Here is a 142610-nt window from a genome sequence, read left to right as displayed (position 1 = left end):
TTCATAATCTGAAAAACTCATCTAAAGAGGAAGAAGTTCATAGTCTGAAGAACTTATTCAACCTTTTGCTTGACTTTATCGCAGAAGGAGATAAAACAACATCAACATTTCCAGACTGGAGTTCATAATCTGAAGAACTCATCTGAAGAGGAAGAAGAAGTTCATAATCTGAAGAACTTGTTCAACCTTAGCTCGACTCATCATAGAGGGAAATAGATCAACATCAACATTGTTCAACCTTTTTTCAAATCCATCACATAAGGAGATAGATCATCATTCATAGTGGAAAAATTCATAATAAGAAGAACCCATCCGAAGTGAGCAAAAAATTCATAATGAGAAGAACTTATGTCTTAGAAGTTTGAACAATTCAAGCTAAAAATGGTGCTTTATGTCTTTGCTCCATTCCTATTCCACAGTAACAAGCAAAGAGAGGCAGCTGTAATTACCATTTTTACCTTGACAGTAGCCCCTTCCACGTTTCAGATTCAGCCGACGATTCCAGCAACTTCCAGAAGAACACCAACTATCCCTCCACGTCGACAGCCATCCAACAGCTTCCCAGAACAGCTGTCCCGCCACCTCCCCGTTCCAGTGGCTTCCCTCACCGAACTTGGCTAGTGACTCGCCAGGTTACCCTCTTTTAACCTGTCCAAAGGGTTTACGAAAGAGCCTATAAAAAGGCCATTAAACCAACAAGAACAAATGGACAACAACAAAAAAATAGAGTGAAGATACCGAGAAGCATACCCTCGCCGGAGCATCTAAACTACCGCGAACACTAAAAAATCGAAGGTAAAAACTTAGATCTACGAAGTTTGAGAGATTTTTAGAAAAAGGGGAGGCCGGAATCGGCTTTAGGATCTAAAGAGGATTTTTCGGGTGTATTTTTGTATATTCCGGCCACCGTGCGGCGACGATCGGCACCGGAACACGGCAATCGACGGTGGCCAGACTTTCGTCGTTGAAAGAAACTTAGAGAGAAGGGAGAGAGTTCTCTCCTTAGAAAGAGAACTCAAAAGAGAGAAATGAGAAAAAATGGACTTAGGACCGATTTAAAGGGTATTTATACCCTCACCAAAATGACGTCGTTTTAATGGGGGATGTCTGTGTAATTTCCCTCAAGGGAAAACCATGTCCTCAGTCCATTGAAGTTTGTAAACTTCCATTTTGGTCATTGAAAGCAATTTCTTATCCTTTTAATTCGGTCTTTTAAATTTTGTTTTATTTATAATTTAGTCACTGTATATATATGTTTATATATTTAGGGTAAACACCATATTTAGTCCCTTATAATTTTAATTAATTTTATTTTAATCCCGTATTAATATTTATGGCTAAATTACACTGTTAATACTTATATTTTTATAATGATTCGAATTATGTCCATTAATTTAGATATTTTACATTTTAATCATGTTGTTTTAATTTTATTTATTTTAGTCATTGTTTAGTTGCATTCTAATATAATTTTTATTATTATCCTTTAAATTTAAATTATTATTTTATTATTATTTTATTTTAGTAATATCAATATATATTATTCGATTTATTTTATAAATTAATATTATTTATTTATTTTTAAATATTAAGAAAGGGCGGCCTTAAAATAACTAGATGTCCTATTATGATATTTTAAATAAATAAATATTTTGATTATAAAAATTATATATATTTAATTTAGTTTTATTTAAATTATTTTTTAGGAAAAATTATCTTATTTTTAATATTTATTTATTTTTTAATATTAAGAAATGGGTTGTCTTAAAGCAACTAGATGCACTTTTCTCATATTTTTAAATAAATAAATACTTTATTTATAATTTATAAAAATCATTTTATATAAGTTTTTCTTTAAAATTATTCGATTTAATCTGAAATAAGAGGATCATAAATTAATTTATATTTGAATTCTTAAATTCTATTATCATAGACAATTTATAATTAATGGGTATCAATTTTGGGCGTTGTAGGGTGTTAATCCTTCCCCAAACGTAACCGACCACAAATCCCTTTTTATTACTAAAAAAAATGAATTTTTGGTTATACGCAGACCAACTTATCTTTTAAATAGTTTTTCTTAAAAACTCTTTTAAAATATGATTTTTAAGTATTCGACCTACCTATCAAAAAAAAGTCGATGGCGACTCCAAAACATTTCATTAAAAAATCATTTATTTATTCACAATATTTTTTTCGTCAAGGAAAATTCGTACCCGTGCGAAAACCGTTCAGGAGAATAACAATGTGAAAGATCAATTCGAAAGTTCCACATCCATGAAACTTGGTGATCGTCATGAATTTATACACCAACCCAGTGAGGATGAAGTTTTTGCCACACGATTTTAGCAAAGTTTCCGAGACATTATTTTGTTGGGATGTGACTGGCATTTTGAGTTTCTTTATGCATAAATAAGTCGGTTAATCTACTCATCAATCTATTATTTTAATCAAACATATTTATTTTTATTTAATATTAAATAAATTACTATAATAATTCCATTATATAATATCAAATATAATTAATTTGTTTTTATTAAATGTAATGAATATTACATTTAAATACAAATCATCAATAATATTATATATTGAATTTAATTTTAAATTTTTAAAAATATACGAATCAATTTAAGTTTAAATATAATTTTAAAAATTAAACCGAATAAAAAGATAAAAAAAAATAATACATATCATTTTCTCTTCTCATCAAAACCAGATGTAGATCAAAGTGTCACATGTCACATTTATATTCACAACCGATTTTTATAAATAAAATTAACAAATTTAGAATAATTCGGAAATGGAATTAAACGTTAAGGCCAAATATTTAAAAAAATTGAGAATAATTCGATAGTATATATAATACAAGGTTCAAGTAGTCCTTTAAGCTAGGGGGAAAAATCATCACTGATATATATATATATATATATCAGATTTCAAGATGAACATGCACCCAACTTAAACAAGCATTGGATCCACCACTGATATACAACATGCATATGATCATGGATGTAAAGAAAATTTTGGCACACACAGTTACCTACCTAAATTGTAGTGGTAGTCTTTGTTTGCATGGGGGGTTCAGTCCGTGGCTCAATGGCCTGCAGGACCGGTGCTCTATGTATTGAAAATTGGTTTGACCTGCTTTTTTGGGTAAGCATGATATTGCTTCAAATTCTACACAATCACAGTAGTTGCATGCATATCCACAGACCCTTCATTCCAAATCTTAGTGATGTATTCATCAAGATTGTGGATCTGAGAATATGAGATTAGGATTTAGAAGAGATTCTGACTTGGAGACAGACAGCAAATAAAAATGAAAATTCCAGATGTTGCAGTAAACGGGGGGAAATTTAGCTTAGATTTTCACGACTATTTCAAAGAAGTCATTAGATTCCTATTTTTTGTTTTTGGTATTTAATGATATGATAGTTTGGTCAGACATGGATCCTCTCAAATCTACAGTCTCCCATCCCGTCGTTCCTTAAAAAAGGCTAAAATTAAGCCTCGTGCTCCTTCAGTTTTTCAGGTTAAAGCATTTTCTACCATTGATGGGGGCCAACCACTAGATGAAGAGATAGAAATATAGAGAAACATCGTGTTAGCTTCTAAAGGTCTAATCTAATCATGCTAGATTCTCTCTCTCTCTCTCAATGTGATGGCGTTGACAATATGATAATGAACAGTTCCTAGACAGGCAGTTTAACTCTAAATTATATTCCATTCTATGATATCTTTAAAGTTCCAAAAAGTATGAATAAATAAAGCAAGGGATGAGCAAATTTAATTCATTAATAAATTAAAATTCATTTTGAGTACAGTTGTATGCAATGCATTGCCTTCCTATTTAAGCATGAGCTTTCTCATGACTGATGAGATACATACAATACATACTTGCATTCCGGCATTTTCTTCTTTTACCTGTCTATTCTTCCCACGTTCTTTTCTCATTTCTGCTCATTTCAACCTTTTTCTTGATAAAAAAAAAACAGTACCTGCATTTTATAACCTTCTTTCCTCGATCAATCCAGTGTGAGCTTGGGGTTTCTATATTTCCTTGAGTGAGAGATGTTGCTATTGACTTGCATTGGATCTTTGTTAATCATATGCATAACAAATTGGGTTAACAAATGGAGAAATCCTAAATGTAATGGTAAACTTCCACCAGGTTCAATGGGGTTCCCACTTGTTGGACAGACTCTTCAGTTCTTCAGCCCTAACGCTACTTTCGATATTCCTCCCTTTGTCAAAGACAGGATGAACAGGTGAAAAGATATGCATCAATCTCCTTCACTGATGATAGTCTTCTTTTTGTACATCTCCTTCCATTCTTAGCATGTTGATTGTTGTTATTACTTGCAGGTATGGGCCGATATTCAAAACCAGCTTAGTGGGGCGACCGGTGATTGTGTCGACTGATCCAGATCTCAATCATTTTGTCTTCCAGCAAGAGGGACAACTGTTTCAGAGTTGGTATCCTGATACATTCACAGAGATATTTGGACGTCAGAATGTGGGTTCCTTGCATGGTTTCATGTATAAGTACCTGAAAAATATGGTGCTTAATCTCTTTGGTCCTGAAAGCCTCAAAAAGATGTTACCTGAAATTGAGAACACAGCTTGCACAAGGTTACAACGCTGGTCAAGCCAAGAAACAGTTGAATTAAAAGAAGCAACTGCTAGTGTAATTTAACATTTATATAACTCATTCATGATTCATCATCCGCCCAAGTTTCTAGTCAAGTTTACATCAATAACTTGGTCCTTTTTTCTTGCAGATGATATTTGATCTGACAGCCAAAAAGCTGATAAGTTATGACCAAGACAGTTCCTCGGAGAATCTGAGGGGGAATTTTGTTGCATTCATACAGGGATTAATCTCATTTCCGCTTGATATTCCTGGAACAGCTTATCACAAATGTTTACAGGTAAAATAATGATTTCTATTTACCAAATTTCAAGGTAAAAATCAATTTCTGTAACTTTTAAGAATCTCAATAACACATGTTAGCATGGAAATTCTTGTATTCATGCAGCAAATCAGGCTCCCCTGAGTTGGAATTTAGAAATATATGCCTACATGAGCCCATCTTTTTCTGTGTTGACTGACTCTTGACGGTTTCTCAATACAGGGAAGGAAAAATGCAATGAAAATGCTGAAGGACTTACTAAATGACAGGCGGTCTAGGCCCAGGAAGCAGCAAAGTGACTTTTTTGATTTCGTCCTTGAAGAACTTCAGAAAGAGGGAACAATACTCACAGAGACAATTGCTCTGGATTTGATGTTCGTGCTACTATTTGCCAGCTTTGAAACAACATCCCTAGCTCTAACTTTAGCTGTTAAATTCCTTTCTGAAAATCCTACAGTGCTTAAAAAATTAACAGTATGTGAAATTATTTCAGCTAAAATCCTTTATCTGAGAAATTCTCTTCCCATCAAACAGACATTTAGTATTTCCACCTTACAGGATGAGCACGAGGCAATTCTACGAAACCGGAAAAATACCGACTCTGGACTTACATGGAAAGAATACAGGTCGATGACATATACCTTCCAGGTGAGACAGTTGCACTTTAAACTTCTAATAAGATTTATCATCTGCTTCAGGCTGTTTTATTTCCATACTGACAAGTGCAACTTGCATACAGTTCATCAATGAAACAGTTAGACTGGCAAATATAGTTCCAGGAATCTTCAGAAAAACACTAAGGGAAATCCAGTTCAAAGGTATGCATTAAAAATAAGTCACTCTCCAAGTGTTATAAACAAGTTTAAGCCACAAAATTAATATGAAAACTAACACATAAAATTCGATAATAATGCAGGATATACTATTCCAGAAGGTTGGGCGGTAATGGTCTGTCCCCCAGCTGTGCACCTCAATCCAGCAAATTACAAAGATCCCCTCGTCTTCAATCCATCAAGATGGGAGGTGGGTGAATACTGTAAATTGAGTCCTCATAACCTGCAAGATTGATCCATCAAAATTACATTGGAGCTCAATAGACTGTAACATGTAACTGCAGGGAACAGAAATAAATGGTGCCTCAAGGAATTTCATGGCATTTGGTGGTGGCATGAGATTTTGTGTCGGAACATACTTCACTAAAGTACAGATGGTCGTCTTTCTCCATTGCATGGTTACAAAATACAGGTAATAGCATGCTGCTACAAACTACAATAAGTTCTGTACTCGCTCAGTGCACTGATCAGTAGATAGAAACTCATCGAGATTCTGAACCTTTCAGGTGGGAAGCAATCAAAGGAGGAAATATACTCAGAACCCCAGGTTTACAATTTCCAGATGGATTTCAAATTCAACTCATGGAGAAAACTATAATGGAGTAACTTTACCAGAGAAAACAGTGTTAAGCAAAGTAAGGATATCTGCCGAAGAAGCAAAACAACAAAAAGATTCCAGCTTAGCATCTTACTAGTCACTGTTGTTTTAATCTATTTTTTCTTGGACTGAAGAAGAGGATAACAATCATCAGTACATCTTCATATTGGAGAAAATAGAGAATCCATTATAACTGTAATTTCTCCAACCAAGACTAAATCATAGTTTTACCAATCCCTTGCATACATATTTTGCAATCCCATCACACACTTGAAAAAAAAAGAGAGGGAAAATGAAAACAAGAATATGGCATAACGAATCTAACATTCTAACTTGCAATATTGTAAACGTTTAAAGCTTTGTCCGACCTTTTTTTTCTTAGAACTCTACTGAAGGAATCTTGAGGAGGTTCCCAATTTCCTCTAACAAAAGAGGGGGAAAAAAGGCTAATTTTCAGCCATGCAACTTCAACCAGGAGTTACCTAACTACCCAAATCTGAACCAAAACTTCTACATATCCACTATCTCATCTCAATTACCATTTTGTGCTTTTGTTTCCCAACATCATCTTTCCTCGTGTTGAAATGAACTTGTTGTATGATGCTAGAACTTTTGACATGTCTATGTTTGTGCTTGCCCTTGTCCTTGTCCTTGTTAATAATATGCTTGGTAATAATCAGTGTCCCTTGCCGAATGATTGGGCTTGTGCTCATGGTGAATGCCATCCCGTTTATGTCAACAATCATGCTTCTGGTGCTTGGCTTTAATATGTTTTTTGGCATGAACGTGCTATTAGTCAATTCCAATACCTGTGCCTGTTTATATATCTGTGATTCTCTGATCACCAAACCCAAAATGATCTTCCCACCAGTTGTAAAGGAGATAAAAAAATCCCTGTTAATGCAAAAGCCATAAATGAAGTTCTTACCTGTTGGAAATAAAACCAAAAGTAGACCAAACACTACAACCAACTCATATAGATCTACTGTCTATGACAGCTGAAGTACCCCCCAAAAAACAGAGCATTTCCTTCTGAAAGACAATAGAAAACAAATACATCATGAAACAATGGCTCCTCAAGTAAATAAAATTTAAAGTGAGAAAAATATAAGAAACGGAACATTTGTGCCATAAACTTTCCCACAAGATTTTTTAGAGACTTAAAAAAACCATTTGTGCCGGTCTTTGGTGGTTGAAAAGGAGAATTCTAAATGAATTCAAAGTTCACAAGATTACTGACCATATAAATCGAGCAACAAGTGACATTTTGTCCTCGTACTTTTGAAGCTAGTGTAATACAATTCCATCTGCCACAGAAGTAGTTAGCACACTCATAGATGGTTGACACATATGCCTAGTGTAATGACGTTCAATATATATTGTAAAATGAAGTATGCAATTATCAGTTGTTTATAACTTTATATTCATTTTGCTTCGATACTTAAAGTAAGAAAATGTCTAAAGAAGATGAAACGGTTATTCTTAGAGCTGCGGCACTCTAAATTGTCCCTGATAATGCTTTAACATATTCCATTATTCTAAAATCTGAAGTTTTTTTTTTTCATTATTCAAATCAATAGTTTAAAGAGAAGAAATGCACATATACCGCAGCAATGTAGGAAACTCAGACTGCATTTATAACACATTTTTTTGGCATATATATCTGAAGGCGGTGACCACATGTACACAAATTATAAATTAAAACTAATATTATACATGTGATCCATTGTCAAAAACAATAGCTTTAGTACCTGGCACTCTGCTCTGTCAACTTCGTTAAATTTGGAGTCTTTCAATATAGCTGTGCATTCAAAATATCAAGCAAAAGCATGTTCAGTGATATAAATCTCAGTGGTCTTTTAATTTGGGAATATTAAAGGATGAAAGATGTTAAAAGCTTCCTGATTGTCATTTACCGGAACAAACGTATTTTGCTGCCCGATCAGTTGTTGGATAGAGTTTAAAAGATCGAGATGATATTTCATTTGGCTCCATAATGAAGAATGGAACTGCAACAATCTCAATGTTGATGAAATTGTTTTTCATGAATCATGAATGAAAATAACATACACATCATAAGCAAAACTAGACAGAAAATACCTCCATGAGGGTTACACCCTTTGTGCAGACAACGAAAAAGTTCATCATAGCTGAAATTAGATCAACTTGTTCCAACAAAAGTTCATAGAAAACAGAAACAACTTTAACATGTTTGTTTTATTGAGCTTTTAACGTAGTTTTCCATATATCAAAAAACATGAAAAGGCTAGCCCAACATTTTACATTATGCAGTGAAGACAATTCCAACCCAAAATAATCTACATATATTCAAGATTACAATTGTTAATGCGCAAAAGATGGAAAGCAAGCAATCTCTTATTTAATTAAGATTTGCCACATTATAGCAAAGAGAGTACATCCAATAACATCATTAATCGTGGACTTAATCACCCTTGTTCTTTCCAAGCCAAATAGAAGCCCCTTTGGCCCTTTCAATTGTCTTTCTTTAGTTTCTGTTTAGCAGGAACTTATTTGTGGAACTTACAGAAGGAAATCGTGGAAGAAACAAACGAAGTTTGAAATCAATTGAACATTTTCAAACATTAATCTACAAAAAAAGAAAAAGGAAAAGCAGTACATAAAACGATTTAAACAAAAAACGAGATGAAATGTGTCCATTGTATAATAGAAAGGAGTACAAAGATCTTCTAAACATTTGGAGTTGACGTTGTCCAGAAAGATAATAACAACAAAAAAACAGGAGATATAATTTAAAAAGGGATACGAGGTAAGAGAGAGGCTATACCAATCACCCGGAAATCTGAGACAGCGCATTGGCTTTCCTTTCAACAATTTGTCAACTGTTCAAATGCAAACATAAAGGAGACAATAAGATTCAACAAACCCCAACATCCAAAGAAAATTTTAGCATTGCAGAGAAAAATACAGAACACTTACAGATATTTCCACAAGATGAAGGTACCCCTCTTCGGAACCACAAAGCAAAAGTTTGAACTATATTTCAAGAAATATAAGACAAAATTTATGAACATCCATCTATAATCACCGTGGAAAAAAAAGTAACTATCAAGGCAATTTGTGATTACAACATGAATAACTTGGCAACAGTTATGTTCAGATAACAAGAAATTCTACCAAGATAAAAAAAATGATATCAAGTTGAAAATGCAACCCGAGTACGCTCAATGATGTGACCTTCCTCATCATGCAACCTACAAAGTGCTTCTGATACAACTCCCATGAGTTTCTCATGACCATCTTCTGGAACAGCATCTTGCAAAACTTTCATAACTGTTTCTCCTTGATTAACAGCAGCCAATACCTGAATGTATATACTAAGATTATTTAACATACCTAAATTTTATGTCCGAAATCCTTATTTCACATGCCTAAAGTTCACATCTCCAACTTCAAGTCATGCCAGATTAAAAATGATACTTAGATAACCAAGCATGCCACACCAGAAAAATAATAAAAAAATCGGAAATAACATCATAGAATCTGAATTTTCCGTAATATACTTCTAAAAGGAAAAGAAATGTAGATACCAACAAACCAAGAGGAAAACCATAAACCGATTAAAGAAAGTCAGACAAATACAAAAGGACCCCTAAACATTTAAATTACTCATTCATGAAATATTTATATATCACAAAACATGTACAGTTTACATATTTCCTTCACAAAACATACATGCAGAAGCAGTCCATTAACATTAGCTTATCATTTTGATTGTATTAACATTTTTTGTAAACCCAGAACGATAATACATGTAAGATAAACGATGAAACTTTTAAGTTTACAAGCCCTACCTTCTGCTTCTGTGCTTCATTCAAAGTTCCGGGTATAGTTACATCAAGCATATTCATAACTACTAGTGCAGTTTGTAAAACTTGCCCTGTTTCGCTGTCTTCAAGCAAAGCTTCCTCTTTGACCAACTCTCCTTCAAGACGTTTGGTCTGTGCCGACACATCTTCGAGTGAACCTTATCCAGACTGTAGGTGGATGATAACAGTTGTAGGTTGTATCACCATCTTCTAACATGTCTCTTGTAGTTTAACCATTTATTTATTATGTTCATATAGATTAAGAAAGATCTTAACATCACTCAAAATATGAAAAAGAGTAACTTGCATCTATCATATCTTGACAACATCAGCACCAGCCTCTGGCTGGAATTTGCAGGTCTTAGCAAAGAACTCTTTAGGTTTAAAAGAAACATCCTGAAAGTATAAATTGTTGAATAAAAAATAATTTTGGAAGAGAGAGAGATTCTTCTCCGTACGATCATCCCCGCTTTCTTTTCTTTCGATTCCCCTCGAAACTTCAATAATTAAAAGGTACAAATTGTTTAAATTTTCCTCATATTAAGGAACATAGTCGAATATTATTTAATATATAGACAGCGTAGGCAGCGGACTTTTTGTCGTTAACACCAGGGGAATCTGCATCTTCTTCGTTTGATTCTCCTCTGCCTCAACTATTTCCGCCACGATCGATGCCTCACCGCCACTCTAAAAAGAACTAAAAACAACAGACTGAGAAGAAAAATAAACTAAAAACAACAGACTGAGAAGAAAAATAAACTAGTAAAAAAATCATCATAAGAAGGAAATATACTCACTGAACCGCCGCGAACGGCCATGTTGATGACAATCTTGGTGGTGCAGTTCAGTCCGTCGTTGGAGTCCGTACTCTACTCGAGTTTAGATTTCGAGAGGATCTGGATTGAAACGACGCCGCATTGAAGAAAAATGCCACGATCTTTGCATTCTCATTGATTCTTATTTCGTTGGCGGTTGGAGATTGGGGAATATTACCGTTATGAAGGGAGTTGGTGTTTTAAACCGCCATTAACCCGCTTATCACTAAAAACGTCGTTTATGGTTGGAAATTTATATTGCAATGTAAATATGTAATTACATCTATGAACAAAAATATTTATAATAACCTCTAAACAATCTGAACTTAAAAAGTTACAAGAAAAAGCCAAAAAAAAATTGAACTCACAAAAATCTGGAACTCAAAAAATTTAATTCCGAACAAACAAGATTGTTCGTTTAGGACTTTAGGCCTATTCATCACTTTCCTATTTTATTTTATGTTAAGATGCAAATATTTACATTATTTGCACGAACCAATCGACGTCGGTGGTAAAAGAATTGTTGTTATTCCTTGAAGTTATTGAGTTCGAGCATCAGAAACGCGAACGTTCAATTTCAAATGGTTAAGAATTATCTTTGAATAGATACTACATTCTGCTTACCTAAGATTAATAAAAAATAAATAAATAAATTTTAAATTTTAAACTAAAATAAATTATTTAATTCATAATAAAGTAAATTCAAAAATCAAATCTAAAACTTCAAAATTTTAAAAGATATAATCCGAAAAAAGCTTAGATTCAAACTTAAAGTATATCTAAGCTAAACTAAGGAAAATCTCTTTTTTGGATATGCTTTCTCAATTGTTGTTTGAACAAATGCGTTTGTTCGATGTAGTATTATACGTGAGCCTATTCGCATTTGCTCGATGTAGTATTAGACGTGAGCCTATTCGCATTTGCTCGATGTGGTATTAGACGTGGGCTATTTGAATGAATAGAAGCAGAAATTGGAAAGAGCTATTGCTATATTTAAGGATAAATCCCCTCTCTCTCTTCTTCTCAAGTTAATTTGGAAAACATGTATATGTTTTATATGAAAAGAGCGTGATAAATGTTATTTTAGAAACATAATTAAGAATAAAGAGGAGCTTATTGTGATACACGCATGACCAGGCTCCAAACCATCTTTTTCAAACGTCCATACAATAAAGCACATGAAGTTTTTCTTACTCTATCATTCCTTTATTTCGTTTTGCATTAACATGGTTACTTTGACATATATCATATATATATATACATGTTATGTTTAAATATAATCATCTATTGATCATTCATATTCATTCATGTGAAATATATATAACTTAATCTTTAATATTACTGCATATTGTTATTTCACAATCTTTACTTAGCATATTATTTATTTACATTTGTTTTGCATACATTTAACATGTTTTCATAGCATTCATAATATGACATCATGTTATACATTAATTCCTTAGCTCATGACATGTTAATTCAACTCATAATGCATTTGCCTTAGCTCAATTGCTTTGCATCCATATTCCCTTAGCTCATGGCATTCATTATTAGCTCATTATGTAGTATTCATTGGCGGCATCACACCTTTTGATTGCTACAAGCTCATTTAACTCTTGTTTGATTAATTTCTTATATCATACAGGTGCATTGAGAGATGACACGTCTTATGGTAGCTTTGGGAGCTATTTGGAAAAGCATGGCAGCTCACAATTAGCTCACAACATCTATGGCAGCTCGTGTGGATCAAAAGAAAGCTCACCTTAGCCAGAGGAGCTATCATGGAGTTAAACTCAACTGAGGATGCCATATGGACCAAAGTTGCAAAAGTGGACTAAAAGTCAGCTGGATGGAGCTTAGAGAGTAGCTAAGGAACGTTGAAGACTATAGCTAGCTAGCTTGAGTTCATCAAGTTGTAGCTCACCTAGTTAGCTAACATAACACTCACCTAGTTCACCATGTTGCTAGTTTATCTCTTGGATGTCGAAGACTTCACATATCATCCTATGGCCAAGACCACACCAAGGGACCATTGGAGACTCCATGTGCAATCACTGCAGCAAAATAGATTTGTAACGGCGTTTTAGAGAAAACACCGTTAACATTTTACATATAGCGACGTTTTTAGACAAACGCCACGATATCCTAATATATATTGACGTTTTTGAGAAAACACCGCTACAAACACGTACTTTAGTGGCGTTTAAGTAAAAAATGCCGCGATAGCCAGATATATAGTGGTGTTTTTGTGAAAATGCCGCTAAAAAGGAGTACTTTAGTGGCTTTTATGTAAAAAAACACCACGATAGCCCGATATATAGTGGCATTTGTGTAACAAACGCCGCTATAAACGCATACTTTGGTGGCATTTTTAACGGAAATATACTTGTACAATAGTGGCGTTTTTCATACACATGCCACAATAAACGAGTAAATAGTAGCATTTATATAACAAATGCCGCAATAAACGCGTACATTAGTGACATTTTTTGTGAAAAAGCCGCCAAAGGATTAATATATCTCCAGCCTTTCTCCTGTCCGATCCCTAAAATCTTTTGAACATCTTCTTTAAAACTTCTTCTTCGTCCATTCTTTGGTACAACATCTTCTCCAACTCAGCGTGCCAATCACCTTCATTGTGCCACCAGTCACACCATCGTCGCACCTACCTCCGGTAACCACCGTCGCGTCGCTAGTCACTCCTCAAGGCTCAAAATTTAGGTATTCTTTTAGTCTCTTCTCTCTTTATTGTTTTTTTTTCCTTGTTCATTTGTAATTTCTTACTTCTGAAAGTCAACAGTTGCCTATTCCGCGTTCCCCTTTATTTTCTCTTGCCACATATTATGGGGTGAAGAGTTGCATATCACTTCGTTCCTCCAATTGTTCGATGGACTTGGGAAGCAACACAACTGATGAAGGTAAATGGATAAATTTCTTTCTCATTTTTATGTTCTTTTTTGAGTGCTTTTATGCTTACGTCTTGTTGGAGCTTAAAGGATCAGTATTTCATGATGGAAATGTACTAACATCCTTCTACAAAATTGGAGGTAAAACAAAACAGATATATTGGCACATGTTTTAATGAATATTCCATTGACTTGTTCCTTTTAAAAAGAAAATGAAGACTTTTGGATTAAAAGCTTTTGGTCTACTTTAAAATTTCTAACATTGACAGCTAAAATGAAAATGTCGCTTAATACTTTTGTAGGTTTATACAGATATAGATGTTGTAAAGGAAAATAATAATATGCATAGATATTATTAAAGGAGGATAGAAATATCAATTTTCTTCTCAATTTGTACTATTTTTCTTCCTGAAATGGTAAAGAATGATAGAAATTTGTTACCTTACAGGAACCCTATTCACTTGAGAAAATGGAATGATACATATCTTCCTAGGAGTTCTCTATTTCTTGATCCTTGTGAGTATCTGAATATATGTGAGATTCTGTAGTTTTTTTTTCAGTTTTAATTCTTTGGGATTAATTGCAAGTTTTCACTCACTCTTGGATTTCACAATTGTTAAGTTTCTCACTATTGACTTGAAAAATTTTGTTTTTGTTATTTTCTGTCTTTTCTTTAACCTCCTACGGAGAAAGTACATCAGATTATAGCAAGGACAACGTTATTTGTAAGCAAAAATGGTGGAAAACGGAGATTGTTTTGAAGGTCAAACAGGGTAACAACCCAACATTTGGCTTCTTGATGCCAGACCATCTGTTGGGAAATAAACAAGTAACGAGTAATTTCCCTATAACCAGATTAGTGAGAATGCGAAATAAAAGCGGAAAAATAATACCCGAAATTGATAACGGAGTTCAGCCAATTTTGCTTACGTCTCCGGACTGCTGCAGATCTTTTACTAAGAGAGAAAATTTACAAGTGTTTACAAAACACTCAATACTCACAAGAAAGCTCTCTAGTATTGGGAGAAAGAAATGATTTGGGATTTTTTGGGATCATTATGAAGCTAAATGGGCTAGGGTATGTATAGTTGAAGCTTATGGACTAATATTGTAAATACCTTAAAAAATACAATGACTAAAGTTACAATATTCCCATTTCCTATTTTAAAAAAATAGCACCGAAATCGGTGCATTAATTCCTAGCCAAACTTGTTGAAAACCATTGTCAACCCCTGTTGAAATCAATTTTGGTCGCCCCCCTTTTTGACTTGGTGGCTGCTTGCTTTTAATTTCAACAATCTCCCACTTGAAGACTAATTTTAATCTGTCTTCACACCTCAATCGATGCAGCAACATTTTTGGTCTCGTTATTTTAGCATGCCAACTGAAGCTGAACATAACTTCAGTTTGACTGTAGTCACCGTCTTTGTTAACATGTATGCCGAATTTTGAGCTTCACTAATCTTTTCAGGTTTCAAAATCCCATCTTCCAGAAGAGACTGGATAAAATGATATCGCAGTTGTATGTGCTTCGTTCTGAAATGAAAAGACGGATTCTTCGCTAGATGGATAGCACTTTGACTATCACAATACAAGACATTATTTTCTTGTTTCTTGCCTAACTCTTCCAAGAAACTTTGGAGCCAGACCATCTCCTTGCTGGCTTCTGTAACAGCGACATATTCTGCTTCAGTTGTGGAGAGAGCAACTATCTTCTGTAGGTGAGAAACCCAACTCATTATGGTTCCTCCTAGAGTATAGGCATACCCTGTAGTGCTCCTTCTGATGTCAATATTTTCGGCTAAGTCAGCATCTACATAGTCTGTCAGTATCGTATCTCTACCTTTGAAACAAAATGCTTTGTTTATGGTACCCCGTAGATATCTGAGGATCCATTTGACTGCTTCTCAGTGTACCTTGCCTGGATTATTCATGTATCTGCTAACAGCTCCTACTGCATGAGCAATATCTGGTCTAGTACAAACCATGACATACATTAGACTTCCAATTGCTGAGGCATACGGCACCTTCACCATGTGTGCACATTCTTCCTCCGTCTTTGGTGACTGTTCTTTGGAAAGTCTGAAATGAACACCTAAAGGTGTACTTAGTGATTTAGCATCTTGCATGTTGAACCTGGAGAGTACTTTGTTGATGTACTCAGCCTGTGATAACATCAAAGTCCCCGAATTTGTGTCTCTCTTAATCCTCATCCCAAGAATCTGCTTTGCAGCGCCCAGATCCTTCATAGCAAACTGCTTCGACAATTTTTGCTTCAAGTTTTTAATCTCTTGTATGTCTGAGCCTGCAACGAGCATGTCATCAACGTATAAAAATAAAATAATGAAGTTATTATCGAACCTCTTGATGTAGCAACAATGATCTGCTTGGCATCTGGTAAAACCATTGCTACCCATGAAGTTGTCGAATTTCTTGTACCACTGTCTAGGAGCTTGTTTTAAACCATGCAAGCTCTTCTTCAACCTGCATACCAGGTTTTTCTTATCTGCCTTTATGAAGACTTCTGGCTGCCTCATATAGATTTCTTCCTCCAAATCACCATGAGGAAAGCTGTCTTTACATCTAACTGCTCAAGATGTAAATTCTCTGCAGCTACAATTTTCAACACCAGTCTGATTGTAGACAGTTTTACAACTGGAGAGAAAATTTCATTATATTTAATACCTTCTTTTTGCTGAAAGCCTTTGACAACCAATCTTGCTTTGTAGCGTTTGCTCCCATCGTGCTCTTCTTTGATCCTGTAAATCTACTTGTTGTGGAGCGCTTTCTTGCCTGGTGGTAATTTAGCTAATTCTCATGTCTGATTTGATATAAGCGAGTCCATCTCATCTTTCATGGAAGACTCCCACTTGACTGAATCCTCCACTTGCATTGCTTCATCATAGCACTCTGGTCCACCATTATCAGTCGGCAACAAGTAGTGCAAAGAAGGAGAATACCATTGGGTTGGTTTAGGAATCCTGGAGGAACGTCTCAGTTCTGGTGTCCCTGGTTCTTCTTGAACTGCTTCAGGATTGATATGAACATCATTTCTAGAAATCTCCTCAAACTCAGCAAATTCCTTTGTTTCAGCTTCAGTATTGGAGCTACTTGATTCTACAGTTGATCTGTCTTTTTACATCACATTCTCATTGAAAATGACATCTCTGCTTCTGATGATCTTTCGATTTTCGTAGTCCCAAAATCGGTAACCGAACTCATCACCACCATAACCAACAAAGACGCATTTGTTGGACTTGGCATCAAGTTTACTTCTTTCAGTAGAATCTATGTGTGTACATAAGAAATACAACCAAACACTCTTAAGTATGAAAGGTTTATTTCTTTCTTGCTCCAAACTTCCTCTGGTATTCTGCCATCCAAAGGAACTGAGGGCTCACTATTGATCAGGTAAGCTGCAGTGTTGATAGCTTCAGCCCATAGCAATTTGGGCAATCCGGCATGTATCCTCATGCTTCTGGCATGTTCATTCAGAGTTCTGTTCATGCGCTCTACTACGCCATTCTGTTGTGGTGTCATGGGAACTATTGTCTCCATCTTGATCCCATTGTTTGCGCAGAAATCTCTGAATCTTCTATTTTTGTACTCTCCTCCATTATCAGACCTCAACCGCTTGACTTTCAAACCAGTCTCATTTTCCACCATGGCCTTCCATTTTCTGAATGTAAACTTCTGATTTCTTCTTTAGAATATAAACCCACACCTTTCTCGTAGAATCATCGATGAAGGTGACATAATATAATGAGCCTGCAAGAGATAGAACTGGAGATGGTCCCCATACATCAGTATGAATCAACTCTAACCTTTCAGCCTTGGGTGTCTTACCAATCTTTGCAAAGCTGACTTTCTTTTGTTTGCCAAATATGAAATCCTCGCATAGTCTGACATCTACATTTTTTAGATCCGACAGCTTCCCTTGTGACAAAAGTGTCTTCATCCATTTCTCGCCCATATGGCCTATAACATCCTCAATACCGGGTTTAGTGACTAAATTGTAAGGTTTCAAAATTTGGTGATTTAAATTAGAATAATTGAGTGGTTTAAAGACTTATATGAGAAATGAGGTATAAGATCAAATTGAAAAGAATGAGGAATGAAAGGATAGTATGGTTATTTGCAAAGAAAATAAAAATATAATAATAATATATGGTATATATAGATACACGTGGAAAGAAGGAAACAAAGTTTAGAGGTTTTCAGAGTTCTCTTCTTTTTTCTTCTTCTTATTCACGTGTGAAGCCAAGCAAAGGTGAGTTTTCTCTTGAGCTGATTATGTGCTGAAATTTAAGTTTAGTTTTGATTATTAGATGCTAAGTAAGATTAAGGAAAGATTAATTTTCTTTAAAACAACAAGATGAAGAGTTTATGAGGATTTAAAGATTTGGAGTTTTTGAATGAAATATCGAAATAAAGTTTATATTGAGAATTGGAAGTTGAATTTGACTTGTCCCTAACTTGATTAAGGGATATGAAGGGTTAGAATCAGAATTATATCATATGGGGATTTGAGTGAAATTCTTAAATTCTATGTGGATGAATGGATTTTGAAGTGTAAGAGATATTGAATGGGTATTAATTAGTTTAAATAAGTGTATGAGAGTTAAGAACATGAAAGGGGATGAAATATGAAGCATTTGAGTTATTTTGAGTAGATTTTCGGGATTTAAAATGAATTCTGAGCTATGTGCATCGGTGTACATTCAAGGTGCACCGATGCATCAAGGGTAAATCTCTAGAAATTGTTCAGTGTGTATCGATACACAGGAAGTGCATCGATGCACCTATTAAAATGGAAACATCGAATGCAATTGGTGCATCGATGCATAAGGAGTGCATCGATGCATCCCCTTAAAATGAAAACATCGAAGGTGATTTGTGCATCGATGCACGGGGCATCGATGCACATGCTAAAGAATGCATCGATGCATTGTTGAATGCATCGATGCACTTCAAGAGAAATATAAATAAACCTTTCTTTTGGTCTAAGAAATGATAGATTAGAGTATATTAATTGGATACTGATATGTATCAATGTATTATTATGTAGTTATTGAACGTGACTTTGCTTCAAAGTAATCGAAGGGTTAGAATTAATTCAATTCAAACAAGGCTAAGGTGAGTGCATGTGCATAACATGATTATGTTAGTATATTCAGTTCTAGACTTGCGATAAGTCTAGATTTAATATCTTGATACATGATTTATTCAATATTATTAAATATGATATGAATTCATACCATATGCATTATGGGATATACTATGCAGATTACGGTAAGTCTATTTTCCAGATTAGAGCTTATATATGAATGTATGTGTCATATGGGATTGAATGAGTTACGAGATATCTATATTAGGTATATGAAGTGCGTGTGTTGTGTTTGTTATGGTTTATATGTATGAATGAGCATATGTATTGACATGTTACAGTATATATATATTATATGAGTTGTGTAAATAGGTAGATAAATGTGTTAAATATGTGAAATAGTTAAAATGATCAATATGATTTCATAAGAATATGAAATAAGAAGTATGGAAAGGATAAAGAAAGAATATGAAATATAGCATATGAATATGAAATCATATGAGGGTGACATGAATTATATGAAAAAAAAACTACGTGATTACAAATATGAAATATGCTAGTGTGATGGGACCTAGGAACTAGTATACGTGATATATATATTTTTATATAAGTTATTGGATGAAAAATGAACAAGAGATAAAAGAGATGAAGGATAATACTATAGGAGTATGATAAAAACATAAATGATGATATGTATGTATGTATGTATGTAATGGTTATATGAAAAGGTATAGGTAATAAGATGATCATATGAACATGTGATAAAGAGCTATAGAAAAAGAAAAATGTGATATGATGTGTGAATATGTAATAAGGTAAAAGACAATGCCATGATATGAGTTATGAGAACTGTAAGTTGGCATGCCAAGAGTCAAAGAACTACCTATGTCTTTCGAGACATATGGACAGTATACCTATGTTCTAAGGAACATATGGATAGTTTACCTAGGTTCTTCGGGACCTATGGACAGTTACCAAGGATATTTATGACCTCTGGATAGTTACGGAGGATCTTTATGACCTCTGGATAGTTACCGAGGATCTTTATGACCTCTGGATAGTTACCGAGGATCTTTATGACCTCTGGATAGGTCCTTCGAAACATTCATTGAGCTGTGGTGACAGCATACGTGTGCACAACCTCATAATACTCGTATACATTGGGTTCTCAATAGTGTATATGGGCTTAAATAAGACATAACGAGGATGTATATAATTGTATCTTAATATGGTATTATTATGATTTATATTAGCTCATATGTGGTATAATAAATGATGGTATGATAGTATAATTATGTTTGGATAGTAGACGACATGTTTATATTTTAGTAATTCTTTATTATGTAATTATGCCTCACTAAGTCTATGACTTAGCGTGTAAGTGTTTTTACACGTAGGTTTCGAAGAGCAGGAGAATCAAGAATATGAATTTGCAGATCAACATATCTCTACTCAGCGATCAGATCAGAAGTAAAGTCACAGTAGGTATTTTGTTGTATGTAGGGTGTTGGCATGTAAGAAAAGTGTTAGTTACAAATGCTCTGATTAGTTTTGTCTTGTTTTGGTTAACTCGTGTACAGTGACAATGTTATTTTAATAAAAGTTTTAAATTTCATTGGTTTTCGTTAAAAGTTTAAAGTTTGAAAAGTCAATGTGACACCTCAGACTTGTATCCAGGTCGGATATAAGTTGAGGGTGTTACATGGCCAAGCCTTTGGTGCCATAGGTTTGATTTTCCATCAGCATCTGCTACTGTAATGATAATCTCTAAATTTGAGGTTACATAGAGAGTACCAGTCTTCTTACCACGAGCAATGACGAGTGCTCCTTTGGTAATCTTCCATTCACAGCCTGAAAAGGTTGTGCTATATCCTTCTCCATCAAGTTGTCCTATAGAAATCAAATTTCTTTTGAGGCCAGGAATGTCTCACTCCCTTCAGTGTCCAGGTGGTCTGGTTTGGCAACTTTAATCGGATGTATCCTTTTCCGACGATCTTCAAGGTTTCATCATCAGCTAGATGAACCTTCCCAAAATCACCACTGACGTAGTTCTCCATGATTTCTCGGCATGGGGTGGAGTGGAAAGATACCCCTGAATCCAAGATCTATAATTCAATCTGTAACATCCCAAACTAGGGGTTAGTGGCTAAATTGTAAAGTTTAAGAATTTGATGAATTAAGTAGAAAAATGGAATAATTCAATGATTTATTTGGAAATAATTCCTAAAAGTTGTTAGTAATTATTAAAGTAGATGAAGGGCAAAATGGTCATTGAACAAAGATAATATTAAATATTAATAAATGGGTATTATAATATATGAGAGGTATGATTGAAGAGATAAGTTTTAGACTTATCTTCTTCATCTTCATCTTCTCTCAAACGTGAAGAGCCAGCTTGCAAAGGTGAGTTTCTTTGTTAGTTGGTTATTTGCTAAATTTATGGTTGGGTTTTGATCATTAGATAATAACTAAGCTTAAGGAAAGCTTAGGTTATCTTAAGATTGAAAGATAAAGGAAATTTTGGAAAATAGTTAATAAGATTTTTAAGATGGAATTTGACTTGTCATCAAGAGAATAAGAGATTTATGAAGTTAGAAAGATTTATAACAAATTTGAAAGTTTAGTAAGATTCTTATTTTAAGAATCTTGATGAAATATGGAGATAATATGATTTATATGGACATAAGTGGTTTCAATAATGATAGTTGTTTAAAGTCATAATAGGGGATTAAAATAAAGAATTGAATGAAGAATTGATGAATTTCGGCTTGAAATGCAATTTCTGGACAAGGTGATCGATGCACATTCATAGTGCATCGATGCATTCCTTTAAAGAAAGAACATCGAATGCCTTTGATGCATCGATGCATAGCTAAGCATCGATGCTCCTTTTAAATAAAACATCGAATGCATTTTATGCACCGATGCACAAGTAGTGCATCGATGCATACCTTCATTGAAAGAGGAAATGGGCTTTTCTCTAGCCTAAGAAGTGACAGTTTAGAATATATTAATTGGAATATTGATATGAATCGTGTATTGTTATGTAGAGATAGAAAGTGATCCGTTTCAGGACAATTGAGGAATTAGAATCGAATCAAAGCAAAGCTAAGGTGCAATTTATCTTAAGTGAAAAATGCAACCATATGATATATGTTATTTGACATGACATGCATGGTTACATGAAAGAAAGCTATGTGACATGTATATGTGAAAGAAGCTATAAGCTTATATGCACATGTAATATATGTGATATGAATTACATGAATGATTACATGAATACATGTATATATATAATACATGTGATATGATATGAGATATATGGTTACACATACATGTGGTATGTGACAGAAGAGAAGAACAAGTGATACGAAATGTATAATAAATGCCCATAGTATATGATACAGAGCTATAGGTATAGTTGGCATGCCAAGAGTCGAGGGTTTTACCTATGTCTTTCGAGACATATGGACAGTATACCTATGTTCTAAGGAACATATGGACAGTTTACCTAGGTTCTTTGGGACCTATGGACAGTTGCCGAGGTTCTTTATGACCTCTGGATAGTTACCGGGGTCTGTGACCTCTGGATAGGTCCTTCGGGACATTTATACGAGCTGTGGTGACAGCATTAGTGCACAACCTCAATGTACTCACATACCTCTATTCTCAATAATATACATGGGCAATGAAATTGAAAGACAAATGAAAGTGAAAAATGATAAAAGAAGGTAAGTTGCATGTGTGCATGACCTGATTGTATATTGTTATCATACCATAGATTCATGCATGATATGTAGTGATTCAATGATATGAATGCACATACAGAAATATGTGTTATATGATGAGTATATGGTAGTGGAAAGGATTATTGATAGTGTTTGTATATGTATGTCTTTTATTTATATGAAATGATATATGGTTATATTATATGTTTAATATGCCTCACTAGTCTATGACTTAGCGTGTAAGTGATTTACACGTAGGTACCAAGAACGAGAAGTGAAAGAATGGAAGTGGCAAAGACAGTATCATACTAAAAGATCAGATCAGAAGTATTTGACAAAGTATGTATTGGTTATGTATAAAGTGTTGGCATGTATAAGTCATTAAGTACGAGCACTCTGATCAGTTGTATTTTTTAAATAAAGTTTTAAATTTCCCGGGATTTTTCTTAAGAGTCAAGATTTGAAAAGTCAATGTGACACGTCGGACTCGTATCCGGGTCGGGTACGGGTTGGGGGTGTTATATTTATGGTATCAGAGCTACGGTTTAGCCGATTCTAGGCTAAAAACGAAGTCAAAAGTGTTTTAAAAAGTAACATGCCAACGAAATAGTGAAACTTCTGATCTGATAGAAAGTAAGTATACTGTTTTGCTAATAGAATGATATGATTGTATTTTATTAGATGTTTGGACAAGACAACTCCCGAGACGTAGCGGGAAATGATAGATTAGCTGAAGGTAGTAATTCACCTGCCCTGGCCAGGGAAGGTGAAGGACAGACACTTTCTGGAGTGCCTGTGCAAGACCAAGACGTTTTCTTTAGAACGTTAGACGCGGTGTTGATGCGTTTCCAATCTCCTGCTCCTTCCACTCCGAGAAGGAATATAGAAAAAGATTTAAAAGGATTAGGAGCTCCTGAATTCAAAGGTGAAGTTGAGGAGAGTCCTGTTGAAGCGGACTTTTGGCTCAATGACGTAAAGATTATGCTAGATGGATTTCATTGTTCTGATATGGAAAAGTTAGACGGAGTAGTCTCCTTGCTTCGTGGACAAGCGAGAATATGGTGGACGAACGTTACTCTAAGAATGACAAGTGACCAAGTGACCTGGTTCTTGTTTTTAGAAGAGTTCAAACACAAGTATATAGGAGACCAGTTCATCAAGCAAATGAAACAAGAATTCTTGAAGCAGCAATTGGATCACACTATATATGATATGAGTGTGAATTCAATAAGTTGAGTCGTTTGCGGCTGAGTTAGTTCCAACAGAAAAAGATGCATGCGAATGGTTTGTGGAGGGCTTACGCCCAAGATTAAAGGAGATGTTGATTGTGTTAAATCTGTCCTCGTTTCAAGAGGTAGTGAATCATGCAAAAGCTCTTGAAAGAGCTCAGAATGAACGTTATGGGGATCAAAGAGTTTAATCTTTTAAAAGAATGGGCCTTCATCGAGTTTAGTATCCCAAAAGAAGTAGAGATTCTGATTTTCGATCTCAAGCACGGTCAGAGTCGATGACATCCTCCGCTAGAGGATCAAGTCAGATGAGAGATAGACAGACTCAATTGTAGAGTCTGGTGATAGAAGAGCACAATTGAGACATTGTCAGAATTGTGGAAGATATCATGGTGGGATGTGTAGAATTAAATCTGGAGCTTGTTTCCGATGTGGGGAAATAGGACATTTCATGAGAGATTGTCGATTGAAGGACAGAGAGCTTGCACAATCAGAACGATCTGTTTTGATGTCTCAAAGAGGTAGGGGTAGAGGTAGAGAAAGAAATCAAACAGAATCTTCTACTCAACAGGAGATGCGCTCTACTGCTAGAATATATAATCTTAATGATAATGAAGACTGTGAGGACCCAGAATTATAGCAGGTATTTTCGGTTGTATAGTAAATGCGTTATGATATTGGTTGATTTAGGCTAGCATAATTACATATGAACAGTAAATTGATGAGAGAAGTACTAATTTTAGTTATGAGTTAATTGTAGTAGTTTTATTGATATAAACCCATTAAGGTATAATGTTCAGGTAAATAAGATTTATGGTTACTTGAGTGGATTAAATAGCGTATGAGAACATGAGAAAATATATGGTTTAGTTATGCTATAAGGAAATCTTGATAATGAGGAATAATAGAGAAGATATGAGAATGATAGAGTTTAAAGAATCAAGTAAGATAAGTGTTATAAGTGGTGTTAGATTATTTATAGCATGAGTGAAAGAGATATGTATTGAGTAATTAAAGAGGACTGTATATAAGGATTGCTTAATATTGTTATAATCGAATTTTCTTAAGGAGGGGAGAATTGTAACATCCCAAACTAGGGGTTAGTGGCTAAATTGTAAAGTTTAAGAATTTGATGAATTAAGTAGAAGAATGGAATAATTCAATGATTTATTTGGAAATAATTCCTAAAAGTTGTTAGTAATTATTAAAGTAGATGAAGGGCAAAATGGTCATTGAACAAAGATAATATTAATATTAATAAATGGGTATATAATATATGAGAGGTATGATTGAAGAGATAAGTTTAGACTTATCTTCATCTTCATCTTCTCTCAAACGTGAAGAGCCAGCTTGCAAAGGTGAGTTTCTTTGTTAGTTGGTTATTTGCTAAATTTATGGTTGGGTTTTGATCATTAGATAATAACTAAGCTTAAGGAAAGCTTAGGTTATCTTAAGATTGAAAGATAAATAAGTTATGAAAGATTAAAGAAAATGGGTTTTTAAAGGAAATTTTGGAAAGAGTTAATAAGAGATTTTTAAGATGGAATTTGACTTGTCATCAAGAAGAATAAGAGATTTATGAAGTTAGAAAAGATTTATAACAATTTGAAAGTTTAGTAAGATTCTTAATTTTAAGAATCTTGATGAATATGGAAGATAAATATGATTATATGGACATAAGTTGGTTTCAATAATGATAGTTGAGTTTAAAGTCATAGTAGGGGATTAAATAGAAGAATTGAATGAAGAATTGATGAATTTCGGGCTTGAAATGCAATTTCTGGACAAGGTGCATCGATGCACATTCATAAGTGCATCGATGCATTCCTTTAAAAAGAAAGAACATCGATGCCTTTGATGCATCGATGCATAACTAATGCATCGATGCTCCTTTTAAATAAAAACATCGAATGCATTTTATGCACCGATGCACAAGTAGTGCATCGATGCATACCTTCATGAAAGAGGAAATGGGCTTTTCTCTTAGCCTAAGAAGTGACAGTTTAGAATATATCAATTGGAATATTGATATGAATCTGTGTATTGTTATGTAGAGATAGAAAGTGATCCGTTTCAGGACAATTGAGGAATTAGAATCGAATCAAAGCAAAGCTAAGGTGAGTGCAATTTATTTTGTACTTATTTTATTGAATTAACATTGGCTTGTGATGAGCCAGTGATGGAGTTACTATGGTAAGAAGTAACTTCTAAATTGTTATGTGATTACCATGTATGCATTAATACATAGAAATAGATGGATGCTATGTTATATGAATTATATGCTTAAGTGAAAATGCAACATATGATATTATTTGACATGACATGCATGGTTACATGAAAGAAAGCTATGTGACTACATGTATATGTGAAAGAAGCTATAAGCTATATGCACATGTGATATATGTGATATGAATTACATGAAATGATTTACATGAATACATGTATATATATATAATACATGTGATATGATATGAGATATATGGTTACACATACATGTGGTATGTGACAGAAGAGAAAGAACAAGTGATACGAAATGTATAAATAATGCCCATAGTATATACGAGAGCTATAGGTATAGTTGGCATGCCAAGAGTCGAGGGTTTTACCTATGTATTTCGAGACATATGGACAGTATACCTATGTTCTAAGGAACATATGGACAGTTTACCTAGGTTCTTTGGGACCTATGGACAGTTACCGAGGTTCTTTATGACCTCTGGATAGTTACCGGGGTCTGTGTGACCTCTGGATAGGTCCTTCGGGACATTTATACGAGCTGTGGTGACTGTATTAGTGCACAACCTCAATGTACTCACATACCTCTATTCTCGATAATATACATGGGCAATGAAATTGAAAGACAAATGAAAGTGAAAGTGATAAAAGAAGGTAAGTTGCATGTGTGCATGACCTGATTGTATATTGTTATCATACCATAGATTCATGCATTGATGTGATTCAATGATATGAATGCACATACATGAATTATATGTGTTATATGATGAGTATATGGTAAGTGGAAAGGATTATTGATAGTGTTTGTATATGTATGTCTTTTATTTATATGAAATGATATATGGTTATATTATATGTTTTAATATGCCTCACTAAGTCTATGACTTAGCGTGTAAGTGATTTACACGTAGGTACCAAGAACGAGAAGTGAAAGAATGGAAGTGGCAAAGACAGTATCACTACTAAAAGATCAGATCAGAAGTATTTGACAAAGTATGTATTTGGTTATGTATAAAGTGTTGGCATGTAATAAGTCATTAAGTACGAGCACTCTGATCAAGTTTGTATTTTGTTTTAAATAAAGTTTTAAATTTCCCGGGATTTTTCTTAAGAGTCAAGATTTGAAAAGTCAATGTGACACGTCGGACTCGTATCCGGGTCGGGTACGGGTTGGGGGTGTTACACAATCGGACTGTTGACGCTTAGAATCATGGCATCATCTGTCTCCTCTGTCACGTTAGCAGATTCTGTGCACCAGTATTTTTCTTCGGCTCGGCAATCTCTTTTAAAGTGACCCTTCTTGCCGCAGTTATAACAGGTAAAATCTTTATTTCCCGTTCTTAATTTTCCCCTTCTGGATTTGGATCTGCCACGATTTGAATTTCTTTCTGAAGTTCTCCCTCTGGACTCCGTGTGCAAGGCTGAGGAGATTGATGCTTCACCCGATTCTCTCCGTCGAATTTCTTCGCTCAGTACCAGATCCCGAACATCGTCGAATTTCAATTTACTATTTCTCGACGAGCTGCTAACTGCTGTGACAGTAGCATTCCAACTGTCTGGTAGAGATGATAAGATAATTAAAGCTCGAACTTCATCATCGAATTCAATTTCCACTGAACTCAACTGGGTTGTGATTGTGTTGAGTTTATTTAGGTGTTGTGCCACTGATGCCCCTTCCGCCATCCGCAAATTGAATAATCGCCTCATCAAGTACAATTTGTTTGAGGTCGATGACTTCTCATACATACTAGATAGAGCCGCTATAAGACCCACCGTGGTCTTTTCCTTTCCTATGTTGAAAGCAACATTGCGGGATAACGTCAGTCGGATAACTCCGAGGGCTTGTCTGTCGAGAAGAGCTCAGTCTTCATTCTTCATGCCCTCTGGTTGCTTTCCTGAGAGAGGTTGATATAGATTTTTCTGGTACAGAAAATCTTCAATCTGCATCTTCCAAAAGCCAAAGTCCGCACCATCGAACTTTTCAATTTTCGCATTCCATTCGTCTGCAGACATCGCTCCCACTCGAATCTGGATTCGTTTAGATCGTTTCTGATAATCTTTGCGAACCACCATGTATTAGAACACCTCCGTCGATAAATTCGTATCGCCGACAATTTTTTTTACTATTCACGAAATTCACTATTCATGTGAACAGTAATGAATAGTAACCTCGCAAAAAAATTGACAAAATTCACAACCAAAAGCTCCGATACCAGTTGTTGGGAAATAAACAAGTAACGAGTAATTTCCCTATAACCAGATTAGTGAGAATGCGAAATAAAAGTGGAAAAATAATACCCGAAATTGATAACGGAGTTTAGCCAATTTTGCTTACGTCTCCGGACTGTTGCAGATCTTTTACTAAGAGAGAAAATTTACAGGTTTTTACAAAACACTCAATACTCATAAGAAAGCTTTTTAGTATTAGGAGAAAGAAATGATTTGGGATTTTTTGAGATCGTTATGAAGCTAAATGGGCTAGAGTATTTATAGTTGAAGCTTATAGACTAATCTGGTAAATATCCTAAAAAATGTAATGACTAAAATTGCAATATTCTCATTTCCTATTTAAAAAAATAGCACCGAAATCGATGCATTAATTCCCGCCCAAACTTGTTGAAAACCATTGCCATCCCCTGTTGAAATCAATTTTGGCCGCCCCTTTTTGACTTGGTGGCTGCTTGCTTTTAATTTCAACACCATCCTCTTCACCAATACTTTAGGTTTCTTGTTGATCACCAAGAACATGATCAGGCAAGTGTTAGAGGCGGTGCTTTATCTTTGCTTGGTACCGTATACGGTTCTGGAGAAGATGAGAATGGTGAAACGGAAAATGCTACTGAAGTTAAGAGAACAGAATCTGTGAGAGCTGGGGTTGCTATTGATAAAGCATCAACTGATGGACCAGAGCAGAAAGAATCTTCTTTAAGTGTTAATAGAAAAGATGATACGGTAACTAAGCATTCAGCTCCTTTAAAGGAAAAGGCTTATGTGATAAAAAAAGAAATCAATTGATAATAACAGTTAAGGCTGGAACGACGACTGGGTTGAAGAAAAAAATGATTCCTCTGCAGATGAGAAATCACGAGCTTCTTCTTTGCCACCCACATCGAAGGTTGAATTACCTGTCATGGAGCCCCCATCAGATTTAAAGAGAGTGGTTGATAAGATTGTAGATTTCATAATGAGGAATGGTACAGTTTGAAGCAGTTCTGGCTGAACAAGATGTTAAGCAAGGGAGGTTTACTTTTTCGTTGCCATCCAATATGTATCACCCTTATTATTTAGAAGCTCTTCAAAATACCAAAAAGGTATGTTTCTCACTTTTCAATGGGATATAATAGGTTGAATCTAATGTGGAACATCTTATTTTCCATATAATATATTTATGCATTGAGGTATCCATGTGAACTTTTCTGTTCTTATAATTGTTTTGTATTGCATATTCATCCAATTTGATTGTGATTGTCCTCTGATTACATCATGATAGCATATTCTTCGCCTCTTTGGTTCTATCTTTAATTCTAAGTTACAATACTTCACTGTTTCACTTTTTTTTTTTTTGCAATGAAAATTACCTTGTAAAGCTTCTGTTTCCGAGAAGCATGGTTCATCTGGCTGTGGTGTAGAGAAGAAAGTTGCTTCATCCCGAGAAAGTTAAATTTCAAAATCAACTTCAAGCTATGATGCAGATGATACAACAAAATCAATCTCAGAGTCCACCATCTTATGTGTTGTTATATATATATATGCTTTGTTTATTATAGTTAACAATATTGCACTACATTATATTTCACTTTTATGTAAACTTTGATTTATTATTATGAATTTCAAGTTTGTTGTTATGGATTTTAAAATGTAAACTTTAATTTTAAATTTGGGTAATAAAATAGCAGGGAAAGGCGTTTGAAAAATTAATTTTAATTAGCAACGTTTGTATAATAAAACGCCACTAAATACATAGTCAATACCAGGGTTTGTAAAACAAAACACCACTAAAGTTCAAGATCTTTTACGACGCTTATATAAAAAATCCACTATAAACATAGTCAATAGCGACGTTTTACATTCACAAACGCCACATATGTCAGCACATTTAGACGCATTTTGGGAACAAATGCCACTAAAGAAAAGATAAATAGCGGCGTTTATAAAAACGCCACTAAAGAACATAACCTTTAGCGAATCATAACTTTTAACGGTGTTTGACGTTCACAAATATCGCAAACTTTTAGGGTGTTTGTTTTAGTGGTGTTTTTAGTGGCGTTTGTTTTTGTGCCAGAAAAAATTTTAGCGATACTTAAAAACGCCGCCGAATGACTAAAAAATATTGCAAAAAATCTGTTTTGTTAAAGTGAATGCGTGTGCCACCCTAACCGTGTGCCTTAAATGTGCACTTCTTAGGCGCGAAAATGAGGAGCCATCTCTCTATTCGGCCAAGGCAGTAACCAACAAACTTGATGCCAAAATGAAGAGCTATAAGCCTTATTCGACCAAGATACATCCCTCCACCTTTTTGGCCGAAACATTAACTTCCTTTTCATACTATGTATTCAATTAATTAGGACTTTATGAAAAGATACATCCATGGCCGAATGCTCATGTACCTTTTGGCCTTGTTCCTTTTCATAATCTATAAATAGGACAAATTATTTCCTTTGTAAAACAACCTTGTTTATCAATATATCAAGTGAGAAAATTATCTTTTCCTTAGTCTTTTCTAAGACTTTATCAACTTATCAAGTAGCAACACTTGGGGCGTCAAACCACTCTTTCATTCTATAGATACTTGTGATTTTTATCTCTATAGATAGTGGGTCTAAATCCTTTTTCTATCACCTCTGAATAAATTTATAAGGATAAGTCTTTGTTTATTGTAACACTGACTCTTTCTTAATCTATTCAAGATACTATCATCACCTTATCCACTTTCTCTTATAGCCATCATCATAACCAAATACTTGATCGTTTTTCCGCATACTCTATATCGTTTCAAGCCCACCTTAAAACAATACATTCACTTAACTTTTTTTTATATAATTTTCTTAGATCCTACAATCAAGTTGTCACCGTCTTCAAAGTCTATTGAAGTGTGCCCCAACTTACATCATATTGCTCGATGCGGTATTGGACGATGTGGTATTAGACGATGTGGGCTATTTAAATGGATAGAAGCAGAAATGAACTATTGTTATATTTAAGGATAAATCCACTCTCTCTTCTTCTCAAGTTTATACGAAAAGAGCGTGATAAATGTTATTTTAGAAATAGAATTAAGAATAAAGAGGAGCTTATTGCCTAGATTATTTTGACTATACATACAAAATTTCTTAGCAACAATAGGGTAAATTTAGACCTACAAATTTGTATAGACTGAGAAATTGGACTTGAGTTGTCTGTTAAACTCGTGTTTTGTAGCAACTAGTTTGATGCTTCTTTCAAATATAATATATATATTTTATCCAAAAGAATCTAACCCAGACCCATTCAAACAGGGCTGATCACCCCTCAGACTAAAAACAAGGTCACAACAAGAAGACAATAAACTCTTGTTTCTAATTAAATTATGTTAATGAAATGTCGAGTAAAATGTACATTTGTAAGTCAAATCTAGAACAATATAGAACCTTTCATTTGTAACTCCAATGGAAATCGGGACCCATCCTTTTCGTCGAGGCGGCTTTTGCTTTACAACATCGCTCTTTTCGATCCCGATGTCTCCACAACTGGGATTCTAACATTCCAGAAGCACCCAGAACAAATTCTTCCTCACCCACGTGTCACGTTCCAAACACGTGATTCCTCGAAGAATGACCACGTCCCTCTTCAATACCGTCACATCACCCATGCTTCCGAATCAAATAGCATTGCATATCGCTTGATCATCTCCCAAGCTCCAGCCACGTTGACTTTTTATCCACGGCTCTTCTCTAACCTTAGACCCAGGTTCAACATCCTGCTTCCGTACTTGATTATTATTCCGATCCTCCCCTTCTCTCCTCACGCGCTTCACCCCTATGGAAACTCCGAATAACTTCGGCGTCACATTCTCTGCCGCCGCCGTTACCTCCTTCGGACTACTACCCTCCGTAGTACTCGCCGAATTCCTCTTTGATAATATATCTAACGCCATTCCTTCTGCCAGATTTGAATGATTCTCCAACAGACTGGAAGCATGGTTGGTCATCAGAGTAAATATATTGTTACATAATCCCTTCAACCGAGCCAACTCACGGCTCAGCTGAGTGTTTTCTTTTCTAAGCCTCTCGTTCTCCTCTAAAAGCTCCGACGTTGTCGTGCAGCTCGTGATCCGATGCACAATGGAGGCGACAGGAGGCAAGTTCGACGAGATTACCTGCTCATCTCCCGAGTTCGAGGGCGAGGGTGATACCTTAGGAGGAGGAGCCGCAATGGTCACTGTCGCCGAAGCAGCAGGAGTTATTTTACGGCGCTGTATGTCTCGGAGAAGTCCCTTATCACCTCTTCGAAAACATTCGTTAGCAAACTCCCATCGGTCCGGCACTACCTTCCTAAATCCCTAAAATAGTAATTTTATTATAAAATAAATTAATTTCTCATGATAACCCAATTATACTTTGCTAATATCTAATTTTCAAAAACTTACATATGTGTTGAGTTGGCGCACGAAGCTGGAGAAATTGTTATGTTTGAAGTATTTAGGGAGCAAATCACGGGCGAATTCCGCGGGCTGCCAAACGATGAAAGCTGATCCGTCTTCGTTCCATGAAATCAAGTCATCGACGGAAGGATCATCGACGAGCTGATAGGTTTTCGTAAGAAACGGAGTAGGTAAAGATCGTTGTGAGTCGGCGGCAGCACTGGCTAGGGATTTGCAGGCCATGAGGTTCTGTCCAACATACGAACACTAAATATCCAGAAATATCCAAAGAGATCTATTCCTCTGCCTTGCCTTTGCCTCTTTAACTGGTGCTGATTAATATACCTCTAATTAGGAAAAAAATAATAACAAACATACGTTCCTTACCCGAGAAAGTTCTTAAAGATAAAATAAATAAATGGACAAAGAAATATATTCGATGCTTCTAGCCGAAAATATGCAGTTTAGTCGGAGAAATTCAACACTAAAATACATTTATTTATTCAGATTCACGGAACGGAAACAGTTTCTCGACGATGTGATCTTTTGATATAATTGATGAACAAATATTATAACATTAATTCGTTTCTTTCGTCAATCAAAAAGAAATACATTAAAAAATTGAAATATTCAAATCCAACATGAAGAATAAGTGGATATTAAAATATTTTAATATTCATACCTGGAAAGAAAGCAAAACTTTTCTCACCAACCAAACAAGAAGTAAGAAACCTGGCTCGTGCGGTCAGACACCATTGAATGAATGTTTCAGGTTTCAACACAATACAGAGTTGAAAGCGGCATGTTAGAGAAGGGGAAAGATGGAAAGTTAGGTTTTGTGATTTCTAGAAGTTTCTGCTGGAGTAAAATGATAAGAATATTAGAAAGAAGGGGAAGATGGCTAGCTTATCTTAAAAGAGAGAGAAGAGCAGGCAAAGTAGGTGGGGACCACGCGCAGTGGAAAGAAAAGGAAGGTGCCAGAAGGGCGTATTATTTATATGATTTTAGGATCTCTTTCAGAAGCTTCTGTTTAATTTTTGGATAATAACTTTGTGGTAAAGTCGAGATATTTTTCCCCCTAATTTGTTATATTACAGCACGATGTAGATTGTCTTGAGACGTGTCCTCTGTTTTAGAGAAGATTGAGTGGAATTTATGGGCGAAGTTGGCAGGTGGAGATATAAGGGGCCTGTAGTTGAGCCACGTGGATGGTATGGAATAACATTCGCCGAATTTCTAGGATAATAGATCTATATAGAAATCAGAGATGATGGGATATTTAAGATCTATTTGTTTTATGTAATTTATTTTATGAATATTTTTTTTATTTTTAATATTTATTTATTATAAATCATGTATTTTATCGATCAATATAATTTTTCTAAAATGTTTTCAAACTAATATTTTTTCAGTTTAAAGTCTGCTCAATTTAAATATTTAATCATTAAATTATTGCTTAGGTTCCTAAAATCAAAATAAATTTGAATAAAATCATAATAATTCGGCTTGAGCCTAATTTTGGTCCAACCCAACAGAGAGTAAACTTCAGTTGAACCCATATGAAAATGATCCAACAATTAGTCATCCAATACAACCATTATTTGTAAATCCCAATATTTCAAGGATAAAAATACACACTCTCTTGTAAAGCCTATAGCCAGATAAGATAGCACAAATTGCAATAACTAGAAATGTTGCAAACGCATGCTGGTCGACACAATGGTTCCCTTCCGGAACCTGTCCGATGATTGGCATTGCCACCGAAGCCGATAATCAACGACGGATCATAAACATTTTTAAATTTAAGTACATACATATTAATAATATAAAATTTATTAAAAAAAAATCATATTATAAAATGAGTCCAAACTAAAAATTAAATTTTAGATAGTGCAGAACTATTTGTGAATCATATTATGTTGAGAATATGCAACTTGTGCTATGCTAACTGTTAAGCATTCAGATTCCCTAAGCTTTGAGGGTACAAGGCTTCTGGCAGTTCCTCATTTAAGACTACTGATTTCATAGTTTATAAAGGTTTTCTCTCATATATAAGGTTAAAAGAATAAATATTAAAAAAATAAATATTAAAAAATTATATAATGGTTAAAAAATAATTAGAGTGCATAAAAAGAACTAGAAATGAGAACAAAATGAAAAATGTAGAACGATTAGTTTTGTCAAGAAGCAGTAATTTCAGGCGTCGAAGAACCTAATATGACAAGAGAATACATTCAATTCTGATTAGGAGTGTGACATGTGTCATCTCAATTTAAATGATTAATAACATTAATAAGACTGACTATTTCATTGTCATTATAAGGACAATGTTAACATACTTCGTCTTCTCACGTAACAAATGCTCACTTACATGTTGTGCATATCTTATGAACAAATTATCAATTATGGCCTCTCCAAAATGAATCACAAGCATGGCTTCAGTAATTGCTCTTATGCTATCCGCGACGTTTTGTCCACTTTTACGTATAAAATTTCCATTGCAGTCATCGTCTTCGAAATCCCAGTTTACTTCAAATTTCTTTATTTTGTCAAGAACGAAAGATCCTTCCTTTTCGACGATTTCCCTCACTTCTTCTTCACAGGGGTAATATAGAGGTATATAGAATGAATCCACATCAGATTTATGTATCAATCCCTACCAACCAAATAGATTATTTATCAAAAATCAAATAGTCATAATGCAATATTATATAATATATACACACATGACATTACGATTGAAGAAAAATATAATATCAAAATTAATCCTCAACGTTTATCTAAATAATCCTTTTAACTTATATATATTTTTTAACATTTTAACTTCTAACATTACAATTTTTGGTCAAAACAACCCATATTAAATGAAAACAATTAGTTGATTAACAATCAATGTATGTTATTGAAATGATATTCTCATATGTGTTTAATTATTGATATGTCATATGTCATGTCATCAAAGATAATGACCTGACACGTATCACATCACTCAAGATGACAGTGTGGCATGTGACACATCAACAATTAAGCATATATAAAAATGTCATGTTAGCAAGATATGTTAATCCTTAATCAACTAATTGTTTTAAACCGGTATGAGTTATTTTGACCAAAAATTGAAACATTAAGGATTAAAATACTTCATAAAAAATTAAAAAGGAGTGAAGACTAAAATGACATGTTTATAAACCTTGGAGACTAATTTTAATATTATGAGGGGGGGGGGGAACACTGAACCTTTTCTACTAAGTCGAGGAGTGATTTGGTTAAAAGCTCCCATATGCAACAATTGTCTTTGCATGTGGGATCAGTAATGCTCCTACCGATCAAGGTAAGCACCATTCGTCCTCCACCCATCATTTCTTCAGAACGAAAGCGTAAAAATTTCGAGAAATCATTTCCAAATTGCTTCGAATAAGCATCAGATACATTAGGAGGACTTAACTTCGATATGTAAACGTTCTCATTATTATTCTCAACAACTCCTTTTGGGACCTAAAAATCATTCACAATCATATATACACAGTTAATATTAATCTCTCTACTGCAATAAATTCAACAGGTATGATTTCAAACCTTTGAGAGCCAATGAAGACAATAAGAAGAATGGATAAAGTGAATGCTGTTGCTCGGAAAAAGCCTTTCATGAACGGAACCTGCAACTCCGGCTATGAAGCAGCGCCCATCGAAAGCGGGAACAGATCTAAAGACAGTGTTGAAATCGTTGTGGGGAAGATCATTTAGGAACACTTGAAGCTCGGGTGATTCCCAGTGTGCTTGTTGACAAATCCTAGTGATTGTGTTCATAATTTCGTATGTTGGGAAGAAGGTGTTGGGACCCGAAGCACAACCCAGATCTGCCACCTTAATGCAACAAGTAGCCGGTAAAACCTTGCTCAGCATCTCTTTCATGGTGTCCTCCAGGAATGGCCTTGTCTTCAATAATACTTTTTTCTGGTAAAAAAGAAAAAGAAGTGCTGAACAAATTGTTTGATTGAAGAGAAGGATATAATAGATATTGGAGATTGGGAAGAGACTTGTAGTGAGGAACTATTGGCATAGCTGACTCGTTTGTCTGCGGCGTTCATGCATTGTACTTTTGCAGATGCCATAGTCGTTGCCTGCTGTATCTCGATGGAGTTTCCTAATGCATGAATACTCGTCTTATAGAGACTATTGAAAATGAGTTGCAGATGGCAGTGGGCGCTGGCAGTATGGCATATACTGTCGCCTTGATTTCATCAGTTGAAGTTTTACAGATCAGCATCAGGCGGTACTTTGTCCATATGCGAATTTCATTTTCCAATGCGAATCTGTGAAATTTTTTATATAATACTCCATATGTTTTTTTTTTAAATTTATCCTTTTCTAGTTTAAAAAATTATTATTTAAAATATTATATATAAAAAAAAGTCAACAAATGATAATACTTATATATGTCTTTCTATTTTTATTCTTTTATATCTATCAAAATAAATCTGTTAAAATTATTTATTATTTTCTGAAAAATAATTTTATTATTTCTCTTATTTTATATATGATTAAATTTATCTTTTAAAAATTACGTATTTTATCAATATAAGAAACAATTAATGAGACCAATGGAGTATATCTTTTCCATTATCGAAAGATGGTGCAAGCAGATGCATGGATTTGATTTATTCACTGGGCCGACTAAAACAAACTATTCTACAAATTATTTATGATTTTATCAATATAAATAAAATTAAAAGATTTTTTTTTGTTAAAAATATGTGTATAATGTTTTCTCTATTATATTTTTAGGTGTTTAACGTTTCCGACGTTATATTTTTAAGTGTTTATATCGTAACATTCGTTAAAAAAAACTTGTTAAATACTATGTGTTATCTTTACATTTTTTGAAATTTTTATTTTAAAAAATAATAATTTTAAAAAATATTTTTTAATTAAAAAAACCCTACCCGCATCACCCCTGTCGTCCCCTCCAGCAGCATGTTCACACCTTAATTTTGAAATTGCAGCAGTAATTTCACACTTTAATAAACAGCCGACGTTGGGTATTTTGGATTAGGGTTAAGGATATTGGATGATGGCAAGAGAATGGTTAGAAGCGGAGGTCCGATGGTAGGTGGGTGGGCGTTCAATGATGGCGAAGGTGGTTGGTGATTACTGATGACATAATAAAATTAGAATGAAGGATTTTAGGATTTTAAGAGTTTTTTTAAATTTCAGAAAAAAAAATTATGGTTTTTTTTTAAAATAATTATATTTTTTAAGTTTTTTTTAAAAAAATAAAAAAATAAAAAATATATATATAAACATAATACATGTCACAATGGTTTTTTTACAGTTGTTACGACGTAGGCATTTAAAAGTGTAACTTTAGAAACGTTAGACACTTATTTCTAACGAGAAATTCTTTAAACATCTAAAATTAACTTTAAGTATAGTTTGAACTTTTTTTTCTCGTTAAACCAATATTTATATATTATATATATATAAACATCAATTTTGGTTAACTATTTTTGCCTGATTCTCGTGAATTATAGGTTAAAGGTATCTAAACTCTATTTTAAAAAAGTAATATATTTTATTTTATTTTATATTCAATATGATCTTTGAATTGAAAAAAATAATTAAATCCTTTAATTATGGAAAAGTCCAATTATTGTTATTTATACACAATAAATAATTAAATATTTTAATTTTTAAGTGTAACACTCGAGGTTTAAAATAAACATATTTATTGAGCAAGAGACTATCTAAACTCTAAAGGCTCAATTTTTATCATATATTCATATTTGACATTTGAATCTAATCGATCGATCTGATTATTCGTTTTCTATAAATATCTGGTCTGAATTATCTAAAAATTAAAAATAGATCGGATATCTTAATTTTTGGGTCGGATCAACTAATTGAATTAATCGGATCAAATTTTTTTGCACACCCTAAATAGAATAGTTTGTATAAATGTTGATGATATGAATGTATGATAATAAAAGCATGTTTAATATGTGTACATGTATGAAGTAAAAATGTATAACATATATACTGATAATTCATATGTATATGAAATTAAAAACTAACTAATTTTACTAACTCAATTATATGCATATGTTTAATTAACGTTTATACCTATACATAATTTATAAGAGATTGATACTTGATACTACTTAAATGATATATTTCCAATGCTTCCGACATCAAAGTACATTTGTATGTTCACATGATGTAATTGAAATATGAATTATATATTAAAGTATTATAAAATATAAAATACAAAGACTTAATTGTCCACTTTGCATCAGTGGAGCTCACTGGCTCACAGTACTCCTGTTACCCACTGCAGGTGCAGTGAGATTTGTTCAACGCACTGATGTTTCCCAAATTTCAGTGCAATTGGAGGAAAAAGCCCCTTAAACGCACCATTCTGATGCCAATTGGGCATCCAAAGTAGGTATACGGAAGAAAAGCTCATAGTACAAAACCTTGTCTAGAATTTGATTCAAATAAAATAATCAAACTTTCCTTAGTTTTTGTAGTCATGTGTCGTAAATTGCAACACTTGTATTCGGCATTCGTTGTAAAAAATTGAACAAAACCACAGGAAACTAACATTTAATCAGCAAAAAGGTCTTGAAACTATATGAACCATTGAAGTGGCAGTTTTATAGTAATAAGTAATGTTCAAGAAAGTTGAACCCCGGTGTAAGAAATATATAAATTCCATAGAAAAGGAAGACACGTCGTTTGTGTTCTATTGCAACATGATGGAATGTGCCGATAGTGATACTTGACATAGTAGAAGAAAATCCAGACAAACCCCCACCGAGGCTCCCCATGGTTTCAGACTTCTAGTTGTCTCTCTCGTCCGCTGCCGAATGTGTCTTTCGGGGATCAAAGGAATTCAGAATTAGGTGGAAGACCCCGATAGGACGGAAAAAAAAGAACCCTATGCCACTCTATTTGTGCATGACTGAATTGTGGATTTCAGATCTTCCTTATCCAATGTTGCTTCAACAATGACCTGCTAAAACACAACATTTGGATTTATTAGAAGGGTAGTCTTAACATCATAGACACCTAAGGAAATGTCACAGGAGGTCTCAGAAACATTCATATTTCTTGTACGGGATTAACTTTTTCCCCTTAATGCTGGATACTAGACAGTCGACGGAGCTAAGAGATTATGGAAGACCATACCTCTTGTACTTTGTTTCCGGATCGAGCAAGTAACTTATATTGATTCTCAAACATGGATGCCATATAAACCTGCACCAAAAGATCAATTGGGAGCAGATAATCCCAAATCATTTGAAAATATGATGATGACTGAGCTATTATTCAAGGGATATTATTATTTCTCAAGTTTCAATCAAACTAACATGTATTAATAGGAACACTACACATGCATATCTATCAAGAGCTGCAATCCACAAATTAGTAAGAGGAAAAATATGAGCCGACACATTTGAAGAGAATTGTTCTATTTAACATCCACCAGCTTTGGCCTACTGCCTGTTGCTGATATGTCAAAGCTATCATACCTGGAATGTTGGAGCTAAACCAGGGCTCAAGAAAAACCGTCCCTTCGAAACCGACTGAATCCCTTCTATCTGCTCCAACTCTTTGATAAGTGATTCTACATCAGGCCACTGTCAACATTTATCAGTGTGAGTATTACCCTGCAAACAAGTAAAAACCTAGGATCCGTTTGTTTCACGTAAAACATTTTTCGGAAAACGTTTCCTCACTTTTCAATGTTTGATTGGAGTAAAATAGATTGGTCAATGTAAAACATTTTCTTGGTCAACAGAATTTCCTTTGCATTTTCTAGAAAATGACTAAACACTTTTCACTTCAAAGTATAAATACTCAAAATATATTATTTTATGTATTAATATTAATATGATATTTTTAGTATTATTTTAATAAACTATTATTATTCATATTTAAAATATATTATTAATATTTTTAATAATATATAAATTACAATAATATACTCAATTATATTATATAACATATGATACTATTATATTCTTATTTAATATATAATAAATTATTAATAAAAGTTATACTATTTATTAATTTCTTAAAAAAACATTATTGAATTATTAATAGTGAATAATTTTATTTACATATTGAATATTAATATAATAGTCTAATAATATTTTTAAAAAAATTCCTTAAAATATATTTATTAATAATTTTAAAAATATATATATTTTTTATTTTTATAGATATTCAATATAATTTATAATATTTTTATTTTAATAGAATATACTAGAGTTTATATTTTTATTTATAAAATTACAGATCTAATATTTTAATAATAATATTGACATAAAACTATAAATAAATATTCTAATATTTTTAAAATAATATATTAGTTTTATAATAATGATATTATTTATTATATTTTATATTTGAAATAAATAGTTTCTAGAAAATTTATCAACTAGTGAAAAATGATTTACACAACATCTTCCAAACACAATAAAACATTTTTCAGAAAATGTTTTCCAGGAGATGTAATTCATTTTACGGAAAATATTTTCAGTGAAACAAACAAACCCCTAATGCTAGTAGAAGAAGGAAACTATAAACAAAAACCTCAGAGTCTGCTTCTGCTGCTTGTAATCTTCCATCTAAGTTATCATGATCACCAACCACAGACTCCAAGGCCTCAATCAGTGGATCTGGCTGTCATGTGAAAAAAAATAAAAAAAAATGGCCTCGAATAACTGAGCTACTTTAAAATTCAGAACCTAGTTGCTTATTGATTACCGTTATTTCCTTCAACGATAAGAATATACGTTCCAGTGTGAAGTCTAATTGGTGCACTTTAGCCTCGACAATCTGAAATCATAAAGATTATCTGAATATCAGCCAAGCCAGGTCTTGCTTATTTGTGTCATTCATTCCTTAAAACAATAGGAGACTCTATTTGCTGTGGTTTTAATCTGCCAGAAAACTCAAATACCTGGCCAATCTTGAAATACGATGAAGGATCCAAGGTGGCATCCCATGATACTTCGGTCTGGTGAATCAGAGCAGGAACACCTTCAACCTATTTAGTACAATTAAATCACAATTTGAGTGGGGAAAAAAAAACATTAACTGGTCTATAATCTCACAGACATGGATGTTGTGGCTTCATGCTAAGGTAGCATATGTTCCTAAGGAAATGCAACGTAAAGGAGAAAAAACCTGCATGACACTGTTGCCAGCCCCAGACTACAAAATCTTCTCTTCTAAAAGTGCATCTATTATAGTAATTGCTAATAAATATTAACAATGCTGAAAAGCCTGTTGCTGAGAATCGCTTACCTCCACAAATATACCGAAATAAGTGATTTTCTTGATGCAGCATTTTACAACATCCCCAACACGAAGCTTTGCCTGCAACAAGATGTGGTATAAGAGCTTGAAGAGTTTTTGTTTTGTCAAGCAGAGTCATGTCCTTAATTTGAATATATTTGTTCAGTTTCTCATTTTTTAATGAAAAGATGCTATTTTTAAAATGTATTTTTCAGGAATTGTAATCCTGCAAAAAATAAATACAAAACATAGAAGACAAGCAATACATATATAGGAACAATATAGCTACTAACCATAACATTTCTCTTTTTCTCTATTAACTCTTCCTTTTCTTTTGGCCTCAGAGAAACTATAAGTTTTCTGAACTTTCTGTCACCCATTAGCACATTTACTTTGACTCTCTGTAAATATTAAGCACATCAATATACAATATGGAAATAAAGAAGAAGTTTTAAAAAATAAAATAAAATCTTCATACCTGACCAACAAATGAGGACAAGAATTTAAGCTTCTCTTGATCATAGATCCTCAAAAGATCTTCCAATTTCATATCTGGCGAATATTTTCCCTCAAATTGTTGGTTGTTTTCTGAATCTGAGTTTGAATCCAGAGAAGAGTTCTTATTCATTAGATCAGAACTTCCAATGACTCAAAATTCTGCTTATATGTAAATTAAGCACATCAATATACAATATGGAAATAAAGAAGAAGTTTTAAAAAAAAATAAAATCTTCATACCTGACCACAATGAGGACAAGAATTTAAGCTCTCTTGATAGATCCTCAAAAGATCTTCCAATTTCATATCTGGCGAATTTTCCCTCTTGTTGGTTGTTTTCTGAATCTGAGTTTGAATCCAGAGAAGAGTTCTTATTCATTAGATCAGAACTTCCAATGACTCCTAAATTCTGCTTATAAGCAGATGGGTCTAAACCCTTCTGTCTCAACCAGGATTCGAAAGCTAAGAACTTCCATTTAGCAGCCAGGTTGCGGTAAGGCAAAAATCCAATTAAAGAACCAAAAGATACCTATGACGATGCAATAAAATCAAGTCACAAAGAAGTATATGTTTGCAAAAAAACATAATAGAAGTAAGAGTTTCACTTACAACAAAACCTTTAGTGCTAGAGCTTATTAACTCCACTTCAGCCTTACGTCCAGTCTTAAGAAGATCTTCTGCCCTGGTCCAATCTCTATCCTACAATTGTATTAGATGCCAAGCTGATCAGACATCCCAAGCCATGTTTCAAAAAAGTACAGTGCTAACTTAAGGAGAAAACGCTACATAAGCTGACCTCCTGAGGTGATACAGAAGGGAGATCATCATAATCTTCAGGATTGGTGGGAACAGTTTCTGCTTTATTGGTGTTTGATGTTTCTTTCACAGATTCATCTAACCTATAACAAAGCAATTTTGTTAATCACAACTCCACCAACTAAAGGAAAAATTGTCCTAATTTTAAGAATATGTTTGACACCTTTTAGGCTTCCCCTGTAGTGCAGCTTCCAAAGAGAGACCAGTGCCAGATTCCTCAGAAGACATCGTATTACTTAGCTCAGCTGACTGCATTCCTTGAAAAAACAAAGAAAAATATAATCTTCAATCCCTAGATAAGGCAATAGTTGCGAACTTACAAGCTTTTAAAGAGAGATGAGATAAAGAGGGCAAGGGGTTGTTAACAGCTAACGCAACAGCCTAAAGGAACTTCATGAAATAACATGGTCCATTACCAATTAAGGAGTCATCCTCTATCTCCGGATTCTTAGGAATTGAACTATGCTCCGCTTCTAATGCTTCTTCAACACTACTCTTTGTTGCATTAGCCAACATATTAGCTTCTATATCTGCGTCAAATCTTTCCTCCTGAACTTCTGAATCTTCAGATTGCTCTACTTCCTCACTGATTTCTGTACGGACACTTACCTGTTCAGGCCTTTTCAATAGTGTAAAATCATCAACTGTATCCTCCACTTCTTTCTTTAGCACAAAACTATCATCAGAATATTGTTTTTCTTCGAGGCCTGTATCGGAAGTCATCAGTTCAGGCTTTCTCAACAAAGTCATATCAGTGAAACGTTCATTTGCCTTTTCATTCCTCATTCTTAGTGACAAATTTGATTTCATCCTAAACCTGGACGGCCTGTCTTCTACATCATCTTCATTAACCACAGTTGGCTTCCTCAAGATAACATTTGGAACCGTACTCCTTTTTGCACTATCCATAGCCTTCCCACCTGATAAAGTTGGTCTCTTTATCTCAGATACAGGTGGCTTAGTATCAGTTTCAAACTTGACTCCCTTCTTCGGAACAGGACGAACTAAATTTAAACCACCGGAAGATGTGGTAGTGGGTGATTTCTTTTCAACATCAAAAGGGACCTCCTCTATTTCCATTATTTTACCCTTGTTCTTATAAAATGCTTTCTCAATTTCAATATAAGAAGCTTCAGGATTTGCTTTCCTACCCATTATCTGGAAAACCAAAATACAACAACATTGAAAGAAGTCGAAAATAATCATTTTTTTACAATTACAAATATGGGTGTCTTAAAAAAACGAATTTACTCTAAATTGAGCATAAAAACAAAAGAGAAAAAGGGTACCTTGGCAATGGTGAGTTTGGGGTCTTCACCAAGCAAGCGACCAAACTTGAGCTCCATTTGGTCCCATTTGTCAAGCTTTGGCTCTTCTTTCTCCGCGAAAACCCTGAAAGAAACCCTTTTCGACCTTCTTTTCACTCTCGACAATGATACAGAAGGGAAGGGCAAATATTTGTTGATAGAGAAGGAAGCAACACCGGCGGCGCAAGAAAGACAGTCCATTTGTAAGGCCAAAGTGAAAGCAAAACTCATCAGATGGCGTTGAATAGCATTGTAAAAATTGTTGGAGCTTCGAAGCTGGGTACTGAACTCTGGGGTTTGGTGGAAGGGATAAAAAGGTGGAAAGAAGCAAGCAGAAGAAGATATGAGCAACATTATCTATCCCTCGGGTAACACCCGCATGGCAGTTTAACTTGGCAACCGCTGATATTTCGCCACGTGGAATCAGCTCTGCTGGAGTTTTGTAGGAGAAAAAGTTCTAACAGATGTCATGTGTGGATGCCAAGTAAAATTTTACAATGAAATTCCATTTTAATTTTGAGGCCTAAACTCAATGGGGCAACCCAACCCATTCAGGGCCTTCAATGGATGTAACAATTAACAAACAAGCCTGAAGGAACAAATTTATCATATAATAAACTTGAATGATTAAATTAGTCTTAAAACATTATTAAGAATTTGTAAAAGAATTCCTAAAAAAATTGGTTCTTTTATAAGTTTGCCTGCACAAAGATGTTTTTCTAATGCATGAAAGAAAAACAAAACAACAAATTTGATTCCCTTTGATAAGATATCCATATCAATTTCAACGAGAATGATTTACATTTGGAGCAACACCCAAATTCAGACAAACCCGATGCTCCTTCAAGGTTCAGTGAGCATTCGTCTAATGGATTTGTGCAACAGGTACATCAGATTTTTCTTCGGCCTCTTCTGGTTGTTTTGGTTGTGGTTCATCTTCTGATTCTAGCGGATCTTTGGGGTGAAAGAATTTTTTTTAGTTATTTTGTATTGATAATTTATTTTCGGTTATTAAAATTTTATAAGCTTATGTTTTCTAAAATACTATAAATTGGTCCCTCGCGTCCGTTCATGTTACCGAGTTTTTCTTCGAGCAAGCTTGCTGGTAAGATAACTGTAGCAGCCCTTTTTACATGAACATCTGAGCAAAGTGGTGCTTGCAGTAGAGGATGCTATTCATTGCAGAATATGATGATGGTGTAAGGAAGTAACCCCCCAGGAGAACAGCTGAAACAGGATTTGTGCTAATTTTCTACCTCCAAGTCACCTGTTTTGGTTTTAACACCAAAAAATGGCAACTTTTTTCATCCCGAATACACGGTCCATATCTGGTTCTTTCAATCAATAACAAGGTAGCAATGCAGTCACTCAAATGGGTTGATCTTGGATTAAGCATCTTAGGTCACCTCAAAAGGAAAAGATAAATGGTGCGCATTTATTGTATTGAGATTTGATCTTCAAAGAGGGATGAACAGCAATATTAATGATATATGAAAATAGAATGAATGTATTTCACATGTATATATACACACACAGATATTGATGAACACCGGTATTAGAATATCCCACTTACAAGCCAACAGAGAGGCAAAGCTAGAAGAAAAGGCAAAGAACAACCCCAAAAAAAATATTCTTCTATTAAATATCAGTTGAAGATGTTAAGTGCTGAAACATGCAAGAAACTTGTTTGGTGTATATCCAGTCGAACGATATTTGGCTGCTGTCTCCTCTATCTTGAGAAACTCCTCGCCTTTCTTGGCTTCTATCATCGCTTTTTTTTCTTCTGCTTCCTTATGGAGTTCAGCCACTTTATTTTTCATTTTCTCAGCATACTCTGCCTTCTTCTTTTCCAGTTTTTCCTGTAAGGAAATAAAAAAGTAAGCCCTTGGTTAAACACAGTGCCCACAATCGATGAAACTTGTAATCCAAGCTAGTTCACTGGTTATGAGCTAATCAGAGACGAATGCTTGATTTTATGCTAGAGACGAAAACATATTATCAATAAAAAATGCAAAGAAAATATTTAATTTATATGAGAATTTGAAATTTTGAGGGACGATCGCCGGTCAATCCCCTCTAGATCCATCCCCGGAGGTAACGATGTCGTAAACTACGGGCTGATATGGTAGAGAATGTTACCTCAAAGCTCCTTAGCTGTGCTTCTACAGCAGCTTTCTTGGTGTTATCCCATGATTCAATTGCAGATATCTTCTTATGGGCCCTGATTCAACATTTTTTCAGCATTCTATGTTGCTCAAATCATGTATGAGATCCCACAACATAAATGGGTACTAAATACATTATCAAACCAAATACTAACACATGTTAGGATTCGAATCTCAAAAATTAGAATATTGCAGAGTTAGTCAGATTATTTAAGTAATCTTTTGTTTTAGTCCCTCTGGCTATGGGAAGCTTGAAAAAAAAAACAAGGATTTGTACAAAATTTAGAGATTTATGCCTCTTACTTGTTGTCTACTTTTGCCTTTTCATTTTCCTCCCATGCTTTAACTAAAGCTAGTCTTTTCTCAGTCTCAACTCTTGCAAGCGCAGAATCTGAAAGCAATGGTCTGATAAAATCAATTATTTTTACAAAATTAAATGTACTTTTGAAATTAATATGTATACCTCTGTTTGCACTTTTCTCTTTAACTGGTTCTTCTGTGGTAAGTTCTGCCAGTTTCAACATTTGATGTCAGATAATGTCATATCATAGGGTTACATAAGAAGGGCTAGAGAAATTTATTTGAAGCCCTTCAACTATTTTGAAAATTCTAGTTAAGCCCTCCTAAAATTTTAAAAATTCTCATTAGGCCTTAAATGTTGAAAAGCTGCCCAAAGTGTGTTTAAAAACAAATTAAGAGATTGCCATGACCAAATCCGAACTCTGATAGAGAGAAAAACAAGGAATCAAAGTCTTTGCAAGGAGAAAACATACTTTCAGGCACAGGGATCACACTCTTCTCTTCAGCTGCATCATGATTATATGGTGCAGCTGCATGATCCTCCATGTCTTGTTTAACAGGCTGCTCCATCTCCTTGAATGCAGCTGCATGATCCTCCATGTCCTGTTTAACAGGCTGCTTCATCTCCTTGGGTTCTGAGGCTTCCATTTGACTGGTCCTCCTCTCCCATAACGTATTCTTTTAACTTAGCCACAGATAATCCACCAGAACTATCAGTTTCCCTCCTTCGATTGAGAATACAATTCTACACAAATTTTAAGAATCAGCCCCCCAAATAAACAAACAGATAGAGAAGAAAGAAAATCTCTGGAAATGTCAGCTGCAAACAATTACGGTGGTTGTGGTAGGTACATATAGAAATCGAAGTTGGGTCACAAAATAAAAGGTATTTCTTTTCTGAATAATTTATTAGTTATTAATAACCTACTCTACATACAATTATTCAAACTTAAAATCTAAAAAATAATATTCTTCTTTAGTACTGAAATGACTCAATGATTCTTATAAAAGGAATTTTTTTTTTGTAAACTTATATATATATTATATAAAAGTAGCTTTCTTAAAGCAAAGAAAGCATCACGCGACAATTTAGGATATAAATAAATATTTTATGTCATCATTTACGGAAACGAGAAGCAAACTATAACTGAACAAACACTGTCTGTGTATTTGCTCATATCCCAATTTCACTGTTTTCTGAAATGAAGTTTGATTAGAAATGGGATCATCTTCAACCTTATCCTCAACCTTCAATTAAAACTAAGAATTTTTGTTTAATTAAAACTTTCACAATTCTTGTGATTTATGGTCCTTCATTATCACGATAGAGGTAACAACTACAGCTGCTCCGGAAAACGACGCCACTTTCAAATGTTAAAACTATTTTATTTTATGCCAACTATACAAAGAGGGTTCATTGTGTAGAAGGTTCAGTCCATGTTCACTACCATTTATGTAGAAATATGTGGTAGGATCTCTTCCATGCTTATTTTGTCTTTTTCTTTTTTATTTATATGCTCTTTTTTCGATTTTTTTTTATTCTATAATCAATTCACATGTCAAATCTAATCTAAACTTTTATCTTACGATTTGACACACTGAATAAAACTTTTATGTCGGTGAATCGTAATGGACTTCAATATGTTGGATGAGAATAAATGTATATAGATGTGGTAGTAGTTTTCAAGATTATATAAATATATATATATATATGCTACAAATGTGTGTTGAGTAAGATTTGATGTGGATTTGATCGTATCTAACCTATTTTATCTCATTTCGTCCTAATTCTTAATGACATAAATGTATTTGAACACTATAGTTCCATTACATAAAATATAATTATTAACCTAATGATCATATTCACGTGTATTTGCAATAAATTTTATTTCTCACATCTTTAATTGAAACATGATAGATTTTGATATTTTTGACTGATTTGATAGATTTTAATATTTTTGATGATGTTACGTCTCTTCAAATCGATTACATTGGTCTTCAAGTATCATGAATATGTGGTTTTGAACAACTTCAAGTGTAATCTGACTGTGTAAAAGTCGTGAAGTTAATCATTTCTCCGAACGTAGACTTCAACCCTTTCCCATTAATAAAAGTCATCTATACTATTTGAAATCAAGCTTAGTATACGGAGTTTTTTTTTTTGATCTCACGGAAATACAACATGGTAGCTGACCGACTGGTAAAGTTGTTCGTTCTTGAATACTATAGAGTTTCATTACTTGATTCTATACCGTCCGACATTCAACTATTTGTTTCAATAAATATATAAAAACCTTTGTAGTGTAGAATTGTTCGTTTTTAAATCATGGACTTAAAACCACATTTCAATTCAAAAAAATATATCATATGAATTTCGAAACTTGCTAAAAATTTTAAAAGAAAATATTTGATCTTTAGGGTGGATTCTTACACACTGACAGTCTTGTTCGTTTTTTTTTTTTTCCTTCTGGAAAAATCTTTCGAGCACTGATATAAACATTCGCTTGTATTCGACAATTCCCTAAATTCATCAGCTTCATTCAAAAGATATCGACAATAGGGTCAGCCTAGAGATTGCAACCATGGTCGAACACGTACATTAGAAAACGAGCAAACGTACAACAGTGGCTTGTGTTAAAAGAAGAGCTAAAATCAGAAATGCCCAGTATTTGAATGAAACGATGGCTGAATCTCCTTTGTGCTTTCTGTCAAAGTAAATTTCCGTGAACCTTCATCAGGGAAAAATTAACTCCAATTGCTTTCAAATTTCAACTTTGGCCTGTTGGTATAATTATTCTTTTCTCCATTGTGACAAATATATAGTCCCCCAAAGCTATGAGAAGGCAGAGTTTGATTATTTTTTTTTAATTATTTTTAAATAGAAGTAGTTAGTCTTGTTAGAAATTGAAAATATCCAAAATTACAATAAGGATTTACAAGTATCACCGTAACCTAAAAACATAATTTAAAAGTTCATTCATAGTATAAGGTAAATTATATCATATATCATTCAATTTTATTTTTATATCGAAAATATCACCATATACCACCACAATTTTGGAATTATAATATAATAATATTATAAATAAAATTACTATAGATTTGATTAAAATATAATTTTATATTTTTGTTCCCTATATTTTTTAGAGTTAATTGCATTACATGTCTTCAAAGTATGATCCTCATTTTGAAATGGTCCCTAAACTTTTAAATATTTTAATTTGATCCCTAAATTATTATTATCATTTTAAATTAATCCTCAAACTTTTAAACATTTCAATTTCACCCAAACTATGATCTTCATTCTAAATTAGTCCCCAAACTTTTTGAACATTCCAATTTCATCACAAACTATACATATATACTAATCACATCCCTTGTTAATAAAATCGTTAGCCAAGCTATATTGTTATATGTTTGAAAAAACAAAATTTAGGTTAAACTATGGTTGAAACTAATTATATATTTGGATGAATTTGGAGATGAAATTGGAATATTCAAAAGTTTGGGGACTTATTTAGAGAGAGGGTCATAGTTTAGGGATGAAATTAGATTGTTCAAAAGTTTAAGTACTAATTTAGAATGAGTCATAATTTGGGGATAAATTAGAATATTCAAAAGTTTTAAGGATTAATTTAAAATGATAATTATAGTTTGGGGACATATGATGTAATTAACTCTATTTTTTAAGGAATGTTAATAATAAATTTATTATTATGATTTAATCTTAAAAGATATCAAATAGTTTTAGGTTAGATTTATGAAGTTTGAAATATTTTTTGATAAAACAAACATTTGATTCATATTCAAGAGGCCAAAAAGGATTGGATTGGAAATTTTAGAGACCAATGATCGTCAACGATGACAGTTGAAAATCACGGTGATGATGGTGAGCGACGACCAACGATGAGACACTTTAATCAGATTCAAGAGTTAAATTAATATTTTATGTAAAGGTAGAGGTCAAAATGATATTTTATCTAAAGTTTAGAAGTTTATTAAAAGTTAATATCTTTTATTAATATGTCACATCATCATCAAACTAATTAGAATTAATAATATAGTTATCAAAATATAAATAATTAAAATATAATTTTTTTTAAAAACTAATAACAAAATTCATTATTAGGGTAAAGTACACAAATGGTCCCCCAACTATAGGATACTACTTTATTAAGTCTCAAACTATTAAAAGTTACAAAATGATCACCTGACTATAAGGAGTTGCTTTGTTGAGTCATTCGACTATTAAAAGCTACAAAATGGTTACTCGACTATTCATTATGTTCCAAATTCGTCCTTTTCAATTAAAAAAATTAACGGTCCTCTGAGCTGGACGTTAATATGTTGACTGATATATGATAAAATATGATCTCATAATCTAAAAAAACTATCATATCCAGTCGGTATGTTAACGTCCAACTCATATTACAATTAATTTTTTTAACGGAAAAGGATGAATTTGGAACATAATGAATAGTTGAGTAACCATTTTGTAGCTTTTAATAGTCGAATGACTCAACAAAGCAACTCCTCATCATAGTCGGGTGATCATTTTGTAACTTTTAATAGTCGGGGACTCAATAAAGTAGTATCCTATAGTCGGGGGACCATTTGTGTACTTTACCCTAATTATTTTTTGTAATTTACCATTAAAAAAGGAGTGAAAAATCCAAAATCAACCAAATTTGCTTAAAATCTTTCGGTTTCTTTCATTATTTGGAAATACGAAACATATACATTAACTTAGAACTAAGTAACGTTCGTGCAAATTTAATTATGATGGCGATTAGTAGTTTTAACATTTTCACTTGGGTTGTCACATTATTATCAATGCACATCTTGACCACAATTAATCATCACCTAATCTCTTTAATCTTTCCTATCTTATCTTCTACTTCCCGTTAAATTGCCTTCAACTTGGCTCACTTTTATAAGTAAACTATTATTATCACTGGCTTAAAACAAAGTTGTTTTATTTATTATGACAACTATTATTGTTTACCGTAGTAGACTTAAAAATATTTTTGAGGATGACCCCATATATATATTAATAATATAAAAATTTTATACAAAATAATCACAGATAAAATTTCAGAATAGATACAATTAATAAAATAAGTAATTAATAAAAAAATAAAATTAATTGATTAGTGAAATCATTGTTTTCTGTTGCTTATCGGCCACAATTGATTGTCCAAATTAAGATAAAACGTACGATGAAGTTGTTTGGAACGAGTTCTAATTACCACTATTGTCCCTTTTTGATGTAATATTTCATAGCAATATTAATTAAAAAATAGAGTAAAAAACAGATTTAGGTTGGTTGAGTTTAGTACAATGTGATAGTGAATATCAGGAATTGATGGGCTCAATAGATCCAATTTAAATGGATCCACCATTAACCTATGTCAATTAAAATTTTAAGTTTTTTGTTTGTATTTTTCTTTTCTTCTTCTTACTATCCCTGCCCTTCTCAACACGGGCCAGATTTTTTTTCATAAAAAAATATTTATTAAAAGATGTTATAAAAACGTTGTAATATTAAAAAGTTTATTAAATGATCATCAAACCACCTTTCGTTAACATGTAACAAAAGAATTGACATAATAAATGACATAAATATTTATTAATTTTAGAGAAAAATATAACATTTTTCTAAATCATGGTGCTTCGACTCATCATTTTTTCTTTTTCATATCTAAAATCGTATAGAAATTATGGGTGTATTGATAAACAGTTACAACGTGACAAGTGAACTCCAAAAGAAAATTCGATCAACTTCACGTGAATACTCGCCTAAGCCTTCCGTAGTCTCTCATGTGTGCACATATTGTGTTCATTATGATTTAACTCTCTTTTCTCTCTTTCCTAATTTATTAGTTTATTTATTATTATTTTTGGTCATATATGTTTTATAATATATATATATATATATAAGGTTATGATCCACTCAGTGTAATTTTTTTTAGTTTTATATAGATTTATGACAGTTATATGAGTACACATATTATGTTCATTATGATTTTACCCTCTCTTTTTTTCTTTCCTAATTTGTTAGTTTTCGTCGGTTGATATTGATAGTTGTAGTCATGGATGATGATCGAAAGATTATGATAGAAACATTGATGAAAAGAATAATAACGACTTTCAATTGAAATAAAAAGCTTAAGGTTTTTTTAACGTGTCATATTGATTTTTTAAATGGTAATTGGTGATAACGATTGTAATAAAAACGAATTAAAAATTTAATCGATATTAAAGTTGAAGATGAATATAAAACATGTTTTAATTTTAAAAAATGCGTCTAAATAATCTCCGGTTTCTAATTTAAATTAAGTATTAAAAAATCCAAACAAACAAAATTAAAAATCATATCACCAACTCAAATTTGATGGATTAAATCTGATTACGTTATGCAGTAAATAGCAGTGGGAAAGTTCGTGTAATAAGTATCAATAAAAAAATAAAAAAATTGTTGTACTTTCTTGGATCTCCACTATTTTGCTCCAATTCATCGATCGGTTACTGTATTTATTTGTCTTTTGAATGTATTCCAACTGTAATCTGCGATCAATTAATATATTTTTCTTTCCGTACAATTGTATAAAATATTTTCTAATATAATGATTTATATTTAGTTTATTTATTAATAATCCATTAAACGATTTTAATAGTAAAAGAAAATATTTTTTTGCCTTAAAATTTTAGACTAAATATTTACATTTGCAGGTAGAGATGTATTGACGTTTTGTTTACCCGAGTCAATTGATCCCACTTGAATCTAAAAAAACCTTTATAAAAAGCAAAACAGTTTTGGATAAGAAAATTAAATATAATTAAAATCATTTGATCCACCGTATGAATTCACTTAATACAAAATCTAGATCTATTGTTGTGTGTGTATTTTCACTGTTAATTGATTAATAAAATTATGAATAAAAATTATCTTATAATCCTCTCAAATTAGTAAAAAGTATTTATCAATTAATTTAAATAAAATATCATAACAAATTATTATAAATAGTTTTTAATTTAATATTAAAATTTTAACCCTTTATTATTTTACTAGACCAACTATTAATAAATTCAATTTTATGGGACAACAATTATTAAGTAGAATTTAATATTTTCAGCTTCACCTTTTTTGTCATCATTTATGCCCGCTTGAACCTCGACCAGAAACTAAAATATTTGTAACAACGACAAAAACTGAAAAGGGGTATTTACGTCATATCAATGACCTTGATTTACTGTTCCCTTAAATTAAAAGTCAAAGCAAATACTATTGTTTTATTAAGCATTGATTATTTAAATTTGCAACCTTCTCCTTTATTTCCTTTTTTGAATTGTTTATTAATTATGCATTTTTCTTTAAAATAAAGTGTGAAATCTCTTCCCATCAAACACTGCTACTTATACGGTTGTTTATTTTTTTTTTTTGGTTTTAACCTAATTAATTGATCAAATCGAATTAGTTCAGTTAATTTAGTCGGTCATTGAATTATTTCGATCGGAGAACAGTTAATAAATTTTTTTGAATTCGGTTAACGGTTAATTCGTTCGAAATCGGTTAATTAACCGAAATTAAATTTTAAATATTAAATATATTATATATAACATATGGACTTAGCCCAAATCATTTAAAACATAATTAATAATTTAAGATCTAATAACTTTTAAACCTAAATCAATATTAATTAATTAAAAATCCATATAAAATTTTTATTTTATAATTATATATTATTTAAATTAATTGCAAACTATTTTTTTGAATTAAAAAATATTCAATTTTAATATAAATTAGAAAAATTTTAAAAAAATTTGGTTAATTCAAAAATTAACCGAATTAATCGAAATTTATTTGGTTCGGTTAATATTTTGAAAAAAAAGTATGATTCGATTAACGATTAAAGAAAAAAAAGTTCAGTTAACTCGATTCATGATAATTCGGTTCGATCAGCCACCGTTTTAACCAAATTAACATCCCTACATCCAAGTAGAAAGTGAAAAAAAGTGAAAGGGCTTCTACTTTAGATCTACTCTCTTTCATTGCTTCCTTGTTTTATTTTTTCGCGCGTGTGAGCACATTTTTTCATTCTGATTTTACTGACTAAACGTTTCCAGGACTCCTGTTTTAGTGCTGCTTTGTTTCCACATTTATTGAAGATAATCAAGGAGTCAGCTGAGCTGCAGTACTTTAAATTTCTTCAAGATGATTCGTTAAATACAAGGCTCATTAATCATAATTGTTAATTCAGTTCATGATGTTACTATGTATATTAGTGTACTGGATTTGGCAGTCTTGTTTCCTTGGTGGTTTTGTTTCGTTATTGCGTTGGTTAATGAGGGGTGGGCTGTTTTTTGAATAGTTTATACTGTGTGGATGTTGTGGACTATGCACCAGTGGTAGTTTTTCGGAGATTGCAGGAACTGGTTATGTTTCGATGGGTTTTTGGAGGTGCTAGGCGAGGCTAATGTTTGGCGTGATTCAGCTGCTTACCTGCGGATGGTTTCGTTTTATCCTTGCTTGGGGACCGGTTTCTGTGGTATTTCTTTTGTTCGGATAATCGCGCGGGATACTAGCGTCCTACAGATGGCCGTGGAGGGGTCCTGGTTGCTGGTATTGGAACTATTATGGGTATTTTGCAAATGTTTTGTCTTGTATCCCTTGGGTGTATGTTTGATTAATTTACTACTGTTGAGTCGTGCTTTTAGCTTGTTCACTCCAAAGCGCACTCTTTTTCCTCCAGATAGGTTTAGGGAGGTTTTTTAACGAGGTATTTGGATGTGAAGTACTTTGTATTGTTTCAATTACAAAGTATATCCCTTTTCAAAAAAAAAAAAAAAAACTCAAGTACTATCTCGTCTTTCAATTTTTTTTTTAAAAAAATTCAATCAATTGAATATTTTCTGGAACTTTTATTTTGTTATCTGTATTTATTAGCTCCATTTCTTAGCAAATGCAGTTCAAACAGCGAACACCGAAACTACTTCAGCTAGTTTGCTTGCTTAAATATGATAATCCTTTGAAAGATTTTAATAGATAATAATTGCTTTGTTTTGTATTGTGATTGCATAATTCGAGGAACCTTGGAATATTAATTAATTTCTGTATAATTTAGGTGACGCTGTTAAATATGCAAACATTGGTGATATCGGTGGTTTCCGGCGATGGGGGAAAACCGACAACAAAACTAGAGAAGGCGACGGTTCTGGACGATAACTGTCGATGGGATAAATCATTTTACGAGTCCGTTAAATATGTTAGAGAGCCAAAAAGTGGGAAGATAAACGAAAAAATCTATCATTAGATACTTTTGATGAATTTGTGTTTTTTCTTTAATTGAAATATAATTAATGTTTTATATGATCGTCGTAGGGATCGGGGAAAGGAGGTTTGGTTGGGGAAGCTTCAATTGATTTTTCCGCTTATGCTGAGGCAATTAAAACTTCTACAGTTTCTCTTCCATTAAAGAATTCAAATTCTAAAGCAATTTTGAATGTTAGTGTAATCTCATCATTCTCTGTTTCTCTCTCATATTTATTCGTATCACGTATTACATTTTCCTTTAAATCTTTCCTCACAAATTTGTTGATTGATGTTTAAAATTTGAATCAAGCTGTTGGTTTTGAGCAGGTTTCAATACAGAGGCTGCAAGAAAATGCTGATAAAATGTAAAGAATCGTCACTTTTTGTTCAATTCTTATTGTTATTTGAAGTTAGTTTATGGAATCTTGGATTGTAGTGTTTGTTTGTTAGCTTTATTATGTGTTGATATTTTTTATTTTATTTCAGAGAGTTGGAAGTAATTGAAGATGCAAGTATTAAATCACAAGATAGAAGCTTGAAGGCCCACTTGAGCAATGATGATGCAGATGAAAGCAATAAGAACGATACTGTTGAAGTAAGGCTCCTATCCCGTTTGTGAATGTGTTCATTTTTGGTTTTCTAATTGCGGTTGTTATTCAGGCCATTTTCTTCTTCTCTAATCTTTTTGCCTCTTAAATGTGCTTAACATAAATGGTGATTGAGAACGGATTTGCTGTTTTAATATTTATTTGTTTATTATCTATGTGATAGGATGTGCCTTTCAGCAAAACCCCCCACAATGTTGAATTGCATGGGAACAATAGAGGATCTAATGGGTTGGATATTACCAGTTCAAGTTCTGATAGTAGCTCTGGATTCGATACTCCACGGGAACTTGGAAATGGAATGAGGAATGACAGCATCCATCAGGACCCTCCTACTTATCTGTCTTCAAAGACTAACACCTCAACTACTCCTAAACCAACACCAGTTGCCTCAACAACGATCTATGACGAGTGGTCGGCAGGTTCTGATCATGGAATGAGTACTGATGGCTCTAATAGTTCCCAGAATACCTTTCCAGGAGAAAACTCCCAACATGGTTCAGATAACGAGATTGAAAAGCTCAAGAACGAGCTCATTGCTTTGTCTAGGCAAGTTGATGTGTCAGATTTAGAAATGCAGACTCTCAGAAAGCAAATTGTGATGGAGTGCAAAAGGGGGCAGGATCTCTCACGGGAAGTCGTTGCTCTGAAAGAAGAGAGAGATGCTCTCAAATTAGAGTGAGAAACTGAAGTTTTCTCAGAAGCGAATGGATGATGCAAACGTAAAAAGCAAGATGCAGTTTGAAAATGGGGACCCTTGGGTTCTTGCTGAAGAAATGAGACAATAGCTGAATTATGAAAAAGACATGAATTCCAATCTTCAGTTACAACTGCATAAGACACAGGAATCAAATGCCAAGTTAATACTTGTTGTATAAGAACTAGAAGAGATTTTGGAGGCGAAAAATGCGGAAATTCCCAATCCTCCCAACAATTCTGGATCCCATGGCAATGCTGAGGAAGTAAGAGAAATCACCTCAAGAAGTGACTCAGATGAGGATGAGGAGCAGAGGGCATTGGAACAGCTTGTTAAAGAACACAAAGGCCCGAAGGAAACCTCTCTCCTGGAACAAAAGATCATGGATCTCTGCAGTGAGATAGAGATCTACAAGAGATAAAGAGGAGCTTGAGGCACAAATGAAGTAGCTAGCACTTGACTATGAGATATTGAAGCAGGAAAATCACATCTCATACAAATTAGAGCAAAGCCAGCTGCAAGAACAACTGAAGTTGCAGTATGAGTGCTCTGTTGGAAACGTAGATGGGCACTCGGTAGTTTATAACACTCGAACCTTTTATTGATACGAAACAAAATACGTTACAATGACACTACCTCAATATTATAATACTAGCTGCTGCTAGTTTACAAACTTACAAATATAGTTTTGCTAAGCTCTCTCTATTTTCTCTAATTTTTTCTCACTTCTCACTCGTATTTTTCTTTCACTTACTCACACTCCCTTTGCTACAAATTACACATATATATATAGGAAAACTAAGCCGACTTATTAGAAGCTCTAGTTGCTTCTCAATTTTTCTGCCGCCTCACTTTCTCTTGTCTTCATGCCGTGTAAATTCAATTTTGCAATCTAGCTTTGCATGTGTTGCCAAGTTGCCTTCCATGTGATAATATTTTTTTATTGTTGCCATGCTTTGTTGCTGCCACGTTTCAACCAATTGAAAAGTATCTTTGCCTACATTGAGTTTGAATTCCTAACACTCCCCCTTAAACTCGACTTTCCATTCCAAGCTTTTGTTTAAGGCGGTTGAATATATCTGCTCTTAATGGTTTTGTAAAAATGCATGCTAGTTGATCTTCAGTTCTGCAGTAAATTATCTCCACATTTTTGTTCTTCACCTGCTCTCGTATAAAGTGATACTTTGTATCAATATGCTTGCTTCGGTTATGAGAGACTGGATTCTTAGCCAGGGAAATTATAGACTTGTTGTCGACATAGATTGTAATTGGTTCTTCTTGTGCCAAATTTAGCTCGTTCAAAATATTCTTTAACCACATTGCTTGGCAAGTGCACGCTGCTGCGGCTATGTATTCTGCTTCACATGTTGAAAGAGCTATCATTTGTTGTTTCTTTGATGACCACGAAAATGCTGCAGAGCCGATATGAAATAGATATCCAGTTGTGCTTTTCCGATCGTCTAAGTCTCCCCCATAATCACTATCAGAATAACCAACCAGCTTCGAATTTTCTGAATGCGTGTAGAATAAGCCATGACATGTTGTACCTTTGACATATCTGAGGATTCTTTTTGCTGCAATCCAATGATCTTGTTTCGGATTCTCCATCAATCTGCTTACCAATCCCACAGCGTATGTTATGTCTGGTCGTGTGATAGTCAGATACCTTAGACTTCCAACGATGATTTTAAACAACGTCGGATTCACTTGCTCTCTTGTTGAATTCACACTTAATTTGATGCCTGGTTCTACTGGAGTGGCTACCGGCTTGCAAGCTTCCATTCTGAATTTTCTTAAAATTTCTTCTGCATACTTCTTTTGTGATAAAAATATTCCTTCTTGCGTTTGCTTCACTTCAACTCCAAGGAAGTATGACATTTCTCCAATATCTGTCATTTCAAATTCTTTAGTCACAACTTTCTTAAAATCATTGAACATACTTGGATTATTTCCTGTGAAAATCATGTCGTCCATATATAAGCACACGATCATGATATCACCGTCTTCATTTTTCTTTGTGTATAAATCATGCTCGTATAAACTCTTCATGAACCCATTTCTCTGGAAATATTCATCAATTCTCGTGTTCCATGCTCTCGGGGCTTGCTTCAGACCATATAGAGCTTTCTTCAATTGGTAAACTTTGTCTTTATGTCCCTTTTTAATGTATCCAAGTGGTTGCTCAATATAAACTTCTTCTTCTAGGTAGCCATTTAGAAATGCTGACTTCACATCCATTTGATAAATTTTCCATCCTTTTTGTGCTGCAACTGTTGTGAGAAGTCTGATGGTCTCGATCCTTGCTACTAGAGCAAATACTTCATCATAGTCTATTCCTTGTCTTTGCTTATAGCCTTTGACAACTAGCCTCGCTTTGTGCTTTTCGACCGTTCCCTCTTTATTGGTCTTAGTCTTGTAAACCCATTTTACTCCAATTGGGTAATGACATTCTAGTTGTCTTGTTAGCTCTCATGTATCATTTCTTTCTATTGATGCAATTTCTTCATCCATTGCATTCCTCCATTTGTCATTTTCAACCGCTTCTTCGTATGTTATTGGATCACTGTTCACAAGTAAGCAGAAAAGTGAAACATTATTTAGCTCATAATCGTTGTACCTTTCTGGCATTCTTCTCTCTCTTGTGGATCTTCGAACTTCTGTGGGAGGTGCTTCAGAATCTTCTATTATGTTGCTGGCATCGCTGCTGCTGCTTGACGATGATGGTATATTTTGTTGAAGACCTTGATCATCAGCTTATTCATCTTGATTGATAAGATCGTCATCTTTAAAAAATAGTCCTTCAACTTTATTTTCTTCTTTGCTCCATCTTCAATAGTCTGCTTCATCGAACTCAACATCTCTTGAAATTATTACCTTCTTGGTAAGATGATTATATAATCTGTAAGCTTTGCTTCTTTCATCATAGCCAATGAAAACACATTTTTATCCTCTGTCATCAAGCTTCTTTCTGGTCTGTTCAGGAACGTGGGCATATGCGATGCATCCAAAAATCTTGAGGTGTCCAACTCTTGGTTTCTGTCCACTTCATGCTTCGTTTGGCGTTATATACTTCACACTTTTTGTTGGACATCTGTTCAATAGGTAAACTGCACATCGAACTGCTTCAGCCCAGAAATTTCTCGGTAGTTGCTTACCTTTTATCATGTTTCTCGTCATGTCAAGAATTGTGTGGTTCTTTCTTTCTACAACTCCATTTTGTTGTGGCGTGTATCTGGCTTTCAACTGATGGATGATGCCATGCTCTTTGCAGAATTCTTCAAATAACTTTGATGTATATTCGCCTCCTCTATCTGATCTGAGTATATTCAAATATTGACCGTTTTGTTTTTCCGCCATTGCTTTAAATTCTTTCAATTTTTCCAGCGCTTCTGACTTTTCATTCAAGATATAAATCCAACATTTTCTACTAAAATCATCAATAAAAGTTAGGTAGTACATGTTACTGCCAAGTGATGGTATGTCAAAAGGACGAGTTATATCTGTGTGTACTATCTCCAGTGGTCTTCGAGCACGCCAGGATCTACCAACTTCAAAGCTTTGTCTATGTTGTTTTTCTTTGATGCAAGCCTCGCATAATTGATTTGGAGGATTGATCTCTGGTAGTCTTTTCACCATGCTTGTTTTTTATAACAACTTCAAACCAGAAAATCCAAGATGTCCATATCTTAAATGCCACAGCCATGAATCATCTTTGATCGCGGTCTTTATGCACTTGACTTCTCCCGACTCGATATCAATTGTAAAGAGACGATTTCGAGTCATATCAGCTTGAGCTATCAATTCTCCTTCTTTATTTTTAATGGCAAGCGAGCGACTCTTCATTTGCAGTTTATATCCTTTTTCCAGGAGTTGACCAAGACTGATGATATTACTTCTCAAAGCAGGTACATAATAAACATCTGAAATGTATTTCTTTTCTCCATTTCACTGAGTAATCATGACTTCGCCTTTTCCTTTTAGTTCTGCGTGCGAGTCATCTCCGAAAGTTACTCTCGCATGGACTGTTTTATCTAATTTCACAAACAGTTCCCTTTGACCACACATATGGTTACTGACACAATTATCAAGATACCAAATATTTTTCTTGAATTCTTCATTTCTTTTATAAGTGAGGAATACATGAGATTTTTCAATTTTTTCTTCTTCAGCTGCTGCTACATTATTTCTTTCTTATTGTTTAGGAGCATATTTATAGTCATAACTATAATGACCATACTTATTGCAATTATAACATTGTACCTGGAATTTATTTCCTTGTTGATATATGTCTCTACCTTGGCCTCGAAATCCTCATCCACGACCTGATGTTGGATTGCTTTCACTTATTTGATCGGTGCCATATGATCTACCACCACGTCCACAAGTTCCTCGTCCTCCTCTATATCTTCCATGATAACCACCACGATTTCCTATACCTCGTGTGTAGCTGCTGCTAGCTTCTCTTTCGTTGACATTCATCTTGCTTTGTAGAGCTTGCTCCAAATTTTCTGAATCTTCATTTTGTTTCATTTTCTGCTCATGGGTTTGAAGTGAACCCACAAGCTCATCAATCGATATTTGGGATAAATCTTTTGATTCTTCGATTGCCACCACCATGTAATCGAATTTTCTTGTCAATGACCGCAAAAATTTTTCCATCACTCTAACATCATCGAGAGATTCGCCATTTCTTTTCATTTCATTTACGACCGCTTTCACACGACTAATATGATCATCGATTTTTTGTATTTTTCATTTTTAACATCTTAAACTCAGCTCTGAGAGTTTGTAAGCGTACCTTCTTTGATTTTTTGGCACCTTGTAGAGATTTTTGCAGAATTTACCACGCTTGTTTTATGGTCTTCGCATCAAAATTTTTTTCAAAGATAGATTCGTATACTCCTTGAAAAATAAAGAACAACGCTTTTTTATCTTTTCTTTGGGATTCCTTCAAAACCTTCTTTTCTTTATTTGTTAGGGTTGCTTCTGCTGCTGTATTTTCAGGCTCGGTGTAACCATCCTCGATGATATCCCAAAAATATTGGGAGCCTAGTAACGCCTTCATTTGAATGCTCCAATTGCCATAATTCTTCTTTGTCAAGATCAGGATTTGAGGTTGAATCATGTTGGACATCTTATCCACCATGTTGAACTCGAACCAAGCTCTGAGGCCACTTATTGGAAGCGTAGATGGGCATTCGGTAGTTTATAACACTTGAACTTTTTATTGATACGAAACAAAATGTGTTACAATGAATCTACCTCAATATTACAATACTAACTGTTGTTAGTTTACAAACTCACAAATATAGCTTTGCTAAGCTCTCTCTATTTTCTCTAATTTTTCCTCACTTCTCACTCATATTTTTCTTTCACTTTCTCACACTCCCTTTGCTACAAATTACACACACATATATAAGAAAACTAAACCGACTTATTAGAAGCTCTAGTTGCTTCTCTATTTTTCTGCCGCCTCACTTTCTCTTGTCTTCATGCCGTGTAAATGCAATTTTGCAATCTAACTTTGCATGTGCTGCCAAGTTGCCTTCCATGTGATAATATTTTTTATTGTTGCCATGCTTTATTACTGCCACGTTTCAACCAATTGAAAAATATCTTTGCCGACATTGAGTTTGAATTCCTAACATGCTCATCTTCTTTTGCTAACATAAATGAACTTGAGACCCTAATCGAGTTCTTTGAAAGTGAACTCAACAAGCAGTCAAAAGAATTTTCCTACTCTTTAGCCATTATAAATGAACTAGAGACCCACATCAAAAACTTGGAGGAAGAGTTAGAGAAATAGGCACAAAGATTTGAAACGGATCTAGAATCTATCACACGAGCCAAAGTTGAGCAGGAGCAAAGAGCTATGGAAGCCCTGCGAATGACAAGATGGAAGAATGTAAGTACAGTTGAAAGGCTGTAGGAAGAATTTAAAAGACTCTTCATCCAGATGACCTCTACATTTGATGCAAATGAGAAGGTGGCTATAAAGGTTCTGACTGAAGCTAGTGAACTACGCTCTCTAAAAAATCAGTTGGAAAAACTGCTCGAGAAAGCTAAGGCAGAGCTCCAATCAGTTAGGGAGGATTATGAGGAAAAACTCTTTAACATTTCCAATCAAGTAAGTCTAAAATCAAATCGAATAGAACAGATGTTGGACGAAATTGATGATAAGTCTAACATGCTTGTACAACAAAAGAAGTACGGGGAAGAATTTAGTGGGGCTCTTACCCAGTAGATTTGCAGTCTAAAAGCTGAGACTGAAAAACTGATTATAGAAAATAATTGCCTTCTTTAACAAGCTAAAAACTTGAGTCTTGAGTTGGAACACAAAAAAACATTAGCTAAAGAAGCTGAAGTCCAGCAGCAAAGAGGATATATAGAAAGAAATAAACTGGTGAGCGCAATTGCTTTGATGAAAAATGAAGCTGCTAAAGCACTGGAAGAATTGCAAATCATGAAGCACCTGAAGGATGAGAAAGAAGAGAAAGTTGAATCTCTACAATCAGAGTTGTATATCCTCAAAACTCAGTGTGATAAACTGAAACATTCTCTGTCCGAGGATGAAGTAGAGAAAGAAAAACTCAAAAAACAAGTAGCTCAAATAAAGGGAGACCTTAAGAAGAAGGAATATGCATTTACTGGCATGGAAAAGAAGCTGAAAGAGAGCAACGGAAGAGCAACAGTTTCTCATGGAACAAGAACACCATTAAGAAACAATAAATCTCCCACGGTTCCTGGCCGTCCTAAAGCGGTTGCAAGCCCGAGGGAGAAAATAAAGTTACTTGAGGTAAATTTACACATCAAGTTCTACCTAAAATCAACTTCCAGTTTGAAACTTTGTTGCAAATGGTTTAACAATGTTGAGATATGATAATTCATGTGAATCAATGTACTCGTGCATGTCATGCATGTGAGCTAATAAATGGTGATGGATTGGTTAATCATCACGTGAAGTTGTTAGGAATCTATTTCAGGTTGTTAGGTTGTTAGAGTCTGTTATTAGAGAGCTATAAATGTAAGTGCAATCAAGGAATGAGTGATACAATTCCAATAATAGAATGTTTTTCTTATTCAAACTTGTTTAGTTTCTTTTCTGCAAATTCCAAATGCCTAACATGGTATCATTCGCCGGACGTTCTTGAGGTCCTTATACTCGTTGTGCTCATCTCTTGCTCATGGAAGTTTCTACTGGCAAGACCTTCACAAACAAGAAGGTTAACATTATCCTTGATGAAGCCAACTTCCAGTTATGGAAGCAACAGATTCTTTAAACAATTCGCAGTCACCGACTGGAACAGTTAGTAATAAGAGCCATGCGTCCTCCTCCTACAACAATCGAAGATGAGAATGGTAATATGGTGACAAATGATCTGCATGAGGAGTTTGTTGCACAAGACAATGCATTAGCCTCTTGGCTGCTCTCTACGATCAGCCTGCACTTGTTGTCCCAGTTCATTGGAGCGGAGACGGCAGCGGCGGTTTGGAGCAAGGTGCTGTAGTTTTTTGTAAGTCGCTCAACAACAACGGTTATCAGCCTTCAATATAAACTTTAATCACTAAAGAAAGGGAGTGATAGTATGCGAACATATCTCACTCGCATCAAAGAAGTGTGTGATGCGTTAGATTCTTGTGATAGTACCATACCTCAGGCTGAGCATGTTGCAAGCATTCTAAAGGGACTTCCCCGGGAGTATCAACCTTACATAGCGTTTATAACCACCATGAAAGAGGCCCTGTCTCTTGATCAGGTCTGCTCGATGTGGATTGATGCAGAAACGCAACTCGCTGGATTTGATTCTCAAGAGGAGTTTCTGCCGATGAGTACCAATTTTGGTCAGTTTGGTTCCACTTTGAAGAACACTACTCAAGCATTTCATAATTGATAGTCAGGACAATCTGGAACCAGTACCGGTGGCCGAGCTGGAGGACAAGGTTGTGGTCGACCACGGGTTCAATGTCAGTTATGTGGCAAAAGTGGTCACCTCGTTGTTGACTGCTGGTATAGGTTCGACCAGTCATTCACTGGCCAATCAACTAAGCGTGCTGTTAGTCGTGGTGGTTCGGGTTCTGTGAACTGTTCTAGCATGCAATCGTCTCATCTTGATGTGGATGAAACACATGAGTGTTATTCGATTCAACCACATAGTCATATCACCACAAGTACGAGGGATCACTGGGTACTGGATTCTGGGGTCACGCATCATGCTGCTGCTGACTCGACCAAAGTTCATAGCCAAAAGGAGTTTTCTGGACCAGGTAAATTAATGGTTGGTAATGGTGGTTTACTTTTAATTCAGGTCATTGGTAAATCAGTCTTGTCATCTCCTTCTCGAGCTTTAGTATTAACTGATATTCTTCATGTACCCAAGGTTACTAAAAATCTTCTTTCAGTCTCTAAGCTTGCTAAGGATAATGAGGTGTACTTCGAGTTTCATGCTTCACGGTGTTGTGTACATGATAAAACCACACGCGAGGTTCTGCTGCAGGGACAGGAGAATGATGGCTTGTACCTGTTCCAAGTTGATGATAGTTCTACTAGAAGTACTTGTTTTGTAGCTAATAAAATTGTTGCCTCGAGTCATTTGTATAGTTTGTGGCATAGGCGCCTTGGGCACCCTGTTCATGGTATCCTCGAACGAATATGAAAATCTCTTGATGTAAACGTTGAACAAAGTAATGAAAGTTGCACTGCTTGTTACATGGGAAAGAGTCATAAATTTCCCTTCTCGAATTCAACCACGTTGTATAAATCTCTTTTTCAGCTTGTGTTTACTGACTTATGGGGGCATCGCCTGTTGTCTCGAATGGGTTTAAGTATTATGTTAGCTTTTGATGCTTGCACTCGACATACGTGGTTATACCTTCTTAAGGATAAGTCTCAAGCCATTCAGGCATTTCAATTAATTTGACAGCTTGTAGCAACACAGTTTGAGTCCACGGTCTTGGTTGTTCAAAGCGATTAGGGCGGTGAATATCGTCGATTGTCTCGCATACTTGCTGAAGCGGGTATATCTCATCGCGTTATATGCCCACACACGTCTGAGCAAAACGGTGTTGTAGAGCGTAAACATCGTCATGTGATTGAGATGACCCTAGTTCTGCTAGCACAAGCGTCCATGCCTACAAACTACTGGTCCTATGCTGTGGTTATGGATGTTCACTTAATTAACAGATTACCCTCGAAGGTATTAGCTGGAAAATTACCCTTTGAGTGTATGTTCAACAAGAAACCTGACTATGGCTCGCTTAAAGTGTTTGGGTGTAGGTGCTTCCCTCACCTACGACTATTCAACAATCACAAACTTGATTTCCGGTCTCAACCCTATACATTTTTTGGTACAATTCCTCAACACAAAGGCTTCTTATGTCTCATGCCTGACAAACGTGTTGTGGTGTCACGACATGTGAAGTTTGATGAGTGGTGCTTTCCATTTGCTTAGACTAGTCCTGCTGAACAAATGCGAGTTCATCCGCAGCTGAGCCAAACTCTTGACATAGTAATTGATACTAATAAACTGGGTGTTGCTACTGCTTCACAACCAGAGCCCGCTGACTCGCCTGAAAACACTCATGTGCATATTCATGCATGGCCTGGTGCAGACAATGAAACTGATGCAGTACCTGAGGAGACTGAAGTCGTTGAAACTGTTGTAGAAGCACAACCACCACCTACTGCCAGAACAGAAACAGTAACTGGAAATACTCATCCTATGCTAACTAGGAGTAAATGTGGAGTGTTCAGACAAAAAATGTACACCACATTGTTTGATGATATTGTTCCAACAACTGTTGAAGAAGGTCTTCACTCTGCTTCATGGTCAGATGCGGTGCATGTTGAATATTCGGCGTTGATTCAAAATGAAATGTGAAGTCTTGTCCCTCTACCTGCTGAAAGGAGTGTCGTAGGGTGTAAGTGGTTATTTAAGATTAAACGAAATCCATATGGTTTTGTACTCAAGTACAAGGCGCGGTTGGTAGCAAAAGGGTTCACTCAAGTCCCTGGATTCGATTTTACAAACACGTTCAACCCAGTAGTAAAATTTTCGACTGTCTATGTTCTTCTAGCCATGGTTGTTGCGAGAGGCTGGGTCTTGAGACAAGTCGATGTCAATAATGCATTCTTAAATGGTGATTTGAGCAAGGCAGTGTACATGCAACAACCACCCGGGTTTATGCGTTGTGCTAAAGATGGTACTCTACTGGTGTGTAAGTTACAGAAAGCTCTCTATGGTCTTCGACAGGCTCCACGCAACTAGAATGATAAGCTTAAAGCATGTTTTTTAGAGCTCGATATTATAGAATCAAAGGCAGATGTGTCATTGTTTGTTCGGATTCAAGATGATTGTAGTACATATGTTTTGGTGTATGTTTATGATATCATCATCACTGGCACTTTATCCTCTGTTGTTGATCAGGTTATCCATTTACTCAGCTATTGGTTCTCGCTTAAAGATCTTGGTGAACTATCATACTTTCTATGGATAGAAGTTAAGAAGATTGGTGATGGCCTGCTGTTAAATCAGCGTGCTTATATATGTGATATGCTGAAGAAAATAAGCATGAGTCAAGCTACGCATGTATGTACTCCGATGGTTGCAACAAAACTTACTGATCAACAAAGTGATTTGATGACAAATGCCCGAGAATATAGAAGTATTGTGGGTGCACTTTTATATGTCTACCATACACGGCCGAACATCGCGTTTGTAGTTAATAAAGCTGCTCAATTCATGCAGTCTCCCCGAATGAGTCATTTTGCATCTGTTAAACGTATCATACGATATATGGCGGGTTCGCTTGATCATGGCTTGATGTTTTCAAAGGGTGATGCATGGTTATGTGTCAAAGCATTCTGGGATACTGACTGGGCAGGTGATGCCAGTGATCGCAGGTTCATGACTGGGTACTGCGTGTTCCTCGGAGAGTGTTTGGTTGTGTGTAACTCAAAAAAACATAAGATTGTTTCTCGGTCAACGATGGAGGCAGAGTATAGAAGTGTTGCTGAGTCGGCAGCAGAGGTGACATGGCTTACTGCGTTGTTGTGTGATCTTGGATTATCGATACAAGAAGCACCTGTTATCTGGTGCGACAAAACAAGTGTTGTGGCTTTGAGTGTGAACCCGATTTATCATGCTCAGTCCAAACATGTTGAACTTGATGTTCATTTCATTTGCGAGAAAATTACAGCCGGTGCACTTCAGGTTAGCTACGTTCCTGCTGAATTCCAAATTTCAGATGGGCTCACCAAGCCATTGACTAAACCTGCGTTTGAGCAGTTTCGTAGGAAGTTGAGGGTTCTCTCGTGTTAAAGAGGAGGAGAAAAAAATAAGTGGAGAGAATGTTGAGATATGCTAATGCATGTGAATCAATGTACTAGTGCATGTCATGCATGTGAGCTAATAAATGGTGATGGATTGGTTAATCATCACGTGAAGTTGTTAGGAATTTGTTTCAGGTTGTTAGGCTGTTAGAGTCTGTTATTAGAGAGCTATAAATGTAAGTGCAATCAAGATGAGTGATACAATTCCAATAATAGAATGCTTTTCTTATTCAAGCTTGTTTAGTTTCTTTGCTGCAAATTCCAGATGCCTAACAAACAACGATTCATGATCAAGCCGCAATCTTTGTCAGAATATTCCTCGTTCCCCTACTAAGATCAATTTTTCCCTTAGTTTTTCTTCCTTAATGGTGTGCAGTTAAGGAAATATTTTGCTCATAGTGATATCTTTTTCTCATGGCAGGGACAAATAAAGTTAAAAGAAACTTACCTAGAAACATCCACAAATATTTTCCTGGAAAAGGAGAAGGAACTTCAGAAGAAAATTGATAAGTTAGAAAGCCGAGTAGAAGAACTCAACAAGCACAGCACCAGCTTTTATGAGTACGAACTTCAAAAGGTCAGAAACATTGTACCATGATTGAGAAGAAAAAGGAATTAAGATAAAATTTAAGGGAAACTATTACATCAATGAACAACAATTTGAACTGTTATTACTGAACTTATGTTCTTGCCATAACATTAACTTATGATGGCATTCTAGTACCTTAACAGTTGTTTCATTATAACAATATTCTCAAGTGTATCGCTTGTTTCGGTTTGTAGTCCGTTTCTTCCTTACTGAACTTGTATTCTTGTTCGGAATTATATATTTTGTTTCAAAATGGTAAAATTGCAGGTAGTTAAAGATACTAAGGAGGCAATTGAATCGAATGTCATTATATCAGATGAGAACTTAAAGGAAAGGTAAGACTTGGAGATATAGAGCTTAACTATTGTAATCGTCATTATATCACGTGATAAACTGCTTTCATTGATTTCTTATCTTCAGAAATGACGATTACAGTTTATCTGTTAAAGAACAAAATGTCTGTATTGTCCATAAAGACGATAGCCAGGATGATTTGGTTGTGGAACTAACAGCATTGAAGGAAAGAAACAAATCTATGGAAAGCGAATTGAAGCATATGCAAGAGCGATATTCCGAGATAAGCCTCAAATTTGCAGAGGTTGAAGGTGAGCGACAACGAATTGTGATGACCGTGCGTAAAATAAAGAATGCAAAGAAGAGCTGAAAGTAGTCGATTTCTTGGTATACAAGGTACGACATATATAGCTGAAGTAGCATTCACCTCACCTAGTCGTTTCCATACATGGTTATTTTTTTTCCTTTATACCTTTCATGTTTGATTCTTCTTCTCACAATTTCATTTAAATATTTTCATGAACATTTCCATAAATATAATTATTTCATTTTTTTGATAAACTAAACTAGCTATTCTTTTTCCATAAGAAAATCTAGTTCTTCTTTTATACTCTTTAGGGACTATAGTGTCGAGTGATCTTACATTTCTGGAATAAAAATTTCTATTTAAAATTTTAAAATAATCTTAAATAATAATCTTACATTCCAAATGAAATATAAGAATTAAGCTAATTTCAAATTTCAAGCAAAATGTTGGAGACAACTATTGCTTAATGAAGACTCACAAGCTGAACACTTAATACATACTTTTAATGAAATTAAATAACAATAGTTTCAGAAATTTATCAAACTATAAACCAATTAGAGTTTAAAATATATATGAAATCTATCTAGTTATAAATCAACTATTAGATTTACTTCAATAATCTAGGTGTTTTTATTTTCTCTAATTGGACTGTATTCGAATCCTACCTCAACTACTTTTCTTTCTTTTCTTCCTGACATTAATTACAGTATAAGTTACATCGATAATGTTGTAAATTATATCATTAACATAGGGTTTGGTTCTTTGGTTCAGTGATAATCACGCTCTAAACTCTCCTAATAGTTCGAGGTTTGAATTCTTCTCCCACTATTCTTTGCAAGCTATTTTACTTTCGATCGTAGGGCAACGTGTCATCATGTGATTAGAAGATTAAATTTATTAAATTAAATTAAAATTTGATCAAATTAATAAAAGGTGTAAATATTAAAGATAAAATATGTATTTATGCCAATTTTATTAATTATTACTTTAGTTCTTCAGTTAAATGTTAGATGAAAGTGATTAAATTGATATTATTTAAATAATTTAGTGATCTAATTGATAAAAATCAAAAATTGATAATCAAATTAAAATCATCTATAATTAAATGACCATGAGTATAATTTTTTATTATTATGAATCTTTCTCTTTAATAAAAAAAAGGATATTTGGGATTTCGAGTACTAGGGTCGTGGCAGGGTTTTCGGGGGCTTTGTACAAATTTGTATAAAGGGTCCCTATTTTTTTAGATATATTCGATTTCGGGGTAATAATAGTAGCGTTTTCTTGACAAACGCCGTAAAAAATTCATCTATAATGATGTTTTATCAATAAAACCATAATAATAGTGACGTTTTTTTTATAAAAAAAACATTGTAATAAATTCATCTATAATGACATTTATTAATAAAATGCCACTATATATTTTTTTGGGACCCATGTTTTGGGGGGCTCGCGCAGTTTGCTCCAACAGCCACGGCCATGTCGAGTACAAATATTCAATTAAAGTCTTAGGTGTGATAGAAAAGAGCGCCTTCCACATGTGAGTGCAGCTTTACTGGCTCTTCCACGCTTATTCTACCAAAGCTTCAAGATTGGTGACCTTGTATCCCAACTCTAAATTATATACCAATTTATTTTCTTTTATTTTTGGTCCAATAAATATACCAATTGCAATATATTTTTTCTTCATATTTTTCATTTAATTGATAAATAAAATAATTTAAATTAATCTATCGCCTTTAACAGTGATTGGTTCTTTTTTAAGTTAAAATGAATAAATGTATACCTTGAAATTTAAAATTTTCAGAAAAATTAATTACATATTTTATTAATTGTGATCATCTTAAAATTTTATTTGTATCTATTCACCCTAAAAAAATATTTTGAAATTTAACGTTAATCTTTCAATTAGGATACATCATGTACACTTGATTTTCTCTAATTTTATCATCTAATTTTTCATTGACTTGCAAACTCATTGCTTATTCATTTGCGTTACATACGTACAAGGTTGTTAAAACTAAATATATACTAATTATTAGCTTAAAATTTTAAATGATTAATCACCAAACTTAACAATTATGACAAGTATTCTCGATTTCTTATGATCTCATTGCATATATATATATATATATAAATATAATATTAGGGTAAATTATGCATTTAATACTTAAATTATTAGTTTTGGTCCATTTTAGTACTTAAACTTTTCATTTTTTCAAAATCATAACCAAAGTTTACTTTTTGTTTCATTTTAATACCCGTCGTTAAAAACTTAATGCGTTTAGTACCTAAACTATCGGTTTTGATCCGTTTTACTACTTAAATTTTCAGTTTCTTTTCAAAACTTAAGAATGATTTAGGTATTAAACGTGTTTTGGTGCCTAGACTTTCAATTTTTTTTAAAAAACTTAACTGTGGGGTACTAAAATGAAACAAAAACTAAACTTTGTGTATGGTTTTGAAAAAATTGAAAGTTTAAGAACTAAAACGGATCAAAACTGATAGTTTAAGTATTAAATGCGTAGTTTAACCTATATATATATATATACTACAAACTGTGGCTCACGCGGATTGTGTATTTTTCATTTTTTGGGAAAATATAAAATAAGAAAACATGATGATGATAACAATGTAAAATATATAATTTGTATAAAAATATAAAATGTAATTAATTTAATATGTACAAAAGAATAATAAGAACTGATCTACCGAATGAACATATATTTGTTTTTAAATTTAAAATAATTTATAAGGAATATGTAAAAAAAAGAGTAATTTTATAAAAGATTACCATCGCATATATTGACAGATGCCGTGAAAACAAATATATTCTATAAACGAAATTATATTAACATCAAATGTGAAGCGGTTGATTTTAAGAATTTGAATATATAAGATTAAGTTCGAATCTTATCACCACCATTTTTGGTAAGCAATCTATAAGTTACAATGTAAATCCTAATTGGGTGTTTAATTATGTCCTAATCCTGGACTGGGAGTCACTACAGCAAATCGGTTTTAGCGGTGTTTTTTAAATAAACCACGGTAAATACTTGTATTTTAGTGGTGATTTTATAAAAATGCTACTAAAAACATAACCTTTAGCGGTGTTTGTTTTTACACACAAAGGTTGTTAGCGGCGCTTAAAAACGTCACTATATGACTGAAACGCAGCTAAATTTTTGTTGTTGTAGTGAGTGTTATTATTTATAACTTTAATTTAATTAACTTTTGACATCAATGTTAAATGTTTTAGTAAGAGACTAAGAGTAGAAATAAATATTCATAATTAATTATTCAAGTAAAAGAAGTTAAAAGAGAGAGAAACCAATTCTTGAAGACAACATAAAATTGAGTTTAAAAATATTCATAATTAATTTGTTTACAAGATAAAGTAATAAAACAATACAATAGATGTTAAAAAAAAAGACACAAATCACACCTAGCTAGCAATTAATATCATTCAAATACAATTGAATTTGCTGCTGCACTTCAATAAAAATTTAACCTGGAAAATTTCCAGAATAAAAAATTAATACCAATCGAAATACAACAACTACAATAAAAAAATTCGGATTATTCTGCGTTCGTCCTTGATTATTTACAATCTTCGATTCATCAATCCATAAACGGTGATGAGAGCAACTATTAGGGTTTGATCCATATAGGGTTCAACCTCCAAAGCTAATACATCATCTCCTAATACCACCCCCGATGATACTTGCTTTTGCTTCACCTGCACATTACCGTTCACTGTGAATTATTCATACGGACAAAAAATATAAAAAACATATCATTGTTTGAAAGTTATGGTATATCTTTCTATATAATTAAACACAATTCATAATTTGATACTTTAGTGCTTACCTCTGCTATAATATCTCCATTTAAGTTCACTATCTTCAACCCTTGGCTCTTTTTATCTAGCCTTACTATCCAGTACTTATCAATGCCCACAGTAACTTGACAAGCCAATTCTCTCCGAACAATACTCCACCATTTGTGGACTTTAAACCACGGCTTTTCCTTCTTTATTCCTCCTAAGTTCACTCTATATCCATTCCAACACCCAAAAATCTGCAGCTTCTGTAAAATTGTTTTTCATCTTCAGAAAAAAGAAACAAGAACAATACTGTGAAATCTTAAGATTTTTTTATATATAAATGCAGTACCTTTTTAATTATTGTATACAGAACATTGCCTTGCAGGTCCATGAGATGAACTTCACAGCTACCTTTGCTGTCGTAGTTTTCTACTCGATATACAATCTCACCTTTCGAATTGAAAACGGTGCAGCCATTGGTGTGGCATACAAGAGATTTCATCCATACGGTGAATGTTCGTCTTCCGGTTGCAGAGCTCTCACTGCTGGGATCGGAGATGGATGCTTGGGGGTGAACCTTATTAGCCATGGAAATGGAAATCAAAGGAGAAACTAAGAAAATTGAGAGTAAACTTGAGCTTTGAAGATGATGTTGAGAAAGTGCAGCCATAGATTATTTATATACATGTATGCTCCCAGGAACATGTAACTTTAATTATTAAAAAAAAACAAATGCAACGTGGAAAAAAGTTAAAAAGAAAATGTTAAGCTTGTGGAAATTTTAAGGAGTATTTGATCTTTTGTGTACTTTAAAGCATGCCAGAAAGGTATATATTCCTTTTTTCTTGGACCATATCTGCATCAGAAGGTTCCAGGAAGACGAGTCAACTACAAAATATTTATATACGTATATATACTTGTGTGTGTGTATATATATATATACACGTATGAATGCACATTTAAAGCATGCCCTTTGAACAGAATAGGGTTCTTTACACGGCAAAGATGTCACCAATTTCGAGCATATCTCTATCTATTAAATTCCTCCCAGTAGTTGAAGTTTCTTATAAGTGTATTATTGATAATATTCATATATTTTATTTATTAAACCTAGTTTTGAACGACTGAACTTGAGGTTAATCTCTTACGAAATAACTCTTTCTATTTAGAATATTTATCATCAGTCCATTGTGAAAGTAATTACTTCTAATCAAGGATCTTACTTAAGTTAGGAATCTGCAGATTTCTGGTCTTTTAATTAAGTAGTACTGTATATCGAGGATTACGCTGATCGAGATTTGAGTTAAATTAATTAATGAACTGCCAGAGAACGTGTTAATATAATTTAATAACTTCTAAATGGAAGTGTTTGACCTTGCCTAAATCATAACGTCGGAACAAACATTTTGAATTTGGTTTTTAATAATTTATTGTCTTTCTGAACTATAAATTATAATTAAAAAGAATAAGATATAATTTATATAATAATTGGCAAAACAAATTTTTGTAAACTAATAATTCATTATGTAAATTAGAGGTTCGAGAAATCACATTATACTTTGTTGTTGCTGTTCAATACGATTGTGCATTTAGGTTATACGCATGCTTACTTTTTTATATGCCACGAATCTCATAGGGTTAATTAAAGGGCATGACTACAAGCTTTCTAGGGTTACAGTTTTGGGCATATAACTTTCCAGAAAATCAATAATTTACCTTACACTTTTTAGAATTCTTATTTTGACCCCAAGCTATCAAAAAAATGCTAGTTTACCCCAAAATTATAAAAGTTCTGATTTTTATCCTTTTAGTTTCATATCAAGCTCAAATTCCAAATTTTCAAATTTCCTCAATTTAAGCCCCATCAATTTTTAGCCAAATAATGATCTGAACCACTACAACCAAATGTCTAACCATAATTTTGGGGCTTGACAAAAAGTGTGCCCAGTTAATTCTTTTCGACAATAGAAGTAGAAAAAGAGTGCATTAAATCATTATTGATTTACCAAAGATCAAAATGAGCTGGACAGGGGGGATTGGATGTGTGCAGCTTGCCAACACCAGAAATCCAAAAAGAGAGAGGAATGCCAACACTGCGCTTATCCCAATCATGGTGACTCCGACTTTGAGCGACCCAAGTGTGATATGTGATACATCATAGGCTCCTAAAATTTGGGACTCATAGTTTAAAAGAAATGTTATGATTTTTTTTCTAAGAGCTCTAGAATGATGACATTTTTTTTTCTATGCTTGGCTAGTCAACGTCGTTATTCCCCTTCTTTTGTACTTTGTACTTACTATTCTTTAGATCCAAAGAAGGTAATCTAGAAGAAGAAGAAGAAAGTTGATGACTTTAATGCATATTGCCGATAGTGACAAGTTTGTAGTTTCAGATTCAAACAAAAAGATAGTGGAATGCAGAGCAATCTAAAATGGATTCCAGGCATGTTTCACCATTTTTATATTCTCTTTATTCCCTAAGCTGATGCCAAAAATTTGTCTGCAACTGAATTTCTGCAGCCATGCTGACCTTGGAACTAAGTTAGGTCCATCGCATCAGCAGCATCTTTATCATTATTTAAATGTTTTCTTTTTCTATCGACCATCATCAAACTGTGAGCTTTAAGATAATAATTTAATGTAAAATCATGATGCAGGATTGATGCTTTCCTGTTATTGGATGATGCATAGTGGCCCAAATAAGGCTGCTCTTAATTTGTCATTTCTGCATGCTTGTGTTCTTAGTTCTGGAAGAAACAGCGAATGAAACGAAGAATCAAGCACGACAGTAAATACCGTATTATTACCATGTTTAATTATGTAGCTAAGCTAAAGGATATGCAAACAACACAAACTTCAATCAAATTCAAACGATCATTTCTTTTCATCCTTCTTTTCGTTTTTCTTTTCATCTTTCTTGTCGTCTTTTTTGTCATCTTTCTTTTCTTCTTTAGCAGGTCCCACGGTGACAATATCCACTTTCCCTATTTTCTTGAGCTTTTTGGCAATGGCAACCGTGTCCATCTCTCCTATGACTGTCAGCTTCTGCTCCTTCACATCCGCCGCTATTGAATCAACGCCTGTTCATCAAAATCCCACGTCAGAAACTAGATGTTTCACCAAATAAAATTAGAGAAAAAAAAGGGTCTGTTGATTGAGTATACCATACCATATATGTCGGAAACAGCCTCTATAGCTTTCTTCTTTGTCTTTTCATCATTCATGGTCATGATTTTCACTACCACCTTCTGCAAATCAAGACTAAAAGTTAACATAAATATTTCTGATGAGAACATATAGAAAAGCGAAATCAAAGTACCCGTGCCGCCATTTGAGCAAGACAAAAACAAGTTACAGCTCAATGAAATCAGCCTTTAAAGAGAGGAAGGGTCGTCAAGGATGCTGCATATTTATATGGACAACTGCTGTAACAATTGCTTGCATCAGCCACTATGAACAATGACTCGACCTTTTTTATATTAGAAAGAAGAATATTGAAAGCATCCCACTTTTTCAAGCACTTTCAGGATCAAAATGAAACAATAAATTTACAGAAATTAATTTATAATTTGACTATTTCTTAAGGGACTAATAGATTTTCTTTTTCTTCATTTTTAGCGGTCTAACTTCAGCCCGGCTAGCTGTAAAGTTATTTGCAATCCAACCGACACTCAATGGACATATGAATCATAGAACAACATTGCAGTAACAAGACAGCGAATATGTTGCTGTCTTTTGCTGACTCTTTGGAGCCACGGGCCAAATAGTACACTAATTTTAAGCCAACTCCTCTGCCCGTCTACGTCGGGACCAGAACTTATGGCTACCAATGTTTGGAGAAATTGGGTAATTTTCCCACGTGAATATAACTTCAATATCAAATTGAAACTATTCTGCAAATCGCCTGTTTTTGCGATATCGGATGATAATTTTACTAACACCAATGTATTACAACCTAATGAAAATTTAATTAAAGAATTTCCCAAAATATTACAACAAGGGATGAGAATTATAGGTTAATGCTTGTTATTTAAAATGAAAATTATTGTTGTTACAATTAAAGTAGAATCAATTGTAAATGTGTTTAAGGAATAATGACATTGATCATAAAAATATTTTATATATTTTTAATATTTTCTTGATTATTTCATTTTATATTTTTGGAATTTCTAAAAAAAAAAAATTCAAATACAAAGGGGCTTAAAAGCCTTTACGTAACTAACAGACTTTGGGCATCCTTGGCAAGGATTTCTAGTACCTCCATTGGCGGTTCAGCATGCAAGGATTCTTTAGCAGGGATCTTCCACGTCAATCTGGCAAGATCATCAGCCACCTTATTGCTCTTCCGGGGTACGTAGTTAAATTGTAAACGCCAGTCACGTTGGACTAGAATCATGATGTGTGGAATCATCGCTGACCTGTTGTCAATATTACGCAAGCTCCTCTCCCAAGCAATATGGAGTCCCATGAAAATTCCCCACAACTCAGCATCAGGGAGCGAACAACATCCAATATTCTTCGAGAAACCTATTACCCACTCACTGGAATGGTCCACTACTGGGTAATGGAGGACGAACAAACCATATTCGGCAGGCAATTCTTAATCAAATCCTACCTCCATTCCCCATCAGATTCACTAGGGAGCAAACAAATATACCTTTTGGAGGAATTACTCCATCCAAGGTTAAATGGTTTTATTAAAGGTCCCAACTCCCCCAACCATGCATCATGCCAAAAATCGATCAAGGTGCCATGGTATTTTATTTTTCTTAACGATTAAATAAACGTTTAAACATTAAAAAAAAATTAAATCTTCTATTATAGCAACAATTATTTGCTCATGAACTCAAAAATAAATTACATATTAAATAATTTAATTGATATAATTTTTAAATTTATAAACTCAAAATTAAATGCTTTTTCTCTGGAAAATGCTTTATATTTTGTGAATATTGAACAGAAGCTATTCGACAAATCACCTATTCCTTAATAGCAAAGGTTAAATTATTATAATAACTACGAAATTTTGTTAAATTATATTATTATTAGCCTCTATATCATATATTAGTTGTAGATCTAATTCTAATTATTATTCTCTAATTTTATAATTTAAGTTTATAAAATTTAATTATATTATCTCTTACGATTGAAACTTTAAATTTAAAAAATATAATAATTAAATATAACCAAATCACATATACATTGATATAGGTACGAACCATGGAATTTGGCAATAACAAATCACATACTCCTTAGATATTGTAGTTGAGATTAACTCCAAAAATATTACTCCATAAATCAATGAAAAATCTAATTAAAGGATTTTCTAAACTATTAAAAATAGAGAATGGGATGCAAGTCTTGAGATATTGTAGAAGGTCTGGCAATTTAGTACATAGAAATTCCTTTGGGGTCCCTACTATCCTCCAATTACTCCGAGCCGCCGGGCACTTGCTCGTGGATGACGCTGTCAATTATACACTGCACTGCTCCTTTGTCCACTAGCTAAACCACACTCATCTTTAACAAACTTCACTTGGAACTTGATTACTACCCTTCCTCTTTGCCTTCATCAACAAGAAATTACTTCACTCAACTTCATAGATCGGTGTTAGAAGCAAGCTTATTCAACTCGAGAATCCATGTTGCAGAGATCTGGACTGGCTAGACAGTTCTTTGAGAAACCAACATGGCGGCCTCCATTGAAAAGAAAACCTCCAACAACCGCAGCTCTTCTTGTCTTGGCTGTTTTCCTCATGGCTGCCTTAACTACATATTCTTCATGTGTTGACACTGTAAATACGTCTTGTTCTTGCTTCATGGTAGATTCTGCAGTTTTTAGTTCATGTTTAGTTGAGGTTTTTGTTTTGTTTTTCTGCAGTCGGCGGTTTTTATTGAGAATTCAGCGGACAAAACCAATACCATGGTAGTATCTGAGAAACCAAAAACTCCCATACAGAGAAATGAAATCCCACTCAACTGTACCGCCAGTAAAAACCAAACACAAACCTGTCCAACGAATTACCCCAAGAGATTCCAAACACAAGACATTGATCCTTCATTAAATCCTCTTTGTCCCGATTATTTTAGATGGATCCACGAAGATTTACGTCCCTGGAAAACATCGGGGATCACCAAGGACATGGTGGAAAGAGCTAAAGGATCGTCAACGTTTCACCTCGTAATCAAAGGGGGCAAAGCCTTCGTTAAAAACTATAGACAAGCCATTCAAACAAGAGATGTTTTCACCATCTGGGGCATTCAACAACTCCTCAGTAAATACCCCGGGGTATTACCGGACCTGGAAATCATGTTCGACACCGAAGACCGACCGGCTATCAAGTCAAGGGACTACAGAGGACCGAATGCAATAGCCCCACCACCATTGTTTCGCTACTGTGGAGATAAAGAAACGTTGAATATAGTCTTCCCTGATTGGTCCTTTTGGGGATGGTAAAGCTTCCGTTTTTTCAAATTTACAACCGCGCCACCATTGTTTCTCTCTTTGAAACTTTTGTTGGCATCTGCATGCATGGTATAATACACACCTGTCAGCTCTAAATGTAAACCAAATGCCAGATGTAATTAATGGCCTGCCCATGTAGTTCTGGTTTGCATGTTGCTAGAGGGTCCCTTGTTCACTGACAAGTGGTCTATCATTTTTCTGCATGTGATAGCACTATGATACCTAATTATATTCTTTATGTGTCTCCTTCAGGGCTGAGATAAATATAAAGCCATGGGACAGCATACTGAAAGATATTAAACAGGGAAATAATAAGATCAAATGGATAGATAGGGAACCATATGCGTACTGGAAGGGCAATCCATTTGTCGCTGACAATAGGCAGGACCTACTTAAATGCAATGTCACTGATCAACAAGACTGGAATGCACGCTTGTTCATCCAGGTGGAAATCAAAATGAGAATTCTTGGAATAAACCCTTTGATCTTTTTGTTAAAACAATTCTGGAATTAAGTCCTGGTTTGCAGGACTGGATCCTTGAAGGCCAACAAGGTTTTAAACAATCCAACGTTGCCGATCAATGCACGTATAGGTAAATATTTTGGCTCCGGTTCTAACAGCATTTGTAATTTTTTGTTTTTCTGTTGTTCAGCACAGTCATGGTTTTTGCAGGTACAAGATATACATTGAAGGATATGCATGGTCTGTTAGCGAGAAATACATTCTCGCCTGTGATTCTGTCACATTTATGGTACAACCTCAGTTCTATGATTTCTTCATGAGAAGCATGCAGCCTGTGGAGCACTATTGGCCTATAAGAGATGATGACAAATGCAGATCACTTAAGTTTGCCGTGGATTGGGGCAACAATAACAAAAAGAAGGTATCAACCGTCTTTAATTTTAAATTAAGGTAAACTATTCTAAATGTCACTGAATTTTAGGATTTATATCAATTTTATCATTAAACTTTAATTTTGAGTTCAATGTAACTATTAGGCCGTTAACTCATTAACAATCGGATGACTTTATAGTTTGACGTGGACTTAGAAGTCAAAAAATTATTTTTTTATTCCACCTCATCTTCTTTATCAAAGTGAGGATTTTTTCCACTTATTTTTAGCTATCATCGAAAATCATCATTCTTTGGCATCTTTTGCAACTACCTTAGCCACTGATGAATTCATCACATCGTCTTCTACTATTTTATTGATTTAGATTTCTTTCTAAACCTCTTCAAAATTCACAAATTTAAACACAATTATTTTTTTTAGGTTTTGAACTTTCTCAGTTGAGTGATTTTGAATGTTTGTTTGCAAATTCTAATGATAGAGAAGTATTTTTTTTTTGGAGAAGACGAACAATTTATCTCGAAACTAGTTTTATTGAATAGTCGTAGGAGGAAATCAAAGTATTAGAACTCAAAATTTTGAATAGATTATTTTTCAATTTTAAATGAGTTTCGTGAAAAATCAATTCGAAAAAATAAAAAGTGAAATGCAAACGTTTTAGTATTGCTTTTGTTGTGAATGACGACCGGTGACGGGCGACAATTGATTGACACTGTCGACTGAAGGAGTTGATGATTGTCTGTAGAGACCAAAATGATATGTAAATTAAAGTTCAATGTCTAAAAATGAAGTGTTTTAAAGTTTAGTGATAAAATCAATACAATAACCAAAGTTCACAAGAGAAAAAAAAACGTTAACGTCATCACATTGTTAATAATTTAACGGTAAAATTAAATGTTAAAATTGAAACATTTTAAAGTTCCATGTTAAAATCGATACAAAACTTAAAATTTAATACATTTGGATTAGTTTACCCTTCAAATTGTTTAAATTATTTGATCTTGGTATTTCGGCGAGGCCTTTGTTAAATCTGATACAATATATTACTGTATTTGGCAGGCACATGAAATTGGAAAAGCAGCCAGTAGCTTTATGCAGGAGCAGCTAAAAACGGACTACGTTTATGATTATATGTATCATTTGTTAAATGAGTACGCTACGTTGTTGAAATTTGAGCCGAGAGTACCCGAAGGTGCCACGGAGTTGTGCTCGGAGGTAATGGCATGTCACGCAGAAGGGCTACAAGGGCGAAAGAAGAAATTCATGATGGAATCATTGGTGAAAGGTCCTTCCATCACGAATCCATGCACCTTGCTTCCTCCTTATGACCCTCGAGCTGTTGCAGCGTTTCTTAGAAGAAAAAACAACTCAATATTGCAAGTGAAAAAGTGGGAGAAAGGTTATTGGGAAAGTCTCAACAAGCAATAGTTGATGCCTGAATTGTTGTTTTCTTTTTATACTGAATCTAGACAGCTCTATTTCGGGTTTATGTCTGGTTTTATGATACACATGGCTGAACGAAAGAGAATCATTATATAGAATCTTTCGGTGAGACGGTGAGAAGGAAAATAGATCAAATCAACTTGGCTCAAGTGCATTATTCCGGTTGACTGCAGTTCGATTGTTCGATTACAACCGAGAATGATCCATCAATTCATAAGGCACTATAGATAAATAAAGTAGTGATTCCAGCTATGCTATATTCATGCATTCGATCAAATGGGGAGGAGGAGTAGGAGAAGAGGAGGCGAATAAGCTTCCCCTTTGTTCTTGCAGCCTGTAGGATATTTGGATATCTTGTGTATGTGAAATTCTGTTTATCCTCCCCCCATGAATGACCTGTTTCTGGTGTTTGGATCGTTAATTTTCTCTTGATTTACAGTCACTATCAGACTTCACCAGTTTCAAGGAAGGGAAGCTCTTTAAAGGGTTATGTAAAATTGAGAACTCTAGGACTAAAAATTGCAACCAAAGCAATTGGATTTCATATAAGCATTTAGAGGTCAAAGCTCAAGTTTAAGGGGGGAAATAAAATGTTTCCAAAAGAGTAGCAATACCAATGTAACCTTCATTTTCTAAATGAATCCCACAGCACTTCTAGATCTAGATTACCTCCTGAAAGTATAATTCCTATTCGGTTGCAGTCCTTCCAGGCAGGGTTGCTCCTGAAGCTATCAGATAAGACAGCTGCAAGGCCTATGGCTCCACTTGGTTCAACTGCAACTTTAAGAATCTCATAGCAGAGTCTCATTGCATCGATTATTTCCGTATCATCCACTGTTATTATGTCATCAACAAGATCACGTACTACAGGCCTAATCGATCAAAAGGCATAGAATGAGTCATACTGAATCTTGTAGACTAACAAGTAAATACGTATAGTTCCTGATAAAAGAAAGCGACTATACAGTGCACTAATACAAAAGAAAACATGTACAAACTGGGAATATATTCTTCACTCATCAATAAGACACTATTGATATGCATTTACCAGGTGAGTTCACCAAGGAAAGCTCTCAGGCCATCAGCAACTGTATTTGTTTCGGGTAAGGTTACAATTGTACCAGCAGCTTTTGATTGAGCAGCATCATTTGCTCCCTTTGGTTCAGCAGCCAAAATTCGAATGGCAGGATTGATAGATTTGGCAGCCAATGCCACCCCTGATATCAAGCCACCTCCTGAAAATTAACAATAATAAAAGACGGGAGGTGATGAATGATGATCATGCAGGACTAATAACCATAAACTTGAAAGAAAAAAAAGGCTGCAACACAAACCACTTATGGGAACAATTATAGTGTCTAACTGAGGGGCTTGCTCCAAAAGCTCCAGGGATATGGTACCTTGCCCACTGAAAAAGATTTCGTAGCATTTAATTCACCAATAAAACATTAAACTATAGCATTCAGAGCTTAGAACTGTTCAATGTACCACCTTATAATCCGCCCATCATTATATGGATGTATAAGAGCAGCCCCGGTTTCCTGCAACACTTTGGCTGCAGTTTCTTCCCTTGACTGCACCGTTGCGTCACTCCATATAACCCGACCACCGTAACGCAAAACGTTTTGAACTTTGCATTGCGGAGCATTTTTTGGTATAACTACGTACGCGGTGATCCCGCGTAACTTTGCAGCCAACGCCAATGCTGCAGCATGGTTACCACTAATTTTGAAGAATGTGATCAGGTCAAATCCAAGTAAATAGAAATGGAAACGAAACATATGAAGATGACTGATGAAGGGCAACATAGATCATCATAGATAAACTCTTAACCTGCTATGAGTTACAACTCCCTTAGCAGCCTGCTGGTCAGCAAGTGAAAATATAGCATTGCAAGCACCTCTGAATTTGAATGCTCCCCTGTCAAGGCAATATATAGGAGAGTCTTAAAATTGAAAAAAAATAAGATCAAAACATGAAACAAATGATTCCCATGTACCATAATAAACTACTAGTTTCTTACCCCTTTTGGAAACATTCACATTTAAAGAATAGCTTCCTGCCAGAAATGGCATCCAGAGACTCCGAGGTCATAACTGGAGTTTTGTGTATGAAAGAACTGATACGTGCCCGTGCTTCTTTGATAGAGGAGAGATCAGCAGCATACTTCTCCTTGTTTACTTCCATCTTCTTTAAGCCTCTGATTTGAACACTGCAATTCCAGAATTGGGTGAAGCTGAGACAAATCAAACAATTTCAGAAGTTAAGTATGGCTAAAGCAACTTCCAATTAACGAATTTAACTGCAGATGTAGAACTCCCATTGTCAACTAACCAGACTAAAAGGACGCAAATTTATTGATGCAAACACTTGGATAATAATAAAAGGAAAGGTGGGAAATGAATCAAAAAGCACCGAAAAGGAAGATAAAGATTGAACTTTTAACTACTTACAAAAATATAACTTTGAGGAGGATATTTACTTCCTTTCCTAACTGGTGAGGGGTCCAAATTCCGAAAGCTGAAACGAGGCCGCCAATGAGATTAGGGAGACTATCAATGTAATAGCTAGGGTGAATACGACGACGCTTTCCATAAAGCTTATGTTTTTGACCTCGAGAAGGAAATTTAAAATTGATAAAGCCAAAGAGCCAACTTGCTATCCGTAGTCAATCTAGATGTGGAGAGAGGCGTAAACAAAGGCAAGAAAATGAAGCTCAAAGTATACGCAGATCGAATGTCTCAGCCATCTCGCGCTGTCATCATCTTCTGCAAGTAAATTTCGATTCTTTTACTTGTTTTCAACTATTATCTGGGTTTTTCTCTACTTTTTAAAATATTTTTTTTAAACTAGGGTGAATGTTATAGACTATGAGGAGATCAAAGTACTTATCTCAAAGGGTCAGCATTTAACTTCTGAATTTGCAGGTATTCTTTTATTCTTGATTAATATACCCATTCAAATTATAATCAATTAAATTGTTGTTATCAAATTATTTTCTAAATTTCGCATTTTATAGGAAAGTAGATATAACATGTTCAATTTGTATTCCTATGGTTCTGTTGCAGAAATAAATCCCATGAAACGGCTGCCAGCCATCGTTGATGGAAGATTTAAGTTGTTTGAGAGGTATTTGAAGAGTATTGCACTTACCCCCATGCTTTTTCCCCTTATTTCAAAGGTTTCCTACAAATTTACTCTATCTATATTTTGCAGCCATGCCATTTTGATCTATCTTGCTTGTGCATTTCCTGGAGTTGCAGACCATTGGTAAGTACAGTTGCTTTCTCTTTTGTCTTACATTCTATGTTACATAATGTTTTGGACAATATAGGAGGCTAGGATAGTGTTTTTTATATTGAATTTCTTCGGTGCTTATTTGTTGGAGTTCCTTGCCCAGTGTCTGTATACAATTATATATATTTATGGTGATACGTTACTATTTTCACATGGATCGTCGAACAACTTAAGCATGATGTTCATGGCTTGTGTTATATGGTGATAATGCTGGAAGGATCTTATGACATGACCAACTTACATGCTGATATCTATCTATTTTACTGTTTTACTCAAACTTGTGCTGTTCTAATGAAAGGATTATCGGTATATTTTGGCACATTTCACATTCAGTTTGAATCTGCAACTTCATTGTTAACAAACTTGCTTGTCCATGTTTTAAGGTATCCAGCTGATGTTGCCAAGAGAAGTAGGATACATTCGGTGTTGGATTGGCATCACTCCAACTTACGCCGTGGTGCAGGTGTATAATTAACCCTGAAAAGAATCAAACTGTTACAAATGATTAGTGAATTTTTATTGATGGTGTAGAATCATATTGCTAGCAGTCTCGTGTTTTGACATTTTGTTAACCCTTCTGGGTCAATGCGATAACAGTAACAGCATTTTCTCTAGGTAGGCTTTTCAAGCATCAGATTTGTGCAGTTTTCCTTAATTACAATAGAAGAGTATCAGGGATGCTAAATTTTCTTCCATTCTTTCTTTTGGAACCTCTCACATCACTAAAAGATTGTGCTTGACTTTTTATTTAAACTCAAACTTGCTTTATCTATGTGGTTTTGTCACCTTCATCGCGTATGCTTGTCTATCTGGTTATGCACATAAATGTTCCCTTCCTTGGTTAGATATGTCTTTTGAACTCGATGATTCTGTTTTCAGACACATATGTTTCCAATGCTACAATAGCACCTGTAGTTGGCCGTCCATTGAATCCCCAAGCAGCTGCTGAAGCTGAGACACTTCTGTCGTCGTCTCTTTCAAAGTTAGAGTCCTTTTGGCTCAAGGATGCTGGACGTTTTTTGCTAGGTGGAAACCAGCCATCCATAGCAGATCTTAGCCTCGTCTGTGAAATAATGGAACTCGAGGTACATTTTTGTTCCTTGATGTTTTTGTTCACATTTCAATTCTATGATATAGGTTCAGGTTCCCCCCCCCCCAAAAAAAAATTCGTCTTTCCTTTATGACGGTCTTGCACAACCCCTCATCATTGTGATAAGCTCAGCTACAGGAGCAACTGAACTTTTTCTTGGATTTTCCATGCACTTTTTAGGGCCATATCCTTTATAAGCATCATAAAATATGTTCCATTGACTAATCTCAGTGGTAAAATAGAATATTATTATCCTTAGAGGACTCGTGTTCGAGCAATTGCGTCTGCAGAGTGTATGTATTATAACATTGACAATAGACTAAGAAAGATTATGAAATTTGATTAGAGTTTATTGGATGTAGGTTTTGGATGAGAAGGATTGTATTAGCATTGTCAATAGACTAAGAAAGATTATGAAATTTGATTAGAGTTCATTGGATGTAGGTTTTGGATGAGAAGGATCGTGCTAGGTTTTTGGGTCCACACAAGAAAGTCCAGCGGTGGATCGAGAATACAAGAAGTGCTACAAACCCTCACTTTGATGAAGTGCATGAAGTCTGTAGACACTAATTTTTATTTTACTTAAATTATTATTATTATTATAAATATTATTATTATTATTTATATTTATATATATATTATTATTATAAATATTACAAACCCAAAAATGAGGCCCGATTACAACCAGGCCAGATCAGAAATGGCCCAAAACAGATGACCCAAACCCTTTAGGGTTTGTAACATATCAGCTAGGGTTTTCTAACCCTAGCCCCAGCCGTCGTTGCTTCCAGACCGCCTCTACCATTGCCTCATCCCCCTACTGCCAAGTGCTCCAACCAGCCACTGCCAACGGTCAGCCGCTCCACGTCGCTACCTCACTGCCACGACGCCCATCGAAGCTCCCAGAGGAGTCCTTCCAGCCGTCCACGCATCCCGTTCTTCGGTGAGTCACCACAGGTTCGGTGACTCACTAGAAATCATCTCTAGGACCGGTCCGACGAGAGCCTCGGTGGTGGCTATAAAAGCCACCACACCTGCAAAGAGAAAGAGGGAGGACAGCCAGCATACGGGAGACAACAACACCAACAGCAAGCAATCCAGCCACCATCAAACACCAAAATAACGAGATAAAAATCGAAAGAAACCTTACCGAGGAAAGCCACACCACCACCGGAGTAACCACGCACCTCCACGCTCCACAACAAACCTTCGAAAACCGAAGGCATTTTCATAGATTTGCTCTGATTGGGAGCTTTTTAAGGTAAACAAATATCGGAATCGTCATTAGGACGATCCGATCTACATTGTGGTATAAAGTTTTATTTTCCGGCCACCGGAGACGGTGGCCGGCGGTGAGGTTGGCGGTGGCTATCGACGCCGGAATTCCCTCCGGTGAGGGAATTAAGAGAGAAGGACGAGAGAGCTTCTTCTTCTCTCGTTTTTGAGAGAAGAAGAAGAAGAGAATAATGAGGCTGCTGGCCCTTCGGGCCAGCTATAAAGGGGTATATATACCCCTTCCCGAACGACATCGTTTTGGGAAGGGGTATATGCGTAATTTACATGTATGGCTAAACCCTTTCAGTAGCCATCTGTGTTTTGTAATTATTCATTTTAGTCACTGAAACTAACTTATGAATGTTTTAATTTAGTCTTCGAATTTTATTTTATTATGTTTTAATCCTTACCAGTATTAAATAATATATTTAGGATAAATATCACATCTAGTCCCTAATAATTTTAATATTTCTATTTTTATCATCGATTAAATAAATAATGGTTAATTACTACTAGTATTTATATTTTAGGATAATTCTAATCATGTCTCTTAAATATTTTATATTTTTATAATTTGATCATTAAATTTTATATAATCTTAATTTTAACTATAAGTTTTATTATTTTTACATTTTTAAGTTCATATATTTATAAATATGATCCATTAGTTTTTAATATTATTACTTTTAATTTTAATTATTATTATTTTATTTTATTATTACTTTTGATATATGTTTAAATTTTTATCTTCATGATAATTTTATTATTAAGTTATATAAATATATATATAATATTTATTTATTTATTCTATTTGTTTATTAAATAAAAATCCTATTTATAAATTTAATTTTATAAATTACTTTTAAGAAAAATAAACATATTTTGATATGTATTTATTTTTTAATATCTAAGAAAAGAGCTGTCTTAAAATACCTAGAAGTCCTTTTCTGATATTATTAAATAAATAAATGTCCTATTTTTATAAATCATATATTAATATATTTTAATTATTTTTAGATAAATGTTTTATTAACATTTATTTATTTATTAATATTAAGAAATGAGCTGTCTTAAAGCAACTAGAAGCCCTTTTCTGATATTTCTAAATAAATAAATATCTTATTTATAAAAATAAAGATATATATATTAATATATTTTCTTAAAATTATAATAATAAATTTAAATTAAATAGGATTATAAATTAAATACATTTTGAATTTTTAAATTTCTAATAACAGAGACAATTTATAATTAAAAAGTATCAATTTTGGGCGTTGTAGGGGTGCTAATTCTTCCCTAAACGTAACCGACCACGAATCCCTTTTTATTATTAAAAAGAACGAATTTTTGGTTATAAACGTAGATCAGTTCATTTTTTAATTGATGTTTTCTTAAAACTCTTTTAAAAAATAATTTTTAGGTATTCGACCTACCTGACCCAAAAGGCCGATGGCGACTCCCAAATTATTTTCAAAACCATTTATTCACATCAATTTTCCCGTCAAATAAATAAATTCGTGCCCGGACGAAAACCGGTTACGACAGCTTGGCGACTCCGCTGGGGACCTGTCAAACTTTAAAATCAATTATAAATTGTCTCTATTAATTAGAAATTAAAAATTCATTTATTTAATTTTTAATTATTTTCTTTCAATTTTTTATTATTTATTATTTTTATATTAATATTTTTTTATTCAGGTATTAATTATTTTATTTATCTGTTAGAGGTTTGAACATTTCTCCTCACACACAACACTTGCATTGCATAACATAAAACTCTATAATTGAGTTTGTCCCTTTTAAGTGGGAGTGAAAGCGACGTCTTCGTGAGAATTTATTCTCCGTGTCAGACCTAGCAAGTAACTTTCGAGGTTCATATGCTCTATGTCTTCGTGAGAATTTATTCTCCGTGTCAGGCATAGAGAAATGTGTCCCCTCGAATTGAACTCAATCCGCTTAAGTCTGTAATGGACTAGGATTGAGGGTTGGCAGCCCAAGGGGGCATCAACAAGGACAGTTCGAGTACCTTTACTCTTAGAACTGAAACTCCGCATATAATAAACCCTAGAAATTCACCTGATATAAGACAATATTGAACCTCTGTTCATAGGTATACACAAAGGAGAAATAAGCTCTAGCTTTTAATTTATTTCATTTTCTTTTTCCTGAATAAATGCATGCGAATTAGTAATCATGTTGTTAGGTTAATTTTTCCAATCAAAGCATGGAACTAGAAAGCATGAGGTTAGGATATATTATATACCACGATATGTAGAATATTTTATTTTCATTAATTAGTACTTACCAATTTATTTATTTCCTTTCTCATTTTTATTTTTCATACATTTTGTTTTGTTTTAACTTGTTCATATTGATTTCTTTTGTTTGCATTGCATGGTCATGGCATAATCAAAAGGTGTTGACTTGAAAGATTATTCATCATATTGGAAAGAAATCGTAAATGGACAAAAAGTTTTATGATCAAACAAAATATGATGCGGCCAAGAAAAGACATCCCGAGGGAACTCCAATGATAGAAGAGAGCTATACACCTAGAGATCATGTGTCCATTAAGGAGCAAAAGGAGATACAAGAAATAAGAGAGCAGATGTCCAAGATGATGGATAGAATATCTGTTTTGGCCAAAAGAGAAGAGATTCCTGCACAGAAAGCGAGAAAGCTTAATGAAGATAATCCTGCAATTTCAGATATGCAAGGGACTTCTGATCCTAACCAATTTGAGAAGTTGCAGACAATCATCATTTGTATTCACAAATCGTCTGGAGATACCAAAGAAATGATGAACACTGTAAAAGCTCCCAAATATGAGAAGAAATCATGTAACCTGAAATTATCAAAGTTTAGTCTGCTCCTAGAATCTAAAACTCAGGTTCAATCCAAAACAAAAGGCGGTTCTCATGTTGATGCCATACCTATATCATATAAAGAGTTGTATGAAAAGTTACTTGAAGCACGAGAAATAGCTCCATATTACATAAAACCATTCCAACCTCCGTATCCAAATTGGTATGACATCAACGCTCATTGTGAATATCATGCCGGAGCTCAAGGACATACCATCGAGAAGTGTCTTGCCTTCAAACGCCGAGTCCAAAGTCTTTTGGATCATGGAACCTTACAATTTATGGTAAATGATCGACCTAGTTTAGTAACCAAGGGTCCTGATAGATTAATACCAAAAGTCTTCAAAGGTAAGAATATCAGTATGGGCGCCCAGAGAGAAGAAGAGTTGCTTAGATTCGAAGTTCAAATACATCATTTGAAGGAGAAAAACAATGAATTAAGCACCAAAATGGAAACCATGCAGGAAGATTTCCAGAAGGTCAGTCAAACCTTTCAAAATGCTGGCATAGGAAGTACCCCAGAAGAGTGGATCAAAGGGGTCACCAAACTGAAAAAGAATTGTAACATACATGAAGGTCGAGCAAAGAAGTTTTATCATGATTTACGAGTTGCAGAAGAAATACGCAATACGTTTGTCAGTGAATTGAAAAGATGTCAAGTCGAAAATCAAAGGTTGAATAGTGCTATGACTAACATGGAAGCATCATATCAGATCTATCAGCATGAGGTTGATACTGAATTAAAAGCCATTATCGAAAAGAACAAGACATTGAAGAAATATTTAGATGATTATGGAGATATTGTACGAGAACTCTGTAACCACGAAGATTTTCTCAAAAAATGAACAACATTGTTTACAACTCCGAGAATCGACATGGAGAATAAAGGAAAAAGACAATATCATGAATGAAGCTGCTGCTCAAGCAAACAATGTGGCTCATAAGCTGGTGGACTTAGCTGGCTTCACGATAGAATTAAAGCAGATGGATAATTCCACACCTGAGTATGAGTGGAAGTTAGTTTGGCTTTTAAGTGAAATAGAGAAATTAGGAGTGAAAGTTATTCCCTATATGTAAAGTTTTGTTGAAGTTAGGACTGAAAGTTGTCCCCTATATGTAAAAGTTTTGTTTAATACACGGAGACTTTTGTGTTCAATGAAATCTGTTCTAAGATGATCACTCTTGAGTAACACCTTTTTCATATATGCATTTTCATTTTGCATCTTTGCATTTTTCATGTTGCATTCATACTTTTATGTTTGCCTTTGAATTGCACATTTTGCATTCTTATTTTTCCATTTATGCATTTTCACATTTTTTATTTAAGTACTGTTATGTACTTTAATTTTAAAAACATGTAAATAATTCATGAAAGGTTTCTGTAACAGTAAAAACCAAGATCATTCATTTATTTTACTGTACCATCATCATGAAAACAATGGAGCAATCTTATGAGGGACTACAAGATAAGTGGCCAGAACAATTGATAGGGTTAACTCGGGATACAAGGAAAGAAGCGTCAGATTCAGTACCAGATGAATCAGATCAAATTATTCAGGGAATAGAATCTGATAAAGAAAAGATAAATGCTAAAGAGAAATCGTGCTATCAGATTAAAGAGTCGAGACAGATAATATACCCTGGGGCATCCCACTTGAACCCAAAGAATAGCCTCATTAATTATTCACAATATGAGGAGAAAGTCAAGAGGACAGAGAAAGCAATCAGAAATATGAAATATGTTAATGTCTCTCACAAAGAATTAGAAGCAAGAGAGCTCAGCTTGGTTCCAGATTTGGTTATTCCCCATGAATTCAGGATGCCAGATTTTGAGAAATATGATGGCACCAGTTGTCCCTTAATCCATTTGAGAATGTTTTGCAGAAAAATGGAAGGATATTTAAGTTCTGATGATTTGTTAATTCACTCTTTCCATGATAGCCTTGATGGCCCAACAGTAGTCTGGTACAATCAGTTGACACAAGAACAGATCAAGAAATGGGTTGATTTAGCTGATGCATTTTTGGGACAATATCGGTATGTTAAAGGCTTAGCTCCAACACGTATAGATCTTCGAAGGGTAAATAAGAAAACCAATGAAAGATTTCAAGAATATGCCTTAAGATGGAGAAGAGTGGTAGTACAAGTTCAACCTCCCATGTTAGAAGAAGAGATATCACGTATGTTTCGTGATTCCCTTCCAGCGCCTTTCTTCGAGTTAATGCAGGCAAATCCGAAAAAGGAATTCGAGAATCTTGTGACAAGTGGAGATTTAATTGAGAATGTAATCAATGAAGAAAACTCAAAAGTCACATCCAAGAGCCTAACGGATCAAAAAGCGAAAGCTGATGATGTGAATGTATGTCGCTTCCAGAATCCCCGCAACTGCAAAAGAAAAAGAGCAAGTAACTGTTCGGATCGACCAAAGAAAGTCATGCGATCAAGAAAAACTTTGGAAGTGTTCCAAACTTCTATTTCAGACTTATACCCTCTTTTGGTTAAAGGTCAGTACATCACACCAAGACCAATGAAAATGTCACCAAACCCTTCTGCTCATAGCTATGATCAAAGTAGTGTTTGTGATTTTCACTTGGGAGTATTTGGGCATTTCACGGGCAATTGTAGGCAACTGTTGAAAGAAATAGAGATGCTTGTTGACAAAAGAGTCTTGACACAAGAAATGATCAAGAAATGGGGGGAAAATGAAGACAATGACTCTGATCTTATTACACACCCGACATTAAAGGAGTAATAATGCATAAACAAGTGGAAGTGTTATCTACCACTATAATACCTATCTATTTTCAGCATCTTGTTTGAACTTGTTTATGTTCCTTTCTCCGCCTTTTGTGCAATAAATAAATTTGTGTTGCTTATTAAGGTTATGAGCATTGAATCAATTTTGTAAGCTTCCAGTTCTTTGAATATCAACTGGATTAAAAATTCTGCATGATTAGAGTTGTAATCTTTGACAAAATATCAAGATTGAAAACCAGAAAAACAAGGACCCTTGACCTTACCTCAGAAGAAATACACCCAAACACTATCCTATTACAAATATGAGATAGCCTACTCCTATTGAAAGACATTACAAAAGGCTTGGTATATATAGGAGCGTACAACATGGGGCATCATTGGTGTATTACATTACAAAACTTACTAGAGTATTTTTCTATTAATGACGTTCGATGATGAACGTAATCTGCATAAATAGGTAAATCTAGTTTAAGTCAGTTGCTTTAGAGATGAATTTTAACAAAGAGATTTTCTGAATTCCACCAAAACACCTAGACTATAACAGGTTCTTCTTAACAAGCTTAAGAAATTGGATTTAAATACTCATGTTATATTATTATACAATAAAGTTTGAGTTGTCCCTCTAGAGCAATTAGTTAATCGCCCTGGCTTTATGGATAATATTCAGCTAGTCTATTATACTATTATATGCAATAAAACTGTCCCTCTAGAGCAATTGGTTAATCGCCCCGGCTTTATGGATAAGTTTCAATTAGCCTGATAAAGGTGATTATATTATTATATACAATAAAGCTGAATTCAGCTAGCCAAAATGGCAAATGTGTTAATAAATGGACTAAGGGAGTTACGAAACACCTGTTATAGTCAACTTCACACAAGCACTCAGAAATTTCATTTTTAGACCAATATTTTCGCACTACTTTGATTAGATGAGTCTAAATGAAAAATTCCAAAGAATTGAAATGGAAGAACTCTAGAAGGTCTAGTAATTGACAATCCTAGTTGCGTCATTTTGTACGCATCCGGTTAAAATACCAAGTCCTTAAAGTGAGGCATGTGACAAAGTTCACAAAGAGAGAGAGGAGTGACATCTTAAATAGATGTAACCATAGAAAATAGGAAAGCCATCCTGAAACCAACCCAAATTTTGATACTTGTCAAAGAGCTATAATTCTCAAACATTAAAGAATTGTTGATTCTTTTGATATTCTTTGAATTCATGTTTATGATTTGATTCCATTGTGAACCTATGATAGGCAACACTTTGCAAAATTCTTTCATTCTTCAATAAAGAAATGAGAAAAAAACATTTTCAAATAGGACAGTCTCAAATGAGAAAGGTCCTTGAAGCAATTATTGCTTATTCTACCTCAGTTGTAGAAGAAGAATGAACGAAGCCAGAATGATGAAGCTCTTCACATTTTTAAAGGCAAGTGGTCCAAGAAGCCAAAAAGTCTGGAGAATTGAACTTGTGACACTCTCCTATGACATTATTAGTAGCTCATCAAGAAAGATTATCGTTTATCCCATGCTGAGGACGATAAGCATCACCAGACAGATTATTTTCCCCAACCATTAATTCATGTTCTCTAGAAGATTACATCATAGAGCTATGAACAAGTCACTACCTGCACTCTGGTTATACCGTGATGCTGGCTCAAGTCTTGATACATCATTGTTACTTCTTCTATGCCGATCATTTTCTTTGTCAAGATGATATTCATTATGTCCTTTAGAAGATTGCTGAATTTGAATATTGAGGACTTATGGCACAGAATAAGACATTGGAACAGATTCTACATTTGTATGCCTTTCATATTGGGTAACATTGGTTACATGATTCCAAAAGATGAGATACCCAGTTCTACTATCAGCCAAACCGTTCCATGATTCGAAAAGAGTGGGATATATTGGAGTAGCAGAAGAGACAGTTGTCGTAGCAGTCATTGCAAGAAAATGCACCAACAAAAATCTTCTAGTAAGGTTGAATTCGACAAATCTACTCATCAATTGCTCCAACTGATCATCATTTAGTTCTTGTACATCTGTTTTCAAAGGTATGCCAAGACAGTAGAAGGTAACCTCTGCATCACTGATTCCAGAGAAAAGAGACAGGACATTGATATCACTGGGGAACTTGTCTCTAGCATCTCCTCATGTATAGTTTTTAGGGAAACCTAGAAGCATTTCCACCTCATCAGGTTCAAGTGGATTAACTTTATTCCTTCCAACCTATACCAGATTCCATTTTCAGCACTCATCAAGAAAATACTTCTGGATACTCGAAGGTGACTCATCGTCATAAGCTTCAAGAGCCTTACAGATCATTTATGTCAATTTGGCACTTCCTGTACATGTTTATAAATTGTTCAACTTTTTCAATGGAAAAGCATCATGTATGGCACATGGAGGAAACAAGATAAGAGGAAATCTGTTCTCAATTGGCAGATTATGAATATAGCCCCTTTTCAGTGTAACAGCATGAAAATGTTTTGAATCTACAAATTCTGGCTCTACATCGAATAAGTACTGTGATATTCCAGTCCAAACATTAACTGGATCAAGTGACACTTTCTCGTAGTAGAAATAAGGATGCCTAATAGCATCTTCTGGAAGTGTTCTTTGAGTTATCTGATCTGTTTAAGTAAGAACCTCAAAAAACCAATCATTGGATTTAGAAGATGAACTGTATGATTGTCTTCATTAAGAAGCTTCTTTTTAAGCTTCCTCTGTTTCTTCATTTTCCACAAATCATTGCCCGAGTTTTGCCTTTTCTTGAAATTAGGATCATTGCACAAATGGCTTCCTATCTTCTACCGGAAGAAGTGTGTCAGCAGCTTTAGCCATTTAAGCAGCACATATAAAATCTGTTAACTCTGAAATTGATGAATTCGGACCACATCTCTCCATGGCTATTGAAGCCTCAGCCTCTGAGAATCTCATTTTTGTCAAGTATAACAGTTTACTCTCCTCATCAGAATCAGAATTCAAGATTTCCTTGGTATCAGAAAGAACTATCAATATCTGTGAAATCATCCTGAAAGATCACTTCATAATCAAATGAGTTGTTATCAGAATCAACATGTTGCATGGGTGTGGATGTTTCAAGAGACTATACCACTGTATATGTAATCTTGCCATTGCATCAGATTACCGTTCATATAAATTGGTTTCTCTCCCACAGAAAAGTATATTTCAGATATGGCCTTCAATGAAAGATGATAAGCCACTGTGTCAGCCTGGAATGGATTACCAAGCTATTGCTCTGTCTGACTAAATCCCTCCAGATCCAGAAAATGGTCACCTCATTCAGAAGACACATATTTCATACGTTTCTGTCAGAATGATTGAGTACTTCTTAATTATGTGACAATAAGAAGAGATTTTCTCCAGTTACTTGACAACACTGATGTTTCGTGATACCAGGAGAAGAGTATTCAAGATAAATAGATTTGGAGCATGAATAAAGCCACAAGTACCTACAAAAGTTCATTGTCAAAATTGGACCTTGTGGGGATTATGACATTTCAGTCAAACAGACATTGAGAGTGAATCACAAGCAGAATATTGAGGCATCTTGAAAGCCTATTTCAAACAGAAATAGAATATTAGGGCATTTTGAAGGCTCACGTCAGTATGAATATTTGGTCATTTTTGAAGGCCCATCTCAACAAGAAGTAATGTTGAGCATACTTTTAGCATCTGTATCAGCAAATGTTGGGGCATTTTAAAGGTTCCTTCAGACAGATCCATGTGGGGCATTTTGAAGGCTCAGATTAACAAGAAGCAAATGTTGGGGCATGCTGAAACCCCATTTCAATCAGAATCAAGAATGTTGATATATTTTGAACGCTCATATTAGCAAATGTTGGGGCATGTTGAAGGCCCATATCATCCTGTGTCAAGATCATTGATTTAAGAATATATTTCTAATGAGACAGAAAGATATGAAGAATGAAAATGGTGAAACAGTGACAGTCGAGCTGACTATACATAATTGCTTCGTTCATCAGGCAGTTACATTATGATCATGTTGTTGAACAAATGTTTACTCAGCAAGTATGTTTTCAAATACCTAATCTTCTTAACCGTATGTCACATGATAGTATGTTCTTTGTTAAGCTACATTACGGTTGCATGAATAAAGATGATCCCCAGGCAGACTACTCGATCCAGGGTTCAGTTCCTCAAGATCTCAGCTTTGAATTTTGTATTCTGTGTGTCAGTGACAATTGAAAATATTTCTTTGAGATTCGTGGCAGTTAGTTTCAACCATACTATTGGGATTATGAAGCTGTTTTTCACATCAGTTTTTGCTTACTTGATGACATTGAAGAGAGAAGCTCGACTTACATGTATTAACATTTCCCGTTGTTACTGGGGTCATTATTGTTAGCCAGGCTGAAATGAGTTTTTATCTATTTTGGGTTATCACGTGCATTTCATCCCCAGCAGCAAGAATTTCATGAACCTTTTTATGTACATGGATCCTACAGTTGATGTGTTTTTACTTTCTACAAAGATCATTATAGAAGAAAACGTGATCAGTATCACATTTGTCTTTGCCCGAGATGATATCAAGATCAGTTAGTGTCTCCTATTCAATTCGACACCAGCATATCTTGTGAATTTGACCAACGTTTTGGTCATACCAACATTACACTTGAATCCCCACTGAGTTTTTGTTCTCAAATGGTCTTGTGACATCATTCAAAAGCTTTGAACACTAGGCAAAGAGCTTCAATGATTAAGAAATCTTAGCAGAAGCCACAAAAAAGGATGAATGTGTTGTCAAATGTTTTACGAACATCTGAGCAGAAGCCACAAAAAAGGATGAATGTGTTGTCAAATATTTTACGAACATCTGAGCAGAAGCCACAGGAAAGGATGAATGCACTGTCAAATATTTTATGAACCTGCTATTCTGATGCTGAACCAATGTTACGATCATATGGTTTCCATTTATTGATCCAAGATGAAATTTGTCTTCTTCAACCCCAAGATTAGAAGTAGATATAATGAAGATTTCTTTCCACATAAGGGAGAGCTGAAATTTTAACAACAAGAAACTAGTTGAACGACAGGTTGTGGTTAAGCATCTCGACATGATATGGTTCAAGTTGCCTTGTTTGAGAACCAATTAAATGTGGAGACATGAAAAGAATTGGAATAAATCTTCCTTGTGATGTTTCAAGAGTTAAATTAGAACAGACTCTACTCTCCTAATTAATCCCTGCTGAGTCAGGCATATCTACATCTACACTCTTCAAAGATGATAGATTCTCTTTTTAAAGATGATAGATTCTCTTTTCAAAGATGAAAGATTTATGGGATTTACACACAAGTCTAAGCAAATAAAGTTGGTTTTATCCAAGACAAGATGGGGCATCAAAGTCATAGCTCTGACTACAGCAAGAGTTCCACAAATGAAACATTTCTTCTGAGACTTTCATAAAGCAAAGAAGACAGCAAAGATACAAGTTGATCAGATGATTCTACAAAAATGTAAGCTTGATAGCATAAATTGCTACATTGATATCCAGAGGTAACCCTGGCAATAAATGATGAACTAGAGGAAGACCAAGTTCACCACTTTGAAGACAAATAAAGATTGCATCAACATTCATGCATTCATAAAAACATCATTTATACAATAGACAATGCATTACATTGATACATTTAAGTGCATTCAAACATGAAGTTTTACAGATCTTCGGAATAACAAGAATATTCATGGTAAGAAATACCTTACAAGAAGAAGGTATTCAAAACCGCAAATACAGGAATCATGCAAACATCTGAAGAAGTGATGGATGCAATCCACAAGAATGAAAATTATCTTGAGATTAGGGCATATTACCCAATCAACATGTTATTTCAAATAATAATGAGAAAACGATTTCCATAGTTTCTCATTTTATCTTTTCTAAAATGAAATTGTTGAAAAGTAAGAAAATGATTTCCTTAGTTTTTTTACTTAGTAAACTATTTCCAACAGTATTATCTTAAGATTGGGGCATGTTACCCAATCAACATGTTATTTTGAAAAATAATGAGAAAACGATTTCCATAGTTTCTCATTCAATCTTTTCTGAAAATGAAATTGTTGAATAGTAAGAAAACGATTTCCATAGTTTCTTACTTAGTAAACTATTTCCCACATCTGTAAGTCCTACAGTGCATGATGTTTCCAAAAAGCCTTCGGGAGCTTTTTGATGTTTTCAAACCCTCAGGGTCATCTGTAAGTCCTACAGTGCATGATGTTTCCAAAAAGCCTTCGGGAGCTTTTTGATGTTTTCAAACCCTCAGGGTCATCTGTAAGTCCTACAGTGCATGATGTTTCCAAAAAGCCTTCGGGAGCTTTTTGATGTTTTCAAACCCTCAGGGTCATCTGTAAGTCCTACAGTGCATGATGTTTCCAAAAAGCCTTCGGGAGCTTTTTGATGTTTTCAAAACCTTAGGATCATCTGTAAGTCCTTCAGTGCATGATGTTTCCAAAAAGCCTTCGGGATCTTTTTGATGTTTTCAAAACCTTCGGGTCATCTGTAAGCCCTTCAGTGCATGATGTTTTCAAAAAGCCTTCGGGAGCTTTTTGATGTTTTCAAACCCTCAAGGTCATCTGTAAGTCCTACAGTGCATGATGTTTCCAAAAAGCCTTCGGGAGCTTTTTGATGTTTTCAAACCCTCAGGGTCATCTGTAAGTCCTACAATGCATGATGTTTCCAAAAAGCCTTTGGGAGCTTTTTGATGTTTTCAAACCCTCAGGGTCATCTGTAAGTCCTACAGTGCATGATGTTTCCAAAAAGCCTTCGGGAGCTTTTTGATGTTTTCAAAACCTTAGGGTCATCTGTAAGTCCTGCAGTGCATGATGTTTCCAAAAAGCCTTCGGGAACTTTTTGATGTTTTCAAACCCTCAGGGTCATTCATAAGACCTCTGGGCAGAATGTTTTCAACATTTTCATATTACTCAAAATAAGCTAAATGAAAAAATTATTGTCTTTTTCGTGTTTGCTCTATTCTTGTTAACACAAGAATGAGCAAAGAGGGACAGTTGTAGACACTAATTTTTATTTTACTTAAATTATTATTATTATTATAAATATTATTATTATTATTTATATTTATATATATATTATTATTATAAATATTACAAACCCAAAAATGAGGCCCGATTACAACCAGGCCAGATCAGAAATGGCCCAAAACAGATGACCCAAACCTTTTAGGGTTTATAACATATCAACTAGGGTTTTCTAACCCTAGCCCCAGCCGCCGCTGCTTCCAGAAGCTCCCAGCTGCCACGCGGCGCCGCCTCTACCATTGCCTCATCCCCCTACTGCCAAGTGCTCCAATCAGCCACTGCCAACGGTCAGCCGCCCCACGTCGCTACCTCACTGCCACGACGCCCATCGAAGCTCCCAGAGGAGTCATTCCAGCCGTCCACGCATCCCGTTCTTCGGTGAGTCACCACAGGTTCGGTGACTCACTAGAAATCATCTCTAGGACCGGTCCGATGAGAGCCTCGGTGGTGGCTTTTAGCCACCACACCTGCAAAGAGAAAGAGGGAGGACAGCCAGCATACGGGAGACAACAACACCAACAGCAAGCAATCCAACCACCATCAAACACCAAAATAACGAGATAAAAATCGAAAGAAACCTTACCGAGGAAAGCCACCCCACCACCGGAGTAACCACGCACCTCCACGCTCCACAACAAACCTTCGAAAACCGAAGGTATTTTCATAGATTTGCTCTGATTGGGAGCTTTTTAAGGTAAACAAATACCGGAATCATCATTAGGACGATCCGATCTACATTGTGGTATAAAGTTTTATTTTCCGGCCACCAGAGGCGGTGGCCGGCGGTGAGGTTGGCGGTGGCTATCGGCGCCGGAATTCCCTCCGGTGAGGGAATTAAGAGATAAGGACGAGAGAGCTTCTTCTTCTCTCGTTTTTGAGAGAAGAAGAAGAAGAGAATAATGAGGCTGCTGGCCCTTCGGGCCAGCTATGAAGAGGTATATATACCCCTTCCCGAACGACGTCATTTTGGGAAGGGGTATATGCGTAATTTACATGTATGGCTAAACCCTTTCAGTAGCCATCGGTGTTTTGTAATTATTCATTTTAGTCACTGAAACTAACTTATGAATGTTTTAATTTAGTCTTCGAATTTTATTTTATTATGTTTTAATCCTTACCAGTATTAAATAATATATTTAGGATAAATATCACATTTAGTCCCTAATAATTTTAATATTTCTATTTTTATCATCGATTAAATAAATAATGGTTAATTACTACTAGTATTTATATTTTAGGATAATTCTAATCATGTCTCTTAAATATTTATATTTTTATAATTTGATCATTAAATTTTATATAATCTTAATTTTAACTATAATTTTTATTATTTTTACATTTTTAAGTTCATATATTTATAAATATGATCCATTAGTTTTTAATATTATTACTTTTAATTTTAATTATTATTATTTTATTTTATTATTACTTTTGATATATGTTTAAATTTTTATCTTCATGATAATTTTATTATTAAGTTATATAAATATATATATAATATTTATTTATTTATTCTATTTGTTTATTAAATAAAAATCCTATTTATAAATTTAATTTTATAAATTACTTTTAAGAAAAATAAACATATTTTGATATGTATTTATTTTTTAATATCTAAGAAAAGAGCTGTCTTAAAATACCTAGAAGTCCTTTTCTAATATTATTAAATAAATAAATGTCCTATTTTTATAAATCATATATTAATATATTTTAATTATTTTTAGATAAATGTTTTATTAACATTTATTTATTTATTAATATTAAGAAAGGAGTTGTCTTAAAGCAACTAGAAGCCCTTTTCTGATATTTCTAAATAAATAAATATCTTATTTATAAAAATAAAGATATATATTAATATATTTTCTTAAAATTATAGTAATAAATTTAAATTAAATAGGATTATAAATTAAATACATTTTGAATTTTTAAATTTCTAATAACAGATACAATTTATAATTAAAAAGTACCAATTTTGGGCGTTGTAGGGGTGCTAATCCTTCCTTAAACGTAACCGACCACTAATCCCTTTTATTATTAAAAAGTACGAATTTTTGGTTATAAACGCAGATCAGTTCATTTTTTAATTGATGTTTTCTTAAAACTCTTTTAAAAAATAATTTTTAGGTATTCGATCTACCTGACCCAAAAGGCCGATGGCGACTCTCAAATTATTTTCAAAACCATTTATTCACATCAATTTTTCCACCAAATAAATAAATTCGTGCCCGGACGAAAACCGGTTGCGACAAAGTCCTCATGAAAGTGAAAGAGATACTACAATATTAGCGGTTAAAGGCAGCAAAAAATGAAGGTGGATCTGAAATGAAAAAATCATTGCTTTCAAGATTGTGAGTGAAAACTGTAAACTGTATTACGAAGTATTTATCACCATTGCTTCTTCTGTTTACCCCCTCCCCCCTTTTACAAATAAACACTGCAATAAGCAATTATTAGCATGTGTAAGTGCGGACATGTTTTGCAATGCGAATCCTGTGATAGATTTATGTCAAATGATTGGTCGTTGGTTAATGAAATCCATAACTTTAACCTGTCGAGATCGTTGTGGTTCTTCAAAAATCTTGAATCATTGAAAAGTTCGTCAATTGGATGGAATCACCACCCGTCATTTTTTACTAGCTACGACCGACTACTCTCGTGAATCTAGTCTGCATCCAACATCAATATTAATGTTAGGTTCGAGAATTAGTTACATGTGAGAAATGAAATGTTGTATGGGATGTTAACAAAAAGATGGTAAAAGAATGCATAAAAAGTAACAAATGTGTCAAAATATGCTGAATTGAAGATAGAAAGAAATTCGGGGTTTAAAAGCTTATTAGTGAATTTTATTAGAATCAAATTTTAACCAATCATAAATCAAAAGGGCTATATTTTATTTAAACCTGAAAGTTAGGACTAAATTGGAATCAATTAGAAGTCTAAAGACCATAATTTTATTTAAACATATAAATTATGGCTGAACTGAAATTTAATTAAGAAACTAATCCAAATTTATTAACTCATTTTAAATTAAGGATCAAAATGAATAGAATTTAAAGTTTATGGACTTAATTGAAAAAAATAAAAATTATAAGGCTTATTTACTTATCAAAATTATGCATTTATGGCCAAATTGGAAAGAATCAAAATTTAAGCGCTTAACTGGGCAGACCAAAATTAATGTCTACACCTTTAATAGCTTATACGTCCATCTGGAGAATCTAAATAGCTTAACAAGATCGAACGGTGTTTTCATCCACACGTTTCTTCTTCCTAATCGAAAATCTCTTCGGGAAAGCTACAGAAAGTTGCTAAATTGGCTCCATTGGACCATTACGTATTTCCAGATGCAAGAAATCCCGACCCACCTCAACAGATGGCCTTGATTTATCAGACGTGTAAAGAGCTTAAAACTCCACGTGTAAGTACCATCTTCACGATCCTACAAACGTGAGCCCCCCAAGCCAAGATTTTTCACAAGGCTCCAAAAGGTTCCTGTTTTACTTTAAATATGCTCTTTCGACGACATCTAAGCACAATTGCCGATTCTGCTTCTGTTCTTTTGGGAAAGCGTATCTCACCCACTTCCAAGCAAACCCTTTTATTCTTCCTCAGGTATCGCCAGTTCATCTGGTTTCTCAGTCAATCCAAACAGAGCTTCAGAGGTCTCTCGCTGGTAGTTTGAGATTTGATCGTACCATGGCTGCTCAATCCTCCAAGGAATCTATTCATGACTTCACTGTTAAGGTCGGTTTGGGTATAATTTTTTATCCATAGACAAAATCAATTTGACTTCGAATTTAATTTGTCTTTGAATTATATTGGTTCTTCAGGATGCAAGAGGAAATGACGTTGATTTAAGCATTTACAAGGGCAAGGTCCTCTTGATTGTCAATGTTGCATCACAATGGTACCTCTCAATTTCAATTTTGGGTAGCAAAGTAGACATTTTTAAGGCTAAACTGTTCATGAACAAGGATTCATTGGATTAAATATGTAGATGTTGGCCTTTTTTTTCGATTTTTAGCTCATCTTCCAGATATACATAGAGTTTAATTTGGTGGTTAAATGTTGATACAGTGGCTTGACCAACTCCAACTACACTGAGCTCAGTCAATTGTATGAGAAATACAAAGATCAAGGTTTGTTTTAGCATCATATTAGCTCCATGTTTGTAGATTGTACAGTGCCTTCAGTTTTATGCATTGTTCTTTCAGGTTTTGAGATTCTGGCGTTTCCGTGTAACCAGTTTGGAGGTCAGGAGCCAGGGAACAATGAACAGATCTTGGAGTTTGCTTGCACTCGATTTAAAGCTGAATACCCCATATTTGATAAGGTATACCCTTTGGCTATATATGAATGATTTTGGTGATTGTAATTACATAATTAATGTTTCTGAACAACTTGAAGCCAAATATGATTTGAATCTCTGGTGAAAGGCACCGGTCACCTCCGGTGCGGTGGGGTTTCTACTTGGTGCATTGCAAGCTTATGGCGTGATAAGATCTATCTAGTGTTGGGAATTAAAGATATGTAAACAGTCCAAAAAGAAAAAAGATGCATATAAACGAACTCATTTGAGCTCTCAGAATAGGTCAAATACTCTTATAGTGTAGTTTTATCTCATATTTGAATCTTCATTGCTGAAAATAACCAGTCTTTTCCAGTCTGTAAAACACTTTATCCTGTTTGTCTCTTTGATAAGATGTTTGGTGTTGCACAAGCCGCAAAATTATAAAATCAGGCATTTTCAGTTATGATATCAGCTCTTCCCCTCATCCCAAGATGCCTTTAGGCCTGTATCCTACTCTTGATTGGAGTTGAGTATCATGGAAACCGACTTCATCGTCTTGTAATTTGATGTACAGGTCGATGTCAATGGCGAGAAGGCTGCTCCAATATACAAATTCCTGAAGTCCTGCAAAGGTGGACTCCTTGGGGACGATATCAAGTGGAACTTCTCCAAGTTCCTGGTGGACAAGGAGGGACACGTCGTTGATCGTTATGCTCCCACCACTTCTCCTCTTAGCATCGAGGTAAAGGCCCATTTGTGCCATTCATTTTGCATCACATCAATTAAATGATAAAGCTAATAATTGATTGGCTTGGATGTTTTTTGCAGAAGGATATAAAGAAACTGCTAGGTTGATGTCTTGGGGAGTTCCTTCATCACCTCAGGCCAAGTAAATACTTATATGAATAAAATCTAATCCGGTAATGTTTCTGTGTTCCATCTATTGAGATGGGTTAAACTATACTAGATTTACTAGTTGAACCCCTATGGATAAATAATACTATTTCATGGAAGTTTAGACAAATTTAGATAAATATGTAATTTTATTGTTTTATTTCAATTCTATATCATCTATATATGTGTCTACATATGAATAGTTCACATTGATTCACGTTAAGCGATTTCAATGGTAAAAGAATCTTATTTTCATTAAAGATCTTAGTCAGTTACGGTTTTTAAATTTTAAAATAATAGTTCCAAGGGTATTCAAACTTCTCGTCAAACTTCTCGTCGCTCTTTCATGTTCGTTCAATTTTCCAAAAATCCTCAAATACCCAGAAATATGGGTGTTATTTGTTTCGGAAAAAACAATGATATTGGGAGAAGCCCAAAATTTTGATTTTACGTGCTTCACCTGCTAAAACCTTATATTGGGCATTGAGTATTTGACTTTGTCATGTAATTATGATCGGTTAAGGTTTAATCTAATGTTAGTATTAAAATATTAGCATTGTTGTGTTTATTGATTCTGATGTTTTAGTTTATATTTTTTAATTAGTGGTATCTAAATATAAATTCGTTAACAAATAGTTAAATTTATTATTTAATTACGTGTCATTATTTAATTAGCTTAAATTAATTTTAAAAGTATTTATTTATAGTAATTCTTTTAGAATGACATGTTTAATCGGTAGAAAATATAAAATATTGATGATTAGTTAAGTAATAAATTTTATTTAAATAAGAGTTATTTTATTTCAAAATGAATATTAAGGATTAAAGCATTTTAAAAAATAATAATCAAAGTGATTTTTGATATTATACTACAATCAAAATATTTAATGTAAAGATGATGTTAAAAATTAAAAAAAAATAGATTATACTGAAATAATATTTGATAATTTTACATGTAAAAGTTTAAAAAGTTAAAAATTGATTTGGATTTGAAAAGTAATTTTTCTTTTAGAATCTTTATGTGGTGAACATTAAATAAAAATAAATTTTGAGAATAATTTTATAAATATATTTTTAACATTCCTCTAATAAAATAATTACATATTATGCATTGAATAAAAAAGTATTGTTGTTCTTAAAAGATCTGAACTTGAACAGTTACATTTATAAAAATATGTACTTTATTAATAAATCATTTTATAAGAGTATGTATACGTTGTTCATCATTATTAATAAACCTTTTTCTTTCAAGTCTCGTGCTTAAAAGTCCAATGTTGGCATTTCATATTGAGGTGGGGTTATCATAAGGTTATATGTATGGTGTTAAGGCAGTATGATATAAAGAAGCTACTGGAATGGCCAGTGAAAAAGAGGAGGGAAGATGAAAGCTGGCTGATTACCTTGGAGAGATCACAAACTGATCGAGGTTAAAACTCATCCAGAGCTTTTATTCCAGGTTTGTAAAATTTGTATTGCAGAATACCAGGTTTGTAAAATGGACACTAATGATCAATTTAGAGTTTAGACCCTTGTTTTGTGGACAAACAGCTTTAACAAGTTCACTTGATTTTTCATATTTTGTTCATCTAAACTTGAAATGATGCAGATAATAATGGTTGGATTTCACAGTTTAAGCATGCGTCCCTCCACCCAAAGCTAGACGAACAGCAACTTTGTTACAATCTAAGTTAGCAGAAACCTACTGCCCCTATAGGACGAATCGGGAAGATTTTAAACTTTTCATCCTCGCATCAAGTCAATATCTCCAATAGGGTTTCTCAGACCAACCGGACGTGAACCGGGCCAAACACTCACAGGAGGGGCAGTGAAATGTTGAGTCGGAGCTGCACTTGCTGGCGTAGTTGTTTCACTGCAGAATTGGGGCATGGAATCCATTCCTTTTGGGCTAGCCAGTTGTTTGATCTTAGTTTTAGATCCCCCGTAAACAAAACTGCACGCCACCAGCTGCAGCAAGTGCATATAATACCTTAGAATCATATGCATAAAGAGTCATGCCATAGCTTTCTCATTTTTTTCACCCTCTGAAAACACTATCTGGATCACACATGTATATTTAAATGACATATCTCCCCTATTCAAACTCACTCATTTCAGACAGCACTTATTGTGCTCATGCAAATACAAACCTACTCAAACTCACCCGATTTAATTAGTAAATGTCAAAATACAATCATAAGTGAAATTTGGAGAAATAAAAAGGATACCTGAACCAGGCTTGATGCAATCAATGTTGCAACCCCACCACCTATGACTTGACCATCAGGAGTAGAAAGAGAAGCACTTATGCCACCTGTTCGACTGTGAGGTCCACCTTCCTCGGCAAGCAAGTAAGAACCAGACAAACATAGTATCTCGAAACGACCCTAATAAAAGCTAAAACAGATCAAATAAGTTCCCACCAAGCTGCACAACTATCAATGGAAACTCAGAAGGCTAAATATATAAGATGGAAAAATCAGACATTACATGGATCATAAACAAATCTAAACATGACATGACAATTTCATTGGCAGAAAACCTATATAGATGAAGAGCCAAAAAAAAAAGCACACACAAACAGACAAGCTAGTACATAATTTAGGCTTTTATACTATGATTTTGCAAAATGCATTTATGCAGGCGAGAAAGAAGCACATATTCAGGTTCAACATTTCAAACTGCCATTCAAGAAATCTAATAAAGAAGCTAGCAAGACATTTGGGAATCGAAGAAGCCATGACTCATGAAATGTAAAATTTCCACATTTAACTTTAAAAAAAAAGAAGAAAAGGGAAAAGTCAAAGGAATGTCAAGTGCCACAACCTCATATGTCACCGTAGGGGTAGAAGATGCTGGTTGACGTAGAGTTACAGAAGAAACTGTACCACTGCCTGATAAGATGGAGACAGCTCTTGGCCTTTGTTGTGAAAATATAAAAATTGCACATTCCATGTCAAAATAAATTTATACATGCTTAGGAAATTGCTGATACTATTTGCAATTGAATCATATAACTAAGCACATTAATGTTAACTTGGAACATATGCAGTGGCCTGTGTCCCTTCTATACCAATTCATAAGAGCTCATGTTTACCTAAAGTGGGGAAACCGACTCATGTTCACTCAGTTCAAAGTGGAAAACAGTCATTCCACTGCATGATGTAGTGTACCAAAGTTGCATTATGCAAAGATCGATGCCCTTTCGAGCAAGTTGAACAACGTTGTCTCTAAGGTTTACTCACCACTAAACAAATTAGTCACTAAGAGCTGGTTCAAAAGAGATTTTCAACATTAGAGTAGTGGAGTAGCATGCAAATGTACAAATTCAGAGGCCGCCTTCTATACTTTTCAAATTCCAACCACCTTAACAACACATCTGTTGGATATGGATATCCTTGTAATCCCCGTGTGTGTATAAATATAAACAACTACATGAGCTGTTTAGTCCAGTCCGTATTTAAGGGTATTATCATAGGGTTAGTTAATAATATTTCCCATCCATCAGTCTTCTTACTCTCAAAATTCGTGAGGAGGCCACAATTCCAACCACATTAAAGTAACAAGAACAACAAGCTCCAACTAAATCCTAAAAAGAAAACATTATAGGCCAGTAATATGGAAAGGACCTGTCTCCAAATCACATAGCTCAGCAGCTAAGCTATGTTAAAGATGTTACACACATATTTAACCGCAAAAGATGTAAACTCAACATCAATTCTCTTAAGTATTAAATGTGAGATGAACTGGAAGGATGTGGTTTACTTCTCCACTGTTCATCCATTCACCTATCAGAAACAACAGAGCAGTTAAACACAGCTCCTGAAAGCAAGTAGCATATTCACAACACAGGTAACTATAAAGGCATCTCTAATTCTACTAAGCTCTAAACTCCAAGAATTCTAACCTCCCCTTAAAATCATCATGGTATAATGGGATTAAGGTAAAAATATAGGGCAAATTTAGTTTACAAATTCACATGTGACATGTACAAAAGAAAGACAAGCAACACATGTTAGCTACATTCCAATTAAAACATCAAAATGCAACAGAAATCTAACCTAGAGTTGCTAATTGCTGCTTCCACCCAGTCCCAGGAGGACGGCCTTTCTTTCTTTTTTGGCCAGAAGCATCTGATCCTGATGAAGACTTAGGCTTAGAAGGCAAAGGCAAAAGCCCCAATGAAACCTGCCCATCAGCAGCATACTTCCGGGGCCTCCCTCTCTTTTTCTTAACCGGCTGCCCCGGTGGCACCCCAGAGGGTACACCCATGTCAATGCCATGAGGAGAACTGACAGTTTTAGGCTCCCCTGTAAAAGTTGGTCCAATGTTCGACTGAAGATGAACCTGGGGGTTAGATGAGGGCCTGAACCCTGGTTGAGAGTAAAATGCAGCTATATTTGAGTGCGTCCCTGATGCAGAACTAGGCCCATTAACTACTCTATGAATATAATAAGGAGCTGACCCGCCTGATAATGCCATAGCTTCTCTCCCATCCATGCATTTACTACTGAAGGATTAATCACAACTTTGCGTGTATCTAAAGCCTTTGAACCCAAAATTAAACTGATTCAAACATGCAAAAAAAAAAAGTAGCAGTTGTAAGAAAAGGGTTATCCATGGTTTTTCGGCAAGTATAGAAAAAATCACCTTATTAACAAAGACAAGTACAGAATTTGAAATATATGCTTCAAAGGAATCCCCTTTTTTAACCACAAATCTTATAGAGCAAACATAATGATGCTCGAAAACGGTATTTCAGGATTTCCTCATAAATGAATAGAGTTTAATTACCTTCAAGAAGCTTCAGTGGAAACCCAGATACACTAGCGGTTGAATCTTAAAACCCATTACTAAAAGTAAACTCTTCAGCAAGCTAAAAACAGAAAGATGCTGAGTATGAAGTAAGAAAAGCTCAAAAACCCAAACAAAGTAGGAGCTTTTAAGAAATTCTAGTTTAATTACCTTCAGAAGCTTCAGTGGAAACCCAGACACTAGCGGTTGAATCTTAAAACCCATTACTAAAAGTAAACTCTTCAGCAAGCTAAAAACAGAAAGATGCTGAGTATGAAGTAAGAAAAGCTCAAAAACCCAAACAAAGTAGGAGCTTTTAAGAAATTCTAGCACTCAGGACCCTGAATTCATCAAGAAAAACAAAAACCATAGATTTGAAAACCTAGGTTTTTGTAAGAGAAACCAGAAAGGAGTGAAAATAAGTTGAAAAAGGAGGGGCTTTTGAATCAAATGTATGAAGGAGTTGAAGCCCTCTTTTTCATTAAAATCTTATTGGGGATCTCTTACTGTTTAGGAAAGAGTCAAGTGGGGGGGGGTGCTAGTATTCTGACTGAAAACCATTTTCAGAAAAGAGTTTGAGTGATGGTCATTGGGAAGGAGGGTGACCCACAAAAACCCAATTACAGTGTTAGTCCTTATCAAATTGCCATTTTTCTTAGTGCAGTGAGCCCTTTACTTTCCCCTTTTTTTCTCTGTGTAGCTGTATTTATTTTGTTTTGATTTATTTTTATTTCACTCTGTTTGAATGTCTGCTTGCAGTTTGTTGCTTTCGGGTCTTCAGCACAGTGCAGTTTTAGTCTTTATTACTCTGATTAAGAACTGAGCCAAGGAGCCAGAAGGGTAGAGCTGGTCAAGGAATCTAAACAGCGTCTCTTAACAAAAATGTTCGGGTAAAGTACCTGAATTGCAACTTTTATTTTAGTTTTATTCATATTTGATCATTAATTTTGAGAAAACAATATCAATCATTTATATTATTAATTTATTAAAATTTTAATCATTTAAGTTATTAATTATGATAGTTTGGTCATAAAACTTTTAACTGTTATTTGTTTGATTACGTGAAATATTGATAGGAAATGCTAATTTTTTATTTTAGTTATTAAATTTTAAATATAATACTAATTTTATCCTTAAATTTTATATAAAATGTCATTTTTAATACACTTTTAAAATTATTTATAATTTTTAATAATATTTTATATTTTTAATAAGGGTAAAGTACACAAATGGTCTCCGACTATAATGTGTTTGTTTCGTTGAGTCTCTCGACTATTTAAAGTTACAAAATGGTCATCTGACTATTGATATATTCCAAACTCGTCCTTTTATGTTATCAAATTGACGGCAATCTGAGCTAGACGTTAACTTGCTGACTGAGGTATGATAAATATGATCTCATAATCTCAAACGACTATATAGCTCAAATGGTTTTGGGATCATATTTTATCATATCTCAAACAACAAATTAACATCCAGCTCAAACGACTGTCAATTCTTTAACATAAAAGAAAGAGATTGGAAAATATAAATAATTGGGTGACCATTTTATAACTTTTAATAGCAGAGTGACTCAACAAAGCAATGTCCTGTGGTCAGGGGGCATTTTATAACTTTTGATAATAGGGACTCAACAAAATGACACCCTAAAAGGAAGAGATTGAAAAATATAAATAATTGGGTGACCATTTTATAACTTTTAATAGTTGATGGACTCAACAAAGCAATGTCCTATGGTCGGGGGTATTTTATAACTTTTAACAGTCATGACTCAACAAAACACCACCTATAATTTGAGGACGATTTGTGTACTTTAACCTTTTAATAATTTATATTTTAAAAATATTTAAGACAACAAATTATTATTCAAAATGTAATTAAAAATCTATCGACAAAATATATGTAACATATCAAGTAGAGGGATGGTCATTCCATTAAGAATCGATTGAGTCAGATTGAGTCGATTTTATTTTAAAAATTCAAATCCAAGTCAATAATTTTTTTAGAAGTGGTTGGATTTGAGACGAATTTGAGTTTAGGATGAAAAAATCTTACTCATTCTGATCTGATATGACATAATATTATAATTATTATTTATATATTTAAGGATAATTGTAATAATATCATTTCTATTTTAGTTTTATTTTTCAGTTAGGTCCTTATTTTACTTAAAAGTGAATCACACATAAATATATATAGGTTGTATCGAGTGCGAGTTTAAACTTAAAATATCGAATCGGTCTCGGATTGGGTGGAGACTTTCCTAAACTTGGATCAGGTCTAATGCAAGAGAAGACTAATTTTCAAGTTAGATTTAGTTGGACAGAAAATCTAACCCGACTTGACCTGCAACCTCTCTAAATAACCCATATACAACTCACATTTCAATTATATTGTCTCATAAGATTTTTTAGATATATTTTTTTTATAATTTAATAATGTTTTATATAATTGTTAATATTTTAATATAGTATAATAATTTTATAAAATTTAAAATAATATATAAAATTTAAATTTTAATAATAAAAACAAAAGATACTGGTAATTTTTTATTTGAAAATATACTAATAATCAAATCAACTATATAGCTTATTAGTTTTTCTGTGTATCACTTTCTGAACAAGTTAAGAAGGGACATTAAATTGTCATCTTTGATCTTCAGGCCAAACAAAGTTCAAACTGTAATTATGGGTGAATAAAATTTGATTCTAAAAAGTACGCTTCAAAGTAATTTCGAATTATAATTTCATAAAATTGCTTTAGAAAAAATTTAAATTCAAGTTGAGTTATAAAATAGAACTCGAATAATTTAAAAAAATTTAATAATTAGTGGATTAATTTTCAAGTTTGAGTCGAGTCCCTCGACTTTGTATGATATATGTATATCACATTTGAAAAAAATAAAGAAATATATATGTATTGCATATGGTTATAGAAAACTGTTTAAATTGAAATAAAACACTATCATAATATTATAAAAAATATTTACAATTAAATTAAAACAGAAACTCGAGCAACTCAACTCGGTTCGATTTGTCTCAAATTTGATAAACCCGACTTGACTTGAAAAAATTCAAATCAAATTTTAGTTATAAAATAAGACTCGTCAACTCGAATAACTCGATTTTTGTTTTACTCAACTCGACTTTGTCTAATGCTCAGTCCTAGTTGTGATCACGTCAAGATAGAATATAGGATAATTATACATTTAGTATCTTAACTATTGTTTTTGTTCTATTTTGGCCACTTAACTATTTTTTTCTTTAAAATCATATTTAACGTAACGCTAATTTTGTTTTCATTTTAGTCATCAATCGTTAAAAATTTAACAGACCCGTTGTCGTGGAATTTTTTATTTTTTCAATGATAACATAACATTATCTTATAACAATGCTTTAGCATCATCGTTATTTTTCTAACAGTTTATGACTAAAATAAAACTAAAATTAGACGCTATATATGATTTTAAAAAATAGTTAAAATAATCAAAATAGAATAAAAATGATTAAAAAATCCTAATTGAAGATTAAAAAATAATAAATATAGATCTAATTTAAAATATTAGAAAGAAAATAAGATTTTCAATTTAGCATAATTTAAAATACGAGATTTTTCGTAGATAATATTTTTATAATATTTTAGATAGAGTTTATTTTCATTGTATTTTAACCGTACGCTAACATGCCGTACGATATAACTTCCCGTTTCAAACAAAGTTGCAAGTGAAAGAGAAAGGTCTACAATGGCTGCCTATATGGTTTCACAAGGACAAATAAAATATGCATGTTTTTAATTATTTTTATATAAAAAGTTTTGTCACAATAATAACTTGAATTCATCGGCATAATATATAAACAAGATTATCAATAAAATTGATTATTATAACAAATAAACTGATCAATAAATTTTTTTAATTTTAAATTAAATGAATATAAACAATATTCATTTATAATAAGACTTAAATTAAATTTATATTAAAAGTATATACTGATATAAGTCAAAACATATTAAGATTTGAATTTAACACAAAATGTTTAATTATCATATGAATTTAAATAAATTTTGTCTCATGGGGAAAATAATATTTTTAGATAGAATTTCGAAAATTTTATAAATACGTCAAATTTAATTATCAATTTTTTAACAGTTAATAAAATCAATTTTAAAATATTAATTAAAATAATATTAAACATCTATTTCGATTATTTTTAAATAAATCTAAATTTAAAAATATAATTTAAATACGTATATTTTAGTTAATCCTATCGATTAAGATTTTGAAAGGATGGTTGGGACTTGTAGGCGTGGAGAAGAGGTCATGTCGGTGGGAAATAAAAGAAAAGAAAGAGAAAAAAAAACGTATTTTCTTTAATTTTTATTTTGATTTTAAAATCGAATAATAATATTTTCTAATCCAAATCTCGAACCTCTCTCAAACGATTTCATTCAGAGAAAGAGAGAGTAGAACACTGGGAGAACAATCCCTGATCCAAACACAACTCTCATATATGGAAGAAAGAATAAAACACAGAAAACTACAGCACCCCTTTTGACTTAATTTTCTTTTTAAAGAATCAAGTTTCTCTTTAGCTGATTCAGTTTCTTCTCAAAATTGCTTCCTCCCCTCCCCTTTCCTTTCCTTGTTTGTATTATCCAGCTTTGATTGATTAGAGGAATTGTCTCCAGATTACAGAGAAGTCGAAGTTTTACGAAGATGAGCTTTCATTGACTAAAACGGGGAAAGTGAGTTGACTCACTGGAGAACCCGCTGCTGCTAAAGGTAACGTTATTATTTTGTTTCACTTGTTTCCTTTGGTTGCGGGGGAAGTTGCGCTAAAGAAAAAAAAAGGTGTTTCCAAAATAGTGTTGAATTAAATTAAATAATTATCTTGCTTCAGTAGATTGGAATGGAAAATTAAGCTTAGTGAAACGGAGAAGTTTTAACTTTTAACTAGGATCAATAATTGAATAATCGGTTTCAGATTCGTAGTGGAAGAATAGAATTGAATGCAACATATAAGATTCGAATCTTTATCTTTAGCTTCATTTTCTTTTTTATGGATATCTGAAATGGAATATTGTAATCCAACTTGTTATTGTTGCAAGTCAATTGGGGCTTTGCTTTTAGCAGAATTTTAGAAGAAATAACGATTTCTATTTAACACTGGTTCAGTGGGAAGTTACTTGGACGAAGCTTATTTGCGAAGCTGAACATTCACATCGAAACATTGTAAAAGTTTGGTGAACTTTAGACACTCATTCTGTTTGTTAGTTGTGGAGTAGATTCATCAAGGTTTTGGGATGGGGTGTGGGTGTTCAAAACTATCTGCATGTTGTTGGAGCTCGGATCAGAATGGATCAATTCCTGAAGCTGATAATGTTGGTAAGTGTGAATAGTTATGTTTATTGGTTATGCTAATAGACACTGGTTTTAATACTAAGCATGTTTTGTAGAAAATGAAGACAAGGGTGAAGTTGATGATTTGCCTGCATTCCGTGAATATTCAATTGAAGCACTCAAGATGGCTACATCTGGATTTGCCATGGAGAATATAGTTTCAGAACATGGTGAGAAGGCTACTAATGTAGTTTATAGGGGCAAGTTGGAAAATCAAAAGCGTATTGCTGTTAAACGATTTAATAAGTCTGCATGGCCCGATACCCGGCAATTCTTGGTAAGCAAAATGATAAACATATGCAAGTAGCTTCTTTCAGGATTTCCTGTAAGTTATCCCTTAGTTGCTCACCTGTGAAAGATGCAAGAACAGAGGAAGAGGAGAAGTTTCTCTATTTGCATTAGACATTGAACTTATAAAATTAAGTTTTTCAGGGATTGTCCTCTTGGAGGGAATTTTCTGTTTCAGTTAAGTTGCTGATATGTTCTATATGCATGCATATGTCTAATGTCTCTTAATTATAATTGTAACCTTCAAGAACACTTGTTCTAACTAGATTCTGTCTCTTCCTGCTGTTATTAGATTTATTGTGGCAAAATGGCAGCAATTCTAGGTTTGCATTATAAAGCTTGTACCTTCTGACTTTAGCTACTATAACTTTAGGAAGAAGCAAAAGCTGTTGGTCAGCTCCGGAACCATAGGTTGGTGAATTTACTTGGCTGTTGCTGTGAAGGTGATGAGAGGTTACTTGTTGCAGAATTTATGCCCAATGACACACTGGCAAAGCACCTGTTCCATTGTAAGTTCATGCTTGGTTCCCTTGCTTCAGCTTTAGCATTTAGTTCATATTTTTAGTCCCCCCTCTCTATTTGAACAGCTGCCTTATATGGTTCAAATAAATCTAGAACTTTTCAATATCTGCTGAATTGTGGTTCTTTCCTATTAAGTCATTAGATTTTGATTATTTCATTCTCTATTTTTTTGATAAGATTTGAAGGCCTCATTAAAAATCACCTTCTTGATTAATGGAGTTAATGTGTAAACTCCTTAATCATCAGAAGATGGAAAAGAGTGCCTTATAACTTTATTGAATAAAGTAGGAATTACAGCCTATAGGGAGAAAACCCTAACCCTTCCAAATAATCACTCGAGAACAAAATACATAAAATTCAACCTATACCAGCTTTTGCTAAGGCATCAGCCTCCATGTTAGTTGTTCTTGTAACCCATCTAACAAATCCCCCACAAAACCTAAGTTTAACGACTATATCTTTAACAATATAAGCATACACAGCTGGACAAGAATTAGCTTTAATAATCCAGTCCACAGCTACCCTGCTGTCACTCTCAACAATCAAACGGAATTTTTCCCTCCCTTGGATAGATGAGACGAAAACAAGTCCCCTTTGAATAGCTTTAAGTTCCTTCAAAGTTGGAGGACTCGGACCTTCTGACTCCTGAAAAGATCCTAATATTGCACCAAGATGATCCCTTAAAATGCCTCCCAACCCACTTTTCTTCCAATCACTACTAGTGGCAGCATCCACATTCAGTTTAATGAAGCCTATAGGAGGAGGACACCAGGGAACATTAGAAGACTTCAGGAACTTGTAGGACGAATGGGAATCCCCTATTGAAGGGTCCGAAATCAACGAGTCTTTAGGAATTGAGATATCCTTATACTTAGCTAGGAACCAAGATGCCAGCCTGACTCTTGCTAAAAAGAATAATTCAATCTGATCCAACTTCCCCCCTTCAAAAACAATTAAATTTCTGGTTTTCCAAACGGTCCAAATAACAACCCCAGGAATGAATGACCATATAGCAGAATTTGGCTTCAACTCTTCCCAGCCTAATAAAAAAGTTTTAGCATCTTTATGAAGAACAGAACTAACACTCCACAATTGTAAGAACTTATTCCATAATGCCCACACAACCGAACAAGAAAAGAATAAATGCGAGGAAGACTCATCAACCTTTTTACAAAGAGGGCATAAAACATCGTCAATTCCTTGAACTCCTCTTCTTGCCAATTCAGTCTTAACAGCAAGCTTTTTCTGCACAATTTTCCACAGTAAAGTCTCAACTCGAGGTGGTAGTAATCCTGTCCAAACAACCTTCATCCAGAATTGAACCTCTTCGGAACCAAAAACACATTTCTTAACACAAGAACTTACTGTAAACATACCATCCCCACTGCCTTTCCAAATTAAGCCATCACTGGATTCTGTAGACAGAGAAACAAGAGAAATAGTTCTCATCAAGTTACACCATTGTTCTAACTCCCAATCATTTAAATTTCTCCTCACTTTAACATCCCAAATCCAGCCCGATGGATGAAAATCTCCAAACTCACATAGTTTTCCTGATTTATTAATAGCTATCAAAAACAATCTTGGAAAAATAACCTGTAGCGGATAATCTGTTACCCAAGCATCCTGCCAAAATCGAATGTGCTTACCATTGCCAACTTGAAAGCTACATAAGGATCGAAAATTAGTACCAAATGAATCTTGCTTGAAATAGTTATTAACCACTGCTCTCCACTGCCAAGAACTACCAGCTGGAAGATTACTGTCAAACAATAATCTAGAGGAATCGAGACTGTATTAGAACAAATAAATCTCCTCCAAACCGAATTTCTCTCGTTTGCAAATCTCCAGGACCATTTCCCTAACAAAGCTCTGTTCATGAAATTCAGATTACATACTCCCAACCCTCCCTCATTCTTAGGTTTACAGACTTCAGCCCATTTAACCCAGTGAATTTTCTTTTTACCATTCCCACCTCCCCATAGAAAATTAGACATAATAGAATTGAGAGTCTTAAGGATTGAAGCTGGAATCTTAAACATTGACAAAAAATAAGTGGGTAGTGAGCATAAAACAGATTTAATCAAAACCATTCTTCCAGCTAGAGATAAAGTCACTGCCTTCCAACCTGCCAATTTTGAGTGAAAATTCTGCACCACCGGTTCCCAAATAATTGAGGAATTCTTTATTGCACCTAGAGGTAGACCTAGATACTTAGAGGGAAAACTACCCACTGCACAGCCAATGGAATCTGCCCAAGTTTGAACCTCCTCTAAAGGTATGTTAACTCCGAACAGTCTGCTCTTCTTGAGGTTTAACTGCAACCCTGACATAATCTCAAACACTCTAAGCACTCTCTTCACATTCATGATCTGCATCTTCGAAGCCCCACAAAAAATGATTAAATCATCCGCAAATTGTAAATGTGTAAGATTGAAAGACCCTTCTGCCTTACCAACTTTCAAACCAGAAAATAATCCCTCTGAAACCGTCCTTAGGATTAGTAAATTCAACAATTCCCCTACTAGATTAAATAGTAAGGGAGAGAGAGTGAACAACCCTGTCTTAGCCCTTTTGCCATTGGAAACTCCTCCGTTGGAACCCCATTAACCAACACCGAAATCAAAGCTGTAGTAACACATCTCCTGATCCAACTAATCCAAGAAGAGCCGAATCCCATTTTTTTCATTACCTTGAACAAAATAGGCCAATCAACAGTATCGTAAGCCTTCTTGATATCTACTTTCAAAACACAACCCTTTAACCCTTTCTTCCTCCAATAATCTATACCCTCGTTTGCAATTAGAGAGCAATCCAAAATCTGTCGACCGGGAATGAAAGCAAATTGAGTCGGGCTTATGATATCTCCTATACAACTTCTAAGACTTCTTGAGAGACACTTGGTTAAAATTTTGTAAACTCCTCCCACTAAGCTTATGGGTCTAACCTTTAGGAATAAGGGTAATAAAGGTATGATTAATACCATGCTCCCATTCTTTCCCCAAAAAGAATTTGTGAAAAAAATCCATAATGTTATCCTTTAGCACAGGCCAAAACCTTTTGAAGAAACCCAAATTCAATCCGTCCGGTCCAGGAGCTTTGTTACTATCACAAGACTTTAGAGTCTCCCACACTTCCTCCTCGGAAAAAACCTTCTCTAAAAGACTACTTTGCTCGAAAGAGATTTTAGGGAAATGCAACCCTATATCTTCAACCTCCAGTGTAGTCCTCTCATTGAAAATATTAAAAAAGTGATCTTTTACAACAGTTTTTATAGCATCTGGGTCTCTCGTAAAATTCCCATTCACCTTTAAAACAGTCAATGCATTTTGTTTTCTCCTCACCGAAGCACAAGTATGAAAGTATCTTGTGTTTCGATCACCATCATTCACCCACCTTTGTCTAGAATTTTGATGCCAAATCTGCTCCTCAATTCTATGAAGTCGCCACAATTCTCTTCTACACGTATTTAACTCATCAACAATCTCCTGAATCGAACTGCCATGCCTTTGCTGTGCTACCACCTCGAGCTTTTGAATTTTATTTTCTAACTCAGAAATTGCATTTCCCGGAAACTTACTCTTCTTCCCTGCCCACTGTTTGATGGCTAATTTAGAGTTCTTCAAAATACCAAGAATTCCTGATTTTCTCTTGCGCTTCTTGCAATCTGTAATTGTTTGACAAACCATTTCCTGGAAACCATCTTCCTCCATAACATAATTGTATAGTCTAAAAGGCTTGTTTCCCCAATTTACACCTCCGTTTTGTAACAATACAACATTGTGATCTGATATAGACTTAGGAATAAGTGACTGAATAATCTCAGGAAAAGAAGCCAAGAATTGTCCATCCACCAAGAATCTGTCCAATCTAACAAAAGTGGGATCATCATGGTTATTACTCCAAGTAAACCTTCCCCCCTCCAAAAGCAGATTAATTAATCCTACAGACTGAATAAAATGAGAAAAAATCCTCATTGAAACTCTATTCTGAGCTCTACCCATCTTCTCATCTTCACACAAGTAAACATTGAAATCTCCTCCAACACAAACCGACAGATTCTGTCCCGAAATGAATTGACTGAGTTCTTCAAAGAAGCTTTCTTTTTCCTCCTCCACAGAAGGACCATACACATTAATTAGGACACTTCTGAACTGATTAAATCTGAATTTTCCTGTAACTGCAATGAATCTTCTATTTATACAATGATCTTCCCTCTCAAACACTTCATCATCCCATCAACATAACAACCCCCCTGAAGAACCAATAGCTGGCGATTCAACAACCCCTTGAAAACCATTTAACCCGTTTCTTCTAAGAAAAGACCTTTGTATCTTCTCTGCTTTGGTTTCTTGAAGCCAAAGAAAAGAAGGATGAGAGTTTGCGACTAATCTCTGCACCGCTCTTTGTTTTTCCTTTTTCCCCAAACCCCTTATATTCCATGTGATTATGGCTAAGTTTTTCTTCATAATTGATAACTGAACAATCCCCAAAACCCCAGTACGACTCTCAATTAGCCATATTACAACCTTTCTCTAAATTAATTATTTTTTTCAAAAAAACTTCCTTCCCCTGCTTGAAAGAAATACCCAAAATCTGACTGATTTGCCATGTAGCGACTGCTTCATCTAAGAGGTCTGAAAAGACTGAAGAAGCTGCTGTAGAAATACTGACTTGATCTACTGCTTCCCTAAACAATAATCTTTTAACCCTTCTACTGGTCAATCGGGAATTGGATAGAAAAGGTTATTTATCCAAATCACAGCCTAGAGACTCTCCATCTATACCTTCATCACCAGATTTCAGGACTGAATTTGGAATCTCACAATCTAGTAAATTAAGCCCTCCTATTTTAGAAGTCTGTTGAACATCTGAGCTAAACTGATCCTTAACCATCTTTGAATCTGAAACAACCTCGTTAACAACATTTCCATTCTGATCATTCCCTTGCCAGTAATTCCTCTCCTTACTTCTTCTGTAAACTCTACTATAACATGGCATTCTCCTCTTCTCTAAAGGCACACTCTTAGAGGAATGCGAGCTTCTGTGCACTGTTAACGAACGACCTCTAGAATGATCTTTTAATATCTCTAAATTAGAAACTAACATCAATGACTTAGTTTGTTTAGCCTCACTTTCTTCACTGCCAAAAAAATCAGAATTCTTACTGGACCCTTTTAACTGTTTCATATCACTGCTCACCTCTGCTCTTCTTCTATTTTTAACCAGTTTACCAAACTTGTTAATTGTGTAAGCTGGCCCAGAAGGAATTAATTTATAAAAATCCAGTCCAGGCAACTCAAAATCATCCGATTGGGCCTGTGATCCATTAGCCGAAATATTTGAATTCCTGACACCCAAACCTGCAAACTCTCCTCTGTTTTTCCAAACGTTCTGTGAACCTGACAAACTTTCTCTACTACTTTTCTCATGTTTGGTAAATCTTGGAGAATGTGTTTCCCCATTAGTTTCTGCTAAGCCAGAAAAAACTCCCTCCTCTATCCAAAAGTCAACTTTTTGTCTGCATTTCTTTGCTGATTGGACTGGACTTTCCTCAAATTCTGACATATCCCTATCTTCCTCGTCCTCATACCTCAGCTCACCACAATTTTCTCCAACTGCTCCGACCACCAGAGAAATTTTGAAAAAAAGCTTTGAATCATCATAAACCGATCCAATCTTAATATTAACTTTGAACGATCTCCCATAGGATCCAAGAATAATAAATTCTGGTACATCAAACGGGCTAACAACTCTCATAAGAATCCTCGCAGAAGTGAGATCATCCCTGTTCTTGGTGGAGTCATGTATTTCCACCATATTTCCCATCTCCCGGCTATTCTTTCTAAGAAAGATTCGTTCCAGCATAGTAGAGGAATCCCGAATATCTCAACCTGGCAAAAAGCCATAGGAACTCCATCCTCATTCAGTAAAGGAGTCAATCTTTCAAACCACAAGCTTATCACCTCTTTCTTCTTTGTCCAAGCTTCCATCATATCTTCATAGGATTTGAAAGAGATAACGCAGGAATTACTGGCATATCCCCAGCCAACAATCTGAACTTCATAACCTTCAACCTCAAAGAACTCCCTAACTGAGTTAAAATCCAAGGAAAGCTTAACAATCCCCGTTAAAGAACTTTTGACCCAACTTGAGCTCTCAGACGGAATATGCATTTCCAGAACATTCTTCCTTACTTTCTCCCTGTGACTCCCTTCAGAATGAAACTCCGAATACCCCAACGCATTATTTCTCATACTAACGGACAATAAAGCATCTTTATACGATCTTTCGTCCCTAATATTCCTTCTGGAAAAATCTGTCGCTTTCCACTTTGAAGGTCCTGCTGCATTCAAGACTGGGGCCGGAATAACTGGACTGACCTTCCCTGCTATCCTTGGACGAACATCATTGTATTTTGCAATTCCAACTGAAATCCTTCTCCCATCTATCAATGATCCATTTAATATATCTATCGCTCGCTTTAAACCTGATTCTCTCTCAAACTGAACAAAAGCAAAAGTCGAAAATCTATATTTAGGATTTCTTGTTTCTTTTGGGATAAAAACTCTATCCACTGCTCCCTGAGCCGAAAAAATTTCTCTAAGCACACGTCTAGATACTCTCCTACTGAGATTGTCAACAAACACCTTCCAAACCTCACCGGAATCTATCTTGCCTTTCAACTTTTCTCTCTCTACTTTTCTCTCACCCATCTCAACGTCTCCCTTTTCAGTTTATTTGAAGTTCTATATTTCATTCTCTATTCCTTGATCCTTATAAAAAAATGCTAGTTCAAATTTACCTTAGTACTGAACTTGGGTTTTCAGGGGAAGCACAGCCAATGAAGTGGGCAATGCGACTAAGGGTTGCTTTGCATCTTGCAGAAGCTCTAGAATATTGTACCAGCAAGGGACGATCCTTGTATCATGATCTAAATGCTTATAGAATAATTTTTGATGATGTAAGTATGTTATTTATTGACTTTTCATCCGTGGAAATTAGTATTATTCATTAGTTATGCACGGTAATTTCAGGAGGGGAACCCTAGACTTTCATGCTTTGGTCTGATGAAGAACAGTAGAGATGGGAAAAGTTATAGCACAAACCTGGCATTTACTCCTCCTGAGTATTTGAAGACAGGTGCTCATCTTCTTTAACAAACAATAAGGCTCTTACGTGAATGCTCATCTTTTTTACTAGCAGCAGCATATTTGGAACTTTGCTGGTTCTATTTATGAGCTAGGCTGTTGAATGTCCATTAGGTAAACCTGGTTAGGAATTAATCAGGATGTTAATATATTATTTCTGCACGCTACTATCTTTTTTACCCTTTTATTTGGTTATGCAATAAGTTATAGGTTTTTTTTTTGATAAGAATTTCAGGCCTCATTAAAAACCCCCTTCTTGATTAATGGATCTTTTAGGAAAGCTCCTTAATCAGCGGAAGGTGGAAAAGAGTGCCTTAGGATTTTATTAATCAAAGACAAAGTACATAAAATACAGCCATAAGACAAACTAACAAAACCTAAAAAATTACAGAACGTAGAAAGCAAAACCCCAATGCGACCAGACCTCCCTTAAACAACACCAAAACTGACTCAGCCCCAACAACCTCAATAGACCACCAACCCTACTGAAAAACCTCTAAGGCAACCTTCATTCATCATCCAATCCCCTGTTTAGCTAAAGTATCAGCCTCACAATTGCAGCTCCTCGGGATATGTCTAATAATGATCTCCCTCTCCAAGATTAGGGAAGCAATTTTCTGAACCAACGAACTAAAAAAACGAGGAGATGATGTCGGCAGCAAAATCCAATCCACTACTGATTTACAATCACTCTCTATAATTAACCTTCCCTTCCTCGCCCAATCCGATGAGAGAAAAAAGTCAGAGGATATTGCATAACATCTTTTGATTTCCTTTCCTTACCGCAACTCTCGAATTTTGTCAAAGCTTAAGCGACAAGCACCTAGTCAGAGGACAAGAGGAGAACCCATATATGTTGATACTGCAAATATGCTATATGCTCTTTATAGAAGTACATATTGTAACATCTGTTCATTCTTACCATTGGGGTTGTGTGGTTCTATCTACTTTGCTGGAATACAGCAGTCACAACCAGTCTTATAGTACTTGAGTTGTTCACCTTTTTTGGGACGGTTTAGTATTCCAAATTATTCTTGTGTTTTGTCTCTTATGCAGGAAGAGTAACACCAGAAAGTGTTATGTATAGTTTTGGTACCCTTCTGCTTGATCTTCTCAGCGGAAAACATATTCCTCCAAGTCATGTAAGTATGTCAGGGACTATTCTGATGCAATAGACTCATTGCAAAATAGTAGTTTCTTTATATCGTCTTTTATGGAGTTTCATTAGTCCAACTTGAAGAGACATGATTGGTGATTTAGGATAGTGCTTGCCAATCTTGGGATTGTAAGTTGATATTTTTGAAGGTTTCCATTTCAAGATCCTTAGCATGTGAGACAGGCAACTAGACTTTGAAAATTGGTTCTGGAGAGAATTTTCTTGAAGTAATACCACATCAAAAATTTATTTATGGACTCTTGTTATGATTCTGACCAAAACCCTAAATGACACCACTTGAGTCGGTTCCTGTCTAGATGCATATGCATTTGATGGGATGAAACTTTTTATGTTTTATTCTGATTATTATATTGAGTGTTTGTTCTTATGAGAGTGCCACTTTGTGCCTTCCAAACTGCATGTTATGATATAATTTATGTTGCTTGCATTTCCATTTTAGGATGGTGTAGTTACACTAACTGCTGTACCCCTGAAATTAAATTGTATTACTTCCTTCAGGCACTGGACCTTATCCGTGCCAGAAATTTTCAGTTGCTGATTGATTCTTGTTTGGAAGGGCAATTTTCAAATGATGATGGGACTGAGTTAGTTCGTTTAGCATCACGATGTTTGCAAAATGAGCCCCGCGAACGACCAAATCCGAAGTCATTGGTTGCTGCATTAATTCCTCTTCAGAGGGACACTGAGGTTGTTTGTCTTCTCTATTTCTCATGTAAATTCATTTTATAATTTCCAAAATTTACACTTTTAAAACCATTTGTACATTATGGTTGCCATTGGAAATACTGTTCTCAAGTTTTGCTTTTCTTAAAAATAAGAATTATAGTTTCTTTTGACTTGCTTGTTTGGTCTAGATAGAGAGAGAGATAGAGAGAAATCCTCATTCTATAACTGGTATGTCTTAATGTTTTTAATAGTTCATTCCATACAGGCGAGATAGTGGTTGGCATGCAGACTCTCATTTAACTCCAAATAGATATAGATGTTATTTTATGTACAGTCATTAGGTCTTTTCTATTATAAAGTTGAATAACACTTCTCCTTTTGTTGAGAAGTTTCCTTTTTCAATTAATTCTGAAGGTCCCTTCTCATGAATTAATGGGCATACTTCATGGAGTTGATGCTGTTACTTTATCACTGTTGGGGGAAGCCTGCTTAAGAATGGATTTGACTGCCATCCATGATGTTCTTGAAAAGCTTGGATATAAAGATGATGAGGGTGCTGCTACCGAGGTTCGTTTCATCTTAAAAGTGAACATTTTTCATATATCATTTGGCCTTAAAGCTTAACAAATCAAGGTTTGACATCACATAGTCGTCGCTACTTCCCCTTGGAACTTGTCCATATGTACAAAAAAGGAAGGCCGTCAAGCTCCTTTCTAATTAGTCATCAGAAATTATTTTCTTTACATTAATCTGTGATTGCTGTGGCAAGAATATTGACTTTTTCTATATCATTTATGGGGATGCAATTTAAGTTTCCAGTATAACCATTTCTTCTTAACTGTAATATAATTGACATATTTGATTCTTCACTTTTTTGGTTTTTTGGGGTGCCTAATGCTCAAGAATGCATCTAAATCCGATTACTACTGTTTCTTGTGATGGTGATTAGGTTGAAAGTCATCATTATTATTAGTGGCATAGAAGTAGGAGTTCAAGTTAGCTTGCTATCTGCATATCTATATAATTAAGTGCATATACAGTTATACACCCATATATACACAACATAAAACTACAATAGTTTTACACTAATTTAGGATCGTTGAGCGAGTGAAAATAGACATTTGAGATTAACAGTAGGAAATGAGAAAATATTTACTAGGAAAAAAACAAGGAGATAATCTCAGCCATCTATTTTCATTCATCCAACAATCCTAAATTAGCGTAAAACTTTTTAGTTATACATTGTGTAACTGGATCTTAACCCTATATACATACATGCATAAATGTCATGCTCTGATGATACTAATATGATCAGTTTATTTGTAAATGATCTAATCTGTTACATGTCTACTCTTGCTTTGTTCATTATAATGCTTAGGTATGGCAGATTTCTTATTTAGATTTTATATCATACCATTTTGTTAATATCCCACCGTTTCAGATTTTTAATGTAAATGACTACTGGTCGTGTTGCTTGTTTCAGCTGTATAGTAAGTGCTTTTCTCATTGCTATTTTTATGGTTTGCAGCTTTCCTTCCAGATGTGGACAAACCAGATGCAGGAAACATTGACATCGAAGAAAAAGGGTGATGTTGCTTTTAGGCTTAAAGACTTTAGAGCTGCCATTGAATGCTATTCCCAGGTTAGAATTAGTTCACAATTCTTCCCCGAATACCAAAGGCTTTTCCTATCAATGTCTTCTTGCTAAGCAAAACTTCTTAGTGGAGGCAGATTGAGATAGGCAGATCTCTTTTGCTCATGATGATGACTATCATCATCATCATCAATAGATCTTCTTCTGCATTGATATATCTATTATGACTTTCATCATCATCCTATTGTAAAAAGTTTCTAGGATCTAATTAGTGCCATTAGTGTTCCAAAAAAGATAAGAGAACAGGAACTTTGATACTCATTGCCATGGTTGGACTTAAAATGGTGTAAATGTTTTCTAAATTATGATATTCATGCATTTTTTAGCTGACAGTAACTAAATTCATTTCTACTCTTGCTTTGTTCTTTAATTTAGATTTTATATCATACCATTTTGCTAATATCCCGCCGTTTCAGATTTTTAATGTAAATGACTACTGGTTGTGTTGCTTGTTTCAACTGTATTGTGAGTGCTTTTCTAATTGCTATTTTTATGGCTTGTCCCCGAATACCAAAGGCTTTTCCTATCAATGTCTTCTTGCAAAGCAAAACTTCTTAGTGGAGGCAGATTGAGATAGGCAGATCTCTTTTGCTCATGATGATGACTATCATCATCATCATCAATAGATCTTCTTCTGCATTGAAATATCTATTATGACTTTCATCATCATCCTATTTTAAAAAGATTCTAGGATCTAATTAGTGCCATTAATGTTCCAAAAAAGATAAGAGAACAGTAACTTTGATACTCATTGCCATGGTTGGACTTAAAAGGGTGTAAATGTTTTCTAAATTACGATATTCATGCATTTTTGAGCTGACAGTAACTAAATTCATTTCCCAGTTCATTGATGTCAGAACCATGGCTTCCCCAACAGTTTATGCTCGGCGTAGTTTGTCCTACCTCATGAACGACATGCCCCAAAAAGCCCTCAATGATGCTGTTCAAGCACAAGTAATATCTCCTATTTGGCATATTGCATCCTACTTGCAAACTGCTGCTCTACATGCTCTAGGGAAGGAGGATGAGGCACAAGCTGCTCTTAGGGAGGCTTCTGGGCTTGAAAGTAAAAAGAATGCAACTTCTTGACAATGATCAAAGCTAAAATAAGCCACTCTCCAATCAACCCAGAGGAGCAAAATAAGCCTCTCAATTTTCAGGTAAGATAAATAATAGCTTTATAACTTCAAAAGAAACTGATATAAAGAATGCATATGATGTCGATCCTCTTTGTGCATGTGTGATTTGGTACATGTTCAGCTCAAAGCATTCTTTTACATGATATTTGATTTGGGTAGGATTTGTTCAGTTTGACGGGGCTATTGGGACAAATCCGTTGTTTTTGTTCTTACAGACATTTTTCAACACAACGACTTTTGAGGGGAACAATTAGGGAACATATTATAATAGTTGTAGAGAAGGGTTTAGTTGTTTAAAACTGCATGTTTAAAGGGTGAATAGGAAGAGCAAAGATTTTGTCATCGCAAACAATTTTGTTACAATGTTCAATGTTTTCCCCCAACTGAATACAGATTTATATTTTAATGTCTGCGCCTACCTAAAATGCAATGTTTGCAAACTCTGTTAGTTTTTGTTCACTTGTTTGATGTTTGAAAATAATTTGATACATTTTGCATCACTTTAAAGTTGTTTCGAACAACAGGACAAGTAAAAAAGAGAAGAATCCCAAGGTAGAAGCATTGAAGGTTCATCATTATTGCAACCCATTTGTCTATATTATTTAAAAGGGCATTGGCATTGGCATTGGCCAAGCATGGCTACAAATCATTACATAAACCGTTCTTGAAATGCATATATATATATATATATATATATATATATATAGTTAATTTTAGGGTAAAGAAGAAGACACGAACACAATCTTTTCCTCACATTGTTTGCAGAGGAAAACTTGTGGGATCTCTTCATTATTTGGAATCCTAACACACCTTGTATGCTGCCAGACTTCACAAATATCACATGTTATCAACCTTTCACCGTCATCCTCTTTGGCTCCACAAAGGCAATCCACAATCCTAGTCCCACCACTGTCCTCTGATCCTATCTGATCATCATTGCTACCGATGAAAACAAGTTTCTGGCCCATTTCAACCGATCCCACCACCAAATCCGATCCCTTCACACTCATATTTGCCACGGCTTCCACGATGAAACTCCTCAGCCTCCAATACACTTCTCTGAAACACTTCTCCACCTCTTGTCTAAGCTCATTGAAGGTAGTGTTTTCGTTTAAATTCACTCATTCATATGGGGGCACTGATTTCTTAAACCCTTCATTGATCCCTTCATTGTTCTTCAATGTGACTGTACAGAAGAGCTTGAACTAGTTGCCCTGGATCGGAAGCTGTTCTTCGGTATATTCTTTAGGTATATTCTTTAACAAGGAATTTGGTGTCAAGAATTATCCTGGTTGCCATCGGTATTGCAGAGAGAACCCCGGTGCTCATTGTTGGCTTTTGATCTTTCAGGATATGCTTGTATAGATATGCAATGTCTTTCATTAGTTGAACCTTTGTAATCTTACTTCTAGGTTTTGCTTTGGAATTGTTCATAATGAGGGCCGCCGAGTTGGGAACTACAGTGGAAATATCTTCCAGACAATATTCTAGTACTTAAGTTACGGGGTTTAAGCAACGACGAACCCAGTAATTTCCCACTATGTGATTCCCAAGTGATTTGAGAACAAAATCCAGCAACCCCGTGTCAGTAATATAAGCTCTTGCAGCATCCCTTACTTCTTGCCTTGAAACCCACCTGAACTCGGCGTTTTTTAGAGCCTCAACGATAACCCGAGTAGCCGCTTCAACTCGCTTCGGTGACCATCTGCAGTTAGTCTCCACCGTTGTGGGATTACACAAACCGACTGTGTTTTCTTGCGGAAGTTGAGACCTCAACATGAAATGAAACAGGTCGCCAAGGATCAACATGGAATGTTCGGACAAATAACTGAAACATCATTGTTGGAGATGCCGAGATGATGATCTAGCAAGCACAAAGGTATCCCTTGAATTGCTTCGATGGCTTTCTGATAAATCGGTTGGTTTACACCGTAACATCCTCGTGCGAATTTGTATCCCCAGCGACCAAACCATAGATGACCATATGCTGCTCCATAAAGCAACCTCAATTCCATGCCTCGTTTCTTTGAGGTATCACACAAGCTCACTTTCCCAGATGAAAATTGTTGAATTTCATGGTACTTGAATCGTAAGTTGTAATTAAAGTATTCAAGATTTGTGATCAATGGAAAACATTATAACCTGGCTTGCAAACCAGTGCATAAATGGTCCCAGAATTCCGTGATCTGATAGCCTGCCAACCGATCCGAACCCATCTCCTTGCCATTGACATAGTAAATGCCCAAATCCATTAGAATGAAAGACACCATGCATGGTATGGCCTTTTAATTCCACTAAATTCAGCTTACCCTTTTCTGGATTCGACTCATCAGAGTTGGTTTCATCACAGTTGAAACAAGCAGCTACGGTGTCTTTAGATGGTAACAAAAAATGGTACTTGTTGCACATCGTATGGTGACCCCAGCCTGTGCTTTATGAAGAAACAAACTACAACTAATCTGTGAAAAGAAAAGAAAATACTAGTGAGTAGATTATGGAACTAGACTTCACCAACATATCGGCAATGCTTGCAATGAAGGTTGATCGATGATACTCGAATCGGTTCTTCGACGACGAACAACAGTACATGCAACGGAGGATGTCGATGGAATTCGAGCTGAAATGACCAGCACAACATTCCATCGTTGCAGAGATTCATCTCCAAATGCCCATATTCAACTAGTGATTTAACGTTATTCCTGAATGAAGCATCAAACTCAACAGGGCAACCGTTCTTGCCGAAACTCTTGAACTTGAATATCCTTTCACCCCCTCTTTTTCTCTTCCTAAAACCCCCACCACCACCCCCACCATCCAAATGTGATGACATCTTCAAGAAAGAATCTATGGAGTTTTCTCCAGAAATTTCAAGCTTGTGAAAAAAAAGGAATGGGATTACATCCTTAGATATACTGCTGTTGGGGTCGCACAGATTGTGCCTGGAAATAAATTTGGAGATGATTTCAAAAGAGATTGTCAATAGACAAATAGTTATCGAAGTTTAAGATGAGGGACTCGATGGCTCACTATGTGCATGAATTGTTTGAAAACATATAACTCCCCATGCAAATCTATCGCTAAAGGCTTTTTTGCAGTTAATAAATGGCACCACGCTTGATTCGTGTAGGGTATTTGGGGTTTATAAATTGCTGTTTGTTCCGACAAATTTTATAGTCAGCTGGAACATGTCAAGTTGTTGGTTCTTATCTTTTAAGGATTCCACATAAACACATTAGTTCTTCACTAACTACCCTTTTCGGATTGATTAAGAAAAAGTTTGTAATTGGACTAAGAATTTGCCATGGACAAATATTCAGAATTGTTCAGACACCCCCTGGTTCTATAATCTCATTTTTGTTGGAAGTAGGTGGGAGGATATGTTCTTTTCTGACAAATGGAGTTTTGGTCATATAATATTAGTGTTGTAATTGTGGGAAGTTTACCTTGGCTTATTACAGAGTATTTGATGGTTAGAACTGAGGTTTTGCTCAGGGATAGGAGGGGTGAAAATTTTAAATTTCCCTATAGTTTAGATATTTTATTTATATTTTCTATTGATGATCTAATTTCATACCTCATTTTTGTTATAACTTTTTTAATTCGCACTCCTGATATAAAATCATGTGTTCGTCTCAGGTTTTGCTTGTTACGAGGAAGAATATCCCAGTTAACTTCCTAAAAAGGCTACTTTTAAGGCCTTTTTCACTTAAGTTATTGTTTGTTTAAAAGCTCATTTTAGACATTTTAGTATCATGTAGTTGCATATAGTTGCATTTGTGGTGGTAGTGATATTTTATTTCTTAATGATGCTACTTGAAGGAAATGTGCAGTTTGTCTGTAGTGTGCAGGGAATAGCAAGCAAAAAGGACTAGATGGGAAGTAATGCCGCGGCATCACACGTGAAATGATTGCTGTAACCGCCTGCCAGAGCTGCTATGGGACCACTGCCACCTGGAGGATAAGGTTAAAGCACTATATGTGATTCTAGGGGTATGAGGAGTATTTTGCACCCAAAAACCTCACTATTACCCATAGATATTTTTATTATATATTACACCTCAAGGGAGACAACACTAGAACACGTGAAGAGGCACACGCATAGAGCAGAAAAAAATCAGATTTTTATTTCCATTTCCTTTTCTTCTTCATTGGGTTTTCCTCCATTGATAAAGCTCCAAGGAGTGTCGAGCTAAGTGCCGAAAGGAGCTAGCGAGCTAAGGTGGTTCGTGGTGGCCGAGGAGACCTCCGGTGGCATGTCGAAGGCTATTTCTCACTTCCCTTTTTGCTACTATTTTTCTATTTATCTGTGGGTTGTTGGAACGAATATTTGCATGCTTTTTTGTTTGGATATTTCGAACCCCACCATGAACCAACTTATTTGGTGGTGGTTGGTTTAATGGATATTTAGACTTTATTTTAATGGTATATTTAAGTTTATTTTGGTTCTTTATTTGCTTTGTTTATGAATGCTTCGCCATCTAGGCTTGTAAGAGGCATGGAAATGTTCATTTCTTAGATGAAGTTTAGGTATTCGGGAGAAACCTAAGCTAAAAATACTTGTAAGTATTCGAGAGAACCGCAAGACAATATCCTCATAAGCAATGTGTTATAATATTTTCAAGGGGCTTTGAACCGGCCTAAGAATATTATAATCTAATCCCTTAGATCTCGGGAGAGACTAGGATATGATTTCAACGACTAAAAAGGGTGTCTTTATCAATAGGGTAGGTTGGCCAACATCGTTGAGTGAAAGCAGATGCATTGGCATCCTATTCTGTTAGGTTCCTTTGAGAACATTTTAGGAAAGCCCTGTCGAGCAAGTAAAGATTAGATAGCTTAAATATACATGAGGAATAAGTTTAACATCCTTAAATCAATCCCTATCATTCATTCCGTTGGAAGCTTGTCACGTGAGGATTATCTTCTTTTCATTTTATTTGTTGTTTATTTACTGTTTATTTACCATCTTTCATTGCCTCGACATTACACCATTTTCAACACTAAACATCTTATCTTGCCACTACATATCCATCTGCTACACCATCAGACCATTCATCTGCATCCATCAGCATACACATTTCCATTTGTCGTGACATTTGTATATATAAAGACTAACTATACATAGATAGATTAGTGCTTAGCTTTGGTTAGACTTTTTTAATTTCACCCAATTCCTGTGGAGACGATACTCACTCATCATTATATTACTTGAACGATTGTGTATACTTGCACATTATCTGCGTATATTTTATAGTACTCACGCACGCGGACAATCCCATTAAATCACAAGGGACTTCCCATTACATACATAGTACCCAACTCGTGTACCCGAAAAATCAAATATACCACACGCTTGAATAAATTAAGTACAACCAAGGATAAGCTTGGATATGAACTTTTTCTGCATCAATCAGATTGGTTTTATGTTCTATGAAACCAAAACAGAGGAGGAATCGGTTATCAGCCAAATGAAAAATCATAAAGAGAGGATTGGATAACAGGTAATGGAATGAAGAAAATTATCTGAAACATCTAAAATAGGGAGCTGAACGATATCTTGGTAACTACAAGCTGTAAGCCAACATTGATTTATATTGGCTAATCCACTGGAAATCTCTTTGGAACTGAAAAAATTAACCTATAACTGATGATAGTTGTTTGGATTGTTTAATGTAAATGTATGTACGAAGTGTAAAGGCCGAAGTTTGAATCCATGCACCAGACCACTTCAAAACCAGCGAAAACACCTCTTCCAGGGCTGTCAAGCTGTTCCGACAACGAAATAACACGTATCGATATGAGGTTAAAAAGCTGAAAAGAGGCTGATCTTGTCTCAGTTAATATGGAACACGGGTTGCGTTGGCGTGCCAAAACTGCCTCTATTTTCAGGAATGCAGACGTGCCGCTTTATGTTTGGAGTCAAATGGCAACGTCAACTACCAAATCCTCTAGAATGATATCTACTAACTCTGTAACAACTACCTCAGTATCGAGTCGGATATCAATCCATGTTCCGGATTTGCTCAAATCCTTTTCAACAAGTTGCTGTAATGTTTGTTGGGGCAGGTCTGAGAGGAGGAGCCAATCAACATGTCTCAACACTTCATGAACCATATTTTTTGATAACATAGCTTGTCGAGGTTGCGGGTTGAGAAGTGACATCCAGGGGGAGCATCGAAAATAACGTTGATATATCTCAAAAAGGACTTCTCTTATGTAGCCAAAAAGCAGCTTCCGATCAGCAGGGGACTTCTTAGGCCATACGTCAACATTATCAAGCAAGGATGTGTCAAGCATTTGGTCAGACAAATGCAATCTCCCAGAGAGCTCATCCCAATTGAGACCAGAAACTTGCAGAACTTCTCTTATGCATTCAGACAAAGATCCTTGCTTGTCCTCGGAAGCACTTGCATTATTCTTCGGATCGAAATGGGATTCCAAGAGAGAAGTTGCATAGTGTTCTTCAATATCTATACAAAATGGTTTGGCTGGTAGCTTAGCTGTGCAAGATTCCGATGCTAACTCAGTACTAAAACAAAGGTGTACTCTATATAAGTAAGTAATTTTTCTACGAAATGAATTCACCTGCTAGAGATATAGTGCTAGGAGAGCTAGTGTTCTCTTCGACAAAGACCTGTTCAAGAACCGATATAGGACTTGGCTGCTCTTCTCTATCACTCATGCTATCAGAAATTTCTGCTCTTTGAATAAATGGAGGACTTGATGAATAAACATCTATTGAATAAAATGATGTTTGATCCGCAGAAGGTGAGTTCTAAGTAAACCAAAGCGAAAGGATAGGAAAAAAAATTAGCAAACAAGACAAAAGTTTAAACAGGAGAACAAGAAAGAGAAAACACAGTGCATGAATGAAAGAGATGAAGAGTTGATGCACTAGTCCACTGGAAAAAACCCTAAACATTTACGTATAATAAAAGAGTTTACCAGTTTTGAGCATTCAGAGTATTCATTATCTCCGAAGTGGTTGACTGCTTCAGTTCGTTGGGTCATGCTGGTATTCAGCTCACCATTTAGTTCCAAAGCGACATCTAAAGCATCACTTTCGCATTTGTTGAACCTAGCACCATGGTTTCCTTCTATGACTTTCCGAGGACATACAGAAGTTTGTTTACCTGTTCAGATAAGATAAATTATTATATATGGAACATATGATGATTGGAATTTCATTTTTCACTTTCATAATCAAGAAGTACCTTTGTGACCAAAATCATCACCAAGGGAATATACAGTTTTAAGCACTTTGGTGAGAGGAGATAAATCGCCAGAGATACTTTTCTTTGCGTCTTCCGATTGGTTTTCGGGCCTCTCGTCATCGGACATTGGTTGCCCTCCGAAAGTATTAATGGGAGAAGTTAAGCAGATGCTCTTCTTTCCTTTCTGAACCCTCCACTTGTATACATTAACAGTTGAATAGTTGTTGTATGGTGAAAATCTCATTTGTGGAGATGCAAACTCATGTCCCTTATTCCTTTGTGGAGTAATTCTAGGCAACAAGTCATATTCAGGCAAAGACCTTAACCTATCCAAAGTTTTCAGTGTCTTCTGTTTCCTTGAGAAATCTTCATTTCCTCCATTTGACATATCTGAAATGTGTTTATTAGGGTGAAATTTTTCATTCAGATGTGTTAGGGTTAGCAGATTTGAGGTTCTATGACAGCTCTCGATGGATGAAGTAGCTTCGCTTCCAGTGCCTGAAACAATGTTCTCTGTTTGGCCTATCCAGTTTCTTCTATTGATCTCGTTGAAAGATTCAGACATTTCTTCAACTTTACTAGCAGAAATCCTTTCATTTTCCTGCCTGCTCATTACTTTATCACCATCTTCGAACTGTTCAAATTCATGCTGATGCAGGGATCTGCAAATATCATCTAGGAACATCTGGCGATGCTCTTTTTTATTCACCGCCATCACGTGCTTCAACTTCCTTTTCATGTGCTCAAAAGAAAATAATGTCGGCCTAACACTTCTCTCCATTTTCTTCGAGCTATAGTGAGATTGTGGTGATGGCCAATTGCTGATTTTATAAGGACAATTTTGTTTGCCAGACTTCAAGACAGCTGTTGTGTTTGAAGGCCAGGGCATGTCAACTCCCTTAGAGAGGAACATTTGAGCATCGGCTGACCCTTCACACCCATCTTCTCCTTTTGGCCGGCACTGTGACGTTTTAGCTTTGGAGGAAGATCGATGTTGTTGCATCTTTGCCTGAGAATCCCGTAAATCTTGAATATGTTTAACTAGCAGTGAATTGGGGTCTTGTAGGAGTTTCGTGAATAGTTCCTTGTTGGAATTCAAAACCTCCAATGCATCAATAAATTCATTAGAACGGTTGGCTACCTCATTTTTATTAAGGCTCTCCCCATCAGTTAACTTCTGATTTGTAAAAGATTCAACCGCTCCGTTCATGTTAACTTGAACATTAATCTCAGCCTGATTGCCATGCTTCCTTCCTCCAATGTTTTTGCAACTATGATCTCCTCCATTTGTAGTATCCGCATCATTGTCAAATGCTTCTGTCACTGAAGACATCTTATTTGAAGATTTCTCTACCAGCTTTTGATCAGAAGGCTGCTTACACCCCTCAGTCACAGCATCACACCTACAACCAGTAAAGCGACAGGATTTCTTCAAACTCCTGCTCGCCTTCCTATGTTCCTTTGAATGACCAACAAGTTTGGTGTTAACCTGTTGATTCTGCAATTCACCATTGGCATTTTCCTTCTTTGTCTGATGCTTCACAGACACCTCTTCTTTCATAATATTTTTAACTTCTCGCTTCCTAGAATTTACTGCAACATTCTTGTCAACAACCGCATCCTGAAAAAAATTCAAAACGAATGCATGTGAAGCACCAGACAATGAGGGAAAGAAAGAACAAATTGTCTTCATAAAAATGGTACTCGGAATATGCATCGAGTTTCATCATATAAGGATGTTCATAATCTCACATCAATGTATTGAGGCTTCTCCTCATTAGATAGTAAACTGGGCTTAGTCCTTTTATAGCCATCACCTGCAGATGAAAAATCGAATAATTAAACTTAGGTGGACATGGCATCTATAAAACTTGAAAGAATGCGTATGACATGATCAAGAAACATACCTTAAGGAACATATAGATTCATATGATGTTTATATGGAAATGAAAATTTCACTCTCAACCAAAGATAAAGGGCTTCTCTTACCTTTATCCTGCCTGTTAGTGCGGTTCTTAAGGGAAATGAGGTTGCCATGGGAATGAGCTTGGCCAAAATCGAAGCAGTGAATTAATCCCCAGGCGCATCCTGACTTGTAGTTTTCATAGATTGCAGGGCTTTTAGGTGACAGCACAGGGCTCTTGAGGCCTGGATTCCTAGGTAATTTCCTATCCATTTTTTGGGTGGATGAGTATTGACTGCTAACAATGGGGAATTTTGATGTGTTTATTCAGAAATCTGAGCATGATAGCCTAGAAAAAAGAATCAAATGAAGAGAAATTCAGAGTCAAATATTGCATAATTTTTCAGCACTGCTGAGGTAATTCTAGTTGAACATGATGTAATAATCTACATTATATCACATACTCATATCCAGCAAAAGGACTCACTGGTAAAGGGGGAAAAATACTTAAATGTAGAGGATTTCTATAACAAATAAGTGTCCGATTGTACTGATAATGAACAGAAAGTAGAACATTCAAAACCGTCAAGATCACAGAAAATGAAAAATGAAAAAAAAAAAAAAGAGCAAAAATATGGTAATCAGATGAAGATGAGGAGGTGTGGAAGGAGTTCATTTCTGTCAGATGATTTCATTCAGTATATTCCATTAGGTATGGAGTATAAATATATGTTAGGAGACCAACTTCTAAGCGAAAAAAAAATTATTAGTAAAAATACAAACAAAATATCTGATATATAATAATTTAAGATTTTCAGGGGTGAATCGTCCCTTCGGTCCATCCCTAGCTACCATGAATGATGAAACAACTTCATGTATTATTCATCGTCTCCAAAAGTCAAATCAAAACCAAAAAGGACGTGTAGCTTCATCTACCATATTAGCACTGACCAGTTCTTATCACAACGCTATTCTGGCACTGAGTTCATAATCACGAGCCCTTCTAGCATTTAAGACAAACTATGGAAGAAGAAGAAGAGTGGATATGGAGAGTTTAACTTGAAGCCGTGAAGGAGAGGAAACAAATAAAATAAAATAAAAAATGTGGGAAATGTGGTTGGAGGATGAAGAAACAAGAATGAGAGAGAGTTGATTACGACATTGACAAGTAATATAGGTAGTAGTGTAAGGTTTGGAGATGGATATAAAACACAGTAATGGCGTATAAACTTTGAAATGAAGCAAAATCTTTAAATCCCTTTGTCTTCTTTCTTCTCTCTCTCTGCAATTAAACCTTTCAACCATCGCTCGCTCATCACTCCTCATTTTTTCACTCATTACTCGCATGTCGTATTGTTGAATTTAAAATTTAAAATTTAAAATTCATCTCTCAAGTATGTAAAATGCTAGTGTTTTTTATTGAGAGTTTGAGATTAAAAATATAACAGATATGGATAAAGTACACAAATAGTCCCCCAACTTCATAATATTGATTTGTTAATCCTCTAACTATTATAAGTTATAAAATGCTTCATCGATTATTGGGTGTTTTTTTAGTCTCTCGACTATTAAAAGTTATAAAATGGTCACCCAACTATTCATTATATTCCAAACTAGTCCATTTCCTTTAAAAAATTGACGATAATCTAAGCTGGACATTAACATGTTGATTGAGATATGATAAAATCTAATCTTATAATCTTAAATAACTATCATATCTCAGTCAATATGTTAACTTCCAGCTCAGACACGTCAAATTTTTAATGAAAAATGACGAGTTTGGAATAATAATGAATAGTCGGGTGATCATTTTGTAACTTTTAATAGCCGAGGGATTCAACAAAGCAACGTCCAATAGTCGATAATCATTTTGTAACTTTTAATAGTTGGGGGACTCAACAAAATAATATTTTATAGTTAGGAGATCATTTGTGTACTTTACCCAAAAAAATATTAATATGGAAATATAAGAATGTTAAATATATATATATATATATATATATATATATATATATATATATAAAGGAAGTAAAATTTATTATTCATGAGTACATTGGTATAATATCAAAATTTGTTCTTAATTTTTTTTTGTAAAATAATTAATTTTATTTTATTTTATTTACTTTTAAGGTGATTATAAGTTAATCTTTTTTTACAATTGACAACAGATAGACACTCGCAGACGCAATTACTTAAACTCAGATTCTCTATAGAGAATATCAATCTCTTAAACTACTGAGGTCACTTAAGGGTTCTCTTATTATCTTTTTCTAAAAGACTTTATCCCTCAATATTTTATTTTCAGACAAAAAGCACACATATCCGTATATACAAATGCTTGAACTCATGACCTTTAAAGAGAACGACAATCATTTTAACTATTAGAGCTACTTGATGGGTTATTTTATTATTTTTTCTGAAACACTTTATCCTTAAGTATTTTATTTTCAGTTAAAATGATCATTCTTTGAACAAAATCTGTTAATTAATTAAGTGTTAATGTTGGTTGATGTAACACATTCACATAGACTAAAACATTAGCATGACATTTTCACATGTATTTATTACATAAGTAAAATGAATTATTTATTTAAGTAGTTTTAATTAATTTAATCACAGCTAATTAGATTGCGATATGTATTCCATCTAAAAATAATAAAATAAAATTAATTTAGTAAAGTATTAACATGGAAATGATTTGTGGAAATGTCATATCAACATTTAAATCTATGTTAATGTGTTATATTATTGTAGAACATTGACATTTAGTCACTAGTGATTTTCATTTTTAACTGAAAATAAAATATTAAAAATAAAAATATTTAAAAAATAAAGATCAAATTGACTATTTTATCAGCGCTAAGAATGAATTTTAACATTATATTTAAAATATTTAATGAAATAATATTAATAGAATCCTTATGTTTGTCTCTATAAACATTCTTTTATTGATGTTAAGTATTTTTGGTGTGTATACTTTAGATGTTTTTCAGTTTGATTTAATTTAATTTTAAATAAAATTAGATTTTGACCAATCAATGTGACAATTCCTGTCTGGTTAAATTGGATTAAAAATTTGTAAAAAATTATAAATTATATATATATATATATATATATATATATTTAAATAGTCTAAAGTGATTATAAGATAACATATGTTCAAGATTTTTCTTTGTCATTGACAAAGTGCACACACCATGCAGACGTAGTTGCTCGAACCCAAGCTCTCAAAGGAGAATGACACTCTTTTTAACCAATGAAATCATTCAGTGAGTTCACATTTTTTTTAAATTAATCTAAAGTGAGTACAAGATAATATTTTTCAATGACTCTCAATCTCAGTATATTCATATTTTTTATATAATTTTAAGTTCGAAGGAGTTTATAAATATAGGTTAACTAACACAAAATCTGTTAAGTTAACACAATATTTATAATTAGATATTTTATTAACTGATTTATTTTATACAATACTTAGATTGTTCATATATTTTTCAACTTTAAATTGAAAAATTTTGAACGTTTATATATATTTGATCATATATCTTTATATATTACATTCACAATGGTATTAATCGAATTAAATTTAATATCTAATTTATTAAAATGGAATTTTTGCAATAAAAAAATCTGAAATCATGAAAAGATTAACCATTATCAGTTCAAATATATATAGGAAAACATAATTAGTAAAATATTTTATTGAATTTAATAATAATATATTAGATATAAAAAAAGTTAAAATGGTAAGTAAATTTGATGGTAGAAGATGAAGCATTGGTGTTTGAAACGGCAGCATCTTGGACGTTATGACCTATGGGGTAAAGCATTTAGAAAGCAACAAAATTGGGCAGAGACGTTTTCTGTCGGAGGAAGGTGAGTCGACATCGTTGTCTATATTTGTCCATGCTTAAATCTTCTTACAAGTTTGCCGTCTTTACTTGACTTTACAGCCTAGATGATTTGGGGTTTTTTTTTTTAAATTACAACATACATAATTGAATTTTATTTGTTTAATTATTTATATTATTAATTTTTTTATTTTATAAAAATTAAATTATAATTTTATATTTAATTATATAACTTCGTAATTAAATGAATAACATTGACAAACAATTGTTGACATGAAAAATCACATCAAAATGACATTGTTTTAGCCTTGACTACTGATGTTCAAAACGACATCGTTTTAAGCAATAAACTTTATGGTTA

General features: G+C 34.4%; 12 protein-coding genes and 5 pseudogenes across 22 annotated transcripts; 6 read left to right on the top strand and 11 right to left on the bottom strand.

Moving 5' to 3' along the window:
* Window positions 1-4071: 4071 nt before the first annotated feature.
* Window positions 4072-6352, top strand: LOC120193627 (cytochrome P450 87A3-like). The gene is made up of 9 exons (XM_039196075.1): window positions 4072-4268; window positions 4366-4687; window positions 4782-4931; window positions 5136-5387; window positions 5472-5561; window positions 5653-5731; window positions 5830-5936; window positions 6031-6158; window positions 6253-6352. Exons 1-9 carry the CDS (start codon window positions 4072-4074, stop codon window positions 6350-6352), a joined length of 1425 nt encoding a protein of 474 aa, XP_039052006.1.
* Window positions 6353-6865: 513 nt separating this feature from the next.
* Window positions 6866-11010, bottom strand: LOC120193626 (annotated as a pseudogene).
* A 20719-nt stretch (window positions 11011-31729) lies between these two features.
* Window positions 31730-33678, bottom strand: LOC120193508 (heat stress transcription factor B-2b-like). Of its 3 annotated transcripts, none has more exons than XM_039195991.1 (3): window positions 33514-33678; window positions 32838-33163; window positions 31730-32750 (listed from the first exon to the last, which is right to left on the bottom strand). In XM_039195991.1, exons 2-3 carry the CDS (start codon window positions 33072-33074, stop codon window positions 32070-32072), a joined length of 918 nt encoding a protein of 305 aa, XP_039051922.1. In that variant the 5' UTR covers window positions 33075-33163; window positions 33514-33678; the 3' UTR covers window positions 31730-32069. The 3 variants fall into 3 exon arrangements, with proteins under 3 accessions (XP_039051922.1, XP_039051924.1, XP_039051923.1); XM_039195993.1 differs by having other exon boundaries at window positions 32838-33157; XM_039195992.1 differs by lacking the exon at window positions 33514-33678 and having other exon boundaries at window positions 32838-33173.
* A 1449-nt stretch (window positions 33679-35127) lies between these two features.
* On the bottom strand, window positions 35128-36935 carry LOC120193507 (benzoate carboxyl methyltransferase-like). The gene is made up of 4 exons (XM_039195990.1): window positions 36869-36935; window positions 36408-36785; window positions 36069-36326; window positions 35128-35487 (listed from the first exon to the last, which is right to left on the bottom strand). Exons 1-4 carry the CDS (start codon window positions 36917-36919, stop codon window positions 35134-35136), a joined length of 1041 nt encoding a protein of 346 aa, XP_039051921.1. The 5' UTR covers window positions 36920-36935; the 3' UTR covers window positions 35128-35133.
* A 2524-nt stretch (window positions 36936-39459) lies between these two features.
* Window positions 39460-45127, bottom strand: LOC120193506. Its single transcript, XM_039195989.1, has 15 exons — window positions 44741-45127; window positions 43868-44609; window positions 43615-43708; window positions 43432-43534; window positions 43245-43334; window positions 43004-43164; window positions 42616-42754; window positions 42431-42538; window positions 42147-42218; window positions 41800-41886; window positions 41604-41675; window positions 41430-41519; window positions 40364-40471; window positions 40020-40088; window positions 39460-39843 (listed from the first exon to the last, which is right to left on the bottom strand). The coding sequence occupies exons 1-15, from the start codon at window positions 45110-45112 to the stop codon at window positions 39769-39771; spliced, it is 2382 nt and encodes a 793-aa protein (XP_039051920.1). The 5' UTR covers window positions 45113-45127; the 3' UTR covers window positions 39460-39768.
* A 1155-nt stretch (window positions 45128-46282) lies between these two features.
* Window positions 46283-48085, bottom strand: LOC120193509 (remorin 1.4-like). Of its 2 annotated transcripts, none has more exons than XM_039195995.1 (6): window positions 47803-48085; window positions 47697-47727; window positions 47387-47431; window positions 47227-47314; window positions 46898-46979; window positions 46283-46617 (listed from the first exon to the last, which is right to left on the bottom strand). In XM_039195995.1, the coding sequence occupies exons 1-6, from the start codon at window positions 47869-47871 to the stop codon at window positions 46417-46419; spliced, it is 516 nt and encodes a 171-aa protein (XP_039051926.1). In that variant the 5' UTR covers window positions 47872-48085; the 3' UTR covers window positions 46283-46416. The 2 variants fall into 2 exon arrangements, with proteins under 2 accessions (XP_039051926.1, XP_039051925.1); XM_039195994.1 differs by having other exon boundaries at window positions 46288-46617; window positions 47697-47734; window positions 47810-48079.
* Window positions 48086-49405: 1320 nt separating this feature from the next.
* LOC120193625 lies at window positions 49406-70420 on the top strand (annotated as a pseudogene).
* Window positions 70421-73961: 3541 nt separating this feature from the next.
* On the bottom strand, window positions 73962-74772 carry LOC120193696 (protein LURP-one-related 4). The gene is made up of 3 exons (XM_039196131.1): window positions 74533-74772; window positions 74228-74446; window positions 73962-74096 (listed from the first exon to the last, which is right to left on the bottom strand). Exons 1-3 carry the CDS (start codon window positions 74770-74772, stop codon window positions 73962-73964), a joined length of 594 nt encoding a protein of 197 aa, XP_039052062.1.
* Window positions 74773-76949: 2177 nt separating this feature from the next.
* Window positions 76950-77668, bottom strand: LOC120193728 (heavy metal-associated isoprenylated plant protein 39-like). Its single transcript, XM_039196168.1, has 3 exons — window positions 77503-77668; window positions 77353-77431; window positions 76950-77263 (listed from the first exon to the last, which is right to left on the bottom strand). The coding sequence occupies exons 1-3, from the start codon at window positions 77512-77514 to the stop codon at window positions 77058-77060; spliced, it is 297 nt and encodes a 98-aa protein (XP_039052099.1). The 5' UTR covers window positions 77515-77668; the 3' UTR covers window positions 76950-77057.
* A 2157-nt stretch (window positions 77669-79825) lies between these two features.
* Window positions 79826-82989, top strand: LOC120193726 (O-glucosyltransferase rumi-like). The gene is made up of 6 exons (XM_039196164.1): window positions 79826-79978; window positions 80065-80636; window positions 80902-81094; window positions 81178-81242; window positions 81323-81533; window positions 82560-82989. Exons 1-6 carry the CDS (start codon window positions 79826-79828, stop codon window positions 82926-82928), a joined length of 1563 nt encoding a protein of 520 aa, XP_039052095.1. The 3' UTR covers window positions 82929-82989.
* A 526-nt stretch (window positions 82990-83515) lies between these two features.
* LOC120193727 (serine racemase-like) lies at window positions 83516-85526 on the bottom strand. Of its 3 annotated transcripts, none has more exons than XM_039196165.1 (7): window positions 85398-85526; window positions 84967-85143; window positions 84777-84863; window positions 84435-84665; window positions 84278-84351; window positions 83992-84178; window positions 83516-83815 (listed from the first exon to the last, which is right to left on the bottom strand). In XM_039196165.1, exons 2-7 carry the CDS (start codon window positions 85128-85130, stop codon window positions 83569-83571), a joined length of 990 nt encoding a protein of 329 aa, XP_039052096.1. In that variant the 5' UTR covers window positions 85131-85143; window positions 85398-85526; the 3' UTR covers window positions 83516-83568. The 3 variants fall into 3 exon arrangements, with proteins under 3 accessions (XP_039052096.1, XP_039052098.1, XP_039052097.1); XM_039196167.1 differs by having other exon boundaries at window positions 85426-85526; XM_039196166.1 differs by having other exon boundaries at window positions 84967-85155; window positions 85397-85413.
* Window positions 85527-85610: 84 nt separating this feature from the next.
* On the top strand, window positions 85611-87900 carry LOC120193624 (glutathione S-transferase T1-like). Its single transcript, XM_039196074.1, has 7 exons — window positions 85611-85717; window positions 85797-85870; window positions 86012-86072; window positions 86160-86213; window positions 86624-86703; window positions 87120-87325; window positions 87775-87900. Exons 1-7 carry the CDS (start codon window positions 85653-85655, stop codon window positions 87898-87900), a joined length of 666 nt encoding a protein of 221 aa, XP_039052005.1. The 5' UTR covers window positions 85611-85652.
* A 16803-nt stretch (window positions 87901-104703) lies between these two features.
* Window positions 104704-106545, top strand: LOC120193524 (annotated as a pseudogene).
* Window positions 106546-108005: 1460 nt separating this feature from the next.
* LOC120193662 lies at window positions 108006-111433 on the bottom strand (annotated as a pseudogene).
* A 4328-nt stretch (window positions 111434-115761) lies between these two features.
* On the top strand, window positions 115762-129967 carry LOC120193746 (serine/threonine-protein kinase BSK7-like). Of its 5 annotated transcripts, XR_005522890.1 has the most exons (12): window positions 115762-116066; window positions 116460-116669; window positions 116741-116961; window positions 117346-117481; window positions 124325-124458; window positions 124532-124637; window positions 125702-125787; window positions 126321-126509; window positions 126903-127055; window positions 128017-128130; window positions 128986-129302; window positions 129806-129967. XR_005522890.1 is itself a non-coding variant. In XM_039196187.1 (11 exons), exons 2-11 carry the CDS (start codon window positions 116588-116590, stop codon window positions 129033-129035), a joined length of 1257 nt encoding a protein of 418 aa, XP_039052118.1. In that variant the 5' UTR covers window positions 115763-116066; window positions 116460-116587; the 3' UTR covers window positions 129036-129163. The 5 variants fall into 5 exon arrangements, 4 of the variants coding, with proteins under 4 accessions (XP_039052118.1, XP_039052115.1, XP_039052114.1 ...); XM_039196187.1 differs by lacking the exon at window positions 129806-129967 and having other exon boundaries at window positions 115763-116066; window positions 129000-129163; XM_039196184.1 differs by lacking the exon at window positions 129806-129967 and having other exon boundaries at window positions 115764-116066; window positions 116481-116669; window positions 128986-129625.
* Window positions 129968-129994: 27 nt separating this feature from the next.
* Window positions 129995-132111, bottom strand: LOC120193623 (annotated as a pseudogene).
* Window positions 132112-134805: 2694 nt separating this feature from the next.
* On the bottom strand, window positions 134806-137740 carry LOC120193523. Of its 2 annotated transcripts, none has more exons than XM_039196008.1 (4): window positions 136496-137740; window positions 136227-136414; window positions 135867-136056; window positions 134806-135781 (listed from the first exon to the last, which is right to left on the bottom strand). In XM_039196008.1, exons 1-4 carry the CDS (start codon window positions 137703-137705, stop codon window positions 135201-135203), a joined length of 2169 nt encoding a protein of 722 aa, XP_039051939.1. In that variant the 5' UTR covers window positions 137706-137740; the 3' UTR covers window positions 134806-135200. The 2 variants fall into 2 exon arrangements, with proteins under 2 accessions (XP_039051939.1, XP_039051940.1); XM_039196009.1 differs by having other exon boundaries at window positions 134806-135769.
* Window positions 137741-142610: the final 4870 nt, after the last annotated feature.

The sequence above is a fragment of the Hibiscus syriacus genome, unplaced genomic scaffold, assembly GCF_006381635.1.
Source record: "Hibiscus syriacus cultivar Baekdansim isolate YM2019G1 unplaced genomic scaffold, ASM638163v2 tig00116996_pilon, whole genome shotgun sequence".
Taxonomy (NCBI): Eukaryota; Viridiplantae; Streptophyta; class Magnoliopsida; order Malvales; family Malvaceae; genus Hibiscus; species Hibiscus syriacus.
Note: the sequence above shows the minus strand (reverse complement) of the source record. Positions and strands in the feature narration are given on the sequence as shown.

Coding starts and splice junctions, on each gene's coding strand:
- LOC120193627 (XM_039196075.1), top strand. CDS start 4,072: ATGTTGCTATTGACTTGCATTGGATCTTTGTTAATCATATGCATAACA. Junction 4,269..4,365: donor GTCAAAGACAGGATGAACAG/GTGAAAAGATAT, acceptor TATTACTTGCAG/GTATGGGCCGATATTCAAAA. Junction 4,688..4,781: donor TAAAAGAAGCAACTGCTAGT/GTAATTTAACAT, acceptor TTTTTCTTGCAG/ATGATATTTGATCTGACAGC.
- LOC120193727 (XM_039196165.1), bottom strand. CDS start 85,130: ATGGAAGTAAACAAGGAGAAGTATGCTGCTGATCTCTCCTCTATCAAA. Junction 84,666..84,776: donor GGAGTTGTAACTCATAGCAG/GTTAAGAGTTTA, acceptor CTTCAAAATTAG/TGGTAACCATGCTGCAGCAT. Junction 84,179..84,277: donor TATAATTGTTCCCATAAGTG/GTTTGTGTTGCA, acceptor GTTAATTTTCAG/GAGGTGGCTTGATATCAGGG.
- LOC120193746 (XM_039196184.1), top strand. CDS start 116,588: ATGGGGTGTGGGTGTTCAAAACTATCTGCATGTTGTTGGAGCTCGGAT. Junction 116,670..116,740: donor TCCTGAAGCTGATAATGTTG/GTAAGTGTGAAT, acceptor CATGTTTTGTAG/AAAATGAAGACAAGGGTGAA. Junction 125,788..126,320: donor AACATATTCCTCCAAGTCAT/GTAAGTATGTCA, acceptor TACTTCCTTCAG/GCACTGGACCTTATCCGTGC.
- LOC120193624 (XM_039196074.1), top strand. CDS start 85,653: ATGAAGCTCAAAGTATACGCAGATCGAATGTCTCAGCCATCTCGCGCT. Junction 86,073..86,159: donor AGATTTAAGTTGTTTGAGAG/GTATTTGAAGAG, acceptor TATATTTTGCAG/CCATGCCATTTTGATCTATC. Junction 87,326..87,774: donor GTGAAATAATGGAACTCGAG/GTACATTTTTGT, acceptor CATTGGATGTAG/GTTTTGGATGAGAAGGATCG.
- LOC120193728 (XM_039196168.1), bottom strand. Junction 77,264..77,352: donor GGCTGTTTCCGACATATATG/GTATGGTATACT, acceptor TTTGATGAACAG/GCGTTGATTCAATAGCGGCG.
- LOC120193509 (XM_039195995.1), bottom strand. CDS start 47,871: ATGGAAGCCTCAGAACCCAAGGAGATGAAGCAGCCTGTTAAACAGGAC. Junction 47,432..47,696: donor TGTGATCCCTGTGCCTGAAA/GTATGTTTTCTC, acceptor TGAAACTGGCAG/AACTTACCACAGAAGAACCA. Junction 46,980..47,226: donor AAGGCAAAAGTAGACAACAA/GTAAGAGGCATA, acceptor ATGTTGAATCAG/GGCCCATAAGAAGATATCTG.
- LOC120193726 (XM_039196164.1), top strand. CDS start 79,826: ATGTTGCAGAGATCTGGACTGGCTAGACAGTTCTTTGAGAAACCAACA. Junction 79,979..80,064: donor ATTCTTCATGTGTTGACACT/GTAAATACGTCT, acceptor GTTTTTCTGCAG/TCGGCGGTTTTTATTGAGAA. Junction 80,637..80,901: donor GATTGGTCCTTTTGGGGATG/GTAAAGCTTCCG, acceptor TGTCTCCTTCAG/GGCTGAGATAAATATAAAGC.
- LOC120193508 (XM_039195991.1), bottom strand. CDS start 33,074: ATGGCCTGCAAATCCCTAGCCAGTGCTGCCGCCGACTCACAACGATCT. Junction 32,751..32,837: donor TGCGCCAACTCAACACATAT/GTAAGTTTTTGA, acceptor TTACTATTTTAG/GGATTTAGGAAGGTAGTGCC.
- LOC120193506 (XM_039195989.1), bottom strand. CDS start 45,112: ATGTTGCTCATATCTTCTTCTGCTTGCTTCTTTCCACCTTTTTATCCC. Junction 43,535..43,614: donor CTACAGGGGAAGCCTAAAAG/GTGTCAAACATA, acceptor GCTTTGTTATAG/GTTAGATGAATCTGTGAAAG. Junction 39,844..40,019: donor CCGGAAACAAAGTACAAGAG/GTATGGTCTTCC, acceptor GTGTTTTAGCAG/GTCATTGTTGAAGCAACATT.
- LOC120193696 (XM_039196131.1), bottom strand. CDS start 74,772: ATGGCTAATAAGGTTCACCCCCAAGCATCCATCTCCGATCCCAGCAGT. Junction 74,447..74,532: donor TGTATACAATAATTAAAAAG/GTACTGCATTTA, acceptor ACAATTTTACAG/AAGCTGCAGATTTTTGGGTG. Junction 74,097..74,227: donor ATGGAGATATTATAGCAGAG/GTAAGCACTAAA, acceptor GGTAATGTGCAG/GTGAAGCAAAAGCAAGTATC.
- LOC120193507 (XM_039195990.1), bottom strand. CDS start 36,919: ATGAACGCCGCAGACAAACGAGTCAGCTATGCCAATAGTTCCTCACTA. Junction 36,786..36,868: donor CCAATAGTTCCTCACTACAA/GTCTCTTCCCAA, acceptor CTTTTTTACCAG/AAAAAAGTATTATTGAAGAC. Junction 36,327..36,407: donor GTCTTCATTGGCTCTCAAAG/GTTTGAAATCAT, acceptor AATGATTTTTAG/GTCCCAAAAGGAGTTGTTGA.
- LOC120193523 (XM_039196008.1), bottom strand. CDS start 137,705: ATGAACGGAGCGGTTGAATCTTTTACAAATCAGAAGTTAACTGATGGG. Junction 136,057..136,226: donor ACTCTGAATGCTCAAAACTG/GTAAACTCTTTT, acceptor TGGTTTACTTAG/AACTCACCTTCTGCGGATCA. Junction 135,782..135,866: donor TAGCACTATATCTCTAGCAG/GTGAATTCATTT, acceptor AATCTTGCACAG/CTAAGCTACCAGCCAAACCA.